The 125,128-nt window shown below is 47.5% G+C and overlaps 20 protein-coding genes and 1 pseudogene across 30 annotated transcripts; 19 read left to right on the forward strand and 2 right to left on the reverse strand.

Annotated features, from left to right (window-relative positions):
* Positions 1 to 3,207: 3,207 nt before the first annotated feature.
* On the forward strand, positions 3,208 to 6,548 carry LOC117857018 (GTP-binding nuclear protein Ran-2). The gene is made up of 8 exons (XM_034739487.2): positions 3,208 to 3,375; positions 3,506 to 3,575; positions 4,545 to 4,601; positions 4,689 to 4,806; positions 5,521 to 5,610; positions 5,726 to 5,905; positions 6,019 to 6,096; positions 6,280 to 6,548. Exons 1-8 carry the CDS (start codon positions 3,373 to 3,375, stop codon positions 6,347 to 6,349), a joined length of 666 nt encoding a protein of 221 aa, XP_034595378.1. The 5' UTR covers positions 3,208 to 3,372; the 3' UTR covers positions 6,350 to 6,548.
* Positions 6,549 to 8,295: 1,747 nt separating this feature from the next.
* On the forward strand, positions 8,296 to 11,153 carry LOC117857019 (transcription initiation factor TFIID subunit 7). Of its 2 annotated transcripts, XM_034739489.2 has the most exons (6): positions 8,296 to 8,590; positions 9,677 to 9,810; positions 9,883 to 10,002; positions 10,105 to 10,165; positions 10,613 to 10,810; positions 10,934 to 11,153. In XM_034739489.2, exons 1-5 carry the CDS (start codon positions 8,467 to 8,469, stop codon positions 10,765 to 10,767), a joined length of 594 nt encoding a protein of 197 aa, XP_034595380.1. In that variant the 5' UTR covers positions 8,296 to 8,466; the 3' UTR covers positions 10,768 to 10,810; positions 10,934 to 11,153. The 2 variants fall into 2 exon arrangements, with proteins under 2 accessions (XP_034595380.1, XP_034595379.1); XM_034739488.2 differs by lacking the exon at positions 10,934 to 11,153 and having other exon boundaries at positions 8,297 to 8,590; positions 10,613 to 10,912.
* A 1,667-nt stretch (positions 11,154 to 12,820) lies between these two features.
* On the forward strand, positions 12,821 to 13,924 carry LOC117856413 (probable receptor-like protein kinase At5g20050). The gene is made up of 2 exons (XM_034738787.1): positions 12,821 to 13,252; positions 13,403 to 13,924. The coding sequence occupies exons 1-2, from the start codon at positions 12,821 to 12,823 to the stop codon at positions 13,922 to 13,924; spliced, it is 954 nt and encodes a 317-aa protein (XP_034594678.1).
* A 20-nt stretch (positions 13,925 to 13,944) lies between these two features.
* LOC117854647 (uncharacterized) lies at positions 13,945 to 15,516 on the forward strand. The gene has a single exon (XM_034736877.1). The coding sequence runs from the start codon at positions 14,103 to 14,105 to the stop codon at positions 15,258 to 15,260; it is 1,158 nt and encodes a 385-aa protein (XP_034592768.1). The 5' UTR covers positions 13,945 to 14,102; the 3' UTR covers positions 15,261 to 15,516.
* Positions 15,517 to 16,443: 927 nt separating this feature from the next.
* LOC117856414 (probable receptor-like protein kinase At5g20050) lies at positions 16,444 to 17,772 on the forward strand. The gene has a single exon (XM_034738788.1). It carries the CDS (start codon positions 16,444 to 16,446, stop codon positions 17,770 to 17,772), a length of 1,329 nt encoding a protein of 442 aa, XP_034594679.1.
* Positions 17,773 to 23,283: 5,511 nt separating this feature from the next.
* LOC117854705 (transcription factor GTE4) lies at positions 23,284 to 27,555 on the reverse strand. The gene is made up of 2 exons (XM_034736931.2): positions 26,428 to 27,555; positions 23,284 to 23,644 (listed from the first exon to the last, which is right to left on the reverse strand). Exons 1-2 carry the CDS (start codon positions 27,441 to 27,443, stop codon positions 23,599 to 23,601), a joined length of 1,062 nt encoding a protein of 353 aa, XP_034592822.1. The 5' UTR covers positions 27,444 to 27,555; the 3' UTR covers positions 23,284 to 23,598.
* Positions 27,556 to 32,408: 4,853 nt separating this feature from the next.
* On the forward strand, positions 32,409 to 36,057 carry LOC117858488 (U3 small nucleolar RNA-associated protein 5). 3 transcript variants are annotated; one of them, XM_034741561.2, is made up of 7 exons: positions 32,409 to 32,753; positions 32,994 to 33,153; positions 33,379 to 33,611; positions 34,377 to 34,459; positions 35,059 to 35,170; positions 35,622 to 35,696; positions 35,765 to 36,057. In XM_034741561.2, the coding sequence occupies exons 2-7, from the start codon at positions 33,036 to 33,038 to the stop codon at positions 35,945 to 35,947; spliced, it is 804 nt and encodes a 267-aa protein (XP_034597452.1). In that variant the 5' UTR covers positions 32,409 to 32,753; positions 32,994 to 33,035; the 3' UTR covers positions 35,948 to 36,057. The 3 variants fall into 3 exon arrangements, with proteins under 3 accessions (XP_034597452.1, XP_034597450.1, XP_034597451.1); XM_034741559.2 differs by having other exon boundaries at positions 33,007 to 33,153; XM_034741560.2 differs by having other exon boundaries at positions 33,010 to 33,153.
* A 1,209-nt stretch (positions 36,058 to 37,266) lies between these two features.
* Positions 37,267 to 40,618, forward strand: LOC117858487 (malate dehydrogenase, mitochondrial). Its single transcript, XM_034741558.2, has 7 exons — positions 37,267 to 37,638; positions 37,738 to 37,911; positions 38,226 to 38,394; positions 38,491 to 38,552; positions 38,981 to 39,105; positions 39,223 to 39,340; positions 40,230 to 40,618. The coding sequence occupies exons 1-7, from the start codon at positions 37,405 to 37,407 to the stop codon at positions 40,368 to 40,370; spliced, it is 1,023 nt and encodes a 340-aa protein (XP_034597449.1). The 5' UTR covers positions 37,267 to 37,404; the 3' UTR covers positions 40,371 to 40,618.
* Positions 40,619 to 43,075: 2,457 nt separating this feature from the next.
* Positions 43,076 to 46,195, forward strand: LOC117858485 (GDSL esterase/lipase At1g28600). Of its 2 annotated transcripts, XM_072293628.1 has the most exons (5): positions 43,079 to 44,117; positions 44,202 to 44,420; positions 44,741 to 44,892; positions 44,977 to 45,253; positions 45,759 to 46,195. In XM_072293628.1, exons 1-5 carry the CDS (start codon positions 43,664 to 43,666, stop codon positions 46,028 to 46,030), a joined length of 1,374 nt encoding a protein of 457 aa, XP_072149729.1. In that variant the 5' UTR covers positions 43,079 to 43,663; the 3' UTR covers positions 46,031 to 46,195. The 2 variants fall into 2 exon arrangements, with proteins under 2 accessions (XP_034597446.1, XP_072149729.1); XM_034741555.2 differs by having other exon boundaries at positions 43,076 to 44,420.
* A 1,126-nt stretch (positions 46,196 to 47,321) lies between these two features.
* On the forward strand, positions 47,322 to 50,673 carry LOC117858486 (sinapine esterase). 2 transcript variants are annotated; one of them, XM_034741557.2, is made up of 5 exons: positions 47,322 to 47,659; positions 47,771 to 47,992; positions 48,948 to 49,096; positions 49,177 to 49,453; positions 50,029 to 50,169. In XM_034741557.2, exons 1-5 carry the CDS (start codon positions 47,389 to 47,391, stop codon positions 50,061 to 50,063), a joined length of 954 nt encoding a protein of 317 aa, XP_034597448.1. In that variant the 5' UTR covers positions 47,322 to 47,388; the 3' UTR covers positions 50,064 to 50,169. The 2 variants fall into 2 exon arrangements, with proteins under 2 accessions (XP_034597448.1, XP_034597447.1); XM_034741556.2 differs by having other exon boundaries at positions 47,326 to 47,659; positions 50,149 to 50,673.
* A 2,934-nt stretch (positions 50,674 to 53,607) lies between these two features.
* Positions 53,608 to 57,254, forward strand: LOC117858877 (GDSL esterase/lipase At1g28600). Of its 2 annotated transcripts, XM_034742021.2 has the most exons (7): positions 53,608 to 54,023; positions 54,135 to 54,356; positions 54,538 to 54,633; positions 55,323 to 55,471; positions 55,559 to 55,835; positions 56,543 to 56,805; positions 56,941 to 57,254. In XM_034742021.2, the coding sequence occupies exons 1-7, from the start codon at positions 53,744 to 53,746 to the stop codon at positions 57,016 to 57,018; spliced, it is 1,365 nt and encodes a 454-aa protein (XP_034597912.1). In that variant the 5' UTR covers positions 53,608 to 53,743; the 3' UTR covers positions 57,019 to 57,254. The 2 variants fall into 2 exon arrangements, with proteins under 2 accessions (XP_034597912.1, XP_034597914.1); XM_034742023.2 differs by lacking the exon at positions 54,538 to 54,633 and having other exon boundaries at positions 53,612 to 54,023.
* An 8,196-nt stretch (positions 57,255 to 65,450) lies between these two features.
* Positions 65,451 to 66,609, forward strand: LOC117856418 (GDSL esterase/lipase At1g28600). The gene is made up of 3 exons (XM_072294007.1): positions 65,451 to 65,706; positions 65,822 to 66,034; positions 66,114 to 66,609. The coding sequence occupies exons 1-3, from the start codon at positions 65,451 to 65,453 to the stop codon at positions 66,485 to 66,487; spliced, it is 843 nt and encodes a 280-aa protein (XP_072150108.1). The 3' UTR covers positions 66,488 to 66,609.
* Positions 66,610 to 70,457: 3,848 nt separating this feature from the next.
* LOC140222723 (GDSL esterase/lipase At1g28600-like) lies at positions 70,458 to 72,542 on the forward strand (annotated as a pseudogene).
* Positions 72,543 to 72,712: 170 nt separating this feature from the next.
* On the forward strand, positions 72,713 to 77,606 carry LOC140222722 (putative pentatricopeptide repeat-containing protein At5g52630). 4 transcript variants are annotated; one of them, XM_072293626.1, is made up of 4 exons: positions 72,713 to 74,999; positions 75,274 to 75,326; positions 76,038 to 77,243; positions 77,404 to 77,606. In XM_072293626.1, exon 1 carries the CDS (start codon positions 72,847 to 72,849, stop codon positions 74,653 to 74,655), a length of 1,809 nt encoding a protein of 602 aa, XP_072149727.1. In that variant the 5' UTR covers positions 72,713 to 72,846; the 3' UTR covers positions 74,656 to 74,999; positions 75,274 to 75,326; positions 76,038 to 77,243; positions 77,404 to 77,606. The 4 variants fall into 4 exon arrangements, with proteins under 4 accessions (XP_072149727.1, XP_072149726.1, XP_072149725.1 ...); XM_072293627.1 differs by having other exon boundaries at positions 72,794 to 74,999; positions 76,038 to 77,606; XM_072293625.1 differs by lacking the exon at positions 75,274 to 75,326 and having other exon boundaries at positions 76,038 to 77,606.
* Positions 77,606 to 79,843, forward strand: LOC117858617 (phospholipase A1-II 1). Its single transcript, XM_072294008.1, has 3 exons — positions 77,606 to 77,987; positions 78,093 to 78,205; positions 79,259 to 79,843. Exons 1-3 carry the CDS (start codon positions 77,606 to 77,608, stop codon positions 79,841 to 79,843), a joined length of 1,080 nt encoding a protein of 359 aa, XP_072150109.1.
* Positions 79,844 to 80,818: 975 nt separating this feature from the next.
* On the forward strand, positions 80,819 to 85,070 carry LOC117855564 (phospholipase A1-II 2). The gene is made up of 3 exons (XM_034737950.2): positions 80,819 to 81,052; positions 81,768 to 82,399; positions 84,185 to 85,070. Exons 2-3 carry the CDS (start codon positions 81,806 to 81,808, stop codon positions 84,812 to 84,814), a joined length of 1,224 nt encoding a protein of 407 aa, XP_034593841.1. The 5' UTR covers positions 80,819 to 81,052; positions 81,768 to 81,805; the 3' UTR covers positions 84,815 to 85,070.
* A 6,206-nt stretch (positions 85,071 to 91,276) lies between these two features.
* Positions 91,277 to 95,664, forward strand: LOC117855136 (GDSL esterase/lipase At1g28600). Of its 2 annotated transcripts, none has more exons than XM_072293629.1 (3): positions 91,277 to 92,449; positions 93,836 to 94,504; positions 95,161 to 95,664. In XM_072293629.1, exons 1-3 carry the CDS (start codon positions 92,176 to 92,178, stop codon positions 95,361 to 95,363), a joined length of 1,146 nt encoding a protein of 381 aa, XP_072149730.1. In that variant the 5' UTR covers positions 91,277 to 92,175; the 3' UTR covers positions 95,364 to 95,664. The 2 variants fall into 2 exon arrangements, with proteins under 2 accessions (XP_072149730.1, XP_072149731.1); XM_072293630.1 differs by having other exon boundaries at positions 91,281 to 92,449; positions 95,164 to 95,664.
* Positions 95,665 to 95,789: 125 nt separating this feature from the next.
* Positions 95,790 to 97,264, forward strand: LOC117855137 (probable long-chain-alcohol O-fatty-acyltransferase 5). Its single transcript, XM_034737422.2, has one exon. It carries the CDS (start codon positions 96,000 to 96,002, stop codon positions 97,062 to 97,064), a length of 1,065 nt encoding a protein of 354 aa, XP_034593313.1. The 5' UTR covers positions 95,790 to 95,999; the 3' UTR covers positions 97,065 to 97,264.
* Positions 97,265 to 98,078: 814 nt separating this feature from the next.
* On the forward strand, positions 98,079 to 101,706 carry LOC117855135 (phospholipase A1-II 3). The gene is made up of 2 exons (XM_034737417.2): positions 98,079 to 99,703; positions 100,944 to 101,706. Exons 1-2 carry the CDS (start codon positions 99,050 to 99,052, stop codon positions 101,562 to 101,564), a joined length of 1,275 nt encoding a protein of 424 aa, XP_034593308.1. The 5' UTR covers positions 98,079 to 99,049; the 3' UTR covers positions 101,565 to 101,706.
* Positions 101,707 to 106,777: 5,071 nt separating this feature from the next.
* Positions 106,778 to 113,036, forward strand: LOC117857031 (protein INCREASED PETAL GROWTH ANISOTROPY 1). Its single transcript, XM_034739501.2, has 6 exons — positions 106,778 to 108,410; positions 109,253 to 109,384; positions 109,484 to 109,665; positions 109,762 to 109,876; positions 112,326 to 112,460; positions 112,597 to 113,036. The coding sequence occupies exons 1-6, from the start codon at positions 107,220 to 107,222 to the stop codon at positions 112,726 to 112,728; spliced, it is 1,887 nt and encodes a 628-aa protein (XP_034595392.1). The 5' UTR covers positions 106,778 to 107,219; the 3' UTR covers positions 112,729 to 113,036.
* A 669-nt stretch (positions 113,037 to 113,705) lies between these two features.
* LOC117857032 (protein trichome birefringence-like 38) lies at positions 113,706 to 117,909 on the reverse strand. The gene is made up of 5 exons (XM_034739502.2): positions 117,461 to 117,909; positions 117,200 to 117,371; positions 114,562 to 114,734; positions 114,315 to 114,473; positions 113,706 to 114,177 (listed from the first exon to the last, which is right to left on the reverse strand). The coding sequence occupies exons 1-5, from the start codon at positions 117,841 to 117,843 to the stop codon at positions 113,886 to 113,888; spliced, it is 1,179 nt and encodes a 392-aa protein (XP_034595393.1). The 5' UTR covers positions 117,844 to 117,909; the 3' UTR covers positions 113,706 to 113,885.
* Between the last annotated feature and the right edge of the window lie 7,219 nt (positions 117,910 to 125,128).

The raw sequence follows: 125,128 nt of genomic DNA on the forward strand, positions 1-125,128 counted from the left end.
TTTGATAATGTGGTGCTACAGTAACCATTCACTAATGATGGATTAATTAGGCTTAATAGATTCGTCTCGTGATTTAGCCTAGAGGTTTTGTAATTAGTTTTGTAATTAGCTTATGTTTAGTCCTCCTAATTAGTATCCGAACATTCGATGTGACAGGACTAAAGTTTAGCCCCCTCCTCCCAAACACCCCTAACAGGTGCTAAACTTTAATCGTGTCACATCGGATGTTAATTAGGAGGACTAAACATGAGCTAATTATAAAACTAATTGCAGAACCCCTAGGCTAATTCGCCAGACGAATCGCTAATAACCCATCATTAGCAAATGGTTACTGTAGCAACACATTATCAAATCATTGACTAATTAGGCTTAATAGATTCGTCTCGTGAATTAGACTATATTTTGTAATTAGTTTATGTTTAATACTCCTAATTAGACTATGTTTTGTAATCCATCATCCGTGCAATTAGTTCTATAACTAGTCTATATTTAATACTCCTAATTAGTATCTAAACATTCGATGTGACAGGTGCTAAATTTTAGCACGTGAGATTCAAACACGCCCTAAGCTACCCGTCGGCGTCGACTAGGTCGTCGTAGTAGCAGCAGCCAGTAGCACGTTGCGATGCCGAGGGCTACGACGCCGCAGCACGTTTGGGGAAGCCTGATTTTTCCGGGTCGGGTGGCGGACAGATTGTTTGGTCGCTCCCATCGTCGCTCTCGCCCATACTCCACGTCCTCCGACCAGTGAGTGGGCCACGAGGCATTCCGGAAAGAAGTACTGACAGGTATCGTGATGATGATCTTGTTGGAATAGAAGCTAACAATAAAATGTTCCTGTGTGTCAATTCGGCTTGAGTGTATATTTAGGGTAACCCACTTGCCAAGTTGCCAACGATAGTCCGCTACCAACGGAAAATATACGGAGAGCAAGTTGCGCATTATTGGCGGTACGAAAAGAAGACGCGCCGGTTTGAAATTTTATACGGTGCTCCCCATTCATGTCAAACGTAACGTAACGTAACGATGGATTATTCAGCTGTTGCCCTCTGCCGACTGCCCACTCTAGCGCCATCGACGTAGCTGGAATATTAAGCTACGGTGATGGAGGGTACCAGATGCTGCGTGCCTGCGTACAGCTACAGTTACCAAGTTGTGTGATGCTGTGGCCGGATGCTACGAGGGAAGAAGAACAGCCAAAAATAGCTAATCGTGCAGAGTCACAGGAGACGGGCAGCAGCACAGAGGACTTGGCAGAGTTATCCTCGAGAAATCTACAACAGGCGGGGTTGGCCCAGCCATAAAGAACATGGGTGGGCTCCAAATAGCCCATACACGTGGCAAGACTCCAAAAGAAAACGCATGTTTTGGGCCACTCAAGCCCGTTTTGCCCGGGTGTGCCAGGCCAAGAACTTCGCACACAAACGGCCAGTTTCGCGCTCGCGTGCTGGCTGGACCAGAGTTCGTTCAGGTGGGCTAGGGAGGTTGGACCTCTAGTTTCGACCGAATCACGCTTGCCACACATCTAAAAAAACATACGGCCCAAAGAAAAAATCGCTTGGTTAGCGGCGATACGCGCGTCCTTCCCCTACTTTTTTTTTTAGCTTTTTTTTTATCGTTTCAAAATATAGACCCTGTACTCATCGCGCCGAGGAAACACGTCTCATCGCCGAGGTCTTGGCGAGGCGTCGGATGTGGCCCCGACATGGACAAGGCCTCGACGCCATTGATCTTGGCGTCGAGTTGTTACCGTAGCTCTTGGCGTTTGAAATGAAACAAGTATAATTGTTTTGAGGAACATGCGACAACTACACTACGGTTCAGCTAGTTAGGACGCGCGCATTTAAGTCAAAGGCCTGAATTCGAACACGAGCGCCAAATTTTTTTTCTACATTTTTTAAGCCCATTGAGATACATTTTTTGCGCAGTCCGCAGCGAGCGATTCGTTTTCCGCCCGTGTTTGCTCTTGCTGTCCGGGACCGGCCCCTCGCTTGCGATTCAGTTGGGCAGGGTCAATGCACACGTCGCTGATTTCTTTCTTGGCAGCTTGCTCGTCCACCCTGGCTCATCGTGACAGCCTCTAATCAAAGTAATCACGCTGAATCTTTTTTTGCGTAGCAAAAATGTAGCAAAAAATTGTATCTCAATGAGCTTACAAAAATGTAGCAAAAAAGATTCAGTGTTGGGTTCAAACTAAGCCTTTGGCTTTAGACACGCACATTCTAACCAGTTGAACCGCAGTGTAGTTGTTGCATGCTCCTCGGAACAATTATACTTATTTCATTTCAAACGCCCGGTAACAGCTCGGCACCAAGATCTATGGCGATGAGGCCTTGTCCACGTCGACGCCACATCCAACGCCTCGCCAAGACCTCGGGAATGGCGTTGAAACGTGTTTCCTCTGTGCCAACAGTCATGGGTTTATATTTTAAAAGGATACCTCGAGGGACGTATTTGTGAGTATCTAAGAAAAGCTAAAAAATAAAAAATTCGGGCGTCCTTCCCGCATCCCTCCCTCACCATGCGACCAAGTGACCAACGCCGCGACCGCAGCCCAGCAGCCATGATTGCCCGTGGCCGTAGCAATGTTCCAAGTAGCGGCTATAGCGGTATGGCTGTTTTTACCACTATAGGCGCTATTGCTACTATAGCGCTAAATAGCGTTGCGATAGCGAAATAGCGTATACGCGACTCGTCCACGGATTCCGGCGCTCGTGCGAGGCCGCCGCCACGAGCCCACGACGGCCTGTGCCAGTTTGCCCCACGAGAGAGACCCAAGCCCAAAGCCCGTGTGAGAATCCGCAGAAGAACATCGCCTGCTCCAGGCCACGAGCCGTTCTAGAAAGATCCCCAGCTCTCGCACCACGGCGGCCACTCGGCGCGGAACGGTCAACACGCGACAAGGCATCTCCGCCTGCGCCTTGCAGAGTTGCAGGTGTCCGTTGGCGTAGCGACAGACACGGAGGCGACCGTTCGCGCGCAGGCCGAAACCCTGGCGGGGCCCAGCCCAACCAGTCCGGCCGGATACCTCGCGTGGGCGGAAAGCTAGCGACGCGCGCCCCCGGATCCACGCCCTCCTCCACCCGCCGACGGGATCCAACGGCACCCGATCCCTGCGTCCATCCAAAGCTAACCCATATACATACACGGGCCGCACCCGCACCGCGCTCCCCGAAAAAAGCAAAAGAGAAACGCGTTTCCCCCGTTATAAAAGCCTCCGCCGCGGCCCCTCTCCATCCAGGTCCATCGAAGACGCTCCTCGACTTCACAAGTCCGTTTCGAACTCTCTAGACGCCTCTCTCGTCTTCGTCGCCGCCCCGTTCGGCCGTTCCCCATCCCCAAACCCGCGTTCCCCTCTCGCGCGTCGCGGAAATGGTGAGCACGTTCGCCCACGGTCTAACGAGTATCCGCTCGGTGTTCTCCGACGGAGATCCTGAGGTATTCTGGTTAGGAGCCAGGTCGTCTGATTGATCTGTGTGTGTTTTTGTTTTGTGGTCTTTTCCAGGCGTTGCCGAATCAGCAGGTTGTGGATTACCCCAGCTTCAAGCTCGTCATCGTTGGCGACGGTGGAACTGGTGATTTTCTCCGTCCTTTCCTCCGCCTTACATGATTTTTGATTATTCGTTCCGGGACATTGGGAGGTGTGGCCTCTGATCCGTGCGGCTCGGTTTCCGCGAGATCCGGCGAACCGGGTAACGATTTTTCTCCGGCTGGAGGCGCATGTGAATGGGTGGGTCGTAAGGTGATTTGGGGTTCAAGCGTCTTTAGGTTTTAGATGGTGGGGAATCGTTAGATTTCAGCACATGCGGAGATCTATTTTATTGTCGTCAGGCATTGATGCTAAGAAGTTCTCCCTTGGCAGTTAGTATTTCACTAATACTAATCTTATGCCAACTATTATCTTCTATGTTAATCAAGGACCTGCTTAACACCGCTGAACTCTCTGTACAAAGAACTGTTAGGTTGCTCTGTTTCTAACATTTTTTTAGTGTCCTAAATAAAAACTTGCCAATTGGTATTTGAGTACTTACTATGTAGTATAAAAAAGGCATGAGGTTCCGGAATAAAAATGGAAAGTTCTGGTTGATGGTGGGCAAAGTGTTTGTGTTTTGATCCAGAGTGTATGAAAACGGAAAGTTGTGGTGGATTGTGCATCTTATCAAAAACTAGTAATAAACTAGATTTTTTTCAATCTGAAAGAAGTTTTCCTTTGTGAACTTACACTAGTGTTGTGGTGGATGACATTTTCCTGCTGGTATAAGGTATGGACGTATGCCTATGTGATCAGAAATCTATGGTCAATCTTGAGTGCTCAGGTGCACTGGATGCTGACTGCTGACACGCTACTAAGGTTTTCGATCCTAGTGTGATGGCCCTCCTCTCAATGGTTGCAATTTTCAAATGTTTCTTACATTCCTTGACTTGTTGTATTCCACTTCTGTATTTATCTATAAAATGTTGCCAAACATGTGCCTTTGTTTTAATTTATTTAAGTGCCTTTCCGCCATTGTTGTTAATGTCTCATTGCTTTATGTTTCCTGCAGGGAAAACCACATTTGTGAAAAGGCATCTTACTGGGGAGTTTGAGAAGAAATATGAGCGTAAGTGTCATACCATGGTTCTGTTCTAGTTATTTGCTTGCAGAAGATCAGACTTGCTCATACCAATTTGGTTGTTATTCATTGCAGCCACCATTGGTGTTGAAGTTCACCCACTGGATTTTAGCACCAACTGTGGTAAAATCCGCTTCTATTGCTGGGACACTGCTGGGCAAGAAAAGTTTGGTGGTCTCAGAGATGGCTACTAGTAAGTGATTAATACATATTTCATCAAGTTTATCTGGGTTAGAAGTTGATTGAAAGTGAGATAGTGTTCGTGCATATCATGTGAAGCTTTGTGTGACATCATTCCTTGTTTTATGAAATTATATGTTTGTAACAATGAATTTTGTAGTAGTTTCAGCATGCCAATACTCATTGTTGATTGAAAATGAGATAGTGTTCATACATATAAAGCATGTGAATCTTTGTGTGACTCCATTCCTTGTTTTATGAGATTATCTTTACATAATATATTTGTAGCTGTTCCAGCCTGCAAATACTCATTATGAAGACTAGAGCATTCAACCACATGTAGTCAGACATTCTTCTGTTTTGGTCGCAGTTTTGGCATATAATGCATTTTTCTCATATTCTTCTGCAAATATGGCAAGATTGGAATGCTGATTTATGGATGGTTTTCTAGTTTGTATATTTGTGTGTACAGTTGCACATTAGTGTCCCACACATTGAGATCCACAGCTCGTGGGTTAGGATTCAGGTAGCCAATAGCATGTGCTGATTTCTTTGTCGAATACAAAATTTCCGAAATGTCTTAATGGTATATTATGTTTTGATTTTTTTCCTGTTGGTAATTTTCGAATCTTAACCAATCTTCTGTTATTGGTGTGATGTTTATTGAGTTTTGGTTCATGTTTCGTTGGGCTTGTCTAACATTAATTAAATTTCAACGGTCCTGCAGTATCCATGGCCAGTGTGCCATCATCATGTTTGATGTCACTTCAAGGCTGACATACAAGAATGTACCAACATGGCACAGGGACTTGTGCAGGTTAGTTTATCAGTATAATTTATTTGAATGAGTTTATTTTTCAGTATAAAATTCAGTAAGGTTATGCATTGATTATGTTGGGAGCTTTGCTAAATATTTGATTTTTTGATTGCAGGGTGTGTGAGAACATTCCCATTGTCCTCTGTGGTAACAAGGTTGACGTGAAGAACAGGCAAGTCAAAGCCAAGCAAGTTACATTCCACAGGAAGAAGAACTTGCAGTACTATGAGATTTCTGCCAAGAGCAATTACAACTTTGAGAAGCCCTTCCTTTACCTCGCTAGGAAGCTGGCAGGGTAATTAGATACTTGATCACCTCTCCACTTGCTTTTATTTTGTTGTCTTCCTCATATATGTAATAACCAGCTCTTTGGCCTTGCTAACTTGTTACTGGTGAATATATATTTAGGGACCAGAACCTTCACTTTGTCGAGGCTGTTGCTCTGAAGCCACCAGAAGTGCAGATTGATATGGCCATGCAACAACAGTGAGTGCTTTGATCTCTTTATTTGATATCCAGCAACAGCAGAAAATTCACTAGATTTTCAAATGTTGTCCTGAAACTAGTATACAAATCCTAATGGTAGGATTTGGAGGAGAGTTTTATGTGGAAAAACACAAGAGCAATTTTGGCCTGCATTTCTAATGTCATTTCCCCGCATGATCGCAGGCATGAAGCTGAGCTTGCTGCGGCCGCCGCGCAACCCCTGCCAGATGACGATGATGACCTGATCGAGTAGATAATATCATGGCCCTTGTCGATGATGTGCGAGTGAACTTTTTATAAGAACCCATAGTGGTTCATCCTTAGATTTTAGGAAGCTGGATGTTCTCTTGATGTATCTGATGAGAATGAGTTATGAAATTTCTATCCGATGTTGCCGAGGTTTGTTGGTGACTGGACCAGCTCCTTTCGAGTAATACAGTTCTGTCGTCACATATTTGTGCGTGCGATTTTGTGCCTTCCTGTTGCTCTTCTGAATTGCGATCTTAAAAACCGTGGCAGAAAACGCAAAAGGGATGAGCAGAGTGAAAAGCCATGTGTGCTGTTTGGCGGAGTGTGATATCCTTGGTAGTACGTAAATAGTGTGATACTGCTGATTGAGTTTCCTCTATGCGCTAAAAGCTAAATCTCGCAGTAAAATGTGCATCGCCATACCGATCGCTGGTCCTCGGTCTTGTACAGTTCCAGAAAGATTACCCTTTGTGCCATGCAAGGGAAAACTTTGGAGAAAATTCCATATTCGATGCCGAAGAAATGAGGGGTTCCTTCCCTGATCTTCGAAAATTTGAACTTCCCTATTTGACACTAGTCCCAAATTTGGTTCCTAAAATGACACTACCGTGGGAGATGGGACGCGTCTGGGAGGATGAGATCGCAAGATGCAGGCACGAGAGGACGGCGAGCGCCAGCAAGGCGGGCGAGGTGGTACGGTGCCAAAGGCCATGGCTGGATCAAGCGGTGCCTGTTGACTGGCGAGGAGGATTAGCAAGCGAGGTTGTCAGTTGTCACGCGCACCAGCACCCTTCGCTCTCTCGCCGTCCATAACCGTTGTCGCCGCGACGCCGCCGCTGTGCAGCTTCGACGGCAGGAGCCGCACCCTCCATCGACTGCGCATCCCCTGAGCGCATTTTGGGGCCATGCCTACCTGGCCTGCTTGTGCTGCTATTGCATGCCTGGGCTGGATCGAATTCGCGAGAGGGAGAGCGCGAGGAGGCAGACACCGGGGGTACCAGGGTAGGAACGTTTTTGTTCGTTCATTCAACACACATAACCAGGGGCATTTTGGTCAACACGTGTCAAAACAAGGGTTAACGGAAATTACTAACAGAATTGACAGGAGTGTCATTTTAGGAATACAATTCACACATGGTGTCAAATAAGGAAGTTCAAACTTTTAAGGATCAAGGAAAGAATCACTCATTTTTTCAGTGTCAAAAGGGAATTTTCTCAAAGCTTTGGTACCCCTACCCTAGATGACTCATGATGGTATAAACGGAAGAAATGTGCCTTTACAGGAGCCAACCCATGTTTGGTAAAATTTTTCAGCAAAATCCCGTTTCCTCATAACATAAAATTATCATCAAACGGTGGCATGGTGCTTCTTTCTTCTACTTTCGGCCTTCTCCCTCTCGCCATGGTGGCATGGTGCCCAAAGGCCAAAGCAAGTCCCCAATCCCCACAGGAGCCACGGGAGCAAGTCTATCATTACTCTAACCCTTCCCGTTAGACATCTTTCATCATCCTCAACGGTGATGTCCCTGCCACGTACTGGACACGTATGTTTGCTACGAACTGGCGGTCCAACTAATTGGAGTAGTAAACAATTGCACCCCTCTAAAGCCTCAAGATCCTTCTTTCAAAAAAAAAAGAAGCCTCAAGATCCCCAATCCTAAATCACCATCCTTAACTCCTCAAAATCTCCAAATTCATTGCAGTCTCATCAGCATTAAAAAGGTGGGTGAACATTGGTTGGAAGAAAAATATTTCGTAGTAGAGCAGAGTAGCCGGACACGGTATATAGCAAATAAAAAAATATTTTTTCCGTTCCAATTTATAAAAGTTATTCCAGTTTTCTTGAAGAGTTTAAATGTCAGGCGCCGAAAAGCAGTGAGGTCGCCAGTCAGAGGGTCCCACCAGTCAGTTTCCAAGATCAGGCCCAAAGGGTCGGCAAGACGGCAAGCGGACGTGGGGGAACGGAACTCTCCAGTTTCGCCCCGAACGATAAAACGCCGCAAGGGGGGGTGTTGGGGGATTTGGCCCTGTCCTCCGCGCGATTCAGCCCAGCGAACGCTGGCCTGAAGTCGGAGACAGTCTCTTCGATTCCCCCCCGTCCCCGGTGGAATTGGAGCTGCGATGGAGGAGCAGTTCATCCTCCGCGTGCCGCCGTCCGTGGCGGAGCGGATCGAGCGCCTCATGAACGAATCCGCCGCCTCCTCCTCCAACCCTGACGACGCCTCCCTCGACCTCTCCTTCTCAGGTCAGCGGCGCCCCCCGTCTCTCTTCCTCGAATCTCGAATCCCTCGAATTCAACTGTATCCGTGGGAAAACAACCTACCGTGTCGTGCACTAGGCTGGCAGCTTCGTTGAGAACTACGATCCATGGATTCGCTTCTGGGATTACATGCCCGTAGGCTGTTAGACGGAACGCGCAAGTCTGGTCAGGTGCGCTGGGGGCTTCCATGGAGCCGTGCGGGAAGGCGTGAGGGTGTAAATCGGCGGTAGGCTTCTAGGCTGGTAGCTTTGGGTCCAGATTGCCACCGCGTGCGGGGTGTCGGTCTTGGGTGTGCTGGGTTCCTGCCCTGAGAATGCTTAGCACCACTAACTGTTCCGTTCTTCGCACTAGATGGAACCGGCCCTGTGGTGCATAATTAGCATATGGAGATCACACAGTACCATGTGCCCCTGCTGCTAGGTGGCTTAGGTTACGAGGAATTTTATTTTTCTTGCTCCAGATTATGCGTTGATATGTTGAAGTGTGATGTTAGCGTATTGTTCAATTGGTGTTGGATTTATTAACTTCCCATGGATCAGCTTGCACATGCATTTAAGAGATTGTTCATTTGGAATTTTCCCAAAGAGCCTAGGGACGTTCTTCAGTCCATCAGAGTAGTAGGGTCAGTATGAGTATAATTAACGACCAAAGCGAAGCAAAACATTCCAAGTTTTCCATTCTGATCTGAGCCAACTGTTCTGCCATCCAATTGCTTTACTTGGCACATATGCTTCATGTAGCACAATCTCTGATCTAGATGAAATCATGAAATAACTTGATTGCTAGAAATAACTAAGGTCAATAAATGTACAACTCCAAAGGGGTGAACCCATCTCACAGTGGCCATGCTAAGCGCTTATTAAAAAAGTTTTACCTTGGACACAAGTAATATGATTCATTTGATACGACATTCACTTTGTGCATTGGTGCTCATTCAGTGATGGAACAACACTACAGTCCCTCTTATTTCTGAGCATGCAACTTGAACTAGATTATACTAGATGTTTCTTCAAAAACTGAACTTTGGAACTTTTGTCACCTTGTGGATTGATGATATATTTCTTCCTACAGAGGATGGAAGAAATGGTACATTTATGATTGACAATGAAAGGTTTCCTGCATCTCTCTTGGATTTACCTGCGGTGGTGGAGTCATACAAGACTTATGATGACTCTGTACTAATTAAAACTGCTGATATTGGTCAGGTAAAAGTGCACGTTTACTGTATGTCGCCTGCCATATCTTAAAATCATCTGATGAAACACAGATTGAAACAGATGATTATGGTAAGAGAAGAAAATGACCCTGCTCCAGAGGGAGTTGAATACAAGCATGGGCTTACTCCTCCAATGAGGGATGCACGCAGACGCCGTTTCCGCAGAGAACCAGACTTGAATGTATTAAAATCAATTGCCCTCTAGCACTGTTCATTGTCCAGGTTTTATGTTCATGGACCTTTTTTAGGCAGAACCATGATTCTTTCTTACACAATTTTGCAGGCAGAGCTGGTTAACCAAGTTGAGAAGCATCTCATCAATATTATGCATGGAGTATCTGTCAGTATCCTTTTGGTTGGTTTGATTTGCTAAATGGTAGCATGTATTGTGGTCTAGCAGCTGAATAAAATGGTGCATAATTTCTTTTGTTCGTAGGCTTTCTCACTATTTTTTTTGTACTAACGATAGTTGACAAATGGTTCTTCTACATTGAGTTCCCTCCCTCTTTGACAAGGATAATTATGTCATTCTTTGAATCTTGCCATTATTGTAGTTTCATACAGATGTTTGAAGGCTATGCTGCACCACCAGTTTTACCTCTGAATTGGATTTTTAAATTGACATCCATCAAGATTATTTACATTCATAATAAAAATGTCGTAGTTGTATTGACCACTAGTTTTTATGACTGCGTGTGGTTAGGTTGAAGGACTCTGTCATATATACATCAAAGGATGTTACTCTGTTATATCTATCAGTCAATATGCATTGTTCCTTAACTCGTCAATAGACCAGAATGCCAGTGTAATAGGAGGTGAGGAAGGTGGTGAGCGTAAGAAACCTCCAGTAGCCCGTGCACCCAAGCAGCCTGATGTTCAAGAGCCAGCTGCAAATGGCGAGGAAGCTGAACCTGAGAGAAGCGACTCGGAAGAGTCTGATAACTGAAGTGGACCTGAATAGTGCAGCAGCAGTGGCCCAAATGACCCAGGTTTAACTTTGCATTTTAAATCAGAGTGTATATCTGTAACAATGATGGCTGTTGTCTAATGTATGTTGTGGACTATTATCATAAAATTTTTCTTAGACTTCAGCATGTTGTTTACTATTGTAGTGCCAGATGCAGCTGTGTGCTTGAGTGGACTCATTCGCACGCAGGACGTACTGTTCCTACTAGGCCAGGTAGTAGCAGTTTCCGTCTGATATTTATCATAAGATTACTTGTTGATAGGAACCCCCTCCACCTCTTTATACAGAAGGTTATATATTGGGATTTATAAATACCGTAAGACAGTTGAAAGAAAACATTAGGACTGCATCTGTCCTTTGTTCAATTCTGTGGAGTATCACATCTGTGGTTAAGCAATGACCACCTTCAGTTTATATTTTCTGTGATTGAGTTACCTTCACCTGGACTTGGTCTAGGCTGAGAAGTCAGATTAATGTTCAACTACTTAAAAAAAAAACCTTCCAGTTGGTTAGTATCTTGTGACACAGTTCTCCTTTATGTACGTATATGTAAGGAGCATATTACTCTTATGCGTTGACCTGAACATATAGTAAAAGTAGAATAATATCTGTGCAGCTGAATGGGTCTACAATAGAAACAAATGTGTGAATATTTCTAAAAGTTATGAAGTATATGGATAAGATTCATCGTAGCACTCGAATAACCCCCAAGGATTGTAAATGTTACACGAAATTGATATTTTAGACTACAGGCACGCCTTGGTTAGCGTCGTGTTGCCAGCCTCAGTTTTAGTAGACTAGGCTAAGATTTGACTCCATTGAGAGTATCAGAGTACACAAACGTAAGATGTAAACTTACTCTGTCATTACCTGTCATTTTGGTATACTTGTTTTGTCTATAGGAGATTCTTTATAGCTTCACAATATGCCACTCGTGTTAGCTTATATAAGTAGGAAGTAGCTTTCCCATGACGGCTATATATACCTCATGCATTGAGAAATTTAGGCACATTTCTCTCCCAAGTTGGTTGCAAAATGTGTATACTTATTGAGACTACCTAGTCAGATTAAGCCTCTCTATTACTGCAGGAAGCAACAGCATTTTCAAGAAGGTTGGTAGTCAGATTAAACTTAAACCTTCGCACTTCTATTCATGCCATAGACGACATTAGACGATTGTTTTCACACACCCCGTTGCGAGGGATCAGAAAAGCTTGTTTCTTGTGATTGTCCTCCTCAAAACTGAGGCCGTAAGTTGAAGAGTTGAGCCGCCATTCATGTAACTGCTTCTTTTTCGAGTGCACAGGGCATGCGTATACATGACTCTGGGGGTGTTTGAATACGAGGGGTTAAACTTTAGCAGGGTCACATCGGATGTTCGGATGCTAATTAGAAGGACTAAACATGAGCTAATTATAAAACTAATTGCACAGATGGAGTCTAATTCGCGAGATGAATCTATTAAGGCTAATTAATCCATCATTAGCAAATAGTTAGTGTAGCATCACATTGTCAAATCATGGTCTAATTAGGCTTCATAGGTTCGTCTCGCGAATTAAACTCCATCTGTGCAACTAGTTTTGTAATTAGACTATATTTAATACTCCTAATTAGTATCCAAACATCCGATATGACAGGTGCTAAAGTTTAGCATGGTGTTCCAAACACCTCCAGAGTTGTTGTTGCTCCTCCTCGAGATCGAGGATGCTGCAGAGTTGTTGCTCCTCGAGATCGAGGATGCTGCTGTGCCTTTGCCTCTGCCTTGTGCAAGATATTGAAGTGGCTTTCACATCCCTTGTTGGTTGTCGTCTTTATCATTTTCATTTTGATTCTTCTTGGTTCTGGTATTTTTAGCTTAAGTTCCAAGATTGCTCTTGAATCTGTGTGCTACGCTGCCATTGCTTGCCTATACACTTTCACCCAATCGAATCGGAAGGAAAGGGCTCTTTCCGGAATATTTCTTTCGCTGCTTGCAGCAGTCATCGTCTTATCAGCTGCCAGTGCCAAGCGCAGCAATGCTACCGTAGCTATCATGACCTTCTGCAATCTCCTGGCTCTAACGGTATACTGCATATGGAAGCTTCGTTCTCATGGCGCAGCTGCAGAGGTTGATGCCGACGCGCCACTTGAACTGCCGGTGCTGAGAGAAGAAACAGGGTGTAGTAATCCGGTGCAGCAGACCACGTTCCACATCGAGGAGCTGCCGCGGAAGTTCTCGTACGACGAGATCCGAGCCGTGACCGGAGACTTCGGGACCATGTTGGGGCGCGGCGGCTCCGGCGAAGTCTTCCGAGGCCTCCTCGACGACGGCACGCTGGTCGCCGTCAAGCGGATCACCAGCGACAAGCCCGTCGGCGAGGCTGTCTTCCTGAGAGAGGTCTCCATCGTCGCAAGCGTGCACCACCGCAGCCTGGTGCGCCTCCTCGGGTACTGCCTCCTGCGCGGGGGCGGCAGCCAGTACCTGGTCTACCCGTTCTTGGAGCACGGGTCGCTGGACTGGTGGCTGTTCAACGGCGAGGAGCGGCGGCGCCTCCTGCCGTGGCCGGCGCGGCGGCGCATCGCCGTCGACGTCGCCAGGGCGCTCGCGTACCTCCACCACGAGTGCCACCGGCAGATCCTCCACCTCGACGTCAAGCCAGCCAACATCCTCCTTGCCGGCGGCCTCCGGGCGCACGTGTCGGACTTCGGCATCTCCATGTCCATCGCGCAGGACATGACCAGCGTCGACAACCGCGGGAGGGGCACGCCCGGGTACATGACGCCGTTGATATCTCTCTGCAGGATGTCCGTCAAGTTCGACGTGTACAGCTACGGCATGACGGTCCTTGAGCTCGTCAGCGGGCGCAGGAGCTTCGCGAGCGGCGAGGACTTGTCCTCGGAGACGCCAAACTACTTCGCGCGCGTCGTGCGGGAGAAGATGGCACGGGGCGCGCTCATGGAGGTGGTGGACGCGGCCATGGCGCGCGCGGACGAGGGGGAGGTGGAGGCAGTGGTGAAGGTGGCGCTCTGCTGCGTCCAGCACAGGCAGGAGCTGAGGCCGAGCATGCATTCTCGAAGGTCGTGTCGTGGTCGGTCCGCCGCTGGAGTCCGCCACGGCGTAGCCGAGTCCGATCCAACTCATCCCAAAATCGTGTAGAAAAGTAAATTCAAATCCCTGCATCGTTGGTTCTCCCAAATCCCTCCGAGAAAAAGTTCCTACGACATGGCCGCCGCCACCGCCGCCTCGCGATCTCGCCATCCTCCAGCTGCCTTCTCGGCGGCGCCGGCGATCGGCGCAGACTGGGAGATGTTCGATTCCACCATCCTCATGGGAGATGTCGCCGATCCCGCCACTGTCTGCGCTGCGAGCAATGGCGGGGACGTCGCGTCTCCCTCCGTCTTGCCGAGCCACCGGCCTCCTCCTACGTCGAGATGCTCATCGATGCCGAGCTCTACGACGACCCCACGGTGCTGGCCGCGGACGGGGACCTCCTCCTCATCCACACGGTCGTCGCCATCCGCGACCCGCCGCCCTTCTACCAGGACAACTTCTTCGTGCACAGGGCGCACCCGGTGACGCCGTCGCTGCGGCTTCTCCCCCAGTTCGGCGACTGGGCTGCCCACGCCCGGCACACGGGCATTTCCTGCCTCGGCGGGGAGTTCGTCGTGGCGGCCTTCCATTCGAGCATCGTCCGCGGCGAGGAAGGCGCGAGCTGGGACGAGGTGGGCGTGCTCTCGCGGTTCTCGTCTTCCACGGAGCAATGGGAGGTCAAGGAGCTCCCGATCCCCTTCGATTCGGACAGAGGCTGTATCCCCTTACATGGACCACCGACAAGGTGTTCTCCTTCCGTGGATTCATGTGCTGGGTCGATTACCACCACGGCATCCTGTACTGCGACGTCTTCTCCGATCTTCCCGAGCTCCGGTTCGTGCAGCTCCCCGGGATCGAGATCTGGGATGACTCGCATGACTACTCCTATGGCCGCCAGATGCCCGTGGCGTACAAGACTGTTGAGGTCAGCAATGGCGTTATCAAGTTTGTGGATGTGGACAATGGCCAGTTTGGTGTGAAGAAAAGCTCTGGTTTTTGCATCACCTCTTGGACTCTGAGGACTCCGGAGTTGGAGTGGGAGAAGGACGGCGACGTGCTCCAAGTCGATGATCTCTGGTCCCTCGAGGAATTCCGTGATTCGCCTCTGCCGCGCTGGGTGCCAGAGTTCCCTGTTGTGAGCAAGCACGACTCTGATGTTGTCCATTTCGTGCTGCGGGGGCCTCGCTCTGGTGCAAAGGCTTGGGTGATTTCGGTGGGTACGAGGCAGAAGCTGCTGAAGTCCTATATGCCTTACAAGAATGATTACACTAATTTATGGAAAGAGGAGGAGGATTTAGATCTTACAAGCTTGTTTTTCGATACGCCCTTTATCTGCTCTGATCTCTACAAAGATCATGGAATGTCGGTTGGGCAGATGGCAGGACTTGCTGCAACAACCTGAACGACAATGTAATGCTCTATATGAAACTGGCCAGTTGTTGTAATATGTACTGTGATTGTTGCTTATATGTATGATGCTGGAGCAGATGGCAAGATGGAAAGATGGTTGCTTATATGTATGTTGGTTGTCCTAGTTGTGAAGTGTGATACGCAAGTATGCAAACTTTGGCTCCCTGTGGCAATGCCTCTGCATGTAAAGTAGGGCTCCTTGTGGCAATGCCCAGTTATGTACTGCAAACTATTGTTTTGTTTTTTTTTCTCACGATTGCAATACAATGTAACCTTTTTCCTCAGCTCCTGCAAAAAGTGTCACTCATGTTTTGATTGGATATTTTTCTAAAAACTTTAAGATATAATTAATAATATGCATGTAATCCTTTCATCGAATTATAATGTATTGATAAGATTCAATTCAATACTCTAGACATGATAGTCCTTAAAAAGTTTATTGGAACTCTTTTATATTTCTTCAAGCAGCAGTGTATATAGACATAGGCTAAAGATTTTACTCTACTTAGATATGAGCAAATATAAGATAAAAGGTTGGTTGTGATTATACAATACATGTCTGTATACGCCAGCTTCATCTTTCGTCCATCGTCAGCACCTCAAAGTTTCACTTCCTGTTGAGCTCCCCTTCCAAAATGTAGATTGTTTTGACTTTATTAGATACATAAATTTTGCTTGCATCTGCAATATATAGTAAAATCTATGTATCTAGAAAAGCTAAAACGACCTACATTTTTGAACGGAGGGAGTACTACTGAACAGAGTAACGTTGACATCTTCTGCTGAGCTAGTAACAAATATTACTTCTTCTCGTCGAGGGTGTATATGGACAATGGACTGATGCTACCTGGTCAGATTATAGCCTAGTGCCCAAGTGACAGTTTTTTACTGAAAGAATCAACAGCACACGTCGAGGGTGACGCGCAATTTATTGACCTTCCCCGTCTAGCTAGCATTGACATTAGCCGATTGTTCAGCCTGTAGCCTTTGCCTCTTCTTACTTTCTATGTCCTCTTCCCTTATTCGTTTGCGAGTGTACACACATGTCAAGTCCACATGATTCTAGTGCTGCTCCTCCTCGAGGTCGACGATGCTGCTGTTCCGGTGCCGCTGCGTTGTGCTGCAAGATAGTCAAGGTCCTTCTACATGTAGCAATCATAGGTATCCTATTCGGCATGGTTGCTCCTGGTTTCGTTGAATCCATCAACAGCTCCGGTGGAATCATTGCTCTCGAATCAGTAACCTACGCTTTCATCGCTTGCCTGTACATCTACAACTCGTCGGACCGGAGGGAGAGGATCATTTCGGGAATATTTCTCGGTGTGGTTGCTCTAGTGATCGTCGCGGCAGCTCCCAGTCCCAAGGGCAAGAGTGCTCCCGCGACGGTCATCGCCGGCTGCAATCTCGTGGCTCTGTTGGTATACTGCATCTGGAAGATTTGTGGGCTCGTGCAGGCTTGTCGCCGGCGACGCACTCGTGCTGCTGATGCGGAGGCGCCACTCGCGCCGGTACAGAAAGAAGAAGACGCAGCAGCAGCAGCAGGGTGTGGTGCGAGTACTCCCGTGCTGCAGCCGACCACGTTCCACATCGAGGACCTGCCAAGGAAGTTCTCTTACGACGATATCCGTGCCATGACCGGAGACTTCGGTACCGTGGTGGGGCGCGGCGGCTCCGGTGAAGTGTTCCGAGGCCTCCTCGACGACGGCATGGCGGTCGCCGTCAAGCGGATCACCAGCGACAAGCCCGTCGGCGAGCAAGATTTCCTGCGAGAGATATCCATCGTGGCGAACGTGCACCAACGCAGCCTGGTGCGCCTCCTGGGATACTGCCTCCCGCGCGGGGTCGCCGGCCACGGCCAGTACCTGGTCTACCCGTTCTTCGAGCACGGCTCGCTGGACTGGTGGCTGTTCGGCGGCGAGGAGCGGCGGTGCCTCCTGCCGTGGCCGACGCGGCGCCGCATCGCGGTCGACGTCGCCAGGGCACTCGCGTACCTCCACCACGAGTGCCACCGACAGATATTGCACCTCGACATCAAGCCGGCCAACATCCTCCTCGATGGCGGCCTCCGGGGGCACGTGTCGGACTTCGGCATCTCCATGTCCATCGCCCAGGACATGACCAGCGTCGACACCCGCGGCAGGGGCACGCTCGGGTACATGGCGCCGGAGATATGGGTCAGCTCGCTGTCCGCCAAGTCCGACGTGTACAGCTACGGCGTGACTCTCCTCGAGCTCGTCAGCGGGCGCAAAGGTTTCGAGGCCGGCAGAGACTCGTCGGAGACGCCGGACCTCTTCGCGCGCGTCGTGAGGGAGAAGGCGGCGCGTGGGGAGCTCATGGAGGTGGTGGACGCGGCCATGGCGGACGTGGACGAGGGGGAGGTGGAGGCGGTGGTGAAGGTGGCGCTCTGCTGCGTCCAGCACAGGCGTGATGTGAGGCCCAGCATGCTAACGGTTGTGGACATGCTCGAAGGCCGTGTCGCCGTCGATCTCCCGCTGGAGAGCTGACTATCTGTGGTGGATTTCATGGAGCCACTTTCCTCGCCAGCCGCGATCGAACGGTGACGTGACAATCAGGCCTCTTAATTTCAAAATTTATATTTTAGAAGTTTCAATTCAAGTATGTATTTATGTTTTTTAATACATGTAGCTTGACTTATGATTTTTCGATTCACAGAGTAGTAGAGTACCTTATCTAAGTATTGGACTTAAAGAAAGAGGCTGTCAACTGGGCTGAACTTTACTTAACCAAAAAAAGGGAGCGTCTATACAATACTTTTAAGCGTTTCAGGTCCAAATTTTTTATTTTTAAGCCATCTGACTTAAGTTTGACAACTTTGATAAGTCGATACTAATTAAGTCGTTGTTGATGTCCTCTGAAACAATTTTCAAACTATAACATACACACCACTTTGGAAAAAATGTGTTTGCAAAGTTTGACACTGAGAGATGACTGATTACTCGATGCCACCTAATCGTTGCCATGGCCCATGGTTTTACATGGTGTTCCCTCCCTCTTTTGACAAAAGCTAATGTTGCTAATCTTTCAAGTTTGTCATTATGTATAGGGGTTTCATACAGATGTTTAAATACCTAGAACTGCAACACTTGTTATGCCTTTTTCTAAAAGCCACTTGTTATGCATTTGAATTGGAGGTTTAGCATCCCAGTCCATCAAAGGTTGTTACTTATATTTTTATAATGATCTAGGTTTAACATCATGGTCCATGGATGGACCATGATCATCTGCATTACAGAGGGGAACAGTATGCTGTCTTAGGCAGTAGTAGCCTATAAAATGGCGCAGCAAGATAGTAATTGTTTTTTCTAGTAGAAATACTGTGCGAGCTTTGCTGTTCGTGGTGATAGGTCCCCCTAGGCCTAGCAATATATTTGGTCTCATTTTTCATTCTTTATCTGCTAAGATACTAAGAACCCCTCAACCTCTTCATACAGAGAGTAGCTGAGAGTAGGTGTGACCTCATTTCACATGTTGACAGAATCCATAACACAGTTGAAAGAAAACCTTAGGAGTACATTTCTGTCGTTTGTTTAATTTAATTCTCTGTGGTTTGAGTACCACATTCGTGGGAATACAACCATCATATTCAGTTTTATGTTCGGTGGTTGAGTACCACATCTGGACTAGGTCTGGGCAGAAGACTTACATTAGTAACTGAACATTATTACAAAAAACACATGTATGAGAAGTAATTCGAAATATACATTTCCATTGGTTAGTATCTTGTAGCATAGTTCTCATTTACATACATACACGCACGTATAAAATGATGGAATGCACCTTTTTCTTATTAGTTTTCTCTCCACTCGTGTTTGGCAACTCCTTGCCTATGGAACGGTAATACTACAGAATGACGTCCGGAATCTTAAAAAAAAATCTTAAAAAAATTGGACGGCTCGACATATGTTGCAATAGTTAATCATCGATGTTGCAACTATTATTTCTGCATGTTTCGCAGTGAATGTTGCATGAAACATAGTGTTCATGTTGCGACGGGAATTTTCTATCCCAGAGTCGAACGATGTAGTCATTTTTTCGCATATTTTTCAATGGTGCAATTATAGATTTTCGATGTTGCATATGTTTTGTTTTGATGTTGCAACAGAGCGTGCAATGAAAAAATTTGTATCGGATGTCCGTACAAGTAAAAAAAAGTATGATTATTTTGAAAAGAAACGCAAAAAAGTATGATTTTTTAAAATACTTAGACCTAGTGAAAATGAATTTGCACTAATTTGATGTTCGTATCATACTAGTACCTCATAATATCGTACCCTCTTGCTCTTAACATTCAATGAGAATGAGAGCGTGTTATGGTTGTCGGCAACATGACCACGTGTAACATCAACAATTACAAAAGCATTTATGCTCAATATTTTTCGAGGGTATTTATGACTCAATATAGGACCAGGTCTTGGCGGAAGAGTCAGATTGGAGTAGCACAAAGGAAATCTCCAATTGGGTACAAGTACAATTGGCTCATCAACTGCTCTAAACACCAGGTCCTACAAGCAATCGAAATGGAATTATCAATTGGATCGGATGGTAGCACATCGTTTTCGATTCATAAAGGAAAAAAATCGCTCGGCTGCTTGTTTTTTCCCGGAAGTCCTTATATGTGTATGGACAATGGGCATACTATATAGTATCAGATTTGCTCAACCTATTTTTATTGACTTCGTACCCTACAATAATACCAGTGAGGTATATAAATAGATGACTAAGGTCTAATTATACTGAAGGGACTACTGATCCCAGAGACCCCTATCTTTCGTTAGCATCCACTACAGATTACAGAGGCTTTCAGAAAGTATTGATTTTCCAAAAGTTGCTGTAAGGTTTCAATAGTTAGTGCACAATATCAGAAGCCATTGATGTTTTGCGATTTTTATGTTAGGTTCAGACTTGTTAGCGGTTTTCTGAAATTTTTGAAATAGGTTCCAAAAATCGTTCCCATCATTCATAAATAATGGTGAGGGGGTAGTAAACACACTTATATCATATATATAAAGCATCTATTTAATTTTACTAAAATACATGAACACGATTTTCTTTCGGTGTTCTAAAGGAGATAACTCTAAATGTTCTTGTTCATAATAAGAAAATATAAAGAGGAAGAGAGGAAACCCTCTAGATTCTAGAATTTTTATTGCGTTTTTTTTGCACTATGTTCACAAAAGAAAAGGATGTTTTTCATATTATCTCGGTTGTCTACTAAACAATTAGAGATCGCTTTCTTTTGACCTCAGCTTATACTAAAGCAGATTGTTCCTTTGACCCCTTCAGCTCACGCTGCTGCTTTCTTACCACCCCACTCGTTTGCAACATGTGTCTACCGATTGAGGCTACCTGGTCAGACTGTAGCCAGTACACGTCAAGTTTAAAGACGAGAACCACTGATCCCGTCTATGTACAGCACTAGTTGACGTTCTTCTCTAACCAGAGGCCAGCAGCTTAAGAGCTCTGCATTTCCCGTCGTTGCAGCGTGCATCTTCAATTTCTTCCATTTGTTTTCCCTTTTGCGAGTGCCCAGCCATGTCAGGCCCGGATGACTCCGCCGCAGCTCCTCCTCAACCTCAAGGCTGCTGCTGCGCCTGTGCCTCTGCGTTGTGGAAGATAGTGAAGTTCATTTTACATGTAGCCATTGTGCTCACCTTACTCGTTCTGATCACTCCTGGAATTTTTCATAGCTTCGGTACAACGATCGCTCTTCAATCAGTGTCCTACGCTATCCTTGCTTGCCTATACATCTGCACCGCGTCCGATCGGGCGGAGAGGATTGTCTCCGGCGTATTTCTTGGTATCCTTGCTGTCGTGATCCTCGCGGCAGCTCCCAGTGTGAAGGGAAGGAGGACTGCTCCCGTGGAATCCAAGTCCCCTCCCGTGCATGTCATGTACTACTGCGACCTCGTGGCTCTGTTGGTATACTGCATCTGGAAGATTTGCAGACTCGTGCAGGCCTGTCTCCGGCGCCTCCGTGTTAGTGGCAAAGCTCCAGTTCCTGATCCGGAGGCGCCACTTGCGACGACGCTGATGAAATCGGAAGCAGCCTGCACTGCTCCCGTGCAGCTCCTCATCGAGGACCTGCCGCGGAAGTTCTCGTACGACGAGATCCGGGCCGTGACCGGGGACTTCGGGGACGTGGTTGGGCGCGGCGGCTCCGCCGAGGTGTTCCGAGGCGTCCTCGACGACGGCACGGCGGTCGCCGTCAAGCGGATGACCAGCTACAAGCCGGTCGGCGAGGAGGACTTCCTGAGGGAGATCTCCATCGTGGCGAACGTGCACCAGCGCAGCCTGGTGCGGCTCCTGGGGTACTGCCTGCTGCAAGGTGGGCCGGGCGAGGCCCACGGGCAGTACCTGGTCTACCCGTTCTTCGAGAACGGGTCGCTGGACTGGTGGCTCTTCGGCGGCGAGGAGCGGCGGCGCCTCTTGCCGTGGCCGGCGCGGCGGCGCATCGCCGTCGACGTCGCCAGGGCGCTCGCGTACCTCCACCACGAGTGCCACCGCCAGATCCTGCACCTGGACATCAAGCCGGCTAACATCCTCCTCGACGGCGGCCTCCGGGCACACGTGTCGGACTTCGGCATCTCCATGTCCATCGCCCAGGACATGACCAGCGTCGACACCTGCGGGAGGGGCACGCCCGGGTACATGGCGCCCGAGATCTGGTTCAGCTCGCTGTCCGCCAAGTCCGACGTGTACAGCTACGGCATGACTCTCCTCGAGCTCGTCGGCGGGCGCAGGGGATACCAGGCCGGCAGGGACTCGTCCGAGACGCCGGACCTGTTGGCGCGCGTCGTGCGGGAGAAGATGGCGCGGGGCAAGCTCATGGAGGTGGTGGACGCGGCCATGGCGAACGTGGACGAGGGAGAGGTGGAGGCGGTGGTGAGGGTGGCGCTCTGCTGCGTCCAGCACCAGCGGGAGCTCAGGCCCAGCATGGTAACGGTTGTGGAAATGCTCGAAGGGCGTGTCGCCGCCGATCTGCCGCCGGAGAGCAGTCCGTTGCCCGCCGTGGAGTTCACGGAGCCTCTTTCCTCGCCAGGCGCGCAAAACGGTGGCACTAGCAATAACGTCCCTTCATTTCAATAGTTTGTATTTCGAAATTTCACTTCAAATGGAGTAATTCTTTTAACACAAATTGAGCTTGACTCTACGGGTTCCATCTTTCTTTTTTAGGAGTTCCTAACCGTTTAAGTGAAAACATGTTTGTGTATGTATTATTGTCTGTCACAGCAAGCAACGTGTTCGTTCGTATGGCAGCCAGTATCTATATATAGTCTAAGAAAACGGAATTCGGCCCTTGGGCCTCAAATGGGCCGAAGTTCTTTTTACAAGCCATATAGATTCTGGCAGGAAAATGTGGGTGCCAATTTCTGACGTTGGTCAATAATGGTTTGAACTAACACTATTCACGTCCACTCTCCATCAATCGGACGACAGGTACAACCTAAACAAGTGAAAAAAACTTTCAAGAACCCGTGGCATGAACCCAGCAAACTTAAAACAAGCAACAGACTAAACATGCGAGTCTCGCAATGGCACAGAACAAATCGGCTTACTACAGGTTATACTATGCTTACCATGACTCCATGAGGATGCAAAATTAGCAGTTTTATTTTTGAGAGGGAGCTAGACGAGTCAATGCCACAAAAATCTACAACGTTACCGAGTTCTCCAAGGCTCTTATTTCTTTTTAGCGGGACAAGTTAACAGCAATAAGTTGTAAACATGCAAACACTTAACAAGTGCTAGTTCACGGAAGCTCAATACAAGTATACACAACCCACTCACTGAAATGGAGGTCTTCACGTTTCTCCTAGGTAAGCACCAGTTTCTTTTATAGCACTACTGAGGTAATCAGTGGCGCATCATGTTTGGTCTCAGATGCATACTAGCATATAATATATGCAAGAATTACTTTCCGCTCTATTCACCACCTGTAGACCACAGTGTGCAAAAATTATGCATGAAAACAAGATTACTTCGACATCACAGAATTAAGCCAACCTTCGTTTTTTGTTACCATTCCTCCTGAGTTCCTGATCCCCCAAAGTATTTTAGGATCAAAACACTCAATTCCGAACATACAACAGCTAGCAAGACACCACCACCAATACAAAAGGCAACTTTACCACAAAGGGTTATCCAATGAAAACCCCCAATATATATAGAAGATCTGTAGTAACTATGACAAGGTGCCTTGAAGTCCAGTCCAAGCCACCAGCATTTGGGACTAAGGCATGACCAATGCTAGGAACAGAAAGCAGCTTGATCAACACAATAGGCTATTGATGTAAAACCAGGCATCGCCTTTAGCTTTTGGGGCTTGGTCCTTCAGTTTGACCACGCTCATGGTTCCTGCAATCGAAGAGGGTAAACATTATGTTCCAAGATAAAGATTAAAAAAAAGCTTTTGATGCCAGCATATGCCTTGTATACTTCAATGAAGACATTAGAACATCGTCCTCACCATCTAAAATATAAGACCATAAACATGTGCTTCGTATTCACTAGCCCCTTCTAATCAATTAAAACAAATCCAATTTGAATATCAAAAGCCAAGTTAACTAGATTAATTAGCTCAGATCTCTCAAGTCAGTAAGCAGATAGCATGACCGGACAAGTTTGAGCAACTAAAAGACAAGATAAAAATTTGGATGCTCTTTAAAAAGGTTATGCCTCATATACTCCAATGCATTATACGCCTACGCCCTAACTTTGGCTGTACATGTGACGTCCATATTAGTATCTGCTCCATCTACTTAAATCAGGAAGCATATAACACAATGTCATAAATTCTGAGCAGAAAATGAGAGACTAAATTCAAGCCTAGTATTTTGATGAGAAATCACTAATACATTAAGCACTCCCTATGAATAATTCCCTATGCGCATGTTTAAAAGCTCAGGAAAAGAGAGTATACTCTGCTATTGATACAACAAATTTAAAGTTAATTTAATTCACACAACTAAAATGAAAGCATGCCACTTAGACATTCTTATTACTTGCTATCACAACTACTTTGTACACATAGGCACTGAGAAAGACCAAACAGCATTTCTCGAGAATGTCAACAAAAACTGAGTCTGAGACATGAGATCGAATTGGTGCCTCAGACATGTAATAAGTACGCAACAGATAGTACAAACAATGCCCTTGGCTACAAAATGTAACTAATTAGGAGTCTAGGAGAATTGGAAAAACAATGAAGCATCAGATAATATGTGAGATGAAGCTTCAGATAATACGCGAGATGAAGCATCAGATGATATGCAAGATGGATACTGCTACACCAATACAACTTTGGAGAAAAGGGCTCAGAAAACATGTGGTAGCATTAGCATAAACTGTGATAGAACATTTGGCAAAGGAAACTATATCCCCTGCATGTATCTTCAATTGCTTAAAAAGAAGTTGATGACATGCTATGCATCCTTGGAAAAAGAAAACAATACATATGTTTCTCAAATTGGCCGGCCCTGATCACAGTTTCTTTAAATAGTAACCAATCAAATACTCTTTAGAGATCAGAGTATACAAAAGAAACACATAAAACAGTGTGCTTCCATAGACCAGCCAACTTGGAAAGGAACCAGAATCTCTTTTCCTACATACAGTAAGTCGTGAAAAGAGAGAAAATTAAAACTTCAATAAGGGTTGTCATAAGACATAAGATACAACACCCCCAATTTGGTATGTTGGCAGACCTAATGGTATTATACACAACCATTAAATGTTATATATGATATAAATTTTCTGAAAAACAAAAGATAATAAGGTCCTAAACAACCAACAACAGCTCTAAATAACATGCAGTTCTCAAGATGTGTTTGTAGTTCAATTTGAACAGCACAAGAACAGGGGAATACAGTCAATCAGTACCCTCTATATTCATTCCAGGATTGATAAAGTGATAACCACCCAAATCTAGGCTATAGCTTCTTTTACCCTAAAAATGATTAAAATCCATTCTGCTCAATTATATAGAACAATTACGATGGTGAACTAATCAAGACAGCAAACCACTTTACTAGAATAACACCAATGCTTGGATGAAAGGTAAACGGACATGTTTGACAACCAATAAAAGGATACAATCACAGATAAGCATAGAAGTCAATATTGTTCTACAGTTTATTAATTGGTGCAGTTTTGTTTTGGCACCTAATTGTGCAGGAATTTTACTGTACTTGTACCATTACATGGATTCAGGCTAGTTTATGCAACAACCAAAATGGCCAGATAGTTTCGAGATGGCATTGCTCACAATAGCATCAAATCAGCCAGCCAATGCCTCTTGAGCATGATACTATCTAGCCTGAGCAAACTCATTTATCAGACCCTTTCAGCCTGTGTATCTTCAGCGAAGCATGACATAGGATAGTGAACAAAAAGAATGCATCATAAAGCACAAGTGCTTTGGGTGACATTAAGAAAACTCAGATCATCATATTCTACAATGTACCTCTAATAGGTGTGACTCCTGTCCAGTCACCCTTATCATCTATGGCTTGTTTGGAGCAAGTTGTATGCAACATAACACATTAAAGAAAACCACATACAACAAAGAATTTTCTGTTCCATAGCTCAGAAGACACATAAGCATGGTTGGAGGGCCATAATAAAACAGCCGATCCATTTTTCCTAAGCAGTACAATGGACAATATGCTACAATCCCAACCCAACTGAAGCAAGGGTTGTCTGGATCCACACAACCAAAAATTTCCAAGCTCGAGTTCATGTAATTTAGATGGACTGCAGCTAATCATTGACTATCAAGGCACCAACCAGAATTCAATAGATAAAATCCTAGATAGCATTGTACGTAGATGAACGTAGTACAGTTCTAAAATTCCAGAAACACTCAACTAACTATTGTAAATCCAGAGTTTTTCACAATGAAGGACAATCTTTCGTGCAGCTACATCATCGAAATCTGATCAATCATTCATGCAACATTGTATCCTGGAAGTATGTCACAGACAGCCATCATGGCTGACTGGCATTGGGAAAAGATTGCATTTTGGGGAAATTTGCTAAGATTGCTGAATTATAAATGCAATTCATGGTCTCCATGTGCGCAAAATGATGCTAAAGCACGCAATTAAAGAATACCAGACCGGCATAGCCACAAACATTACCTGCATTCGGGGCTCGGGGCAACCACGTCCGAATCAGCGGCGCGATGCTTGGCAACCACTCGGTCAAGCTCATCCAGCGTCGCGGCATCCGCCTTGCCCAGATCAACCTCGAGTTTCCCCCTCTTCTCCAGCTGGCACGCACCCCGCTCCTTCAGGAACCCGGCCACGGTCCGCTGCGCGGCCACCGGCAGCCCCTTCAGGTCGTCTCTGAACTTCAGCTTGCGCTCGGCGTCCGTCGGCGGTGGGGGCGGGAGCTCTGCTTGGATGGAGGCCCAGCCGTCCTCGAAGATCCCGGAGAGCTCGTCGGCGCTCTCGTACACGGGGTCGCCCGGGTTGTTGTAGGACTTGGCGTTGCTGAACGTCAGGCGGACGTCGGCGGCGAACGCGGGCGGGTCGGCGTAGCGGCGGCGCTCGAGGCGGCGGAGCACGGTGCCGAGGTCCATGGGGTCGGCGATGACGGTGTAGTAGTCGCGGAGGCGGAGGGCGCGCGCGTCCACGGGGGCCGCGAATATCCAGCCGTCCTCGTCCCGCAGCAGGCGGTCCAGGAGCGCGCGGCAGCGCCCGAACGCGCGGCTGAGATCGCGGCAGCGGCCCGCGCCGCCTCCGGAAGACGGGGCGTCCGTGTCCGCCGCCGCCCGCTGCCGCGGGTGCCTGGACTCGTCGAAAGAGTCAGGCGGCGGGCGCTTCATGTTTGGGCGAGGGAGATTTCCTCGGCCGCCTCCCGGCTCTAACTCTACCGGAGCTCCCCCCGCGCCGCTTCCAGAAGACGGAGCGTCCGTCCGCCGCCGCAGGTGCCTGGACTCGTCGAAAAATCCAGGCGGCGGGCGCTTGGGGCGCGACACCGGCGGGTTTTGCGGTTTCATGCTTGGGCGAGGGAGAATTCCTCGGCCGGCTCCCGACTCTAACCCTACCGGAGCTCCCCCCGCGCCGCCTCCGGAAGACGGAGCGTCCGTCCGCCGCCGCGGGTGGCTGGACTCGTCGAAAAAGCCAGGCGGCGGGCGCGTTGAGCGCGGCATCGGTGGGTTTTGGGCGTTTCAAGTTTGGGGGAAGGAGAATTTCACGGCCGACTCCCGAGTCTAACCCTACCGGACGCGGAACATCTGGCCGAAGGGGCAACCGGGCAAGTTCTACCGCCTTACCGAGAGCTTATCTGGCACGCAGCACGCTGATTGGTAACTTACTACATCGCCAGGTTTGACTTATTTCTACATTTGTGATCAATTTTTTACTGTTCACACAAGGATGCAATTCCTCCGAATTGGATATCATTATACACTAAAGGCTTCCAACTTTAGATGACTAAAATTTTGAAATGGTCCAGTCAACGGTGTGGAAATGATGCCGGAGATGAGGAGAAGTTTGAAACAAAGGTACCACCTGCTAATTGCATGGGGTGTTTGGATACGAATACTAAACTTTAGCAGGATCACATCGGATGTTCGGATGCTAATTAGGAGGATTAAATATAAGCTAATTATAAAATTAATTGCACAAATGGAGTCTAATTCGCGAGATGGATCTATTAAGCCTAATTAATCCATCATTAGCAAATGGTTAATGTAGCACCACATTGTCAAATCATGGACTAATTAGGCTTAATAGATTCGTCTCGCGAATTAGACTTCATCTGTGCAATTAGTTTTGTAATTAGACTATGTTTAGTATATCCAAACATCCGATGTGACAGGCGCTAGCACCTGCATCCAAACAGGCCCGTAACCTATATTAAGTGGCCAGTGGCCACTCAACTTTAACTACCTACCTGTAACTATATATTGTACCATTCACAAATAAATAGTGCCAAATGCAGAGCCAGCCACCACCTTCACCTTTTGTACTTACTCCTCGTCTTCTTTTATATCTTGCTCCGAAGGAGTTTCCAGCTTGGATTGGGATGGCGTGCTGGAGTAAGCGACGTTTCGAAGTTGTGTGAAGATATTTATTTCAAATTTCGACTACATAATGCATTTTATATGTTGAATTTGAATATTTGAAAGTGATTTGAGTGTATTTATCTTGAAAATTTGTTTTATAACAGAATAGATTTGCTATATATATTATGATAAAATGTAGTAATCAGAGTTTAAAAATAACAATAAATTCAGAAAACTTTAAAACATCATTTATATTTCTGAAAGGAGGGGTACTTACTACTTCTCCCTCCTATTCCTATCCGGTCGTCAATTTGATCTACACGAAAAGATGCACAAGATTCATCATGAAATATACTCTTGTAATATAAAACCTTTTTTATTCACGATATTATTTTTTTTATAGAAATTGTAAGTGAAAGTGTTACACAGGAGACCCGTCAATGTTTTAAACGACCTACCTCTAGAATAAGATAGAGTACTATTTTGACTAACGCAAATGTTAACATGTCAATCTGTCGATGATAGATGTTCGTATTCCCTCTTCGCATATTCTTTGACTTCACCACTGGCGCTTGGGACTTCACCACGATGCTTGGGCCTGCGGTGGGATAGTGACTTCAGCATGCGGATCGCAGCCGACAGCTCTTCAATTTGAAACTTTCTGCTACTCAGATCACACAAGCTCAATGATGCAAGGTCACCAATCGAAGATGGAATATCTCCGGTCGGACCATAATTACTCCCGCTAATGCCCAACGGAGTAATGTGCAGAGTCTTCGGATGTTTCAGGTTGCCGATATTTTTTGGATTGCTATACTACATTCGAGTAAAAATCAGCTCCTCCACACCTAAATTTTTCCTCTTCCACCACTTCCCCTTCTTCACCTCTGGCAAGATCCGGCGAGCTTCTTAGGGTCGAGGTTTGGGAGTTTGGGTTACCTGTATCCAGTGGACCTAGAAGGAGATCCGGGGTGGCAGGAAGCGGGCGGTGGTGGCGGTCGAGACGGCGGCGAGGCGGGGCGCCCGCTGGGGCAGCGGTGGATCCCCAGTTGGGCGATGGACGGGCGGAGGGGCGAGCACTGGCATCGACTTGCGCGAACGGGTGGTTGAGATGGCGGCGATGGTGGTAAGGGTGAACGGCAGCTCTCAGAGAGAACGGCGAGGAGAGGGAGGGAGGAGGGAGGGGCGATGGAGGAAGGCGGGCCACACCGGTGCTAGGGGATGGCGACGGAGATCACGTGAGTGAATAAGGAAGGGGGTGGGAGGGGAGGTAAAAGGATGGATGGATTGGTTTGAGCCGTTCATTTTAGATTCAATGGCCACAAATTCAAGTGTGACAGAAGAAAAAAATGCTCGTGTGCACTGTAGACAGCTCCTATTTTTTTCAGACTCGGAACCTTCAAGGAGCTACCGGCAAGCTGCCGAGTGCCGACGAGGTTGGAGTTGAACGACAAGTCTAGGAGGAGAGGCACGCCGACACGGACATGAATCCACTGCTTGTCCAGGCAGCCTGACTTGACACTATTTTGCCCGAAGTACGAGAAGCTAGACACACAGGAAGGGAGCAGGGGTTCACCGTGGACGGCGAAATTGGCCGGCAGATCTCTTTGTGCTAGCAGTGAGTTGAAGCGTGCTGGCTGGAGGATGAAGATGCCAATACGCGACTCCCACGAGGCCACAACGAGATAAAAGGAGATGAAGGCCAGAATCGATGAATGGCGACCGGGAGACCTCGCTCATCGCTGCATGATTATTGCCTCCACGAGCGGCAAGTCTCTGCTGCTGTTGCTGTGCGCCTGTGCCTGGATGAGTTCTGAAGCGCCAACGAGCAATAAAGACGGACAATTCAATGTGTGCGAGAGCGAGAGAAAGAGATGAGAGCACTAGGAGACATGGGACGAGCTTGTTCACACCACCAGCACACGTCGAGGAGCTCAGCGCCTGTCAACATACAACAAAGCAGAGCAGAGGAGTTGCTGGAGGCAAGAATTAAACATTGCGGCAGAGTGCACGAAAATTCAACTCATTTGCCCTAGGTTACATGGCGGAACAGGGGTCTAACGGGGGCTCCTAAGTAGCTTCCGTGTGTTGGATAAGTAACATAGCTTTAAAGCTCATTAGGTCCAACTTATAGATAAATAAATTCAATATTTTAGAATATAGATCCAACATTTTTTAAAGAGAGGATGAACATTTACGGAGAGTGGATTCAACATATTTTTAAAAACGCGTCAACATTTTGAAAAATACTAACTTCAACATTTGGTATGAGCTGGAGAGAATTATTTCAACATGTCATAGAACCTACCTCAACATTTTGAAAAAAAAAAAGTTAGCCTTCCTCTCCGACGGCGGCAGCAAGGGTGGCCCGCTACGGACGGCGCGGTGGGGTCGGCGGCGAATGCGGGCCGTGGCGGCTGGCACGGCGGTGGTGGAGCACTCGGGCCGCAGGGCTACCTAGAGTGGCGGCGCATGAGACTGTAGCACACGGCTAGCGTCGAAGCTCAGCTGCGAGGGCCGACGGCGGGGCCTGGCAACGTGGGGAGGCAAGGATGCGTCGCGGAGGAGGTCCCGCGGCGGGGATATTTAACTATTTCCCATTCTTACGGATGGCACCTCTCCATTTGCCATCCTTACGGATGCGCTTACATATTTGCCATCCCTCTACAAACAAATCAACATATTTGTCATTTTCGCTGACGTAGCGCGCCAACTCACTCGTGCCAGCGTGGATCAGGATGGGAAAAGACCAAAACGCCCCTACCTTATCCCTATTAGCTATCCCTTTCCTCTCTCTCTCTCTCCACCACTAATGTGTGGGACTCACGTCTTGGGGTCATCTTCAACCTTCGGGCACTCGCCCCGTGGCCGGCGCTCATCGAGGGCTGGCCGTCGCCGCTCGTCCCTGTGGCCAGCGTGGCGGCGGCGAAGGCGGCATCGGGGGCGGAGTCCGCCTGGTGGTGCTTGTCATCGAGGAGGCAGTGGCTCATGGAGTAGCAGAGCTTGAGCGCTGGGAGTGTGCCACGGAGCTCAGGGATCTCATCGTAGCTGAACTCGAACCCCAAGTCGGCGCAACCCTTGAGCTCCTCGAGGTCGTCATCCATCAGGCTGCGGGACCGGGCCACCCCGTCGTCCTGCCCCACGCCGCCGCCGTCCGAGGCAAGCAGGACGGGCCTCGCGTTGCGCCGCCCTAGCCACACCGCCTCCCACTGCACCCCACGCTACATGTCCTCCACGCAGCGGAGTGGACGATCTGCATGTTGGCGCGGCGGCACCGGCGGTTGCGCAGCCGGCGGAGGAGGGAAGCGGTGGGAGGCAGGGATGGCGGAGGGGATGATGCGGAGGTGGTGGATGAGGAGGAAGACGAGGATGCGGCGGCGGCGGCGAGCTCGGCGTCAGAACTCCACATCTCTGGGCGGCGTGTGTGGTCTGCTGCGTTGCGCGGGGATGGGAGGGGGAGGGAGGCGAGAGAGGTGGGGAGGTGTGAAATGGTGGCACGAGAGAAAGGGCAGGGGCGTTTTGGTCTTTTCCCATCCCAATCCACGCTGGTACGGGTGAGTTGGCGCGCCACGTCAGCGAAAATGGCAAACATGTTGCTTCGTTTGTAGAGGAATGACAAATATGTAAGCGCATCCGTAAGGATGGCAAATGAAGATGTGCCGTCCGTAAGGATGGCAAATAGTTAAATATCCCCCGGCGGCGCGGGGAGGCGACAGGGCCTGGCAGAGCAAGGAAGCGAGGAGTCGCGGCGGAGGAGGTCTGGCAGTGGGGCCCGGTAGCACGGGGGGGTAAGGAGGTCGCGCGTGCGGGGCTCGGCGACGTGGGGAGGCAAGGAGGTCCGGCGGTGGGGATGGTGAGGAGGCCCAGTGGCGTGGGTGGGAGATGGAGACGACGGCGCCATGGCAGGCTCACTAGGGTCGAGGGAGATGGGCATGAGATCCGATGGCTTAGGATACTCGTACGAATCTCAAACAAGCCACGTAACGCTTCCGTAAACCAGAGAGGATTGGCGGGTCTAACGGGCGGCCGGGGTACGGCCCAGAGCGGCGGCCCGGGCCTCCCATGTACTAAAAGAGTGTTGCCCCAACGGCCCAACCCTAGCCCCATTATTTTGCCCCACCCCGCTCACCCCCAGCCGCCGCGCCGCGCTGCTCCCTCCGGCCGCCCCCATCTATTGCCGCCGCCGCCGCTCCCCTCGGCCGAGCTCGATCGTGGTAGTCGACGGCCCCTCCTCTCCCCTCCCGCCTCCGGCCTCCCTTTCACCACTGGACGCCGGGATCACTGCCGCAGCCACCCGCACGGCGCAGCGCGTGCCTTTATTTGTCTCCCCCGTTCCCTTCTCCCTCAGTCTCTCTCCTCACTTGGTCTTCCTTTCCTGGCGGCGACGACTGGGCGAACGGCGGCGCTATTCGTTCTCCGCAGGGCCCTAAGCCGGCGCAGAGCACCCACCAGGTACTAAAACATATCCACATATCGTGTAGTTTTGGAAAATGCACTATTCACTTATCCGTATCCGTGTTGCGTGTGGCTTTTCGGATGTGAGTATTCCTTTATCGTCTTGGTTTCAAACCTATATACTACAATAATGTGAAAAGATGTATCCATGTTTTCTTATATGCTTATGCTGTAGTGCTACAACCTACGGTAGTCGAAGGTCATTTACAACATTATGCATGCCATTGATGTAAACAGTTATGCTTTGCAGCAGTAGCGAATAGCAAGGAGTTAGGAGAAATGGATATGCAAGAGAAAACAATTCCTGCTCAACAAGGAAAGGAAAAGAAAAAAGAAAGTGCAAAGAAAAGAGGGAGAGCAAGGGCGAGGTCATCATCTGTTTTGGATTCTACTAATGGTGAGACATGCCCTATTAAATTCAGCGCCTGTTTAAAATTGTAATTCTTACGACTTTCATTTACATCTTCAATTAACTAGCTTTTTGTAGTATCATTATGGGGTTGAAAAATTGATATTTTTTCATGAACCAACTATTTTAAATATGAATGAACAGAGTTAAGGGTACCCTTTGTTTTATAGTTCTTTAATTAACTTGCTTTTGCATTTTGTTCGGAAATTTCAGACACAGTCATCAATGAGGAAATGCCAGAGTACAATCTTGATGGACCTACTATTGGGGAAAAACTAGCAACTCTGGATTTGATCAATAGAGATAATGAAAGGAAGGGCACTGAAGAGCAAACACTGGCTATGGCACTACCAAGTGCAGATTCAGTCCATATTTTGCTCAAGCAAGCTCTGCGTGCTGATGATAACATGTCATTGCTAACTTGCTTGTACAATAGAGATGAAAAGGTATTCTTTTCTGTGCCAATATTCAAAACATCTATGCTGTATTGGTTGTACTACTATCAAATCTGAGATCAATTTCATACCTGTTGTCACTGGTGATAGTATTTCCTCCCTCCAGTCTCGGATAATTGTTATTTTGACATTACATGCAACCAAACATTTGAAGATAGACTTATCAATATCTTTTGAAGATTGTAGATTGGAAAGGTACAAACCATATGCATTCATTTATCTCAATAAAATATATTCTAATAGTAGTATAGTTTTATTGGGTTTGAAAATATATTACAGTTGGCATTAGTGCTAAAAATTCTTTTGGAGACAGTGTTGTCAGTGTCCAAAACGACACCTTTTTGTGTCTATAGGTATGAAAACACTTTTGTTTGGCTTATACAAGTTTAGGTGATGCTAGCCATACATGTGTTCCTTTTAAAAGGTTACTAGAATTCTGTCATGATTGCACTTGGCTGAATGATGAATTGGATGCTTTAACTTTATTAGTAATATTATATGTCAAATGTGTTCTTGTCTTCGAGACCATATAGGGCATGGTTTCTCGTGTATTTTTTTTATTGCTCAGCAAAAATCCATATCAGTAACCGAGAATGAAAAGGAAAATTGGTTACTCCATGTATTTACTGAAGTTCATTAATTTTCAGATTCTTACTGACAAACATCAGATATTACACTATGTTAATTAATCTTGATTCAACTTGGTGGAGTATTACTTTGTCATGTCTCATAATTTTACGGCTGGGTTACACACAGGTTATCGCAAAATCTATATCACTCCTAACACCAGCAGATGTTGTAAAGCTTCTCAAGTTCTTCGTACTGCAAATACAATCTAGGTAATGTTCTATGGAGGCATTTTGTCAGTTTAGTACGTAAATATTTTGGACATGTTATGTGGTGCATGTAATATAGACACTCAATTCATTGAGTATGGGATGGCCTAATGGGTCACATGCACCATCAACTATATTACATGTTTATGCTGAACCAGGCCTTCTGATTCTTTCAATACTTGCTTGGTTTCCTGTGAAATTTTAATCATTTTTCTTATTCTTGTCATCGCTTGGTTTGTTCGTGTACATGTTCAATTATTGCAATTATTGCCATAATCTTGGGGTTTGGGAATTAGTTTTATAATTGCACAAGGATGGCTTTCTAGAGACTAGATGATTATGTGTATATAATTTATATTTGTGAGTTCATTGGTATTATGAGCATCTGTCGAGCTCCTGATCTCAATGACTGTTTTTCTGCTTGTTGAGTTCCTTACTGTGCTGTAAGCCTGTAATGATGTGTGATCATATTGTCGTGACTTGTTTACCTTTCGGGATGGAGTATCCTGGATTCTCAGATGATGCTAATGCTGCACTTTTCTATGTTTTAGTGGAACTCTTAAATTTGTTGATCTGACACAGCTGTCTTTTTACCTCCTCAGGGGCGCAGTATTGGTTTGTTTACTTCCATGGCTGCAAACTTTACTTAGTCAACACATGAGCAGCATAGTGTCCCAGGAGTCTTCTCTGTCCTTGCTCAACTCGCTCTACCAGGTTAACAATTTTTTCCACTTGCTGTAAAACGAAGTAACTTCATAGCTGTTGAAGATTGTCAGGGACTCAGGGTAATGACTCTGTTCGGCTGTGATTCTTGCTGCTGCGCTGCAGCTCAGCTGAACAGCTTGAATATCATTATCACTAAGAAGTTATAAAAAATCTTAATATAACCCAGCATGCCAATACTTGTATATATGCTCATTCATTGATGATTAATGCTTGCATAGGCCGCCTCACTGAAAAGCGAACTTGCATTGTAGTAAAGATATTCTACTCATCACAAGATACTATATTGTTTCTGTGATGATGCTGAGTTTGATCTGCAACAAAACAATGTAGCATCAAAACCTTATATACCGGTTCTTTTGGTCCTTGTGCAGCTACACATAACAATCATAACATGTTTACTGTTGGACACTGATGTTACTGGCTATAACTTTTTCCCCAGCTTATTGATGCAAGAACATCAACATTCAAGTCAGCACTTCAACTCTCTACAACCCTAGATTACCTTTTCAGCGAGGTAAGTTTCCTTCCCATAAAGGAGTGATCAGTTTCGGAATTGCAATTGATACTAGTATTGTGGTCCAGATTGCTGATGATGAAGCTGATGATGAAGAGGTAGCACCACCAATAATTTATGAGGACAAGGACACTGATGATGAAGAGTCTGAAGCCGATGCAATGGAAACTGATGGGGAAGAGGCTGAAGAGCTAGGGGATGTTACTGATGCCTCTGAGCATTCCGATGGAAGTGAGATCATGAGTGACTGATTGACATGTACCCTAGGACTGAGCTCTCAAATGCGTCCTGTTGAGGTGGAATTCATGAAACTCATGACGACTGCAAGTTCTATGATGATGGTTTACATTACTGTGCCCTAGCCAATTGTTACATCTGCGGATTCACTTGTTGGGTCGGCCCATGGTTCAATCTGGATATAGTATTCTAGGCTTCGAGTTTTGATGATAGTTTTGCTTGTACTTTGCGAAGCTTCATTGCATCTATTGCTAAACTGCATCATACATCATCTTGGTAAATTTTGCCAGGAAAGTGAGTGACGTGTGTGTGGAACCATCGCCTCTATGGTATCAGGTCACGATATTTTGTTGGCCATTTGCCTACAGGATAGCCTAGTGCCTAATCTCGCGAAGCCTAAGTTAAATACTGAAATCGGTATAGAAAGGCGAAAGGAGAAAAACGGATTTAACGGATCTCGTTTTTCGTAGTACGGTCCTTTTTTTCTTTCTATTAGTGACCGTCTGATGTCCAATTCTTTTCCAGTTTGCTTTTATTTCTTTATAATATAATAAATTCCCATCAAATTCGTCATCTCAGATCAGATGACTTTCATTAGCATAAATCCGTCAAACTCTTTATATTGTGTTTGTCATCTTACGATGGAGTCTAGGAGACCGTTCCATTCGCAAAAATGGTTCTAGGATCTTATAGAAAACTACTCCCTCCGTTCACAACAAAAAAACAAAAACGGTTAGTTTAGAAAATTTTAGACAAGGTAGTAGTAATGCTAAAAGTTCAAAGTATCCTTATAACTCTTCTTAATTGGATGGATTACTAACTATAATTAATTATACATACATGCTTGCTTGCAGGAATTGTCGTATTTAGCGAGTCTAGTTTGGGCATCGATGGTGGAAGTAAATGATCGATTTGTTAATTGGGCTAGAAGGTATTATGAGGGGTTTTGTTGGATTGTCTGAAAGTGATATGGACATTCTTTGTGGGGCAAGTTTTGAAGGCTAAATGAATAGTTTTTTTTAGGATGGAGGAAGTAGTGTATTGTGAGTTGAAGGCAAAACAGGTGTCAGAGAAAATTAAACTACAAGTTAGTACTATTTCCTGTTTTGTTTTCTCTTGATCAATGGGATGACTAAAACTCATTAAATTCAATTAACACGTCTCCTATAGCAGGCCTTGCTTATTTCATTTCGTGGAATTTCCTTTGTTCCTTTGGAGCCGGTGTGCAATGTCCAGCGGTGCAGAACAGTGAACTGATAGATAACAGAGGCGTAAAACTGCAAGTTGCCATGCACAATCCTCAAAAGCTCCTTGAAAACCCAGAACCCTTTTCCCAAGCGACTTTATCTTCAAGTAGATCCCATCCCGCAGCCCGCACCGAGCCGTCCCCATTTCATTCGCCACTTCGGCCTTCGCCTCCGTCCTCCGACCCCAGATCTCACGCGCCGCCGCAGCCCAACCAAAATCCACAATGAGGCCGTCGATGATGAGATCCGCCGCCCAGCTCGCCCGCCGCCGCAGCTACTCCGCCGCCTCCGGGCAGCCTGAGCGGAAGGTGGCCATCCTCGGCGCGGCCGGCGGCATCGGGCAGCCGCTGGCGCTCCTCATGAAGCTCAACCCGCTCGTCTCCTCCCTCTCGCTCTACGATCTCGCCGGCACCCCCGGTGTCGCCGCCGACGTCTCCCACATCAACACCCCCGCACTGGTGCGACCACCAACACCGCCACGCTCCGTGCCGCGCTCGATCCGGTGGGATCTGTCTTGTGTAGTACTGACGGCGATTTGTGTTTTGGGGTTTGCGCAGGTGAAGGGGTTCACGGGGGAGGACCAGCTCGGGGAGGCGCTGGAGGGCTCCGACGTGGTCATCATCCCGGCCGGCGTGCCGAGGAAGCCCGGTATGACCAGGGACGACCTCTTCAACATCAACGCTGGCATCGTTAAGAACCTCAGCGCCGCCATCGCCAAGTACTGCCCCAATGTAAGAAAAGTTTCTTACTGTACATCTGTATCTCCTCCGGTAATTAGGTGCTCTGGATTCTGTGGGTGGGGTCTCAGTACAGTTCCCTCTACTGAAGCTTTTAGATGTGGCCGATGTAAGTTTCTTACTGTAGATCTGTATCTCCGGTAATTAATTGCTCTGGATTCTGTGGGTGCGGTCTCACTACAGTTACCTCTAGTGAAATTTTCAGTTGTTGGCAATTCATTGGAAAAACTGACCAGAACTTGGTTAACAAGTTACTTACGGTTATGCCTGAATTTTGAAAGACACTTTGTTTTCTCTATGTATGATAGGCCCTTGTGAACATGATCAGCAACCCTGTGAATTCAACTGTACCAATTGCTGCTGAGGTTTTCAAGAAGGCTGGGACTTATGATGAGAAGAGGTTGTTTGGCGTGACCACCCTAGATGTTGTTCGTGCTAAGACTTTCTATGCTGGGAAGGCCAATGTACCAGTTACCGGTAATAATTGAAGGTTTTTTTTATAATTGTGGAACAAAAGAGTACGGTTTCAATATTTTGTCTTTCTAATCCTTAGCTTGGCCTTTTTTTTGCCAGATGTGAACGTTCCTGTTGTTGGTGGTCATGCGGGTATTACCATTCTGCCACTGTTCTCACAGGTAAGGCTTCGATAAGCTTTGTCTTAGAATCAGTGTTTGCATGACATGCATATTATCAATAGCTTCGTAAATTACAAATCGGATGTGAAATGATTAATATGTTCTTTTTCCACAACATTATATTTTGCCTTGCTGAGATAGAAAATAGATGTTCATGTGCCTCTGACAGTGACAGTAAACTGCTAGGTTTGTTATGGCATAAAATGCAAATGTATTCTATGTTGTTCAAAGTTGTATCATATTTTTTTGTTGATAGGAGCCTTTGTACCTAGATCTTTTGGTATGAATATAGGAATATGAATATGCCTTACCTGTAGTTAACATTCGTTTTCTAAAAGGTGATGTGATGCCATGGCTAAACAGTATGCCTTTATTTTTCCACTTGTAACTTCGACAACCTGAGTAGAAGAGCTTTTTGTTTGAAATAGGCAACCCCTGCAACCAATGCATTGTCTCATGAAGACATCAAGGCTCTCACCAAGAGGACACAGGATGGCGGGACTGAAGTTGTTGAGGCAAAGGCTGGAAAGGGCTCTGCAACCTTGTCAATGGCGTAAGTCAAAAAGAAGAATAGACATTGCAGGCTGAGGATTTCTTACCGCTCTCTGTCTAATATTATTTTGTTGCTTTATCTGTTTTGCTAATATTTTATATAATTATATCTTTGCAGGTATGCTGGTGCGGTTTTTGCTGATGCATGCTTAAAGGGTCTCAATGGAGTTCCTGATGTTGTGGAGTGCTCCTTTGTGCAGTCAACAGTAACAGAGCTTCCATTCTTTGCCTCTAAGGTACATGCACATTTCAGTTATCTTTATGGTTACAGTTGTGATTTCATCGAATATCATCAAATACGTAGTGCACATGCCACTATTTTTCTTGTTTATATGGTTATTCTAGCATTCTTGTAGAAAGATTGTGCACCACTCTCTGTCACGTCTCTATCCTAGTTCATCTTTTTTTTTTCTTTTCGTGCGTTGGTGGTTCTGCTTGGGTTGCACGTGGCTTCAAACCTGAAGCTTGAGAATAAACCTGAATACTTGATCTAGCTGTGCATCTATCCAATTGTGGAAGTATACATGTTTTGGCATGAATCCTATGGAAGTGTCTATTTCATCTTTTCCTGAAATGGAGTTTGTTTTTCGTTCTTTTTTCTTTTTGGTGACTGAACTTGTGGTTAGGACTTTTGACCCTTGGGTACATGGAGCGATATTTTGTGGTGATAGTGAATATTGGATATTTTCACAGGATGAACCATGTATGAAGGCACATTTGTTATTGTTGTAAAGTTTGTTGGAAATTAGTTTGGTAGGACATGACACCATCACAAGTACCACTTCTAGTTTGTAATTCTTAACCATACTCAAGTATGGCATTGCTTTTCCTGCTGCATGATACCTACAATGAGATGGTTTGGAGAAATGCTGTGCAAGAACATGTGGTGGCAAACTGTGCATTTATTAACATTTTCTAGAAGACTGTCTTATTACATGTTACTCTGCTAAAAGATTCTTTTGTTTAACATAATTTCCTTGGTATTGGTGATGTACAATGTGATTTTTACCCTGTACCATTGTGATACATTGTGGTGGTGCTGCAGGAATCTTAAATCTGAGCTATAGATTTGAATTCATAGTCTGGCTGCTGGAGCATTCACATTTTTTCCTTTTGATATTACAGGTGAGGCTTGGGAAGAATGGAGTCGAGGAAGTGCTTGGATTGGGTGAGCTGTCGGACTTTGAGAAGGAAGGGCTCGAGAACCTCAAGGGTGAGCTCAAATCTTCAATTGAGAAGGGTATCAAGTTTGCACATGCGAACTAGATTGGCCATTTTGCAGATTATAGCAGCAATTGAGACCTGTAGTTAAAGGATGGATCTTCTGTTTTGATTCTTACGCTTTTCTGCCCCTTTGCTTGGGTGTGGGAGGATTTGAGCTTTACTTACAATAAGAACCCCAGAGGCTCTATTGCCAGACAGAACAAAACTTTTGCAAGAGATCTATTCTAGCGGCATATATCTTGTGTCAAGTCTTGAACTTAATCGATCGATCATGCACTTTGTGCCTTTCAGACAGTGGTTTATATCCTGGTTTTTCGCCTTGCTCCCTGTCATATCAGTATAAATTATTGGTGAAAGCTTCTTGATTGTCCTAAACAATAATGTGTATTTTGAATAAGAGGGAGTACGTGATCATTAGACAGCAGTCACAAATAAGTAACAGTTTTTCACTTTTAGGACATCGTCACGGTCTCTAATCACAACTCTACCTAGTTGTTTCTGTTACAAAATATTATAAATGGCAAAAAAAATATAACTTTATGGAACTTAAATTTTCAAGACAAATGTATAGGTGTATTTATACGAAATTCAATATACAAAATGCACTTTTGAACCAACGTCAAACGATTGGCTTAAGATAACACTTCTTGTGAATGACCAGCCAACACATATATGAAAAGGTCCTCGCCAAATCAAAATGAGGTTAAGCGTCAGTGCGTCACACACCTACCCTGGTTAGATGGAGAAGGGAAAAAACAAGAGACTTCGCTTGTATGAGAGTGAGACTCCGAAGGTGATCACCACTGTTGTGTGTTGACTCTCCCGATACCGTCTCCTTCCTCCTCTCCCCCGATGCTGCCTCCTCCCTCTCCTCCGAGCTCCCCCGCCTTGACCTGCCTCCCTTCCGACTTCGGCGGGCTCCGCCGCCCACAAGCTGCTTCCACCTCCAGGCTCCGGCAGCCTTCTTCTTCCCTCTCCTAAGTTCCCAGCGGTCTTCTTCTTCCTCCCTCTCCCAAGCTCCCTTGCTGGGCTTCGGCGGCCTTCACTACCTTTGCCGCTGACACTAATCTCTTGGAGCTCAACCGCCCCGCCGCCTCCACCACCCACCGGGGGTCCCTCGCCACCATCTCTTCCGGCTCCGCTACCGGTCGACGAGCTACCCCGGAGTTTCCACTCCAGCCGGACATGGAGGTAACCATTCAACCCGGAAACCCCAAAACCCTAACCTACAATCCGCACCCTCAATTCAAGTTCTAGTACAAAGTTTGGGTGATTGAGGAATAGTTAAAAATCTAACGTTCGAGGGGTAGTAAATTTGTTAGAATTTAGAGTTGAAAAGTATTTGTCCAAAGGATTGCGATCATTTGTTACATCGATGGAGCCGATAGCGTCTCCAGAGCACGTAGCAGCTGACCGATGTGATGCTGCATCTCTAGTATTACTAGAGGATGCTATGAGATGGTCAATCATTAGATACTGTCTCCTCTTTGTCTTACCTCTTCCACGATCTTGTTTTATCCTCGACACCATCACACCGCACGCTCCCCGCCACCCTGTCGCTAACCAAGCCCAAGTGTACATCTATCTCTAGCTTGAGCGCCCCCGCCTCCGTCCGGCTCCAACGGCATGCCACCTCTGCTATCTCCCTCCACCACCGCCCAACACGAACTCGCTGGACTCGACGCCCGTGCCACCATCCCCGTTCAACCGGCCTCTCCTACCGCCTGGTGGATGGGGGATGGCGTCCCCATCTCACCGTCATCTCGTCTGCCACCGTTGCTGGTCCGACGATTCCTCTAAGACCAGCGGCCATGAACCTCCTGAATCCTCAAAACCTAACCTTGCCGGCAGCTTGTTGGGACTGTTTGAGCTTCCTGCCAGCTTCTCAATACGAAAAGTTAACAAACAATGAACTTCTCATATAGCTTTCGAAAAACTGGAAGTTCAGAAAAGCTGAGTTTATATGGAAAGCTAAAAAGCTCGGTTTTATGTGTTTTTTTTGTAGGTTTTCGAGTTCAGAAAGTTTAACACATCCTGTAGAAGTTAGTGTTGGTTTTTCAGAAGAAAAAAAGTCCAGCTACAGCTTTTTTAGAAAAGCTCAAAAGCTGCAGCTCAATCAAATTGAAGGTGTGTTTGGTTGAGCTATGACTTTTGAAAAAGTAGCTGTGAGCTGTGAAAAACCTGCGGTAGGTTATGGGCTGTGAGAAGGTTGAAATTTGATTGGTGAAATAGCGATGACTTTTTGAAAACACCGGTAGGTTATGAACTGTGAGAAGGTTGAAATTCGATTGGTGAAATAATGCTGACTTTTTGAAAACACTGGCGAGCTGTGGTCCACCCCACCCCCACTCTCTCCCTCTCTCTCTCACTGACCAGCGGACTCCACTCGTCAGCATCTTCTGCCTCCCGGCGGTACACAGATCTTCCTGCCGGCCGATCTCGCATGCGCGGTGGCAGTGGTGGATCTCTCGCCCGCGTCGGATCTCTCGCGCGCGTCGGCAGGAAGACAGGGAGGACCTCCATAGCAATCCAGCCCAACCCGAACAAACTTCCATAGCAGACCAGATCAAGACCAGCTCCCTCGTGAAGAATCCGCACGCCCTCGTCTCCTCTTCCCCACCGCACCTCTCTCACCTGGGCTCTCGCTTCGAGATCCCCGTCTGACCGCCTCCGCCTCGACTCGATCCCGATCTCCTCCTCCACCTGCCGCCGCGAGGTCAGTCCCTACCACCTCCACTCCCGCTCCTCCTTCCCTCTCATCTCGCCCGCTCGGTCCGGTCTCGGTTCCGCCCGCGTCTCCACTCCGCCACCACCGTCGCCGCACAGGGAGCCGTCGGGCGGAGAGGAGTGAGACCGTCGGAGAAGACTGAGGGAGAGAGGGGGGCCGCCCGGAGGAGAAGAGGGGCCCAAGGGCCAGCCGGCCAGGAGCGGCCGGGGAGGTGGAGCGCCGCAGGTGGGAGGAGGTCGCGGGTGGGAGAGGGGGTCGCATGTGGGAGACGAAGGGAAAAATGAAACGAACCGGTAACGATGGCCCCTTCACAGCTGGCCACGTCATCTCATGAAAAATAAACTATACGAAAGCAGTTTTTTTTTAAAGCACCTGAGAGGTTTTTTTTTAAGCCAAAGCAGCTTCAAAGCTCAACCCCCAGAGTCGAAGTCCGCTCGCTGTTTTTCCTTTTTTTTTTTCCTTGGCAAAATCTTCTTTCCTCCTATGTTTGTGGGGATCAACCAGGTATCATTGTATCACTGTATCAGTGACAGCGTGCAGTACTGCAGTGCCTTCGCCGTCCAAATGTGACCTGGCAAATGGACCCGGCTGCGGGGCCCAGATAAAGATGGGATGGACCCATAAACAGGAGGTGGAGGTAGCGCTGTATCTGTTCCCGCTTCGTGGCCTTTGGGGTAGTTGGTGTTTAATAAGCACCAGCATCACACGTTTGTTCAGTTTCTATTTCTTCCCCCGCCTGTCTCCAGCAGCGCCGACAGAGACCGACGAGTCCTCAGAAGAGTGCAAGGCCATGGCTTCCTCTCCTTCCGGCGGAGGAGGAGGAGCACGGCTGTTGTTTCCGGTGGTGGTGGTGGCGGCGGCCGCGCTAGCTGGGGCGGCGCCGGCGTCCGCGTGCTACACGCGCCTGTTCAGCTTCGGGGACTCGCTGGCGGACACGGGCAACTACCGCTTCGTCTGCGGCGACGACTCCGACCCCGTGCTCCGGCTCCCCTACGGCGAGACTTTCTTCCACCGCGCCACCGGCCGCTTCTCCAACGGTCGCATCGTCCTCGACTTCATCGGTACGCACGCAGCAATGGCCCCCCCGCTATCCACGGACAAGTTCAGGAGCAGCTCCCATTTGCGATTCAAAAAAAAATCTGCAGCTGAAGCGCTGGGGATCCCGTTCGTGCGGCCGTACCTGAGCGGGCGGCGTGCCGAGGACTTCGCGAGCGGGGCCAACTTCGCGGTGGGCGGCGCCACGGCGCTCAGCCCGGAGTTCTTCCGGGACAGGGGTTTCGACATCGGAGACGTGGTGCACCTCGACATGGAGATGAGGTGGTTCCGCGACATGCTCGGCCTCCTATGCCCCGGCGATCTCGCCGGTGCGTATGCTACTTCACCTCGATCTCCTCTCTGATTTGGCCCTCTGTTCATGAGATCCTACCAAAGATGCGCGAAATCGCCTGGAGTATTTACTAGTACTATGTAAACTCGGCTTTAATGGGATGAGAACTCAACGGTGTGATTACTTGTCTTGCCGTGATCATGAACGCTAAACTGCTATAGAATACGGAGTGTATTCGTAGAAGTACTGAATTGCTGATGTTGACTTACGATTAAGAAAATCTCAGTAACCTCACAAACAGACAAGTGCCATCATTAAGTGCTACTAATTCAGAAGCCGGAGCCATTTTCATTGCAGGTTGCTCGGACATGATGAACCGATCCCTCTTCATGGTTGGAGAAATCGGAGGCAATGACTACAACACACCTCTTCTCAAGGCAAGATTACCCTTTGATAACGTTACCACTTTCGCCCCGATCGTCATTGCCAAAATCTCTTCGACTATCACCGTGAGTGTCAGTTTTGCTGTACACACCCGTCGTGTTGTCACTGCCATCGAATACTATAGCAACGCGAATGCGTCGAGTTTGCAGGAGCTGATTGGGCTAGGAGCCAAGACTCTGGTGGTTCCAGGGAATCTACCAATTGGGTGCATCCCGAACTACCTGTTGGCATTCCAGAGCGATAACAAAGAGGATTATGAGCAAGAGACGGGTTGCATTGGGTGGCTGAATGAGTTCTCACGGTGCCACAACAAGCTTCTCATCGAGGAGCTGGAGAAGTTGCACAAGCTCAATCCTGGCGTGACCATCATCTATGCTGACTACTATGGAGCTGCTATGGAGGTTTTTGTCTCCCCTGAAAGATATGGTGAGTTCAAGAATATACATACCATTTTTAATTTCTGCTACAAGTTTGGCAGAAAATGATTCTAAAGTACAGTAGTTATTTATCTATTCATGTTCCAATCTTTCGTAGTAGGAAGTGAAGTGACTCGAACAGAAGTTAGGTAGCAATAGCTCTGGCGAGCAAAGAATGCGGACCTAATTAAGCAACAGGGAAATTGCATAGCCTCTCCAGGGAAAAAGGAGGGTATTTATTTAAGGTCCTAATGAAACACTAGCAAATAGTATCACCAAATTACATACCATAAGTTTCAGAATTACTTTTGTCTAGCATTTTTCTATTTTTATTATCATATATGCATATAGCAATTATACATATGTTATATTGTTATGTATAGCATTAACATCTTGCAACTTGGATTAAGCTCTAGATTCAAAAAATTAGTTGTTTTCAACAGATAGACTATCTAGAACCTTAGAAACTGAAAATGAACTTCTTATCTATTGTAATTGCCATGACCGCGCTTCAGGAATCAAGTATCCCTTGGTGGCTTGCTGTGGTGGAGGGGATCCCTACGGTGTGACCCCAAATGTAAGCTGTGGACGTGGAGAATACAAATTGTGCCACAACCCAAGAAAGCATGGATCATGGGATGGCATGCATCCTTCAGAAGCTGTATACAAGGCCATTGCAATGGGCTTGCTACGAGGCTCATACACGCAGCCTCCTTTTGCTACAACTGCCTATTCATGTACACATCTTAGTGAGCTCGGCTTTTCCATTGAATACAAATCCATCTGAGACTTGTAATCCTGTAACCATGTTTAGTTGTTCAAGATGCAACGATGGCATCCTCACAAAAAAAAAATGATGTATTGATGCCAACTTTTGACAGGGGAAATCAAATTTGAATCTGTCTAGATACCTTATGACAGATTTATATTAAAAATCTGTTAATTTTTTGAATCGTAGTTGGCTCTCGAGTCTCACCGGAGAAGATGGAGAACACTCCGGAGAAGAAGGCTACACGAATACCCATTTGGTCATAGGGTAAGAAATTTGACAGATTTCTTCCTTTCAATCAGATGAATAGCGAGTTTTAGCAATCACTGGGCGTCCATCTGCAACCGGGCCTGGACACCGGCAGATTTCAAGACGTTCATCCTCCTGTGCTGCTGGCAACTCTGGAAAAGAAGGAATGGGCTGATCTTGAGGCAAGACGCATGTCGCTGAGGCAAACTCTGCAGGCGTGCACGTCAGAAGCCAAACTGTGGGCGTGCAGATTGCGCATCCCTCACCATCATGCCATATCGTCCAACTTCACTCCCTACTATTATCCGGCTTGCCGCTAATCGCACATTAACATCGCGTCCCTGCTCCTGAGTGCACTGATCATCATTAGGGATGCAAATAAGTTTATCCATAAACCCATAAAAATATATTATTTTTATGAATTTCACCGCGGGTTCACAAATAGACCTGCTTCCATCCCTAATCGGCGATCAGTACTAGTGGGATGACCTCGCTAATGCCACATGAACCTCCTACCATGGTCTATGTCAGAGAGCGAGAGGGTGGCACTTCGAAACCCAATCCATTTAAATCTAAAATCTAGCAAGGTCGCTATCCTCGTACCAGCAACGTCGCCAACAGTGTCGTGGGTTTAGTCCACTAGCTAGTTTATACTCAATCTATTTCAAAAATATAGATCGTTTTAGTTAATTTCTGGTAAAAAAACACACTAACAAGATATATTTTAAGATGGATTTAATGAAATTAGTTTAGTATTGCATATATCGGTGTAATTTTCTACAAACTTGTTAAAACTGAAGAAATTTGATTTAGAATAAATTAAAACCGTTGTTTTGGAGTAGAGGGCAGCTCGAACTGCCAATCGCGACCTTACCAATTCAGGAGCTCTCTCTCTCTCTTTTATTTCCGTTTTCCCGTAACCACTAACCAGAGCATGATGAATACGCACGCGAGACGCGAGTACGGGACATGAGAGCGACTCTTACAACGGGCCCACAAGTCAGTAGCTGAAGCTGGCTGTCACACGTCCATTTGGTTGGTGGCTCATGCCATGTCAAACTGTCAAAGTAGCGTGGCCTCAGCGCCAAGGCCTGGTTTCCAACTTCCAAGCACAGCTGCACAGCGCCATGGCTTTCTCTGCCTCTGGGAGGGGAGGACGAGGGCTCCTCTTTCCGGCGGCAGCGGCGGCCGTGGTGCTAGTACTAGTTGGAGCGGCGCCGGCGGCGGGTTGCTACCCGCGCGTGTTCAGCTTCGGGGACTCGCTGGCGGACACAGGCAACTACGCCTTCGTCTACGGCAACAACTCCAACCCCGCGCTCCGTCTCCCGTACGGCGAGACTTTCTTCCACCGCCCCACCGGGCGCTTCTCCGATGGCCGCATCGTCGTCGACTTCATCGGTAAGCTGCCGTTACCAATCAATCGGATGACCGATTGATCTATTAGCCTGCGTCTTCGGGGTTGGGGGCTCGATTGACTTGATTTGAGATATTGGATTCGCGTGGTTGCAGCGGACACGCTGGGGCTCCCGTTCGTGCCGCCGTACCTGAGCGGGCGGAGCGCGGAGGACTTCGCCTGCGGGGCCAACTTCGCCGTGGGCGGCGCCACGGCGCTCAGCCCGGCCTTCTTCCGGGACAGGGGCTTCGACGGCATGGGCAACCGAGTGCACCTCGACATGGAGATGAAGTGGTTCCGCGAGCTGCTGGACCTCCTCTGCCCCGGCAACCTCGCCGGTATGTAGGTTCCCATTCTACCTCCTCCGATTCCATCCTTCCCCTTTGACCAAACCTCCTTCGTACTGTAATCTGGTTGGTGGGGAAAGTATTAGCGGGTATAGTAGTAGAATGCAATTTCGAGAAGGTTCGGTGCACGGGAATTTTGGAGATGGAAAGGGAAAGATGCGATGCGAGTGGTGAACGCAAAAAGCAGAGAAACAGAGTTGCTGCCTTGCTGGATAGGGGTATGGCGCCAATGGAATGAAATCAGGTGGGGGACTCTCTCCCCTTCCGTAGCCATTCAAAAAAAAAACAGAGTTGCTGGATAGGGGTTCAGTTTAAACGTTTGAAGTAAGGAACGGATATTAAATCTTACTATGTAATTCCATCTGCAGCTATTTGGTTTATGAAAATTAGTAAAAAACTGAAAATCATGCTTCAAAACTCCAAAGAGAAAATGAACAATTGAATGGCGATATAGATGAAATGATGCCATGCAACTAGCCGGCTGGTCCACATCAGTCGTTGTCGACTTGCTGTAGCAATTTCAGCAAAAGACTTGAGAGAATTTTGCTTCTTCATTTTCCATCTGTCGACTTTCCAGAAAGAATCAACTTTATGGTCCGAATTCAGAAATAGAATAAATCTCTACAAGCAGTTTCATGTATCAAAACTAAAAATTAATTTTTTTATAACTAGTCGACATCATAATTCGTGACTTGTTTGGAGTAGAGTCACAATCAGAATTTACGATGTCAATGAGAAAGAAGGAAACTCCATTCAGCCAAGTGCTTTTACTTCAGCTCCACAAGCCTGATGTGCCTAAGAAATCAATTGCTGTGCTAGGAAACAGATTATTAGGATAAATCTGACTTTTAGTAACACCAAAACATGGAATGCAGTAACTTCATCACTTTCTTTTTCTTATGATGATGTGATATCTACAATTCAGTGGATCCTATTTGTTGCACAGGTTGCTCAAATATGATGAACCAATCTCTCTTCTTGATTGGAGAAATTGGGGGCAATGACTACAACATTCCTCTTATTTCTAGAGTGTCCTTCGAGAAGATCCGCACCTTCACTCCAAGTGTTGTTGCCAAAATTTCTTCCACAATCACTGTGAGCATCAGTTTTGCTGTCGCTATTGTAGCTGCTCACATTATATATAGATAGTAATGTAGAATGACCTGAGTTTGCAGGAATTGATTCAGCTAGGAGCCAAGACTCTTGTGGTTCCTGGGAACCTCCCAATTGGGTGTGTCCCAAAATATCTGATGATGTTCAAGAGCGACAAGGAAGAAGATTATGAACCACAGACAGGTTGCCTTAGGTGGATGAACAAGTTCTCACGATACCACAACAAGCTTCTCATGAAGGAGCTTAAGAAGCTTCGCAAGCTCCATCCTGGAGTAACCATCATCTATGCTGATTACTATGGAGCTGCTATGGAGATTTTCCTTTCCCCTGAACAATACGGTGAGCTTGGATATTTTTCTTTTCTTTCTACTATGAAATTTAGTCTCTACTTTTCTTTTTACGAAAGATAAATTTAGTCTGTACTCATCTAAATATTGTTTGACAGACTAGAAACTGTGCCATCAAACTTTCAAAAATTGTTTGCATTCGTGTATATTAAAGTTATATTGTTAGTTTGGTGGTTCAGATTTCAGAATGTGCTTCAAATAAACTGGATTTTAGATTTTACGAGTACACGACTTTATCTGCATAATTGATCTAATGTTAGTGCCTTTATCCATATGCGCACCATATGAATTCCTTCGTGGTTATAATTCTACCATAACTTCAATGTTTTAGGATAGCACTTGTATAATTCTATAGTAGCTTGATGAAGTCAGCCGCCACACATTTTGTATTCAAACTGGAGTTTGTTTGGTAACAAAGGTGATATCAGTTTACATCACTTAGCATTGTTTTTTCCCTACTTTTAACTGGATATTCTATTACTTGAGTAGTAAATGTATTATTTGTAGTATTAGTATCACATAATCAAATTGACCTTCAGATTTATCGTGCTATTTGGTTTCGTTCAGTAAACTGCCTAGAAGCTTTAATCAGAACCTCCTGAAGACCAGTACATAACATAGGGAAAAAAAATCCTCTTTCATGGCGGGCACTACCCTAGTTAAAACATTGCCATGACTCTGGTTCAGGGATCGAATATCCACTGGTGGCTTGCTGTGGTGGCGGAGGACCCCACGGTGTGTCCCCAACTGGAGGATGTGGATACGGAGAATATACGGTGTGTAATAACCCAGAAAAGTATGGATCATGGGATGGCTTCCATCCATCAGAAGCTGCATACAGGGCCATTGCAATGGGCCTTCTACGAGGTTCATACACACAGCCGCCCATGGCTTCCACCACCGGTTCATGTCCACAGCTTGCGGAGCTCGATTCTTCTGCTGAATACAAGCCCCTCTACGACATGTAATAATTGCGTAATTACATTTTATTCGTACTACTTGAAGGTCAAACTTCATTAGTTTTGAGTAATGGTTAGTCAAATTATATACACGTGTAGTGTGACAATTATATCAATAGTTTATATTTTGAAGTGTTTTTAATACGATATTGATTTGGTGTAAATTCACAATATATTGTAAGATAAATGGTCAGTACATACTTTTTGAACACTATGCGTTCAGAAATTACTAAAGTAAATCAGTTTTTCTCTAGCGAATTGTATTTCCATTATCAATCAAGCATTGTCATGTCTTAACTATTGCTTACTATGCTACCACGTGCTTTCTAGTTTCAAAATGGGTCATTTCAGTTTTATTCTATGTCAAGCTTCTCTACCCTTACCAAATTCATAAAAAATATATTAATATTTATAATACCATTTAAATTTACTAGCAAAATATATTTCATGCTAGATTTGTCAAAGCTGATTTGATGTTCTAGATATTAGTGCAATTTTCCTATAAACTTGAGAAAAAAAACTAAAAAGACATACTGGAGGGAGTATATGCATTTCAGAGGGCCGCTCAACCTAGTACGGCTTTAATTTAGAATGCTAAGGCAACAGACTATTCTTTTCACGGCAATAATTTTTTAACAGTCTTTAAATGCCTCCTTTAGAGCATCTCCAAGAGTGTCTAAAAAATAAAGTCCCAAAATAATTGGTTTTGGATCTTGCCAAAAATTATTCGGAAGAAAAAGAAACTCATCACCCAACGGTTCCAAAAACTAGATAAAAAAAGGTAATGCTACAATCCGAACGTCCGCTCCAAAAATATCTGCGCTTCCTATCTATCCATTTTCACCATTCTTTTTCTTCCCCATCCCACTCCCGTGACCTTTCTTCTTCAACTTTCCACCCCGGCATCCTCCTCGTCCACCCCGGCGGCGGCGCGCTCCCCCACCCCGGCGACCTCGTTCCCACCCCGGCATCCTCCTCGCGCACCCCGGCGGCGCCCCTCCCCCACTCCGGCGTGCTCACCCATCGGGGGCGTCCAACGCCCCCGGATCCGGTGGCCCTCTCCCCGATCCCGGTGAGATCCGAGCGGGGAAGGATCGGACGGCGGCCATGTTGCAATAGGTATCTCACGATGTTGCAGTAGGGATTCTTGGATGTTGCAAGCGCTACCGTTTTTTTCTTCCCCATCCCTTTCCTTCTTCAACCTTCCATCCCGACGTATTCCTCATCCATCCCGGCGGCGGCACGCTCCCCAACCCCGGCAGGCTCGTCCCGCACCCCGGTGGCCTCGTCCCCCACCTCAACGGCGGCGCGCTCCCCCACCACGGTGTCCTCCTCGTCCACCCCGGCGGCGGCGCACTCCTCTACTCCGGAACCTCGTCCCCCACCCTGGCGGCGCCCCTCCCCCCACTCCGACGTCCTCAACCAACCGGGAGCACCCAACGCCCCGGATCCGGTGGCCCTCTCCCCGACCCCGGCGAGATCCGAGCGGGGAAGGATCGGGCAGCGGCCATGGTGGACGACCTTCGGCAGCAGGTTGGTTGTCGTGGATCTGAGTGTTGCAGTAGGTACCTCATGGTGTTGCAAATATATTTTTGGATGTTGCAACAGTGGCTTTTGATGTTTCATCTGTTTTGCACCGGATCCGGTGGCCCTCTCCCCGACCCTGGCGAGATCCGAGCGGGGAAGGATCGGGCGGCAGCCATGATGGACGACCTTCGGTGGCAGGCTGGTTGTCGTGGATCTGAGTGTTGCAATAGGTATCTCATGGCGTTGCAATAGTTATTTTTCGATGTTGCAAGGGTGGCTTTTGACGTTTCATCTGTTTTGCAACAGTTTGACTTGCCAGCAATCGGGTGTTGCACCAACTTGTTCATGATGTTGCATATAGTTATTTTCTTTGTTTCGTCTCTTCTTCTTTTGTTGTTGCAATGTTGTAAGAGATATTTTTTTTTGTTGCAATGTGTCTGTTTTGAATGTTGCACGAAGCAATTCGGGATGTTTCATGCACGTAAAGGTGTTGCAATCTTTAGTGTTGCAAGTGTTGATTTTTGATATTTCGATAGTTATTTTTCAATGTTGCGACGGAACGTCCGATAAAACAAAATTATCGGACGTCCGGGCGCTAGCACTTCCGATAAAAAAATCAACAATATGTGGACAAAAAAAACTGACGGCACTTTTCCTATGGGCGTTGTCCATCTACTCCGTGAAACAAGGAACGCAATTTTTTTCTCCGTGAAAAAATGAACGGCATTTTTTCCTTCGTCAGATGTCCTTTTTTTTTCTTTCTCATTCCATGGATTGGGAGTGAGCGGAAGGGGTGCAAAAATAGCTCAGGTTGATGCTAGGATTGGACGTGCCAAAAAAATTGGGCAGTGGTTTAGACAACTGTTGGAGTAATGTTTTTTCTATTAGTTCCCAAAATTAAGTTTTAGCAATATATTTTGAGTACTTTTGGAGATGCTCTTGTAAGTAGAACCTTTTTTAAAAAAAGAAATGAGTCCCCGTGATGGTTCATGACTTCATTCTAAAGCATAAAACGTCATTTATAGAAGTTTGCAGATTTATTTTAGATATAGATCGAGTAGATAACTTCACTAAACATGGGTAGACATTATTAGTATTCTTTGTTCTTAATGCTCAAAAGAAAAGACATCCATGGCAAAGCAGTCGTCCTAGTCCTAGAGTGTGAGTCATCTCGATCGAGTCCTGCTGTTTCACGAAGAAGCTGCCTTTCTCTGTCACTGCCGACGCAAAGTTGCCACCTCTTACTCCCTCGCTATCTACATAAATGTACCCGCCTTAGCGTCGGTGCTTCTGATGCGGAAGTGTGTTTGCTTTCTCGTTTGTTCTAGCCAGCCCCGTACCTGAGATCTTGAGTGCAAAAAAGGATTTTTCGTGCACTCCGACACGTAGCGACGACCAGATCAGGTGCCATTAATGATTAGCCCCAAACACTAATTTAATTGATCAGTTTTTAAAAATTAAACTGATCATTATTTTGCTACACATTGCATCATGGAGTAGAATTGTGCTGTGCTGGCCAGTTCAAATGAGCACGCACGGGCGCACGGCACATGAGAGTCGGCCCCACCCCCACACTGGTCAGCTCGGGCCCACAAGGCGGTTACTGCCTTATTGGAGGTGGCCTCCACGTGTCCATCCGTTTGCTTCCACTCACGAGTCACGAATCACGACGTTTATAGAAGCAGAGGGGGGTCAGCCTTCTTTCCTCTCCCAGATCAGACTTCTCCAAAATTCAATTCAGTTTCTTCTACGGCCGCCTCGAGCAGCGCGGCCGCGGATCCCCGGGGAAAGAGGCCATGGCTTCCTCTGCCCCGGGGAGAGGAGGAAGACGGCCGATCTCACCTGCGGCGGCGGCGGCGGCTGTGGTGGTAATGGTACTGGTTGGGGCGGAGCCGGCGGCGGCGTGCTACCAGCGCTTGTTCAGCTTCGGGGACTCGCTGGCCGACACGGGCAACTTCCGCTTCTACTACGGCAACAGCTCCGGCGAGCCCGCGCTCCGGCCACCCTACGGCGAGACGTTCTTCCGTCGCCCCACCGGGCGCTTCTCCAACGGCCGTCTCGTCCTCGACTTCATCGGTACGTTACATATGCCAATCCATTAATCGTTCAATCAAATTAGCTTGCGTACGTATTAGTAATAGTACTGATTTGAAATTTGGGGTTCGGGGATTCCGCGTGTAATCGCAGCGGACACGATGGGGCTCCCGTTCGTTCGGCCGTACCTGAGCGGGCGGCGTGCGGAGGACTTCGCGTGCGGGGCCAACTTCGCCGTGGGCGGCGCGACGGCGCTAGGCCCGGACTTCTTCCGCGACAGGGGTTTCAACATCGGCGACGGACGGGTGCACCTCGACACGGAGATGAAGTGGTTCCGCGACCTGCTCGATCTTCTCTGCCCCGGCGGCCGCTCCGGTATGGCTATTCCCTTTTTACCCCCTCCAATTCCATCCTCCTCGCACCTTGCTTTTGACCTGACCTTTTAAATTTCACTTCTACTGGGGAGATAAGAAATTCTAGTGGTAGACGGTGAAAGTAGCATCTAGCAAGTTTAGCGAAATACTTGTAAGTTTCAAATCTAGAAGGTGCGGTGCAGAGGTGTTCGGCGATGGAAGGAACTTGAAAGGTGCGCGTGCGATGCAAAGATATTGGATAGGAAACATTTGGATTGTTGGAACAAGGAAAGGGATAGGTAAACACCACGGAAGGTCATTTTGCAGCTTCTTGATTTATGAAAAACGAAAACCATGCTTTCAAATCCAAAAGGAAGAAATAGACCAATGAACGGTATATAGGCAAAATAATTCATCATTGATGCTAGAAACAAACAGAAGTTTAGTTTGATGGTACCAATTCAATGCTAACTGGCCAGTCCATATCAGTCATTGTCGAAAACCTGAACTGAAATTGCAGCCTCAAACTAGTACTATCAGCATAGACGTGAGCAAACATCCTGTTGCTTCATTTTGTTTTGGCACCTCAAATAATCATGTTACTGTTCCCGAAGTTGACAACTGTGGTTAGAAATGGGATATTTTGTGAAATAAACTTGTTTAGCCCCTGGAAGCAACGTGCTGCAACAGAACCTGAAATAAACTGCTTATTAGTTGTCAATAAAGTCAAGTTATCAACTCCATCCAGCCAAATACGTCTACTTCCGCTCGACATAGCCTGCTAGCACAAACAATTGATTCTCTGCTAAGGGGAGCAGCTACTTGGATAAATCTGACTTGTAATGCTATAAAAACTCAATAGAAGACTAAATTGCTGCAAGCATGTCAATGCTCAACTACTCTGGATGCTGTAATTCTGTCTCTTCGTTGAAACCTTCTTTGTAATGTGATTTTTACATGCTAATTCAGAACCCTGTTTATTGCACAGATTGCTCGGACATGATGGGTCAATCCCTTTTCTTGGTTGGAGAAATTGGGGGCAATGATTACAACTTACCTCTTCTATCCAGATTACCGATTGAGAAGATCCGCTCCTTCACACCAAGTGTTGTTGCCAAAATTTCTTCTACAATCACCGTGAGCATCTGTGTTACTGTAGCTTCTGTTGTTTCTGGCATCGTATATACTAATGTAGATAGTTATGTAAATGAGTGGAGTTTGCAGGAATTAATTGGGCTAGGAGCCAAGACTCTGGTGGTTCCGGGGAACCTCCCAATTGGCTGTGTCCCAAGATATCTATCGATTTTTAGGAGCGATAACAAAGAAGATTATGAGCCAGAGAGCGGTTGCCTCAGGTGGATGAACGAGTTCTCCAAGTACCACAACAAGCTTCTCGTGGAGGAGCTGGAGAAACTGCGCAAGCTTCATCCTGGTGTATCTATCATCTATGCTGACTATTATGGAGCTGCAATGGAAATTTTCCTTTTCCCTGAACGATTTGGTGAGTTAAGATACTTGCCCTGTACTACTCCCTACTATTAAGTTTAATTTTTTTATACTTGGAAACGATTTTTAGGCAATGAACTTAAGCACACTTCCTTGATACATTTCATATGTTCATAAAAAAAAACAAAACCATCATTTTCTGATTTGAACTCTTTGGAAGTTGATGGTAGGCTATTTGTCGGTTCTTGCTCTTGCTTTTCAAAGAAGAATCCAAATTGGAGCTGGATGTTAATATCTTCTGACTAAACAAAAGTACAAAATCTAGCCATGTGGAAATTGCAATTTAAATGCCAAGAAGAAGCCTGTATAATCAGGTTTCGAGTGAAATACCAGAATTACACATTATAAGCTTCCAGAACTTTGCATTATGTATTATCCTGTACAGGAGTTAGTCAGATAACACAGGGTGGTATGTATCAGTTAACATCACTTATCATTCTCTTCTACTTGTATAAAATATCTCATTGCTATCATGGAGCAAATACAGTACGTGCAATACAAATAACCATGGCATAACTTAAATTGGGTTTCAGATTTCACAAGCTAGTTTCTCTCACTAAATAAACTGTCTAAGGTAGATGCCTTAGAAACTCCAAGATATAAAGGATGTAGTATCAATTAAAAAAGCATGTAGTATCCTTTTGAAAAATAATATTAGCTCTTGGTGATGCCCTGGTTAACATTGCCATGACTGTGGTTCAGGTATCGAGGAACCTTTAGTGGCTTGCTGCGGTGGAGAAGGAACCCATGGTGTGTCTCCAGCTGCAGCCTGTGGATATGGGGAATACAAGGTGTGTGATAACCCAGACAAGTATGGCTCATGGGATGGCTTCCATCCATCGGAAGCTGCGTACAAGGCCATTGCAATGGGCCTCCTGCGAGGGACATACACACAACCGTCAATTGCTTCTACCACCAGTTCGTGTCCAAAGCTTACTGAGCTGGTCTCCTCTGTTGAATACAAGGTTCTCTACGATTTATAATTTTGTAGCTACATTCAATTTTTATTGTTAAAGAAATACATGTGGTTAAATACTTTTTTTGGACACAGACAGTATGGTTAAAGATGTAATGATTTTGATATTTTTGCCTGATTACAGAGACGCGGTACTGTACTGCACTTCACGGCTGTTGCCCAAGTAATTGGTTGGGTTTTGTTTTACCTTTTCTTTTTTTAGTCACCGGTTACCTTTGTCGTTCTACTGCTGCTCCCTCAAGTCGTGTCTTCTTGATCGTTTTAGTTGTATATATATAATAGTGCTAAGCATCCTCTCTTCTGTATAGTGCTAGAGCTAGCCGTTATAAGGGGAATATTTACAATGTGGCATCCTGATTGGATGAGTGGTGAACAATTGGCCACTGTCAGTTATTCGCATAACCTCGTTATAGTAAAAGGATACATATTCTTTGACCATCTTGGCTGTCCTTAGTCCCTATGTACGAGGACTTACGAGTTCGTCCAAAGTTAAACTATACTAAGTTTGACCAAATTTATATAAAAAACTAATAATATTGACCATACTAAATGAGCATCTATAGATATTATAGAATATATTTTCAGTTTACTTATTTGATGTGGTAAATGTTAATACTTCCCTCTATATACTTGGTCAAAATTAGAGTAGTTTGACTTACAACAAACTCAGAGATACTTATATGTAGGGAGAAATACTTATATTTAGGGACAGAGTGAGCACTTCATCTCCACTTCTTATTTTCTTGTAATGGTGACGAGAAGTCTATGCACACTAATCATTATTTACGAGGCAGCTAGGAGAAAGTTCCGCACGTGACCACCCCGGGGCGTCCTCCTTCCTATCCTAATTGGTTATTAATTATGTTCTTAATTAGGCCCATCACTAATAAAGCGTGGTTGTTTTGCACTCCGGCCAATCTCCATCCAAAATTCCCTCCCAAACAACCTGGCTTTCCTCGTATCTTATCTCTTTCACGTGATCTGATCCCCAAAACAGGATTTTGTCTCCATCTATCTCAGTCACTAATTTTTTTGACAATGATTTAAGCACATGAAGGTATGTATGAACCTCATGATATTTGCGACGTCTATATTATACACTGCTACTTTCTGATCCAATTTATCGCTTTTTCCTATACATTGCACTCATCAGACAGTGATACTGTGATTCTATTGGCTATAGGAAATCAGTCAAATACCGTTTCTATAACTACTTCCACTGTAAGTCGAGGACATTACTATTGCAGCCAATTGTTGTCTATTTTCTAATTAGGTTACAGGTATTGTTCTAAATCTCTTGTTGCTTGTAGGCAATGGCCAGTAATTTAACATCCAATGAAGTACAAGAAGAAAATATTGAGGATGACAATGAATTTATTACTGAGGAGGTTGAAGATGATTCTGAGGCCCAAGTTGCAGAGGCAGACTTGGAACCGTTGAGCCGAAGAAGGGAATTATTTTTGACACTATAGGTGATGATTTTACCTTCTATAGAGATATGCTGAAAGAAAGGGTTTCGTTGTTACAATAATATATCTCACAGTCACTAGAGCAGCACAGGCTTGTGGAGAATCGAAGGGTGGACCAGGCCTAGAAAAAAAACCGAACGAGTTCACCGATTGAACCGGAAAAACCGTGAACCGGTGACCAGACCAGTTCGGCTCAATCAAAAGATCGGCCATGCAATTGGACCGGTGCGAACCTGTCGGTTTTGTATCGAACCAGTGAACCAGTTTTTTAGTGAATCAGTGAACAATTCAACGTTTGGACATTGGTTTTGAAACTTTGGACAATAGACTTTTATGTTATTTCTATGTATCCCATCTTTTATATCATATGTGATATGTTTTGGTAATAAAACTTACATATTACTCACATAAATCATGAGAAATAAGTATTATATTGATAAATGATGAACCACTGGTTGGACCGGTGAACCAGTAGCCGGACCGGTTTGATCTCCGGTCCAGCTTTTCGTTCTATGGGACCAGGAATCGAATGAGATAGTGAGCTAGTTGTCATCTACTTCCTCCGTCCCAAATTGTAGGTTGTTTTGACTTTTCTTGGTGCATAGTTTTTGCTATGCATCTAAATATAGTGTATGTCTAGATGCTTACAAATACTTATGAATTTAGAAATGTCAAAATGACCTACAATTTGAAACGGAGGGAGTATTAGCATTTATTAGATACATAATAATTCGCTACATCCATATGTGGTATTTTGCAAAAAAAAAAAACTCACGCATACCGCTTTGGACGCCACGTCATCTAGATACGTATGCATGATTAATGAGCCAATGACCGTATTGCCGTACTCGTGTGAGTTTAATAGCTGCAATTTACACTTTTAAAGTACGGTGGCCAAACTGAAACTCATCAAAATAATTTTGTGGCACACAAGGAACTCATCCAAATTTTCATGTCATTGAGGGAATTTGCTCTAAGTATAATGGCCAGTCATACATTTTACTTTTTTGTATACGAGTAAAGAAAACCCAAAGTTTCTTAGATGCATAGAAACTTGATTTACCTGCAAAGGGTAGACTAGAATTGAATGATTTAGTGTGGACATGAATTTCAATTCGATCTGTTGTTGGGCAAGCTGGCATAGCGCCATGTGACAAATGACAACCATTTCTTCCTGTTATAGTGCTGCTTGATGGAGCTTCTGCACTGTCATGAGACATGAGGTAAACAACTTTATTTGTATCCTTTCAAAGTCTCGCCGTGACTGTGTTTCTCTTGGTCACTCCTTTTCTTCTCCGGTGCATGTTTTAGCATTTGCTACTCATGGCTTTTACAGTCTTCAAACATTTTAGTCTTCGATTTGTTTGCACGGGAACCTTATCCTCAGCGGTTGAATAGAGCGCACAAAGTATCTTCTGAACATGTATAAAATCAAATAGGATATATTAGGATGTGTTTGGTTGGTTGTATGATTTGATTCATGTATGGAATGATTCAAAATAATAATGATCCTTTTGTTTGGTTGGGTGAATTGGACCAACTCATCCAGGATGAGGCCATTCCACTTTATACATTATTCTACTAATTAGAGTGAACCATATGGTACAAGTAAATTGGTTGAACCATCCCGTTCAGGATCATCCGTGCATGCATCATGTGGTGCATGCAACCAAACATGATATTTGGTTATTCTATGCAGGCAATCAAGTTCCTTTGGTACTTCATAAGCAATATTAATTTTGGCTATCGTCCAAGATACTCCTAGAATATCATGATATTTGTCTTGGCTACGTAAGGTAATAATTCAAACAACCATCCATACTATCGACGGCCAGTATATATGTATCAATGTCTTTCCTTATAAATATTTACTATACTAGCAGGCAAATTCCTTTTGGTAATATTGTAAGGAATACTGATCTTGGCGCCTATCACTCAAGATACGCTCAAAATACCATGATATTAGTCATATTTATGGCTAGAAGTAAGGCAACAATTAGCTGGGTGATTTATTAGTCTTCTAAGAGGGCTTTTCATCCCTTGGTACTGTCGATAATTCTCGATAGACTCGATCGCAAACTTGCACTATATATAAATTGTTCTAAGGAGCTCACATCTCCAGAACACAGCACAAGACAACCACAGCCTAGAAACTCATCTTCTATCGCCATCATCGTCTCCCTGCCTGGATTGCACGAGTGAGTTTCTGTAGAGGAGTACCGTGGTGTTCAGATGGGGAGTTCCATCCTCCTCATCTCCATCGTCCTCCTGCTCAACTCTCCGGTGGGTTTCTGCGGCTGCTTCAAGCGCATCTTCAGCTTCGGCGACTCCATCATCAACACCAGCAACTTTGTGCGCATGGTCGGTTCGACCGGATAAAGGAGCTCCCGTATGGCATGACTTACTTCAACCGTCCTACCAGCCGCGTCTCCGACGGCCGTGTCATCATCGATTTCTACGGTGAGGTCATGCACCGTCACTGATCATGAACCTAGAGTTTCTTTATAGGTTTGAGCATGTTTTCCCCCGTATGCAGACACACTCTCCGGTAAATAGTGATTCACCAAAACTTGTAGAAATAGTTAGAGTTAAACCCCTATCTCTAGTTTGGTTCTTGTTGTTTCACTGTTCTTTATTAGAGTTGACAGTTGGATATGACATTTAAGGACCGTCAACAATCGACAGCCTGGAAGAACATTCGCATAAGTTAATCAACTAGTTTACTTGTCTCATGACACATATTGATACATATCATAGTTTTTCTCATTACAGGCCAGCTCTTTGCCTACATCCTCCGCAGCCTGTTGATATTGGTTGGCCAACTCTGGAAGGTTATCAGAATTGAAGTCCTTGGCAACCCTTGCTCCGACGTGCTCCATGGCCAGCTAGGGGAAATGCGGCTTCAGAAGCGCAACGACATTCTTAGCGCACTCCATGGCGATCTCCTTCATCAGGGCCTTCAGTTGACCAGGAGCACTCCTCAGACTGTCCAGCAGCGACGTTAGCTCGGTACCCTGCAATAATCACCTGATCATGCTAAAGACTATGCATTGCTGCAATCAAGCACCGGTCCATGTCCTTGCGCAAGTCGGCCTCAAAGGTAAGTTTTTGTGACATGGCATCCTATGGGTGCACGACAATGTCATGGTCTTGCTGCAGTCGGGCATTGGCAGCTTCGTACTCCTTGAGGTCTCTCTTCCTTCTTCTGGGCATTTGCAAAATTACCAAGATTCAAGAATAGGAACCAGCCTCATTTACCCAAACTAGAATCCTCACAAGGGTCGAAGCCGTACCATTCAACATGGCGCTGAGATCGCCCTGGACCTCCTTGGTTATACGCTTCTGGTCAGCGAGCTCCCGATCCTTTTGCTGGAGCTGCTCCGCGGCATCCTCCTTGGCCCTTTTGAGCTTGGCCTCCAGGTGCTTGGATTTGAGGCGATACTCCTCGGCATGGTGGACGGCGTCCGCCCTCTTGTGCGCACGCTCAGCCAAGTTCTATACAAAAGTTACTCTAGCAATTCAAAGAAAGGAGACAGGAATGAAGGTCAACACCAAACTAGGTCGGCCAACTTACATATAAAACCTCCGCGATCTTAGTAGAAGATTGCTTCAGGTCGGCAAGATCCTTCTTGTTGTCGGCAACGTCGTGCGCCACGGCCATCTCGGAGAAGTCCAGAGTGGTGGGGTCGACCTCCTCATGGGCATCGACGTCAGCGTCGTAGCCTGCTGCCTCAGCATCAACTGGCGCCTCTGAGGGGGTCTCCTTATTCTGCACTTCGGTGCTGGCATCCGTGGCCCCGGGCACAGAAGTGGCGGCGTCCCCGGCAGCATCTTCGTGCGACAGAGTCCTTTGCTTGAGCCTCTCAGGCTCCACCACCAGGCTGCTCTTGCATCCAGCCTGAGTAGAAGTCGCAGATGCAGCCCCAGGGCCGCATCAGGCATCTGACCTTCTACCTGGGTCTCAACAGCAGCATCCTGCAGACTTGGCTCATCATCAGTCACCACCTTCCTGCTCAGTCGGTGCAGCATAGAGATAGAGTGAAGCAGTATACAAACAAACTTTCAACAATAAACGACGTAACAACCATTCTAACAGTGTGCTTTTCTTCGCTCCAAACTTCGAGCGAAGAGGCGCCGGTGATGGCAGGATCGGCTCCTTCTGCTGTCCCTCGCGGATCTCCGGCTTCAACCGCTCCTTGAGCTTCTCCATGTCAGCAACAGTTGTCTCAAGGAGCTCATCTTTCTTTTTCTTCACGGCCGGGCTGGGCGACTCGGAGTCGTCACTTACTGCCCCAAATGAGGCTTCAGCAGGAGAGGCGGTTGCCACATACGGTGCCTGGGGTTTAGTGGCCCCTCTCTTCTTCCGCTTTCCTTTCTCCGCCTCTAGCGCCTTGGACTCTACCACCTTGCGCACGGCCTGGCGTGTCGACCGCCCAACAGGAGCAGCGCTCCTAGCCTCTGTCCTACTGCCCTGGACCGGCACGTCCTCGTCAGAGACGTCGATGGACGAGTCCGACTCCTAGTCGAGGGTAGCAAGCGGGTCGTCGGCATTGATGGTGGGGCGGACCTTGGCCGTCGTGGCTCAGCACCTCCAAGAAGTGGTGCTAGATAGAAGAACTCAAGTTCACGGCTCTAGCCAGTATACAGGATGATATAGAGAAGACGCAAGGCAAAGCACAACAGGACAATTCGACAATGAAATCAAGATCTTACCGGGTCGGCCGACCTTTTGAGGGAATAAGCTTTGGGGCAGCGTTTGTTCTTGATGACGCCGCAAAAGAACTTGGACACTTGGCTGGCGACCTCTCCCCAGGTAACCTTCCGCTGTACCTCCCGGGTCAGATCCAGGCGGTGTTAACCTCCGGCAAAAATTGATGCTCACAGCCCTCGCTGTGAGCCCACGCACCTTCAGGTCAGTGATCTTCTTCAGCAGCTGCTTTACCTGGGCCATCTCCTTAGAGATCAGCTGGTTCGACCACTCCGGCCTTGTTACGTGTGCGAACCTGAGGTGGGTTGGCAGCTCGGGTTTCTGGTTGGCGATGATGAACCATTCCTTGTGCCACCTCTTGTTCGTATCCTTCAATTGCAGATCAAAATACTCGGCGACCCTCTTTGGCTGCAGCAAAAATCCACAACCGTCGATCACTCGTCTTCCCCTTCATCGTCACAACTTTCAGTTGGTACAGATACCTCTAGAGATTGAAGTGGGGGGATTCTGAGAAATAGCTCGCAGAGATGGATAAAAACGACGATGTCCAGGATTGAGTTAGGGTTGAGATGCACTAACTCAATCTTGTAGTAGTCGAGGAGTCCACGGAAGAAATCTCCGACGGGGATCCTGAATCCTCGCTCGAAGAACGCCGCGAAGATGATGGTCTCGGTCCGATCTTCGAAGGGGAAATGTTGGCCCGTGGTCGCTTTTGACTCCAGCAACGACTTGGGACCAAGGAGGCCACGATCGACGAGTGCTTGGATCTTCTCCTCCATCATCACGAACTTTACCCAGTACGTCGATGAATCCGGTGCTTGCTCGGTCACCATTTCTTCGGTCTCCAGACTTTGAGGAGCGGATCTGATGAAGGCGGGTCTCTTGGTTCGCATACGACGCGAGATGGCGGCAGCTATGGCTCGCTGGAAAGAAGGCGGGCAACTTGATTCAAGGGCGTTGCGGCGCAACCTAGGGTTCGCGAGTACGACGGTGATGGTGTATGTGGCGGCGGTGTTTGGGGGCGAGAGGAGTGGAAATGAAAATGGAACGGTGCACCTTCGGCTTTTTGAAGGAGTTGATGGTGTAAACCTAGCAACGGAATCAACGGGTCCACTATTACGGCACACGCGGTGGATGTAATCCACGGATTTTTCGTTAAGTCTCATGACATGCCTCCTTAGCTCCACCAGTCCTCGTGCTCAGGGGCTAGGCGCCTATGTCAGGTCGGCGTGCCTCCTTGGCTCCGTTAGTCCTCGTGCTCGGGGGCTGGGCGCCTATCTTAGGTTGGCATGCCTCCTTCGCTCCGCCAGTCCTCGCGCTCGGGGGCTGGGCGCCTATATCAGATTGGCGCGCCTCCTTGGCTCCGCCAGTCCTCACGCTCGAGGGCTGGGCACCTATTTTAGGTTAGCGTACCTCCATGACTCCACCAGTCCTTGTGCTTGGGTGCTAGGCGCCTTATTTTGAAACCTTGCAATACAACTACTGCATGAATTTTCAACCATTGGACTGATTACTTTAATCGCTTCAATGCTTATGGGCTACTTCATATGGAGTGCGTCTTGCGATGCCCTCTATGTGCTTCCCTTCGATCTACGGGATGCCACCTGGAGCTTGATAGTTGCATAGCCACGCGCATTTGGTCATACACCTGTGGAAGCTTCAATTTTTCTTTCTTTTTTGAGCATTGCGCAGCCTCTCCGTCCCTATAACGAAACCAAAACTTCAGCCAAGAACATTACAAGCTTTGTTTTGCATCCATCAAGCTCCTGTTCGACTCCACATTGCTCAAGGACTTGAGGGATAAGGGTACCCACGGGTCCCCACTGACCAGAATACTGGCCGGCCTGACAAGTGGGCCCTACCCGACGATGGCGTGCGGGGCAAGGCGCGAACTTCCGTGAGGCGCAATCACGGAGGCCGGACAAACCGATTCAGTCCGGATATCATGGGATACTTGTTGTAAATCGCCTTAGATGATTTCCTTGTAACAACCGACTAGAATTAGATCTTATCCGATTGCAACCCTAGGTCGTCAGCCTATGTAAGGCGGCTAGGGGTGCCACCCGAGGGCACGTTAATTCTTCGCACCTGCAATCAGCAATACAATCTACCAGAATACAGGATGCAGGGTATTATTTTTTGAAAGTCCGAACCTGTTTAAACCTTGCGTCCTAGTATTACCATTAGAATTCTTGGTCTTACGATCTCCCCCGCCTATAAATCTACCACTTGGGTAACCCCTGGTGGACTACCTGCCACTAAATCCGACAATCACACACCATTCTTCAACGGGTCAGCCATATAATGTGCTGCTAGAAATATCTGCATGTCACAGCACATTATATTGATGTTTCTTGTTGCACAAAACGCTATAAGTAATTAAACGCCGTGAAAGCAGGTGTCACCAGGATATTACGTACTCTCAGTGAAGTACTAGCAAGTATTAGCTGTTGAGAGATGGGGATTTTCAAGTGCCTGTCCTCGCTGCTCCTGCTCGTCCTCCCCGCTGTCCTGCTGCTCAACCTCCCCCCAGGTATGTGCGGCTGCTACAAGCGCATCTTCAGCTTCGGCGACTCCATCATCGACACTGGCAACTTCGTCCACTTGTCCCGCAACGGCTCGTCCCCATACAAGGAGCTCCCCTACGGCATGACGTTCTTCAAGAACGCGACCGGCCCCATCTGCGACGGGCGTGTCCTCGTTGATTTCTACGGTGAGCACTGCGGCTGCATGGATCTTTTCTGCTCCTAAACCGTGCCGAATTAAGCTCTCTCTTTCCATCTTGGTTCACGGTTGTGTACGCGTGCATTTCAGCGCAAGCGTTCCAGGCTTCCAGCTGCCGATGATACCACCGAACCTGCCGGAGCAGGACACGGGGAGCTTCCCAAATGGCGCCAACTTTGCCGTGGCTGGCGCCACGGCGATACCGCCGGACTACTACCGCAGGTGGAACCACAGCGTGCCGGTGCCCCATAGCCTGGGCGTGCAGATCGGCTGGTTCAAGGAAATGCTGCAACGCCTAGCTCCCGGGGACGACGACGGTAATACCACACGCATATAAGAAGTACATTATTACTTTTGCTCGGTCGATCATGTTCATCACATGATGCATTGTGTCAGGTGCCAAGAGGCAGCTTCTGAACGAGTCTCTCATCGTGCTGGGCGAGATCGGCGGCAACGACTACAACTTCTGGTTCACCGACGGCAAGCAGCCCCACGAGCAAGCAGACCAGTTCATCCCGGACATCGTCGCGTACATCGGCTCTTTCGTCCAGGAGCTCATCGGCCTGGGCGCGAACTCCATCTTGATCCCGAACAACTTCCCCATCGGGTGCGTGCCGTTGTACCTGAGCGCGTTCTCCAGCAGCAAACCCGCGGACTACGACGGCCAACGAAATCAATCACCAACTCACCAACCCGCGGCCGATGATGCGCCTGTTCTTTATCCCCCAGCAACGAAATCAATCACCAACTCACGGCGTAACGCGTGCTAGCATCATCGGCCTGTCCTTAATTGAAATGTGTGTCTAATTCTCTACTCTAGATTAGGAATTTGGGAGATGTCCGCGAAGAGTCTAATCAAGCTCTGAATAAACAAGGAAGCAGCAAGGGTGTTTTTTCATCACGGTGCAGGTGTTTTGGGCTCCGTTGTCATCAAAGACGCATTACATTCTTGAAGTGATGAAGACCGATAATCATCATTCAATCTCAGCTGCATGCACAACGAATCCATTGCAGGCTTCCGCACCATGATTTCAGAAGAAATTAAATCTTCTATCGAGTAGTGCATATCGGGAAGGACAAAAGGATCTGTGTTTGATCAAAATTGATTTGTCGCCAAGCATAGAGGAAAAACCCCAAGATATGTAACATCTTCAACAACGAAGACAAGATCCATGGCGAGGGATTTAGCCCTGAGTAGAAAGAGAAATCGGGTCGCTGATCCAGAAAAAAAAGACCAAGTTGCCCTTTAAATATTATGTAATTATTTTAATATCTATCTGCTTTAAAATCCGTGCGCTTTTTTAAAAGAGGATCACCGGAGCAGTTCTCCATAGATAATTGACACTCTCTACTCTAAAAGAGTGTTACAAAATCAAATGCCCCACGTGAAGGGTATCGATGATGATCCTTTAGTTGCCATCAGAAATGTACACCCAAAAAATCCCTGTAGTTACTGATGGAATTTTATTAGAATGAATTAATTTTTAGATCATTAAGACTGTATATTGTATCAACATCAGTTTTTAGTGGGATGATGGACTTGATTTTGTAATGTTTGGCATCAAGAAGTTTCAACTAGGTCCAATATATGAAATCACATTGAGTGTAACCTTAGTTGGTTAGGTTCCTTGTGGTTGGAATCTAACTACCCGAGTTCAAATCCTAGGCTCATGCTCACATTTTTTTTTCTAGAAATTAACGGCGCTAGCTATTCTTTTAATGGTAGGTGACGTGCTCGTCAACAACGAGGCACTTATGATGATTTATAGATAAATGTAATATATAGTAAACAATCTTAACTAGAGCATTGATAAAAATATCTGTCCCAGGAAATCATCCCAATATGATTTTGCAAGAAATCTCTCCAGTTTATACAATTTTGACTCGACTGAAATAGTAAATGTGGCTGGATGTATATCTTTGGATCGCATGCCATGCTGATACACCAGGGGTGCGTGTGCATTTGAATGAGTTAAGTTTGTGTTCTAGGATTACTATCTCAAACCTTCTTCTTAATACAATGATACATAGCTCTCATGCGTATTCGATAAAAAAATATTGATGTTCTTTTTCAAGGATTAATTTGAGGATGCAAGTGTATCCCAACAAAATTATATTACCACAATCATGTGTATCTACTTGTTAAGCACTACTCTGTTCGTCCATTATTGTAAAGCAGGGGTTTTAGAAGAGGATATCTGAATGTTATGTTTTTAGAACTTGCCTGTGAAAGCCTTCGAAGCCATATTTTGATCTTTTAATTTCTCTTGCAATATATTATCAATTGATATGAAACTAGTATCATGTTGAAGTTCCTTGGAATACGAATATATTGATGTAACTTCTATATACTAAAACATGTACATAATTTGGTCAAATTTTGCAAATTTGATTTTCTTTTCAAATTTAAATGTTCCTTGCATTGATGGAAGTAGAGAGAAAATGCTGATATTTCGTTTGTTATGTACTCCCTCCGTTTCAAATTATATATATATATATATATATATATATATATCGTTTTGGTTTTTCTAAATTCATAGGTGTTTGTATGCATCTAGACATACACTATATTTAGATGCGTACAAACACATATGAATCTAGAAAAATCAAAACAACTTATAATTTGGGACAGAGAGAGTAGTAGGTATCTTATGTAGCCAACTTGTGTTTCTTACTCTAAGTCTTGCTTCTTCTTTATCTCATGGATGTCACATATACCCAAGGAAAAAGTGTATGTTTCATCCATTAAGTATTTTAAAAGTGTGTTATTCATCCCTTATGTTTTAATTGGTGCAAATAAACCCCTCAACAATTTATATCAGTGCACTAATCATCCTGCTTTGCTTTAATAATGGTTTAGTATCATCTAATGGTGGTTTTTGCTACATAATCATCTTACTAATCACTACTTAGTGATATAATATGCTGAGTTGAAAATATAAAGTCCAAAAAAAATCAGTACATCCTCCCTGAACCGATTCACACCAAACTACTATAGCGATTGACTCAATATAAGATGTGGGTACGGTAAGAGTAATAAGCAAGATGGTTATATGGTCTAAACCATTGTTATATGACATTAAATCATTGTTAAACTAAGGTGGGATGATAAATGCACCAATTCAGTTAGTTAAGGGATTGATTTGCATCAAATGAAATATGAGGGATGAATGTCACATATTTGCAATACTTGAGGGATGAAAAATACACTTTTTCCTATATACAATACCACTAAAACCTATACGAAGTCTCTTTGCCATTATTCATGTTTCTTAAGGGTTTGAGCACTATTTTGTCTTTAGAAACAACAAATAGTATACAAAAGCACAACTAGGTTGATGAACATAGTAATAGTATTCCGGTAATTATGTATCACTAGCTAGCTACTATATCACCTCTCCAAACAGCACTATTTTTAGACAGTTCAGATTTGTACTGGTGTCTATCGTAGAGATAATGACGCCATGGCATGTGGAGTGCGCACGCACTTTTGCGAATTAGGGGATTACACGTGCCAATGCTATTAGCCCATGTGATCCACCACATCAGTACAAAGTTCTCTCATCCCTTTCCTCTCCTTCTCAACTCTCTAACAATGTACACTAGCATATCATGCCTAGACCTAAATGATGGTCGGAAGGAAGGCAATGCTTCTTTTGAAGAGAACAACGGGGGCAGAGGATGCCCACCTAAACTTTTCACCGTGATAAGCTCTGCGATGAACCATATCCCTTACGTGTGGGGGCATTAGCTTGGCAAGCTAGAGAGTACAGGCAATTCTTCTTCAGTTCTTCATGAGTGTATGTAGCAAATGGCGTCCCAAGAAGTCATCACAGCCACTAGGGTTCCAGACAAGTTCCACACGTTGCTTTTGAGGACAACACTGCACTCGGAGAAAGGTAAAATATCTTTGTGAGTTGTTTTGTCCAATAATATGTTGAGAATTCATGATCCTAGCTACTATTTCTTAGTTAGAAACCTAACTTTGTACTATGAAGTTTCCATTGAGTTCAAAGATCAATTTTGTTTGCGGCAAGAATCATACTTGGACAATTTTCCTATAGAGAGTTTTATGCATAAGTTTCCTTATTTCCACATTGAAAGGAAAATTCATCAAGTAGACAGTCACATTGATTGTATTGAAACTAGTTTTCTTTTATTTTAATTAGACTTCTTTGTGTTGAATTACATGGCTTGTAAAGTGAACTTTATTCTGTGCACAAGTGCTCAGGTTTTCAATATATCTTTTTGGCGAATGTAGTTAAGTATTATTTTTGAAGCAATTTGATCTTTCGGACATGTCACCACTAATAGATAGATTCCTTCTTAAACTAATTTTTGGCCCATTCTTGCATGTTTGGATTCCATGGCAAATCATGTTAGATTTGTTCAAAATGATTCTTCATATTATGGTCAGCGGCGAGACAGAAATGTTTCGTAAATGATAGTGCTGAGTATCAAATCCCTACTTCAATTTTAGTGATGGAATCACTTTGAATTGATGACCCTTGGCATTTTGCTGATCTTTTTCTTTAAAAAAAAAGGAATGTGTGGCCATTTATTGTTTTGGATCCGCTGATATTTTCTATTTCAACACTGATAGAGTATATATATCTCTTCTGGAATTGATTTCTATCATGTGCTTGCATGTTCTGACTCCATAGGATATCTCCTTTAGAAAAAGACTCCGTAGCATATCTTATTATATTTCTTTTGAAATATTTTTTTTTCATATTTTTCCATATTATGGGCATCGATAATGTTCCATAAATGTTAGTGATCATTCAAATCCTTCTCCTTCAACTTTAAAAATGCATCCACATTTGGATCCAGCCATATATTTTGTAGAGAGGTTCAATGGGATAGATAGGGTTACTATATAGCATCTATAAAAGGTGGTCGAAGGAAGCCATCCTGAGAAGTGCAGCATGAGCGAAGTAGCTTACTATTTAGAGATAGATGACGAGTTTTAGCTGCCAACACCATTCAGCCTCCTTGCGCATCTTCCTCGTCTTCGTCATCCTCCTGCTCAACGCTCCTGCTGGTCTATGCAGCTGCTGCAAGCGCATCTTCAGCTTCGGCGACTCCATCATCGACACCGGCAACTACGCGAATGGCCCGTCAATGGAGTTCCCATTTGGCATGACCTACTTCAAACGCCCCACCGGCCGCATCTCCGACGGTCGTGTCCTCATCGATTTCTACGGTGAAAACTGTAACAATCAGTCTGTGTAGAGTACATGCTTATCACGGTGTGATCGAGTCTGTTCACCTCCATGCATTCTTTCAGCTCAAGCGCTCCAGTTGCCACTGATACCACCAAATCTGCCGGAGAAGGACACGGAGCAACTCCAAAAGACTGCTAATCTTATCCTCAATATCTTTTTTGGGGGAAAAAGATAAAAAACGAACTCCAACAGTCCACCCAATCATTCCCCAATTTTTTAGCGACGCTAAAAAATAGCCTACCACCGCGTATATTTTAGCGTTGACGTTCCTCCCCCAATCCTGATTCCCGCACGTCCGCGCGTCCCTTCTGATGGGCCCAATACGATGACGTGACCTGTTTTGAAATATTGGGGGCAATTTATTAGCGATCTGCTGTGGATTGATATGTCTTTGGAGGAAATTTTTTTAGGAGAACCTCCAATACATAATTTTGGGGAAAAATTTTTTAGGATACTCTTGGAGTTGCTCGCAGTGTTGGGCTCCACGGCAATGCCCAACGACTATTTCCGCAAGTGGAACCACAGCGTGCCGATGTGGTGTCACCTGGGCATGCAAATGGGTTGGTTCAAAGATTTGCTGCACCGGATTGCTCCCAGGGATGGTACGTGACTTACTATTATTCCATACACCACGTTCATGTGTTTATTATGCACTGCACAAATTGTTCTATCAGATGCGAAGAGGCAGGTCCTAAGCGAGTCTCATCATCGTGCTGGGCGAGATCGGTGGCAACGATTACAACTTCTGGTTCCATGGCAATAGGGCTCGCGAGGAGGCCGGCCAGTTTATCCCGGACATCATGGCAACCATAGGCTCTTCCATCCAGGTGCCTTCTCCTTGCATAGTCATCATCATCCACCGTCAGAATAATTTTAATCAGATCACGTGCATGCATTTTGCAGGACCTCATTCGTATGGGTGCGAAGGTGATCATGATCCCGAACAACTTACCCATCGGGTGCGTGCCAAAATACCTGAGAGATTACAAGAGCGCCAATCGCGCGGACTACGACGAGCACGGGTGCCTCCGGTGGTTCAACGATTTCTCGCAGAGGCACAACCAGGCACTGCGCGGTGTGGTCGACCGGCTCAGCGCTCAGAACCCGGGCGTGAAGCTCATCTACGCCGACTACTTCGGTGCCGCCATGGAGTTCGTCAAGAACCCGCACAGATTCGGCATTGGTGATCCCCTCACCGCGTGCTGCGGAGGCGACGAGCAGCCATACCACACCAACAAAGGGTGCGACAAAACAGCCAAGATCTGGGGCAACCCGAGCGGCTTCGCCAACTGGGATGGTGTGCACACGACGGAGAAGGCGTACGAGGTCATCTCTCAGGGAGTGCTTAACGGACCGTTCGCCAACCCGCCGTTGCTGAGAACCTGCTAGAATTCCGACTGCAGAAAAGAACCGATAAGATGCTCGGGCAAATTGCGCGGGGGATTTTAGTTTTTGTTGCAGCTGAGACTTGTAAAGCTTTTGGCATTTTCAAAGACTATATGCACCGATAAACTTACAGAAATAAAAGTTGCCGATTTTTTGGATGGTATAGTAGACTACTCAGTGCAATTTCGCCCCATCTACGTTCTCTATAAAAATAAAATAGGTTTTGTTAATCTCTCCTTTTCTTCTCTCTTTTTATTATGAAGCTCACTCTGAATTTCCATTTAGCGAATAGACCATGTTTTTTCTCTCTCTAAAAAGATAGGTTTATTGGGCTGCAAACTCTATCTCAGCCCGTGAAGCACCGGCAGACCAACCAGTAACATCATGCTGGGCCAGGCCACCTGCAACCTCCAAACAAAGCAGAACGAATTGAACACTATTTACGTTGGCCCAGCGCAAACGCCAAAATATTTCAATCCCCCGCGACTCGTGCTCTGCACAGGCTGCAGCCCGCGATGATGCCTGTGCCGCTGCCGCTGCCGCCGCCCGGCGCGCCGCTGCCTGCCTTCGCGCGCACGCTGGCCGAGCTCCTCGTCGCTCTCTCCACCACCCGCGCGCTCCCCAAGGGGCAGCAGCTCCACGGCTACCTTCTCAAAGCCGGCCACCTCCCCGCCACCGCTTCCTCCCACACGCTGCTCGCGCACCACCTCCTCACCTTCTACTCGCGCTGCGCGCTCCCGGACCTCTCCCACCGCGCCTTCCTCGACCTCCCCTCGCCGCCCTCCCCCGCGGCGTGGTCATCGCTCATCTCCTCTTTCTCGCAGAACGGCCTTCCCGTCGCTGCCTTCGACGCGTTCCGCCGCATGCTCGCCACGGGCGTCCCCGCCACCGACCGCTCCATCCCCTCAGCCGCGAAGGCCATCGCCGCCGCCGAGACCTCGTCGCGCCCGCCGCTCGCGCCTCAAGCGCTCCACGGTCTCGCCGCCAAGACGCCATTCGCGGGCGACGTGTTTGTTGGGTCCGCGGTTCTCGACATGTATGCCAAGTGCGGGCACCTTGCGGACGCCCGCCGGCTATTCGATGAAATGCCGGAGCGGAATGTTGTCTCTTGGTCCGCACTCATCTGTGGGTACGCTGACGCTGGGATGCATCCTGCAGCAATGGGAATCTTCCGCTTGGCACTTGAGGAGGATGTGCCAGTGAATGACTTTACAGTTTCGTGCATCATCCGTGTATGTGCTGCAGCGACACTCTTTGAGCTTGGAGCCCAGGTGCATGCCAGGGCTATAAAGACAGCGCTTGATGTGTCACCCTTTGTGGGTAGCTCACTTGTTTCGCTTTACTCAAAGTGTGGGCTTGTGGAGTGTGCTTACCGGGTGTTTAGTGAAGCGCCTGAGAAGAATCTTGGCATTTGGAATGCAGTGCTAATTGCATCTGCTCAGCATGGGCATACATCGGCAGCATTTGAGAGATTTATGGAGATGCAGAAAGATGGGTTCCGGCCCAACCACATTACCTTCCTGTGCTTGCTCACTGCTTGTAGCCATGCTGGTCTTGTTGATGAAGGGAAACGATATTTCGCCCTTATGAAAGAGTATGGCACTGAACCACAGTCTGAACATTATGCTTCAATGGTTGACCTACTTGGTCGTGTAGGGCGTATAAAGGAAGCACTTGATCTCATTGAGTCTATGCCCATGGAACCACCTGAGTCTGTTTGGGGTGCACTCCTCATGGCATGCCGTATGTTTAAGGATGCTGACACTGCAGCAATTGCTGCAAAGAGGCTGTTTGAAACTGGCTCTCGCAGCTCTGGTGCACATATGCTCTTGTCAAGCACATATGCAGCTGCAGGAAGGCATGTTGATGCAGCACTTGCTAGGAAAGCAATGCGTGATGCAGGTGTACGGAAAGAAACTGGACTTAGCTGGCTGGAGGCTGCAGGGGAGGTGCATACCTTTGTGTCAAACTGTAGGAGACACCAAAGAAGTGAGGAAATTTACAGGGTGCTAGAGAAAGTTGGTGAGAAGATGGAGGCAGCTGGTTACATGGCAGACACTAGTGTAGTGGTTAAGGATGTGGATGGAGATGAGAAGCGAGCAACAGTGAGGTACCACAGCGAAAGGCTAGCAATAGGGTTAGGCCTTTTGATTGTTCCAGAAGGTGTGCCAATCCGAGTTATGAAGAACTTGCGTGTGTGTGATGACTGCCACAATGCAATTAAGTATCTAACTAAGTGTACAGGAAGGGTTGTGGTACTCAGGGATAATCGTCGGTTCCACCGATTCGAAGATGGGATGTGCTCTTGTGGGGATTTCTGGTAATTGACCAATATGTTCTCTTCCATGTGTTCTGAAAAAGTTTGCTCTATATGGATTCATCTAGAAGGTAAACCTATGTTATCTCAGTAAATGGATCTGAGTTCAGTGGCTGATACAAAAATAAAGTGGGTGTTGATATGCGAGTTTCAGATAGTTGAAATTTGAATGTCCAATTTTCTATTTCGTTGGAAACTGAAACAGTACAGAGTATTTTGGAAAAGTATGAACATTGGGCATGGGATGCAATCTTGTACCTGAGGGTCTACATGGCACTGAGGCTTCTGCTCAATATCCTAGAACATGCATTTGGAAGTAGCAGGTGCAGAAATGCCAAACAAGATTCCTAGGTATGTAGCTGCCTGAATAGTTATAACTTCTGGTAGCGTCTTATGGCACCAATTAATGGTGCATGTTTCTCATGTCACATTCTCATAGCTTCACACATTTCACAATTCACTTGTTAGTGTGTAATTATCCCATTCTGTTTAGTGACAAGGTCAAATTATGTTTATTAAAAACATCCTTAAGCTGAACCAAAAATTGAACTAACCACTTCAAATGTTAAGCGAAACTACAAAAATATTGATCCATTTGAATTGACAGTCCTCACCTTTAATGCAGAACTGGAGTGATCAGACATGGACATGGTCATGTAGTAATGGTGCTCAGACAGGGTATTATGTGCTTATCATCTAGCTCAGTTTAATGATCTGAGTGGTGAAGAATGAGCTCCCACGATAGTTTTTTCCCTCAGATACGTAGGAGAGTTGTGTATCATTTCATTAAAGTATAAGAAAGAAAATTGTACAATGCCGAAGCCTTACAAACCTTTACAAAGTTATGTCGATTTCTTGGGCATGGAATGTTGGCTTATTTTTTCTTTAAGTAAGAGTACAACTTATTTATGTTCCCCAATTCTTTTCTATCACAAATAGTTGGGACTTACTTTATTACAAAAAAGATAAGGGAAAATAGTTGTGAACTGCATGATGGTTCCTTGATTCTTTTTAGCTGTATAGAATTGAATTAATTGCTTTTGAGGCACTAAATGACTTCCTCCAAACACAAATATAAGTTCATCTTGGTTTGTCCTAATTCAAACTTTTTAGCTTTGATTGTCGGTGTCTAAATTTTTATTTACATTAATAACAAAAGGTTGGCATTACTAGATTCATTATGAAAAAATACTTTGATAATATATAACTCTTTAAATTTATGACAATATATTTATGTGGATATTTTCTGGTGAAAGTGTCATTAAAGACTGTTGATGTAAGATGGACTTACATTTGTGATCGGAGGAAGTATGTTTGTTAGGTCAAAATTCAATAGTTGATACATATTTCACTGAAATATACTTTCGAATTTGGTTCTCAATTTTCCAGCATCTACATCTATCAACTCTAGCACCCACCGCTTCAGACACCAGATTCTTGAGTTGGTGGGGGAAGGCTTTTCGTGCTGTACCTAAAGAACAACGGAAAGGTCTGAATTCTCTGGTTATCTTGGTCGCCTGGGAAATCTGGAAGCATAGGAACTCATGTGTGTTTGAGCATACAAGACCAAGCATTACAGAGTTGATCAGGAAAGTGGCTGATGAATGCATTTGTGGGGCATGGCTGGAGCTTCTAAGCTTCAGGATTTCCTAGCCAGGTTGCTAGGTCGTTTTTGGTAACAGTTTCTGTGGTGCTCCTGTAAGCTAGAGGCTTGTTTGCGTGGTGTGCGTCTTTGTTCTGGGCCCGACCTTGGCTGGGCCCCTTGTTCTTTTTTCTACCTTAATGAAATGACACGCATCTCTCCTGCGTTGTTTGAGAAAAAAATATATTTTCGAAGTGATAGGTAGAGTAATGTGCTGTATCTATGTCACTACCATATTATTTAAATTTTCTATGATTTCAAAATAAGGTTCTCCAGAAAGGGAACTGCTAAAACTAAAAACTTTGAAACCAGCTACACCTGTCTTAACCCAAAATGGACAAAATCTTGGCTGTTGGGTGGGATGGAGTGAATCTTAAGGTAATCATGCTTCTCCTGTGTCTGTACTGTATGTATGTTCAATAAAAGTGGCTAGTGAGTTGGTGGCTGTATCCTGCCTTTCTGAATAGAATTTCTCAGACATTGTTTGCGTCTTCTCTGGTGAAAACATAGTTACAAGTGTACATATACCTCCAGTCACAGATAAGTGATGCTTTTGAGTTGTCTAAAGTCAACCATCAAGTTTGAGTACAAATTACCTTTCACGTGTTAAGTTTGGAATTTGAAAATGATATGATTAGATTTTGCATCTAAAGATAAGTTCGTCATAGTATACTTTTGCTATGTGTTATAAATAATTTGTAATAAAACTAGTAGTCAAATTTGTTTGGAGACCGCACTGATTTCTAAAATATTTTTACCGTCACTTATTTGTGACTAGAGGGAGTATTTAACAAGCATGGTTAATAAAGGTTTTTACTGTCAAGTGCCTTTGTTGTCTGCAGGATTTGATGGATGTATAGTTTGGACAATGCCTAAAGATCACCCTGCCCCTTTGGCAGAATCTAATCTCTGCAGATTAGACGTGGTCCGCAGATGTCTGCTGGTCCTAGAAGGTGGATGCCTATCTTAAGAAGCACACAAAGATATGCTGGCTGCACATTGTTTGCCTTCCCTACTTTCTCTAGCTAGTGCCAGTTGGCATGAACAGAATGGTGGATTTCTCTTTAAGTCGTTATTTGATCCGTGCAAGCTTCTCTATGCTTTGAAATCCAGGATGGATATTGCCAAGTTGGCCAGCAGATTGATAGAGTGAGAATGACGGGGGATCTCCTATTCTTCATGCATATTGAACTGCGAATCTGATGGACAAGCTAGTGGCCTACCATTATACCTATATATATGCAGGTGGAACATGAAATTCTGAGCTCTTGTAGCTAGTAGAAAACCAAGAGAAATAGAAACACACACGACAAAGATGAGTCTGTTGAGAGGACTTGGAAACGTGGCCAGAAGATGGAGAGAACTCAATGGTGTGAATTATTGGAAGGGGCTTCTTGATCCCCTTGACATCGACCTCCGGAGGAACATCATCAACTATGGTGAGCTCTCCCAGGCAGCCTATACTGGGCTAAACAGAGAGAGGAGATCAAGGTATGCTGGGTCCTGCCTCTTCAACCGCAGGGATTTTCTCAGCAGGGTGGATGTATCGAACCCAGATTTGTATGAGATTACAAAGTTCATATATGCAATGTGTACAGTCAGCCTGCCTGATGGATTCATGGTTAAGTCTCTGTCAAAGGCTGCATGGAGCAGGCAGTCAAATTGGATGGGGTTTGTTGCAGTAGCTACTGACGAGGGTAAGGAAGTGCTTGGGAGGCGGGATGTGGTGGTGGCATGGCGTGGGACAATACGAATGGTAGAGTGGATGGATGATCTTGATATTTCCTTAGTGCCTGCTTCAGAAATAGTTCTTCCAGGCAGTGCAATTAACCCCTGTGTGCATGGAGGGTGGCTTTCTGTCTACACAACTGCTGATCCAGGATCGCAATACAACCAAGAGAGTGCAAGACATCAGGTAACTCATTCAAGCTCTTGAATGCTCAGAAACCAATAGAAATTGTCTCATGTTTCTAAGGAAAGCTGTACCAACCTGTGGGCAAGTTAGCAGAAAGTTGTTGAAGTACTAGAGTGGAATATTATTTGTAATAGTGTATATGCTTGAAGTGTAGGTGTTCTTCCATTAGAGTTCAAGTTAAGGAAAGAACGAAGCGATGTCTGCAAAGAGTAATACTCAATTGAAATAGCTTGATTTGTGTGCACTCAAGCACCGCTTTGCCTTTTGAAGTAGTTAGCTGTTCTCTAGTTGAGCAGTGGTGTTTCAGAAGCGCTCTTCGGGTTTCTCAGAAACGAGCACATAGGCTATTTCTGTTTTTTGAGTTAGGTAACCCACCCACTTTGACACCTTGGGGATTGGACCCGGGTGGTGTAGTTGCCTCTCTACCCCTTCACCACTGGGAACTCATCATGGTGGCAACAAATAAATCCCATTGCAGCAATGCACCTTCTTGTTTAGAGGTAGTTTGGTTCAATGTATGATACTAAATCAGTAAAAGTTTCTTGGCAGGAAGGTTAAAGGTTAGTTGGTCCATGTAAGAAAAACAAACTTCCAATTTCCACTAGGGGAACAGTCCAATGGCCTAGTCGTGGGGAGGTTTTTTAAGCTCCCAACCGGCATTGACTTGGGTTTCTTTTCCTTTAGTGAATGCCAAAACTCCTAGCTGGTTTCTGAAAAGAAACAAGAAAAAGATTCCACCGGGTTTTTTTCTGGTGGTGTTACATTGCACCTTAGCACTAGATAACCATCATTATGATTTCTGGTGGGAGATGATCCCACTCATGAACCATCTGGAGCTTAGCCTGCAAAAAAGATAATCATGGCACAATTACTGCACTGAGAACATAAAAGGTTTGGACATATTTTTTACAAACTAGATCTTGAACAGTGCTATCCCTGTATGCATCATTTTCTCGTTGATCGTGCATATCTGGTGAAGCCCCTTCATTTTGCTCATCATTTGTTAGAAAATAGAATGAATCTGTGTTGATCAAACTAACAAAAAATTAGCAGGTGTTGAATGAGGTCAAAAGGATACAGGATTTGTACAAGAACGAGGAGACAAGCATCACCATAACAGGTCACAGCCTTGGGGCAGCACTTGCCACCATCAATGCCATTGACATCGTCTCTAATGGCTACAACAAGAGCTGCCCTGTGTCCGCATTTGTCTTTGGAAGCCCTAGAGTTGGCAACCCCGACTTTCAGAAAGCATTTGACAGCGCAGCTGATCTGAGATTGCTCCGAGTTCGAAACTCTCCTGATGTGGTCCCAAAATGGCCAAAGCTAGGATACAATGATGTCGGTACAGAGCTAATGATCGACACAGGGGAATCACCCTACCTGAAGGCCCCTGGAAACCCCTTAACATGGCATGACATGGAGTGCTACATGCATGGTGTTGCAGGGACGCAGGGGAGCAGTGGAGGGTTCAAGTTGTTGGTTGATCGAGACATTGCCTTGGTGAACAAACATGAAGATGCACTGAAGAATGAGTATTCAATTCCAACATCATGGTGGGTGGTACAGAACAAAGGTATGGTGAAAGGCAAGGATGGCCGGTGGCATCTAGCCGACCATGAGGATGATGACTACTGACTGATGTAGCCTGGCAGCTCATCATTTACCAGTTTGTTACGGGACAGCTGCGCTTGTCTGGTTTGACTGATGTAATTATCTCATTAGGACAAAAGTTACAATTCACCAGCTCAAAAGGCAAAATAAAGAAAACTAGTTTGTGTGTCCATTGCTGTTTAACACTAAAGGAATGCGTCTTATTATGTTTGAAATTGTATTTGACAAATTTCTGTATTCAAAATCATGAGTCTTATTAACTTTATCTGTTGTAATGAAGTCTAAATTTGTTGAGCAGTGAATTCTTGAAATTGTATTTGTTGAATTGTTTATCTGTGCTTCGATTTTCATCGCGAAGCTTGTTCTAGCAAAAAAAAAGAATCTTCTCATGGATAAGTGGAACTGCTTGGATAAGTGGTGCTAGACCCCTCCTAATCTCATGGATGAGGCAAAAGTAAGGCTTACTGTCTGAAAAGCTATTAGGGTGGGAGTTTCATAGAGATTTCATGCACATTAAATACGATGACACATCAGCATATGTGATGACATGGCAACACAACTATGAAGAGAGAGAGGGAAGGAGTTTTTCATCAGGATGAAACTGTGTATGCAATGTTTCCAAGACTATGAAACTTGATGAAACTGGCATTGGAGGCTAGAGAGTTTCATTTTATCTGACCATATCTAATCACATACCTTGCAATTAAATGGTATGCGCAGACTATGAAATCGTGAAATGAAATTGCATTGGGGGGATTGATTTCATTCATCAACTCAAACTTCTTTTGGTGACATGTCACTCTTGGAAACCACGAGTTGAAACTCCCCACTAGGAATAGCCAAACCTATTCATCCTTTTAGTACTATAATTAGTGTAATGGCGTAATGTATTTCTATATATATTTATAATGTATTGAATTTGTGGAAAAAGCTAGATGGCAACTCCATAAAGGGGGGAAAGAATGGGCATGCCAACTCTACTCAAATTCATTAGCGGCCAATAAAACCTTCTCGTTGTCCCGATGGCTCCGGCCCCCGGATCTGCCCATCTCTCTCTCTCTCCCCTTTTCTCGATCAGTCGGTCTCATGTTGGCATCTGCCATGAATTACTGATGGATCAGCATCACCGTCCAACAACACCTTCCTCTGGCCAGGCGCTGGCTCCGGCGAGGTGGCTTTGACAGGCTGCCACTTCGTCCCCCACAACAGGCAACAGCTTCTTCCAAACCGGAGGTGATCACCTTTCTAGTGTTGGATTGGATATTTCTATTAGGGCATTAGGCTTAACCACCCTCTGCTGCCGTGCAATTTTTTTTTTGTTTATTGTTTCCACATGCATCGTTTCGCGATCAAAATATCCCCCAATAACCCGCTGATCTCATTTCCTTTCGTCTTCCCGTTGCTGCAGTTGTTGGTATAATAGATCCAGTACTGCTTTTGAAACCTCTCTTTTTGAAAAGCTGATCTTGAATACGCCGCGTCGTTTTCCTCGCCTTGTGACCGTAGATTGTCCGGAAACTGGAGTCTAAAGGCTATGCGAGTATCAATTCAACGATCCTATCTGAAGATCAATGCATGGCGCATTATAGTACACCATCCGTTTCAAATTACAGGTCGTTTTGGCTTTTCTATATGCATAGATATTATTACGTATCTAGAAATAGAGTATATCTAATTGCATAACAAAGTCTATGAATCTAATAAAATCAAAACGACTGTAATTTGGGGTGGATGAAGTATTAGATAATTTCGACTAGCTCTCGGCAATATATTACAAGACAGTTTATCCAGCGACAGATTCAGACGGTCCCAGTTCGCTCTAGATCCTTGAATTCTTTCCAAGCCCACTGGCCACTGTCATGTGCCATGTCAGCAAAAGGATGCTCCATTTTTACACCTAACTAACTCCGAGAGCAACCTAAGTACCTAACCATGCAGTACCACACAGGTTGGCCCAAGAGAGGCGACAGTCACACTGCAGTGACAATGTCCCCCGGCGACATGGCCGGGCGGTGGAGGGAGCTGCACGGCAGCGACCACTGGGAGGGCCTGCTGGACCCACTGGACGCCGGCCTCCGGCGCTGCCTCATCGCCTACGGCGAGATGATCACGGCCACCTACGAGGCGTTCATCGGCGAGAGGCGGTCCCCGAACGCCGGGATGTGCCGGTACCGCCGCGCCGACCTGCTCCGACGCGTGGACGTGTCCCACCCGGGGTGGTACGCCGCCACGCGGTACATCTACGCCACGGCCAGCGCCGAGGTGCGCGGCGAGGCGCTGCTCAGCCCGCTCTGCCGCCATGGCCGCGCCAGGGAGTGCAACTGGATGGGGTACGTGGCCGTGGCCACCGACGAGGGCGCCGCCGCGCTCGGCCGCAGGGACATCGTCGTGGCGTGGCGCGGCACGCAGCGCGCGCTCGAGTGGGTGGCCGACCTCAAGCTCGCGCTCGCCTCCGCCGCGGGGATCCTCGGGCCCGAGGGCGCCGACGGCTCCGACCCGTCGGTGCACCGCGGGTACCTGTCGCTGTACACGTCGGCCGACGAGGGATCCAAGCTGAGCAAGAAAAGCGCCAGGATGCAGGTGTGTGCTCTGCTTCTTCCTTTCTCTCTTGCAGTGTCCAGTCGGATCATCGCTCGTGTCGTGTGTAGTACGACTACAACTAGGATTGTTACATCTTGTTTGATTGTGGTTCATATCTGTTGATTTCAACAGGCTTTTTTCTTTTTCAAATAAAATTCCAACAGGCTATTAAGAAGGACTTATAGTTTACTACACTTGATTTTTTTTCAGTTCATTTCCACTTCAAAAAAAAATTCCCAGTGAAGATTAGCTTCCATTTGTAAGCAAAGCGGTGAAACATCTAGGTGATGAAGTTGGTCATAAGTATTACCTCGGCCTGAAAACATAATACCTTGTTGTCGCAACAACTCCCTTATATGCATTGGAAGTTATCTCAGAATGACAGGGTTTTGCTTGCCTTAAGAAGCCTGCATCCAGAAAAGGTGCGATCTAGCTTTCTAGTATCCTATAAGTTGTGCTTGCTGGATTGGTGTTGGTATTGGTTGCGTAATATGTTTTCTAGTTGAGTATGAAGTGTGATGCTTTGCCTTTAAGTAAAAAAGTTCATTGAGCAAGCGAACTGATGATAACATCAATCAAATACTACCTGAATGATAATGCATCAGGTGTCTAGGCAAAGCAATTTGATGACTGCGATTAATTCAAGAAATTATTGAAAAGAATTTGAGTAATTATTGGTAAATCATTGTTTTTATATATTGCAACTTGCTTTCTTCCATAAAATTCAACGTCAATTTGTGATTCTACGAAATGTATGACGTTCCTCTTAGATTACAGCCTACTAAAAATATCGATCTCGGGCATAGATTGCGGTGGTATTCTTGCTGGGATACGGGCTCTCAAAAAAGCCCTAAAATTTCAAATGCAATATGCCAACACTCGAAGATTCATATTTTCATAAGACCTGCAATCTTCACACGATGCGGTAATTTTGGTAGCGTCAGAGGTGAGCAGGGACGGTGATTTTGGTAGCGTCAGGGCCTCAGGTGTGTACTTGCCCAGTGCTCCACAGTACACATGATGCCGTGATTTTGGTAACGCCAGGGGTGAGCCTTGGCCGTCCAGTGATGATCCTTTTTCCAACCATGTACTGTAGCAATGCTCAACTACTCCTAGTCCTGGTCTCCAATGCAGTGGATCCTTGTCCTCCGCGAACACGTACTGTACAGAACCCGAAAAGTTTCAGACCGGCAATATGCCCTCGATTAGTAGTACTTTGAGGCAGTGTCAACTGTCAAGGCAGGCATTGAAGCATGGCGTGTTAAGACGGATAGTGTGGTTGATAACACAATGACCAGAGGAGAAGGACATTTGGTGGTTTTAGCTTGATGGAGATATAGCAGAAGAGAATGGTGACACTTGTGGTGAAGGATCGAAATTGAAGATGCGATGCTATCGACTCCTTTTATTTTCAGAGAGTAGATGCTATAGACTGTTGAGGTCTTGAGGAATAGACAGATCTTACAGGAGACTGTAGCGGGTGCCCAAAGGAAGGGGCTAGATTAGCACTTGTACTATGGTTAAAAATGTTTAAAGCGATGGATGATTGTGAAAGGTTGCAGCGGAGGTCAGTTAAGAGATGGAATCTGGAATGGATGTACACTATGTGATAGTTATCTGAATAATTTTGTGTGTTTAGTACTCCGTGAACATCGTGAATCAGATTTACTCTATAAGTAATTATCGGGTTCATCAGAGTATCAGACTAGATTAGAATCGGATGTTACTCATCTCCTAGCTTCCATTTTTTTTCTGAATATACTCAGCAAGTTATTGTTCGAGCAGGTATTGACAGAGATCGCAAGGCTGATGGACAAATACAAGGACGAGGAGACGAGCATCACCGTCGTCGGCCACAGCCTGGGCGCGACCCTGGCCACGCTCAACGCCGCCGACATCGTCGCCAACGCCTACAACAAGTCCCCGGGCTTCGACGACAGCCGCCGCGCCCCGGTCACCGCCGTGGTGTTCGGCAGCCCACGCACGGGGGACCGCGCCTTCCGGGACGTCTTCCACCGCCTCCGGGGCCTCCGGATGCTCCGCGTCCGGAACAAGCCCGACCGCATCCCGCACTACCCGCCCGTGGGCTACGCCGATGTGGGCGTCGAGCTGCTCATCGACACGCGCCGGTCGCCGTTCCTCAAGCCCCACGGCAACGAGTCGCAGTCGCACGACCTCGAGGTCCACCTGCACGGCGTCGCCGGGTGGCAGGGCGACGGCGGCGGGTTCGAGCTGGTGGTGGAGCGGGACGTCGCGCTGGTGAACAAGTTCGACGACTGCCTCGCCGACGAGTACCCCGTGCCCGTGGGCTGGAAGGTGCACCACAACAAGAACATGGTGAAGGGGCCCGACGGGAGGTGGGTCTTGGAGGACCATGAACCTGACTACGGCGACGAGGAGGACATTAACTTGTAGGGCAACAGAAACAGCAATGATCTGGACGTCGTCGTCCAGTCCCGCCACGCCATGCCATTGCCAGCCGATCGTGTTTGGTGTTGCGTGCTACACATCTTATCATGAAGTTTTCTACATAAGGGCCTTGAAAGAAGTTTTTTCATACAGTTCTGATAAATAAACATGGCGCGTTCACATGACTGAGACTCGATTAATACACATTGTGAAGCCATGTAAACACAAGCAGGGGGTCAAAGTAAGACATGATTTATATCAAGGGCCATAAACTTCCTCGCAAAAAAAAATATGGAACATAAGCTAAGACTCTGATTCTAGTTGGCGACAAGAAAACCTTTGGAGGGATCTCCCCTTTTTCTAAGGGAAATGGTAGGGTTATTGTTGGTGGAGGACGGACCCGAAGTGGACTCCGTCACAACAGTCGGAAAGTATTGCTCCGGAGGGGTATCAAAAAAGCCAACTATGTAAATGTCTATCCTAACTTCCTTCTCGTGGGCCGAAGTTGAAACAAACTAAGAACAATAAATGTAGAACAGTAAAGAACAATAATTGCAAACAGCTTTCACTAACTTCGGACCAGCCGTCCCATCAGTTACAGTGGATCCACTACTTATGGAGAGATGAACCGCCACAAAGTACAATTACAATTTACCGTTACCCAACGGCTAGATTCCAAGAATATTCTAGGTACAACAGGAAATACAGCCTTCGTATGGACTCCTCCAACTAGCCCCTCGTACAGCCCCTCTGTTCCACATGGCGTACCGTGTGGCCTTCAGCGCATGCTTGACTTCGGAGGTCGAGGGACCCTTTGTCGAGCATCCCCGATTTTCCTTCTAAAGATAAGCCATCTTGACGATGAGACGAAATGCCAACCCTTCATGGGGTCCCGAAGGCCGACCCTCCACTTGTTTTGTTCTGAAGACTCTTTCGTACGACTAAGGTTAATGCCGCCGCCTTCCTCTCCCCTACACTCAGAGTTCGCCACAAAGCAAACAAGCAGTTAAGTTTCACATCAAAAAGGGCTTCTCCTTCCGAAGGGGGCTTCTCGTGAGCGAGGGCCATCTTCTCCCTTGATGGACCCAACTTACTATCCTAAAAATAATGGTACAACCATCCTTTGGAACTCCTCGAGGTTGGCCCATGCATGATTTTACTTCTGTGCCCTTTGTTCATTATACTTTCCTTATTTGAAATCATTCATTAATATTTTGCTCCATGGTTTTTATAACTTTTTACCCTTGTTACTGTTTCTCTTCCGCCCAGCCTATAAATACCCCCCTGCGGGCCATGGGCCATTTACTTTTATCGCTATCGCTTTCATTGCTGGAGATCCGAAGCCCCTTCGCTGACTTTGGTATTTTTCTTACGACTTCGCCTTTGGATTCTTTACTTGAGTTCTTTGTTGCATGCAATGGCTCCAAAACGCAAGCACCCTTCAGGTGATGATGGTGATGAGGTGATGCCAAAAACTATTGTTTTTGGCTGAAGCTGTCTCCATCCTCACGACATCAATCTACTTAAGCAAAACAAGATGGTCATTGCTGGCCAGGCACCTGACTCCAAGGTCATTCTGAAGCCCAACAACAATGAGGTTGTCATCTTTCGCAATCTCCTTTATGCCGGCCTTCATTTCCAATTGGATCCCGTTGTCGTAGATATACTTCGACTGTATGATATCTACCTTCATCAGTTAACACCCTACGCTCTTGTTCATCTATCGACGTACATGTGTATTTGCAAGACCACAAAAATCACACCTTCGACCACCGGCTTTGATAATGTTTATAAGGTGCATCATCAGCCGAAGTATCTTTTGGAGAAAAGTGCTAACAGAGTGGTCGAGAAGCAAGCTCAATTTGGATGCCTTAACTTCCTCAGAGTCTTGAACCCCATGGCTGCATATCGCAAGAAGTGGCCTAACGACTGGCATCAGCATTGGCTCTATCACGAAGTGGATGCCGAAGAGAATGGTGAGCCCAATCGCCTCATCACTCAAAAAAATCGAGGCTCTACACGAAGATTACAAGATTGCCCTTCCCGCATGTGCTGAGGATGATGCCTTCCTTTCCATGCTTCGTCTCTTTGCCTGCAAGTACAGCACTCGCGATATTGTCGAGGAGTACTGTATGCTTGGAGTGTGGCCCGACCGTGGTGGCTGGTCTATTCCTGACTCTGACGAGACTGATACTGAAGGGCCCATCCCTTGCCCGCATTGGACGAAATACTTTGAGTTTACCAAAGAAAGTAAGATTCTACGCTTGCCCTCATTAATATTAATTTTGCTTCATATTTCCTCTTCGTTTACCTAATTTTTCTTGTGCTTCGTTTTGCAGAGATCAATCCCATCAAGGTTGAGGATCGTGGGGATTTTATTCTTGGTGCTGAGTCTCCTTTGGTGTATGAAGAAGTACAAAGAAGACTTAGTGGTTCCCGAGGGAATCGTGTCTTTTCATTCTTTGGTGTCGAGGCTCCTGTTCACGAGGCATCCAAGAAAAATATTTTGCATTTGGAGCAAAAGGCTTTGAAGAAGGTGGTGAAGGCTGCCGCTGTGAAAGGAACTGGCGAGACCAAGACTGTCTCGTCCTTGGCTCAGGAGAAACTTGGGGCGACGCAACGACTCAAACGTACGAAGCGGGGCCATTGTCCTGGTTCTAAAGCTGCTCGCGCCCCCAAGAAGGCCCGCACTGAGGAACCTATTCGCGAAGTTGAGGGAGCGGGTTGTTCATGCTCCCCCTTTCTCAGCGACACTGCCATTCCAGCTCAACCCCTTCATCAAGCTCTTCCCGATAGCCCTCCTCATGACAAGGCTTCATCTCCTCAAGGATCGCTTATGGTTTCTGTTAGCCCCTTCGAACCTGAGAGCGATGAATGGGGAAATCAATGTTGATTCATCTGCTGCTGAACAAATTCCTTCTAAGACTGTGGATCTTAGCCCCCATCGTGATAAGGAAGATTCTAATTCTTCTTCGGATTCATCCTCATCATCCTCTTCGTCTGACACCTAGCATTCAACCACCCCCTCGGCCGCGACGTCTTTGGATGATGGCTCCAGCGATGAAGATGCTGACAGCAGCGGCTACCAGGTTACCTGGAGGATCCCAAATTTGCTGTTGATCATATTAGAGCCCCTAAGGATGGTGCTCTTATTAGTGGTAAAATTGTTGATTTTCTTTCTCTTCAAAGTGGGGGCCATGAACGTCATTTTCTCTCTGAAGCTGGTGACAAGTTATGCTTTCCACACAAGGAGGAGAGGTTTGGCAACCTTGATCTCGACACCATGGTGGAAGATTGTGGTGATCTTGCTCTTAAGAGCTTCGTTGCCGCCCGATGTGTTTCACACAAGCTTCATCAAAAAGAAATTGAAGCCCCTTCATCTTCCGAACTTGCTGCTCTTCAGGCCCAGGTTACTGAATTGGAACACCAATTGGCCTCGGAAAAAGAACGCAACGAGCAGCTAGATGCCGATAAGGCAAAGGATGACGAGCATGTCGCTAAAGCTCAAGACAGCGCCAAGGCCCTCGGAATTGAGCTTGACCGCACCGCTTCCTCATGTAACTCCATGAAGAAGGACATAGAAACGCTAATGAGGGACGTGTCTGAAAAAAACACAACTCTATGCGAGACTCAGAAGGAGCTCTCCCGCTATTGCGCCTGCCACATCAAGGGTGCCAAGGGCCTTCGTGATGATGTTGTTAGTGCCCTCGAGTTGTACAACTTGTCTCCTCCTTCGTTTAGCATCGGTTCTTGCTCTGTCGTGCAATTCTATGACTGGGTTAGCGTCTGCTTTGATCTGTTGTGCAAAAGCAGCAAAATGTCCGGCGAACTTAGTGCTATTGTTGGAGTTCGGGGCCTCGCATATTCTATGTATTCTTTGTTCCCTTCAGATCGCCCTTCTTCAGAGAAAACGTTGAGTAAAAATGATGTTTGGATTCTTGGTAAGGCTTCGCATGTGTGGCCCTTGGACCCTGAACTTGCTCCTGAGCAATTGCCTACTCTTCCAAAAAAAACATTTTGAAGAACTTCATGCTTAATTTCTTGAAGATGAGGAGTGGTCAGCTGACTCATGATGAATCTAAACGTCTCTATGATCAGGTTTTTTCCCAAGACTATCTTCACGCTCTTTCTTTGTATCATTTTTCCATGCTATTTATAATTTTTTGTTACTCCAGATTTTGTGTTTTGGGCAGTTGAGGAGCCGCCTTCAGGCTGACATCTTTGCTCGCCTTGCCGCGAAGCGTGCTGAATGCGCTGGTGCTTCTTCATATAAAGGACCTGGCGACAACTGGATTCAGCCGTCCTGGGAGCTTTGTTACAAGGCTGTTCTTCCCGAAGGCCCCTCAATTGATGTGGCTACCGTCGTCCAGCCTTCTTTATTTGCTGCTCAGGATGCACCTTCATCTGATGCTCCAAAGGATTCAACCGCTGCAGACACTTATACAACCTCAACCACTCCTCCTGCTGCGCCAGCTGCCCCTGTAGAGGAATCCCCGAAGCTCCCCGAGGTTGATTCGCCGTATGCCCCTCCTAATGTCAACCCAAGCAATGACGCCGAAGTTGTTGATGCAAAGCCCCGTCCGGAGGTGTGAAAAATATAAGATATATTTATCCCAAGTCAAAAAAAATAACTTTGATCAAGTTTATAGAAAAATATATTAACACATACCATACCAAATAAATGCGTCATTATAATATTTTATTGTAGAATTCTAATAAAACTAATTTATTATTGATATATTTTTCTATAAATTTAGTTAATTTAAAAAAATTAAATTAGAATAAAATTAAAATATGGAAATACCCTATCACCTCTCCTTGGCTACGTGGCGTAGCCTCATTTCTGGCACTACTAAGGCTAGTGTATGGTTTCGTGGCACGGTTTTCAAAAGTACCATGTCATCTATGTATATTTGAGTTCATAAGATCTTCTAATGAAAATTTTCATTTCACAATTTCATAGCAAGACACGGGATTGGACGCGGTAGGATGAAATGAAACTCTATATCCACAATGCAAGTTTCAACGGATTTCATAGTCTTGAAAACAGTGCGTGCACAATTTCATCCTGATGAAATTCCTTTCCTCTCTCTCTTCATAACTAACTTGCCATGTCATCACATATGCTGATGTGTCGTCGTATTTAATGGGCATGAAACCTCTATGAAACTTAGACCGGGATTAGCCTAACCTAGTGTGCCGCCAGCCTACTTTCTCTATCCACTTTGAACCCACCCACCATTGCTAATCTTCAAAACTGAAGCTGATGGCAAGCCCTTGCCACCTTGCGAACCCATTGACTGATTAATTGAGCATTTATTAGCCTAGTTAAGCTTAACTAGCATTGTTCCTTTAGAAGAATCTAATGACGGCGGCATTGTTGCATCATACTGGTATGAACTTAATTTTGTGAAAATCAATAGCAAATGACTGCAAAAAAATAGGTCTGCTCAATTGATGAGGGACAGATTTGCATTGAAAGTATAATCATTTTCTTTTCTCTTTTTTCAGAATACAACAGCTCACTCAGGAGGTCTAGATGTTCACTTGGCCGTGTGTTTGGGGCACTTTCCAAACCTTATATCACAAATGATCGTTGAGAATTATCGTAACCCCTATTCTTATTTTCTAGAGCAACTCCAACAGATTGATTTTTCCCTTTCTCCCCCTATAGGGGAATCCCCTTTCACAATTTTTGCATTTTGAAGATGATACTACAGCAGATCCCCTCTCCCCTTTCCCCTTTCTATCCACCAAACATGTAGGGGCCACCTGTCATTGGCCAAAACAAATTTTCTTCCTTCTCCCTTCTCCATCTCACCTCTCCTCCCGTGGCAGCGCTCGGACGCGGGCAAGGTCGGCGCGCACGGAGCCGTGGGGCGGCGCCAGCTCGCGAGCAGGCGGCTGGGGCAGGGCGCAGCGCGGCGGGCGCCGGCGCCGACCTCGCGAGCGGCGGCCGGAGCAGGGCGCGCTTCGTGGACAGCGATCGGGGCAGGGCGCAGCGGCGACCCTACAGGCGGCGATCGGGGCAGGACGCAGTGGTGGCCTCGTGAGCAGGCGGTCGGGCAGGGCACGACGAGCGCCAGCATCCTTGGTAGGGCGCATGGCGAGCGGTCGGGGAGGGATGGAGCGACGGCGTGGTGAGTAGAGGAACGGGTGGATCGTGCAGCTCGGAGTGTTTGTGGGCTGGAGATCGTGTGGGTGAAAAGGAAAGGAAGGAAAGGTTTGTGGGCTGGAGATCATGTGGGTGAAAAGGAAAGGAAGGAAAGGGAGAGGAGTGATTCCCTTTTAGAAAGGGGAGAGGGAGGAAGATAAAGGGTATTGAGAAAAAAGAAAGGGGAAAGTGGAAAGTGGAATGGAAATGGCATCTGTTGAAGCACGATTTTTTCTCTCTTAATTTTCTTTATGGCTGAAAATTGGAAAGGGGGAAGAGAATCTGTTGGAGTTGACATCTCTCCCCATTTCCCACGAAAGGCTGAAGTCCCTCCTGCGCAGAGAATCTAGCACATTTCACTGAAAGCGACTCCGCTCATGCCGTTTTGCTCAGGGGACTAACAAACTGACAACTGAAAAGGCTGTCAATTTCATCAGCACCCACACACACACTTTCAGAGGGCATGTGCTTCATAGCCGTGCCACATCTGTGTTAACCTCCTCCCGCGGATAGAAACAAGATAGAAAGACCGGTCGAAGGGCTAGAGTCCACGAGCTACCAATCTCAAGGACATCAAATCTGTTTCACGCATTCATGCCCTTCTGGCCGGTTTCTCACGTTGTTCTTGCAGGGCCCAGCGGTTTCATGTACGCACAACGCATGGGGTCTTTTCATGCGAGCGACATGCCTGGAAGTTCTTAGCGCTGAACATCGTACTGGTTAAACAAAAAGGAGGTGAAAACGAGGTGACCGGTACTGCTGTTCAATGCACAGGAAGACAGGAGTGTTCAGAACAAGGAAGATGTGGTGTGGCATTGCCACAGCAGGTACGTTCAGGGTTTCACAGGAATGCTCGCTGTGTTTTTGTATGAACGGCACACACGCACGGTGTTGTTTCTGTTACCCTGTGGACTAGTGTCCTTGCAGAATCATTGGACGAGGACGACGGCTATCCATGCCTCAATTTATGAGGTGTGGAGCTCCACAAACGCTCAACAAGAAATACCCTGCTGCACACTAGATGGCTGCTCACTCCACAGAGTAACTCGTCACACACCACAAACTTAGTGAAAGGCGGCCGGGCGTCTCACTCTCACACACCGGCTCCATTCGTTCGTTTAAGAAACCTCTACGTGAACTCCTCTCTTCTATCCATCAGCTCCCCTCTCCCTGCTTCTGCTCCTGCAGAGTTCAGACATTTGGCGCTCAGACCATGAGGCTGATGGGGGACCGTTCGCTGGCGGTGGCAGCGCTGGCGGCGCGCTGGTCTCTCTGGGTCCTGGCCGTCCTCTGGAGCGGCGGCTCACCGGCGCTGGGCTGCTACACGCGCATCTTCAGCTTCGGCGACTCGCTGACGGACACGGGCAACTACGTCCACCTGACGGCGAAGAGCCACAGCCCCTACGGCGCGCCGCCGTACGGTAGGACGTTCTTCGGCCGCCCCACCGGCCGCGCCAGCGACGGGCGCCTCGTCATCGACTTCATCGGTGAGCACTGCACACTGCCCGCGTTTTGTTGGTCTGAGCATTTTCCTAGCTGCCGGCGTGAGGCGTCTCCTCTCTGTTCGGCATGTATGCATTCCTCGTGTGTTTCCATTCGCGCCTATACTCTGAACTAGTGTGCAGTGTGCAACCATTCGTTTCTCTGCATCGAACACCCATTCTCCGTTCAAAAGATGCGTCAGTGTCGACCCCGAATTGGCATCCTGTTGTTCTTCAGTAGAGCAACATGATGGGCGACCTTTACGAATTGCCGAAATGCCCACAGGTTCCTACTTTCTAATAGAAGAAAGAAAACGGATGTCTGAACTCATTGCTGCCGCGCTCAAATGGACATAGTCAATGTCTTCTTTTTGGGGCAAATGAGCACAACTGTTAGAACGCCATACAGGTAACGCATGCGCTGCCGCGCTGGGTGCATGACTTGATGCAGAGGCGGGGAAAAGGCGTGTCTGTCAAAGGAGCGTTCTTCCGTGACAGAGTTTTTACGGTTTACAGTCCAAGTTATGTATGTCCTGTGTGGATGTCTCGGTAATGCCTAAAGCCTAATGAAAAAGTAGATAGAAAATTTAGAGGTAAGCATGACCTTGATTTCATTCTCCATCTAATCTAATATTTACCAACCAGAACCCCAGAACAGCACGGTTTTGTCCGAGTGCCAATTCAGTTGGCTTTTCTTTTTCTTTTCAAATATGTTCAGTTTGCTTTTCTGGGGCGCGAGTGTGGCGCTTATTGCACCTTGCGCGAGTGAGACAGTCCTGGAGTACTCTCCAGGTACAAGAGTTGGAGGAGTACGTGTGCTCTTGCCGTCTTGCGTGGCTAGTACAGCTGCGCGCTTTGAATTGGGATTACCGGCATCCATGGGCCCTCAAACTAAAACTACTGCTTGCGTTTATGAGAGTCGATTTATGCACAATGAGTCCAGGGGGTTAGTCTCCTCGTCGCCTAAAGAGGCAACAGCAAGTAGCCAGGCACCAGTTCTTCCTACACAGGAGTAGGAAAGGAGAGAGAAAAAAAATGCTCGGTGTCGAGATCAGCTAGCCCCTGTACGTACGTGCTCTGCCATGAAAACCATCGCAAACTTGCGAGCCATTGCATTGACCCCTGCTTTTCTCTACACTACACATTCCCAAAATGGCAGCAGCACGGCTCCAGGTGAACGGAAGGCTAGTACAGTAGTTTCCCTGGCTTTATTGCTCCTTTCTAATAGTTCGCGCCGCGCGCGTTTCGAAGCGCATAGTAATCACCGAAAGCGAAGACGATTTTAGTACCGTGCAAACCAAGCCATGATTCTCTATGTTCTCTATTCTACTACCAACGCACACTGTAGCTAACTAACTGGATGCTATGTTGCCTGGTGCCGCCGCGGTGCAGCGGAGGAGTTCGGGCTGTCGAACGTGACGGCGATCCAGACGGGAACGGCGCCGGCGGACTTCCGGCACGGCGCCAACTTCGCCATCATCTCGGCCACCGCCAACAACGGCACCTTCTTCGCGGGCAACGGCATGAACATCAACCCCTTCTCGCTGGACACGCAGATGTTCTGGTTCCGGACCCACCTCCGCCAGCTCGTGCAGGCGGCGGCGCAGAACAACGGCAGCGGCGGCGCCGTCAGCACGAGCGCGCTGCTGGGCGGCGCGCTGGTGGCGCTGGGCGAGATCGGCGGTAACGACTACAACCTGGCCTTCTCGGGGGGCGTGCCGCGGGACAACGTGCGTAAGTTCGTCCCTGCCGTGGTGGACAAGCTGGCGGCGGCCGTCGAGGAGCTCATCGCCATGGGCGCGCGCGCGTTCGTGGTGCCCGGGAACCTGCCCTTCGGCTGTGCGCCGCTCTACCTGCAGCGGTTCGGCGCCAGCGCCAGGCAATGGGACTTGGACGCCAAGACGGGGTGCCTGGCATGGTTCAACCGCTTCGCCGAGTACCACAACCAGGTGCTCACGGCGCGGCTGGACAAGCTCCGGCGCCGCCACCCGGACGTCACCATCGTCTACGCGGACTGGTACGGCGCCATGATGAGCATCTTCCAGGACCCCGGGAAGCTAGGTACGTGCCAGGCCCCCTGCATCATAATGGTAGATGTAGATGACTAGCGGCACGGACGTGTGCGCCGCCGTGCAGGCCCGTGCCGACGACGCCCACGGCGCGGTCTGCGCTTTTGGCCCTGTTCTCTGCGACGGCGACGGCGCACCAATCCGAGAGACAGTCAGACAGACACCTCTTGTCGGATTTGCTTGGGTTGGCCCCTGTTCCGTTGGAAGCACTGTCAGGCAAGGCAAGCACAAAGTTAGGCAGTTGTGGCTAAAAGTTTATGCGCCTATACGTCCCGGCGGCCCCAGTTGTGGCCACCAGGAGCAGCAGCGTCCAGCTAGCTGCGCGAGCCAACAAATTAGAGGACTCAGGAGCGTCTAGGTGCCGCCATGGCCGGGGTTCACGTGCAACTAGTAGGCCATCGCGGCGACCAGCTGGCAACTCCGTAACGGCTGACTAATTCATAGTTTTGGGCCTGGCACAGATCTTAACTGGGCTGTAATCCATGTAATAGCAGCCCAGAGGAGGGAGGACAACCAACTAAAGCTCTCGCCTTTAAGGCCCACCAAAACGGTTACGAGCCCAACAAAATGTAGTAGAAACCAGAAAGCAGAGCGCGTTGCTGACAGGCCATCTTGACTGATGTTGTGACTGCTGATGTTGAATGCCAGCAGGGTTCACAAACGCCCTGGGGAGTTGCTGCGGGAACCAGACGGTGGCGTGCGGCAAGCCCGGATGCCGCGTCTGCGACGACCCGTCCACGTACGGGTCCTGGGACGGCACGCACCCGACGGAGGCGGTGTACAAGGTGATCGCCGACGGGGTGCTGCACGGGCCGTACGCATCCCCGGTCGCTCTCGTCGATACCTGCTGAAAATCAAATCTGCCTCTGCTTGGATGGTCTGCTGATCCTTACAAGATTCATTCGTATGACAAGCTGTAGAATGGTAACACATCAGGATTACGTGTGTAGTCGTTGCAATGACGTTATAAACAACGTTGTCTCAGCCTCTCAGGGTATAGTGAAGGTTGACAGATTTCACTAGACATGGAAAGAAGTAGTACAGTGAGAATTGGATTTGCAGTACAAGTGATCTGTGACCATTTGAGTCTGTAATCTGTACTGTGTTTTGGAGGCATCATGCCAATACAAACGTTAACCCAGAAGGCAGCAAGTGAAGGCAGTGCTTGATGCCTGTTGGAGTGTTGGGAGTTCGACGCCACGACCATGCTGCGAGTTTCTTGGTTGCGATCACGGCATTTTCGTGAGCAGTTGCGCGCTCCCGAATTCAGGTGTGCATCCCCACGATTCCCTTCCCACCTGTTCCGTTCCCTACTTGTCATTCAAACCAAAAGGCCGCAAGCGCGCCTGCATCGCCCTGCTGCTGCGATCCACATGACCCCGCACACCACGCCGCACAACTTCCTCTACCCCTTGCGCGCGCGTATATAACTGCGTCCATCGCATTCATGAGGAACCTGATCGGCCGGTCGATCGCGTGCGCCAGCCATGCAAGGCCTCGCCCTTCCCACGATGGACTCGGAGCTGCGGGCGCTGGCGTGGGCGGCGCTGCTCACCCCGGCGTGCGCGGCGTACGCGCGGTTCGCCGCCCGCCGCCTCCGGCCGGGCCTGCCGCGCCTGGCCGCGCTCTCCCCGACGTTCCCGGTGTTCGTGTACCTGCCGTGCATGTTCAGCTCCCTCCACCTCCGCCTCTTCTCCACATTCTTCCACACCTGGCTCGCCACCAACAAGCTCGTGCTCCTCGCGCTGGACCTCGGCCCGCTCCACCCCGGCCTCCCGCTCCTGCCGTTCGTCCTCTGCGCCAGCCTCCCCATCAAGGTCCGTCTAGGGCAGAGCCGGCGGCCGGCTAACAAGCAGCCGTCGTCGCCACCGCCCGTTGCAGAGTTCCTCAGGCCCTGCGCCCGCAGCGCCGTGCTCCTCGGCTGCCTCGCCGCGGCGTACCCCTACGCGGGGTGGCTCCCGCTCTACGCGCTCCACTACCTCTACTGCGTCCAGATCTTCCTCACGCTCGACCTCGTCCTCTCCTCCGCCGCTCTCGCCGCCGCGGCGCTGCTCGGGGGCGCGACCATGGAGCGCCAGTTCAGCGCACCGCTCGCCGTCGCGTCGCTCAACGACTTCTGGGGCCGGCAGTGGAACCTGATGGCCGTGGACCTCCTCCGCGCGTCGGCGTACGAGCCCGTGCGCGCGCGGTGGGGCCGGGACGCCGGCGTGCTCGCCGCGTTCCTCATGTCCGGCTTGCTCCACGAGCTCCTGTACTGGTACATGACGCTGCAGCGGCCCACGGGCGAGATGCTGCTCTTCTTCATGTCCCACGCCGCGTTCCAGATCGCCGAGAGGTGGGCCAGGGCGGCCGGGCTGTGGCGACCGCCCAAGTCGGCGGCGTACCTCCTCGTCACCGTGTTCATGGTGGTCACCATTTCGGGGATGTTCTTCGGGCCGTTCGTCAGAGCCGGCACGGACGTGCGCCTGACGGAAGAAACCAAAGCGATGGTGTCGATGGTTTGGAGAGCCGCGAAGCATCTGATCCGTCCGTCTGGGGTGGTTTCAGGCTAGGAGGCCGGTAGGCAGGCCAGATTTCGTTTCGACCGTCAGATCGATTTGAGGATGGTACAATACAGAGCATCAGCGAGTGAACAAGTACACGTGTACGCTTCGGTACAAATTGGTAGGCAAGTTAGTTGTCAAAATACTGTATTGTTGTGTTACACAGTATAATAAGGAAGATTAGGAGATCCGTGGGTTCCGTTTTAATATGAGACCGTTGGCAATGTCCGTTCATGACCCTCCAGTCCTGCATTTGCAATGTCCTCGCACAGAAACAGAGTTTGTGAGGCGCAGAGCTGCTCGGCAACAAAAAACCAAGCGGAATTGCTTATTAGCTCAGCGAGAATATCGGTAGCCAAATTCCACCGTGGTTTGGTTATATCACACTGATGTATTTTAGAGTGTGCCAATTCATATTTATCTTTCCCCTCTGGTTTGGAAATTTTACCAGCGGTGAGCAATCCACGGGGCTAGGGATAGCAATAGGTAGGGTCGGGTGTGTGTGGAGTAAAAATCCACCCATGATGAGACATGCCACATCTATCTGCATCCACACCTATAATATCTAACATGTGAATTTTTGCACCTACACCTGCACTCGCTGGACACCCATCAAGTATCGGACACCCATTGGATCTGCTCAAAGAAATAAAAATGTACAAAATATACCATCATAATCATGCGAGCAATATAGTATGAACTTGACACATAAAATATATATAATTTGAGCAACGTACCGAAGTAGGAAACTGGACCTTTATGTTTGATCTCAACAAAAGAATAGTCCATTAATGGCAATAAGCAAATTTTCATCTACCATTACATGATACGTCAACGATTTAATTTCTTTATAGTCCAGCAAAGCAGCAATCCAAACTTTCGTCCCTTAGCCCATGATACATTAACAATTAAACGTAAAAAATTTGTACTACTTCAATACTTTGACAAAGGTTAGGAGTCAAGATGGGCACGGTGGGTGAAATTTTACACCCGCGCCCGAACCGTCTCAATACGGGTTAGGTTGGGTCTGAACCAAGTTCACTAACACCGATATTTTCTCTATGTAAATATATATGTGCATTAATTAAGTGGATTATTTTAATTTGAATCAAGTTGACCAGTGTTATTGTGCACGCGATGGAATCACATAATAAAAATAATAATATCCGTTATGAATATATTGCATATCAATGAGGTATAAATGAATGGGATACATGGAGAGTGAGATTTGGCTGGTTTGATAGTGTGCAGAAATATGGATATGGGATCTTTATGGAGTGACTAGCCAAATAGAGATACAGAGATAAGATTTGACTCGTCCCTCAAAGTGTGTTGAAATATAGAGATCTGATCTTATCATGGAGTAACTAGTCAGCCAAATAGAGATATGGTGACGAGTGTTCGCTTGTCTGCTGGAGATGTTCTCAGTGAGCATTGATTTTTTTTTAATGTAACAAATTCTACCATCATTCCATCTGATGATGTTAGCATGCCGCAGATAAAATTACGAAATAAATGAAACATGCATGGGAGTATTATGTCATTCAAACATTGGCATTGAATATATTTATGACAAGATTTTGTGCGGGGTTCAATTTTGCCCCCTTCTTACAAGCCGTGTGGCACCAGTGGCTCGCACTTTGAGATTAACTATTACAGTAGCCCTCTTTATGCTCAACATTTATTGAAGTAATCCAGTGCTTGGTACTCCACAGCATCACTTGGGTTCTTGAGAGTTAATTTCTTGATTTACTATTGGAAAAATCTATCTGGATAACTTTGTCTCATGTTACATATTCCTTCCTTGATTCCCACCTCTGCCCTCCAGAAGTTAATGCTTTCCTTCCTCCATCTGTTGCTTTCCATCCACCTGCTGGCCTGCAGCCCGCTGCATGCAGTCCACCCTGCAGGCTGTAGCATTCACATGTCCACACTCCACAGCTCCATAAATCGGTGACACCCAGTTCGATCAGTTGCAAGCAGAAGTCTCCAAGATGCACCGCTTCCTCCTCCTCGTCGGCGCACTCGTAGCAACCGCGCTTTCCGCCGACACCGCCATTGCTAAGGGCCAGAGGCCATGGGCTGAGCTCAGCGGCCGGGACAACTGGGACGGCCTCCTGGACCCGCTCGACGCCGACCTCCGTCGCGTCGTCATCCGGTACGGCGAGCTGGCGCAGGCGACGTCGGACGCGTTCATCTCCGACCCGGCGTCGCCCCACGCGGGCGCGTCGCGGTACGCGCCGGGGGCGTTCCTCCGCAGGGCGCAGGCGGGGGCCGACGTCCCGGACTTGTACCGCGTCACGAGGTTCCTGTACGCGACCTCGGGCGCGCGCGTCCCCGACGGCATCATCATGCGGCCGGCGCCGCCGGGGGCGTGGAGCCTGGAGTCCAACTGGATGGGGTACGTCGCCGTGGCCACGGACGCCGGCGCGGCGAGGCTGGGGAGGCGGGACGTCGTGGTGGCGTGGCGCGGGACGAAGCGCGCCGTGGAGTGGGCCAACGACCTGGACATCACGTTGGTGCCGGCGGCGGGCGTCGTCGGGCCGGGCCCCGGGTGGTCGCAGCCGGCGGTGCACCGGGGCTTCCTGTCCGTGTACGCCTCCAGTAATTCCACGTCGCGGTTCAACAAACAAAGCGCCAGGGAGCAGGTAATCTAGCTTTGACTCCCTCACGTCCTTTTGTGACACAGTATCATGTATTTGTCCTTCCATGGCAATAGCGTAGGCAATGACATGGTCTTCAAGACTTCAAGACATCTGAATTTTCTGACCATTAATTTTGCAATGCTTTCCTGAGGTACAAACTACACTAGACTAGCAGGCAATGTGATCGCCAATTCTTGAAGATATCTGATCCGTAATTTTGCAACGTTTTCTGTGTCTCTGCAGTACTGTTTTTCAGACGTACAATAGGACACTGATTAGATCACAATCGTTGCTTGTGGGCTTTGCCATACTCGTATGCTACCGTGTGTGCCACTGTGGCGCAATTCGTTCACACATTTGCATGAGGATCCGTCAAACGTTGGACCTTTAGCGTCTTCACCATAAATGGCAGACTTGTGACGGTACAGACAGTTAGCTGGTACTCGTATGTTTCTGAGGATACCGACATGCACATTTAAAAACGGGCCCGGAAACTGCAGTGTACACTGTACGCACTACACAGCGACACGCTTCCGTGTTTCACACACTATAGGGATTGGCCCATGATTTGGCGGGTTACTCTGCATTGTCGGTAGCTATGCTGATAGGGAATTTTGTATTTTTGTCTACGAGTAGGTTATGGAGTAGTAGTCTATAGAGTCCGTTGGATTTGGAACATCTCATGTCCAGAGGACTTTTCGAAAGAAGCACACGGTAGACTAAGCCTCGTAACGAGATCTGTTCTACATAAATTGATTGATCCGATTTAAAATTCAATCTAACAAAAAATAACCGTTTAGTTCGGATTGAAACAGAACCGGCCTTGATTCTCTTCCAGCTCATTTAAGCTCTAATGACCTGAAATCAATCCTCCATATCTTAATGTCCAGATTGAAATCCTCCAAAATCGGATGACAGAACCGGATCCACTCATTTGCTAACGCGTTCCATGGTTCAATCGTGAACAACGGAAGGCCTACGACAAAACGGCCTGATCGGTGGTACATCTCGTGCTCTGCTGCTTTCCATCCTCGAATGGGCCGAACAGCCCAATCACCTATTCTCTGTTCAACTTCTGACAGCCCAACTTTTCAAAGCTTTTTTGTTTGTTCGTGCTATCTTTTTTCATCTAGTAGTTTACTCAAGTGCAAAGCAAATTTACTGAACGGATGCTCAAAGAAAATTACTGAACGGCAGTCTCATGCGGATTATAAATAAACAAATTATAAATCGATCTGCGCAGGTGTTGGCTGAGATTAAGAGGCTGCTGGACGCGTACAAGGGCGAGAACTGCAGCATCACGATAACCGGCCACAGCCTGGGCGCCGCGCTCTCCACGCTCACCGCCATCGACATCGTCTCCAACGGCGTCAACGTCCGGGGCTCCACCAACGACACGGTGCCCGTCGCGGCCATCGTCTTCGGCAGCCCCCGCGTGGGCGACGAGCAGCTCAAGAAGGCGTTCGACTCGACGCCCGGTGCCAGGCTGCTCCGCGTCCGGAACGCGCCCGACATCGTGCCCACCATCCTGCCGGCGGCCTTCTACAAGGACGTGGGCGTGGAGCTGCTGGTGGACACGCGCAAGTCGCCGCACCTCAAGCAGCCCGGGCCGGGCCCCGCCGCGTGGCACAACCTCGAGTGTTACCTGCACGGCATCGCGGGTACGCAGGGCGCCGGCGACGGCGCCGGGTTCGGCCTGGTGGTGGACCGCGACCTGGCGCTGGTGAACAAGGAGGTGGACGCGCTCGACGACGAGTACCCCGTGCCGGCGGGGTGGTGGGTGGAGGGGAACAAGGGCATGGTGAAGGACGGGAGCGGGCGGTGGGTCTTGCAGGATCACGAGGAGGGTAACCTGGCCATGTGATGGTTTTTGGTGAATTATGGGTTAGATAATGTGCATGGTGACATTAGCTGGCTATAAGATGAGATTTTCCCCCGAGATTAAAAGGGCAAGAAGGTAATTGTCTGAGGTTGATTCAAAATTGAAATAATAATTTCTGTCGGAACCATCTCGTTCAAGTTCAATCAAACCCCTGATTTTTTGTGTCAAAAGGCTGATGAGCTTTCCAAGCGCTCCGAAATGAGAGAGTTATGCTACTGAGCCCATGACGAGATGAGTAGATGACTCCCTAAGATATTGGGCTGAAAATGAGCTGGACCAACAATGGCTTGTTGAAAACACATCCGAGATACCGAGACCAAGCAGCTACACTAGTGACCTACCAGCCCTACCACCGCTGAGCCGGATTTTTGGTCCAATGGTTCAACAATTTTCTGCGGGATTGTATATCGGCAACATCTGCAGCTATACGATGCAGCTTGCCACATGATGCCTGCACATCTGCAAACACTAAGCTGAATTTGCCTTCCTGGAAAGCGGCGGACACGCGTCAGAATCAGTTGCACCAACTCGTCCTCAACCGGTCCCCAGCCAACACTCCCCTCTGGCACTCTCGAACCAGACGAACCAGCAAAAGCTCAGCTCCCCTTAGCTTTCCGCTGCCGGTCTCGGCGTCAAGCCAGTTCCGCGCTGCGGATTCTCCAGCAAGCATGGATGCCGCTAGCTCGGCAGCACGAGACGTAACGAAAGAGATCGCGAGATCCTTCGCTTCGAGGATACGCCCTCGCCGATTTTGGCAGCTAAAGCGGGTGACGCACCAAAAGTTTGTTACTGGCATGTACAAGCTCAGCGTGCCCCGAGAGCTGAAAAGGAGAGGAAAGTTGGTTCCAGCTTAGCCTAGAGCGCTAGACTTTGGCATCACACTGAGAAAAAGGGCGTGGAGTGTCAATTTCGCTGGTGCGATTCGGGGTCGGGGCCGTATGGATTGTTGGTTCCCCTGGTGTCTCCCTCCGCCTTTCTGGGGGTCTGTTGGCAGCGTCCTTGAGAGAGAGCATCTTGCCCGGGCCCAAGGACGGCCGTGCCCCATGCCCACTGGCTGAGCTGAACAGCGTACGATACTGCCATGTTGGGGCCATCAGGCCATGCCAATGCACGAGCGGCGCACGGCGTTTACTATCTTGGGGGGGCATTTCATGGCGATGGCACGACCTGCAGCACCACACGTCCACGCAGCTAGCTCTCATCTCTACAACCACAGTCCAGAAGGCAGGGCACCCACCCAGCCAAGGTCCTGTTCACCGCACTCCCCGAGCTAGCTCTTTTCTTTCCTGCTCCTCCGACGCGCGGACGGGCTTGAGGCGCCGACCGGCCGGTCTCCTGGCCGCAAAGAGCGCGGCTTCGCCCGGTCGAGCTCGTGAGCTGTGTGAGTGACAAACTGCCAATCCGAGGAAGCAAGCACGCGGGCGCGCCGGGAGGGCGCCGCGCGACGTTGGTGATGATGAGCCGGACCCCGGGCGGCTGGCCGGGTGTGCTGCACGTCCCAACCGCGCGGTATGTCCTTCACGTGTCCGCTTCCGCGAGGAATGAGGGGGTTGGTTACGAGTGATTACACAGACCTCACCTCATCGCATGCTGAATCGAGCGTGGTGCCGCCCGTACGTACGTCCCTCGCTGCTCTCGTCTCCTGGCTCCCAGACTTGTCAGAGCCACGCAACGCACGCAAGCTGGTCCCCTTCGACAACCAAAAGCCTTCTGTTACGCACGCTGCCATGGCCATGCGGGTACCAACAAGTTCATTCCGGGACGCGTGGGCGGAAGCGAGAGCGATGGCAGCTGGTTTGGGCGTCGAGTATAATCATACAGGGCCCACACGTCAGCGTCTGTTCGCATACGTGCTCGACTGCATGCCACTGGTCGCCAGACCGGATTCGGACTGTTCGGTGTCGTTTCTAGGTCCCTGCAAAGATCAGCCTATGAAAAGAAGGGTCCGCTCGCCAACAAGGTTGGATTTGGATCGGTCTCGGTCCAAAAGATTCACATTCACCCCCGGATAGTTACAACGATCGGGGCTGCGCATGCGTCGGCGTGCGTCGTCAGTACATTCAGTACCGTGGGGCTGGCGCGCACGCGAGCCATGCATGCGTGTACGCGGATGGGCGCCACCACGTTGACGGATCTGAGATGCATCCCACCCGCATTGATTGGGCGCTGCGGTCGTCGTCTCCCGCTCCGCTCCAGCCTCCACCGCTCCCTCGCCCCGTCGATTGATCCGAGCAATGAATTCCACTCATCCACTGCGCGTCCTCTCGCGTACCGGGCTCGTGAACCGACGTACCCCCCGCGGCCGGACCCTGGTGGCTGAAGGCTGAAGCTACCACATCTCCCTGTTCCTGGCGCACCAGCCGGTGTCGAGTGCCGACACAGGACAGGAGGCCCGATATTACCTTGACCTGAGCTGCCGATTGCGTCCGCCTCCGGGCTTACGCTGCCGCACACGACGAATTCACGGCGGCACGGCCAGATCTCGCTCGCAGTGGCGCTGAGTACTGTGGGCTGGTGGGTGGGTGCGTGTGTGTAACTTCGGCCGGGGCTATCTAGCTCGCTTCCAAATCCAGCCTCGCGAGGACGTACGGGCTGTGTCTCCGCCGGCGCCAAGGCACGTAGTAGCGCTAGCGCTCTGGTACGTGGTCGCGTCGCGAGCAGTCCTTCCAAAAAGTCAAGCGTACCCACCACTATCGACTCGCTGTCGGGCCGGCCGGGGCGCCAGCACCACGCTGCAATGGCGATGAGCGATTGAGCATTATTTGCCAATGACAGTACGGTGTGCATTAAACTCCGGGGCTCTCGTGTGCATGGACCATCCGTTGCCGGCGTCCCGTTCCGTGCGCGTCGCCAGAACAGATTTCGATTTCGAGGAGATAATCGTATATCTGCATATGGTCTCGATGATTTTGATGGACAGTCGACTGCACTCCAAACGGTTTCATTGTCCTTCAAGACGAAATAACGACTTGGAGTGTTACGACTGTTGGATTAGGTAATGGTGCTAGTGCTACTTATAAAAGAGGCTGGGAGTATCATGCTTCGTTAGTTTTGGACCGCCGTGCTGTTTCAATTCAACTACGTAGGTTGTTTCTTTTCGAACTGCACACTGCAAAAAATCGTTTGGAATGGGAGCGCTTTCTGTCACGTTTATCACCAGCGGCCATTTACTAGCGCGGTGCGAGCGTTGCAGGCAGGCGAACAGCAGTCACTCACTCCTGGTCCATGGCACACCTGGTGCAGATCCCATGGTCCCACGTGCAGAGAACTTAACTGCTTCAGGCTTCAGGGTCCAATGGGCTATAACAGGTTTGACGCTGATAAGCGGGCCCAAAGATCTACAGGGCCGTCGTGTCAGTGGAAGTGCACGCTTATAACAATGGTGTGGTCTACGGTGTGGTCCGATTACACGGCAGACCTGTAAATCGGGTCAAGGACAGGTGGTTACACTAGTTGCAACAGCAGCTTACAAAATCATTGTTGCTGAGAGTGAGAGAGGCTATTGTAATTTTGTCATGTTGCTCCTGTATGTGAGAACGAGTTGGATAGCACTAGAGAAACACATGCACCATGAAAGCATGAAGGAGTATTTGTAAGGAAGGTCAGCCTCAGTACACAGTTTCATTGCACAGTTATTAAGATTGGGAACTATATAATTGTGCCAGTTGAGTGTCATAGGGATAAAACTCCTCTCTCATCTGATAAAACTCCCCTTCTTAATTACCTTGCCAAGTCAGCAATTTTGCTGATATGTCATTGAATTTAATGCCATAAAACTTCCGTAGAACTCTCCATTAAGACTAGTCTAAATATGCAAGGAATGTTTGAAATTGGATTGGAGTGTTGGAGACATCTTTCTATCATTCATGCATGGACTCAAACTCAGTTGCTCGAAAAACCTAGGCACTAATAGAAAATGTCAACTCGCAAACTTGAAGGAAGAGCATCCCAAGGACCTGCTCAAACCTCAGAGGCTTTTAAACACCCAAAGAGCATAAGTAGTTTAGAGGCTCCAGAAGAACAATCCTGAGAATAAAATGGATCCCACATGCCACTCAGCACAAGCATAAGCGAACCCAACATAGTGAACCTGACAATTCGAAATAAGCACTCTATCTATTGTACTCAGCTATTTTACCCCTGATCAACTATAGGTCAACGATCTTGTAGAGGGCAAGATCATCTTTTGTACAAGGCTATGTTCGCAGTTTACATGCATCTGTTACCTCGTGTAAACCTCTACGAGAGATTGAATTCAGCTATGCATAATACAATGCATATTCATAAAAAGGATGGCATTTCTGGGGACACTCCCCTCGTGACTAGATTATATGTTTCCCATACATGAGACTAGTAAATGATGGAATATCCTCGCTTAATAATGAGGGTTTATTTTAATCTCACTCGTGTGAATACACCTGCCCTTTTTTTTAATAAACACATGAGAGAGGAAATAGGCCTGCCACTGGGGAGGGTATGGGCAAACCCACTCTTGTTCAACCAAATCCATATAATTATTATCCACTTCTTACCTTCCCCAATCCCACTCATATTCATAGATAATTAACTTTCTACTACATATATATATACATATTGAATTGATTAATTGTACCCTCCCTCGCAAAAAAAATTGTATCCTTCTCATACCCTACTCTTCCATTTCTAATGAGTATATAATTTTCTATCCATACCCTTTCCATTTGAAATAGGTGTGGATTTGAGGAGAGAGTATGGATACCAGTGGCAGGAAATGCATCGTGGATTGCACAAACTCAACCAAGGTCTAATTTTCCTACACACAGCCCGCATTGTCTAGTTTGCTGAGTGCGCTTGAGATGCTTTAGTTTGTTAGAGGACCAGGAGCATGTGCCTATACGAACAACGAGTACACGATTCTAGATGAACTACGAGTAGCTATAGGAATTGGCCATTGCTATCTCTACATGTGGTAGCCCAAGTAGAGCTGTCGAGCCTCAACGTGGATACGAGCACAATAACTTACCAATGTCCGGTAGCTCTCAAATGCGCTAGCACTTGACGCACAACCACAATCTTTTTTTCTTTTCGTGATTATAATATATAAAACATGGTGTGTACTGTGTAGGGTGCATATATAGTGCAGTCCTCCTTTTCCTTTGGACCCTGGTTGTGGTCGACCAGCCTTTATTAGGAGACAGGCAGCAGTGTTATCAACTTGTTCATACTGAAATTTTCTCCGCTTTCAGATCCTTTGAGCGGCACAGCGGAGGTGCAGCGAGATCACGCATGCGTAGACGTTTGACGTGTAGCGGAACGCAGCCTGCGTTGTCACTCCTCGCGTCCCTACTCACTTTGTTCACGCTGGTCCCTCCCCGTTCCCCGGCAGATTAGATAACAAATACACCATCGGCCGCTGCGTATTTGCCTCTCGCACCCGCGCTCCCCCGCCACCCCCGTTCCAACCCAAAGGCCCGTCCGTTCCTCGGACGCCGCGCCCCGCGCGTCCCGCTTAAACCCCGCAGCGAGCGATAACCAGCAGTGCAGCACCGCCACCGCCGCCGCTCAGCAACGCGGCGCACTAAACCGGTGTAACAGCACGTACGTGTCGTGTTGCACGGTTGAGCAGTTGCCGCTCCCGTTCTCGTTCGCGCGGCCGCCATGGTGGCCGGGCGCGTCAAGGCGGCCATGGGCTTCCAGCGCAGCCCCAAGTCGCCGGCGCCGGAGGCGGCGTCCCCCTCGCGGACGCCCACCCGGGCGCCCTCGTCGGGCTCGGCTTCACCCTGCGGCTCGGCGCCATCCAAGGCGTCGTCGCTCGCGCGGTCCTTCGGCGCCTACTTCCCGCGCTCGTCCGCGCAGGTGCGCCCCGCGGCCGCCCGCGCGCCGCCGCAGGTCGCCGAGCTGCTGCGCGCCATCGAGCTGCTCCAGGAGCGGGAGGCGCGCCTCCGCGTCGAGTTGCTGGAGCAGAAGATACTCAAGGAGACCGTCGCCATCGTGCCGTTCCTGGAGGCCGAGCTCGCGGCCAAGAAGACCGAGCTCGAGAGGTGCAGGGAGACCGCGGACCGGCTGGAGGCCGAGAACGCGCGGCTGTGCGCCGAGCTCGACGCCGCCGCGCTCGAGGTCACGAGCAGGAAGCAGAGAATAGTCGAGATGGAGAAGGAGATGGCGGAGCTGAGGAGGCAACATGAAGCGGCGGCGGCGGCCGATGACTGCTCCTCGTCCGCTTCGGCGTCCAACGAGCACCTCGAGAGCTCCAGTGCCGTGCCACATCACGCGAGTTCAGCTCAACCTGGAGCTGAGCGGCCGTACATCCCGCCGCCTCCTCCGGCGCCACCAACGCCTTTCAAGTCCAAGTCCTACTTCTCGGCGTCGTCGACCCCTTCACCCGCAAGTTCGTCGCCACCCTCGCCGTCTTCCTCCACGTCAACCTCACCATCGTACTCCCGCTCGTCCTCGGACACGGCGACCGCACCAAGACCCCGCGTGCCCGACCTCTCGAAGCTGCCGCCGATACCTCCGCCTCCACCGCCATGCCCTCCTCCTCCACCGCCACCGCCGCGCAGCACGAGCAAGCGCTCCTCGCCCTCCGGTCCACCCGCCGCTCCGCCGCCGCCGCCGCCGCCGCCTCCCCCTCCATCGAGGAGGCCGTTCGGCGCCGCGTTCCCGCCGGCGTGCGCGTCGGGGCAATGCGTGAGGCGCGTGCCGGAGGTGGTGGAGTTCTACCACTCGCTGATGCGGCGGGAGTCCAAGAGGGACGGCTGCGCCGCGAGCGAGGCCGCGAACGGCGGCGGCGTGGCGGCGGCGCGCGACATGATCGGCGAGATCGAGAACCGGTCGGCTCACCTCCTCGCGGTGCGTACAGCTGAAGCATCATCTCATATTTTCCTTTTCTAAGCCGCGACAACTACCGGTACGCAGCTGCATTAAGGCTACGCATTAGGTAGTCGTCCTCCCCCAGCGGCTAACCACTGTTCGAGCGACTCGAAGAATGCATCGGAGTATAGGGAAGGTTGGTAACACAGTCATGCAACAGTGGAGGCGTCGTTCTCCGTCGTTATTGCAAGATTACAAGCGGTTTGGTTGGGCAGATACGGTTAGTTATTGCTGAGACGGTGAACGCCGGTGTACGCATGCTCTGCCAAATCTTGATCCATGCAGGGTATATAGTACAGTACAGCAAGTAAAACGGAGACCACCCATTTTCTTCTCATTCTCGCTCGAGCTATCCTCGATGTCCATGTCAGAATTCCAAAAGCGAGGGTCCTAGATTTTTGTTCTTATGCCTTTGCCCTCCATTGGCGTAGCCTGCTGGCCGATGGTGATCTGAAGCAGCGACGGCGAGCTCTGTGAATGAATGGTAAGTGTGGTGGTAGTAGAGGCAGTTAAACTTGGAGCAGAAACAGCCAGCGTTACGGAATCGGAGGTGGCGGTGTCATACTGCGAAGCGCAGTGAAGGCTCTGGTCTGCTTCAGTAGATGAGCTATGCGTTAGTTACGGCCTCAAGTTAATCCGAGCATTAGTGTGAACTTCGTTAGCCGGCGGAGTGAATCGTACTCAAATGGTACCATTAGTGCCTCGCTCTGTTTGACTTCGATCTCAAGGAAGATAGAAGTACTTGTGATTGGAAGCTGATCGAAGAAAATGATCCGGTACTAATAGTGGCAAAACTCACCGTGATTGAATTTGCTCGGCAGATCAAGTCGGACGTGGAGAGGCAGGGCGACTTCATCCGGTTCCTGATCAAGGAGGTGGAAGGCGCGGCGTTCGTGGACATCGAGGACGTCGTCAGCTTCGTCAAGTGGCTCGACGACGAGCTCTCGCGCCTGGTGCGTTTTGTTCGGCTCAAACTGATCCATCCACTCCGATGTCCGATCCATCGGTCCGTCAATTGCTAATCCACTCGCGTGCCCGTGTTCTGCGTGCAGGTGGACGAGCGCGCGGTGCTGAAGCACTTCGAGTGGCCGGAGCACAAGGCGGACGCGCTCCGGGAGGCGGCGTTCGGCTACTGCGACCTCAAGAAGCTGGAGGGGGAGGCCGCCTCGTTCCGCGACGACGCCCGGCAGCCCTGCGCCGCGGCGCTCAAGAAGATGCAGGCGCTCTTCGAGAAGTAAGCGATCGCGTCACTACTAAAATCACTGCAATCGCAGCGCCACGACGTTGCTTCTGTTCTAAAACTTTGTACGCGCCCCCCTTCGAGTGTCAGGTTGGAGCACGGCGTGTACAACCTCGCCCGCGTCCGGGACGCCGCCACGAGCCGGTACACCCGGTTCCAGATCCCGTGGGAGTGGATGAAACAGGACGCCGGCATCGTCAGCCAGGTAACTTCCATTTCCATTTCCATTTACTCGCCGTGGGTCCACGCACTATAGACTGTAGAGCGTACTGGAGAGTGATTTCTACGTTTCAACGAGGACAAAACAAACTACGCGGCAGAGAACTTTTCTGATGCCGTCCGCACATGTGTGTCGGGGCGTCACGTACGTACGCGCGACTGTGCAAGCAGCAAAGACCCCGCGCGTGATCCATGATCCATCCGGCACGCCCCTGCTACCGGTTCACGTGCAGATCAAGCGGTGGCGCGGTACGCAACAAGAGGGAATTCGAGGTGGGGATTTGGGATGCGTCGGCGTTCATTCCCCTCCCGTACGACCCGGGCCAGGCCCCCAGCGGGGCCGGTCGCAAAAAGGAAAGCGTGGTCTCTTTCAGGCTTTCAGCCTCTGTTGGGACGACGCGGCGTGGGCGTGCACCGGTGCACGTGAGCCGCCGCGGCGGCATCTCGTGAGCCCCTCTGCCCGCCGTGGTGGGACGCCTTGTCGCTGCCGCAACAGCTAGCGAACAAGCCCCGCCACGCCGCGGGATCCGTCGGCCGTGTCCGTTCCGGGCGGCATCGGGTGGTTGGTTGCTTGAGCTGGGACGGGGACACGGGCGAGGGAATCGGGTCCTCGTCAACGTGGCCCCGCCGGCCGATCTGTTCGCGGGCGGCCAAGACATGCGAGCCAGCGGCGCCAGCGCCTACCGCCTAGAGAGTCGGCGGTGCGAGGCCGAGGCGTGATCCCTGGCTGTTTCCAGTCCGCTGCTGTTGCCGTGTCCGGCAGGGCGCTATGGACTGTGGTGGGTGGCGGCGTGGCGCGCCCTGCTGCGTGCTGCGTGCTGCGTCAACGGTTGTTGTTGGTGTGGTTAGGGATGGAATTCGGATCGGGTCGAATTCAGATAGTACTTTTTACCATATTTTTTTAAGTCGTATACGAATACGAATACAAAACAAAACGAATGTCTTGGATTCGGAAATCCATCGAATATTTACTTGATTTGAAAATAACATTTACCTATTTTGTTTATTGATGGTTTTTAAATAACGAATTCTTTATACAAGTAGAGACGATCGGTACCTAACAAGCTCGCTCATGAAAATATTACATTAATTAATAATTATTTAAAATAGTGCACGGTACGGAAAAATAACATATGGACATTAATTAATAATTATTTTCAATACATATAAGCATTTATCAATGAGTAATAAAAAATGTACAAAAAATGTTTTTATTAATAAATAGATGAACTAGAGTATTTAAAATTAAATTTAATATTCGTATATATATATTATTAAATTTAATGACATTGGTCACTAAATTAGAGATAAATTTTAAATAGTTTTATGGATACAATATTAGTAATAATAAAATTAATATCATTAGCTATTAGTTATAAAGATAACTTTCAAATAGTTTCAATGATATACTATCATTATTAGTATTCAAATTAACATCATATCATTAGTTATAGAGATAACTAATAGTTTCATATGTTCGGATACGAATAGTGACGATATTATCGAATACGAATGTGGAATCGGATAGAGAAACGAATTCGAATGTATCCATTTTAGTACCACATTTAAATTCAGGTATACATATTGTCATTTTAGTGGATATGGTCGTTTTAGTGGATATAGATGTCCGATAATTCGGATATCCATTTTCACATTTCCATCCTGAGTGTGGCAGGGCCACGGGGTTGCGTGTGCTCTGGTCTATTTCCTTGGTTGGACTGCGGTGCTCTGAATCGCTTCGTTCGTCATCCTTCGATTCATCAACGAAAATGCTATAAAAATAGTCCCCCATGCATGGATCTGCATCCGGAGTGATGCTTGCAGGTCCACCACTGTACTGTATTGGTTGGTTGCGCCGTACTTAAGCTGGGTGGTTGTGCTTCGATTTCCACTCTGGACCATTTCCCAAACCCAAATGAATTGGAATTGCGGGTGAACGTACTTTTCTATCTCGCGTCTCACTGCAAGTTCAGTATGCTGTTGCTGCATTTGACTGAAAACAGGTGAAACAGATACCCCTTCGTCCCAAATTATACGTCATTTTAATTTTTTAACGTCATTTTAATTTTTTAATTAATACATTTTATTATTATGTCTAGATGCATAGTAAAAAGGTAAGAATCTAGAAAATCCAAAACGATTTATAATTTAGGACGGGAAGTAAATAGTTAGTGACGTGTAGACTTGTGCAGATGGAAGAGCAGCAGAGGCTGAAAGTTATACTTCTTTCATTTTATTTAAAAAAAGACTTGGGTGCGAATACTACATTACTCGAATTGCACTGCATATAGGCTTTAGGCTTCAGTAGGGGCAGCGAATTATTACAATTCCTGCATGTTATTGCTGGTGCTTCACCTCATGGCCATACTCGGGAGTCGGGGCTTATTGCGACCGTTTGTTCCAAATTGAATGCTGATGGGGGCTGTGATGTACAGATCAAACTCCAGTCGGTGAAGTTGGCAATGAAGTACCTGAAACGGGTCTCCTCTGAGCTCGAGGCAATCAAGGGAGGCCCTGAAGAGGAGGAACTGATGCTTCAAGGAGTACGGTTCGCCTTCAGAGTACACCAGGTATTTTCTTGGTTGTTACTTGTTAGTAGCAAGCACAGCACTGCATTATTCCGGGAAAGAATTTATACTTCTATTGTAGTGCATCATTACGGCCGCACTAAAACTCTCCACGCTGCTTGGTCCTTACTTCGTGCAGTTTGCGGGCGGATTCGACGTGGACACCATGCGAGCCTTCCAGGAGCTCAAGGAGCAGGCGTCCATGTGCCGGATACAACGGCAGAAGCAGAGCCGTCATCTGCGGCAGCACACGCTCGTTGCTAGGACCTGAACATCTGAGCATCGCGTACTCATATAGTCATATGGTCGATGTGTCATACACCCATCGTCTCCTCATCAGTCATCATCAAGTGGCATAGTATGATTTGTTGATTTGTTTTTTTCCTTCTTTTTGCGAGGATTAGTCGGTTACCAACTCTGCTGTAAAATGCTACGGTACTGTAACTAATGAACTGCCTTTTTTCTTTTTAGGAGAAATCTTTGTTCACTATAGCTTAATCTTTTCGTTCCTCCGATGGCTGTTTCTGTCAAAAGTGTAGTGAATGGCTCTATAAAGTGTGAAGCTATTTGTGTGCCGCAGCTCTCTATGTCCATGGTGCTAGCTAGATCATATGCACATTCAGGAAATGAGCTTTTCAGTGATTTCTGAATATTGCCTTTTATTTTAACATAGCTTGTCACATTCAGCGGATTATTTGCTGCCATCTCAGGCATTTAGTTCATCCCATCAGACATCTCATGTTGAGCTGCATCCTCATACGGTCCATGTGTCTTACACCCATCATCTCGTCGTCACAACAGTGTCAGTAGTATGATTTGTTGATTACCTTTTTTTTCCTCTCCTTTTTGCGAGGATTAGTCGGCTGCCGATTCTGCTGTAAAATGCTCCGGTACTGTAACTAATGAACAGCCTTGTTCTTTTTTAGGGGAAATCTTTGTTCACTATAGCTCAATCTTTTCGTTTCTCTGGTGACTGTTTTTGTCAAAAGTAAGATTAGCTCTATAAAGTCTGAAGCTATTTGTGTGCCACGGCCCACTATGGTCCATGGATGGTACTAGCTAGAGCATATGCACATTCAGGAAATGAGCTTTCAGTGCGTTTCTGAATATTGCCTTCGAATTGCAACGAGCTTCACGCATAACCAAAGTTCAAATTTAACATAGGACGTCACATTCAGTGGATTGCCTGCTCGTAAGTCGTATCAACTTGCTGCCATCTCAGGCAGTTTTGGCCATCAGACATCTCAATTCATGTTGCCAATTTGTTGGCTGTTCATGATATTATCGAAGAACAAAGAAAATCCATCATCTATAGTACATTACTTTGAACCGAACAAAAACTGAATCACCAATTTAAATATTCCCCATACAAGATTATGAATCACCGGTATATATGGTATGTGTTTCTGTTCCCCCCCGGGTCCTATCCTATGCAAGGAGCGACGCGTAGAGTATCTGGTTCCATGTGTCGGGCACGCCGGCGAGGCACCAGTGGCTGCAGTCGTTGCCCGGGTGTCCGCCGCTGTAGGCGGACGGGTGGCCGTCCCGCCTGAGCTGCGACAGCAGCGTCACGTCGAGCAGGTACACCGGCTTGGACATGCCGCTGAGCGCGGCCCTCACTGCGGCCTGCGCCGGGACGGGACCCGCCGGGTACGCGGACCCCGCGATCGGCTGCGTCTGCTGCGCGCAGTTCCTTGAGCCCTCGCCCCACTCGGCTCCGCTGCAAACAACGAACACGTCGGTGTCAGCAGCGTCGGAGCAGGACAGCGAATCATATGCGTGTGGTGGTGCTGCAAGATTTTCAGTTGGGCTTTGTTTCTTGAAGGATGTTGAGTTGGGCTTCGGTGGGTGCCTTACTTGTAGTGGGTCGGGGAGATGCCCTGGAAATAGACCTTTGTTTTGGAGGTGTCGACGTTGGAGTCGACCCACCTGGCCCATGTGGTCATCCCCTTTGAGAAGGCCGTGAGCCGGTCCATGTCCTTCATCACCTGCCCTCCGTCTTGCACGTAGTCCCACCTGGATCATCACCATCAAAACGATGAACAAAATCCGGACTGCATGAAAATGAGAGTAGAAGACGAGGATGTTCTCGATCTACACATACGGTTGGTCCTTGCCGGTGTGCGTCCACCAGTGCCACGTGTTGAAGACGAGGACGTCGGCGCCGAGCCACGCGCCGCCGGTGATGGAGTCGAGCTTGAGCACCCGGCCGACGGACTCCTCGACGATGTCCACGAGGTAGGTGCTCCGGCAGTAGGCAACCGACAGCCCGTAGTCCTGCAAGGCCGAGCAGACGGCACCCGCACGTTAGTTGGCGTGCGGTGCGGCCCCGGCATCGCCGATCGGCGACCAGAACTTTTGGCGGATCCGCCGCGCCGTGCCCGTGCGCGCCTCATCCGGGCGGCGGGCGCCACCAGAACGGAGCAACGCATTAAAACGCAGATCTCCGACCGTGCACGCACGTTACGCGCGTACATGGCTTAATGGCCCCGATGGCCGAACCACCGTATCGATCAACATGCACAAGGCTCCAAAGGTGTCGCGCCTATGCAGCGGACGCGGCCATAAACTGGCAGAGCCTAGCAGTCTAGTAGTCGTCGGCGACAAATATCTCTGCTTGTCTGCGTCCGCAGCTACCTGTGCTGTGCGTCGCATTGGCGCCAATGTGATGTCACGGATGCCGTGGCACAGCAATGCCCGAATGGGGCCAAACGGCAGGCACAGAACTGTGAGCCCCCGTATGGCCGTACTTACCTTTGCTTCAACATTTTTTTTCTTTCTACGGCACGTGAGCTGTACCATTGTGTACAGTATACCTTTGCATCCTGGGCCCGTGAAACGGCAAGCATCTGCTCATATAGCAGCATATAATTCATGGCGGTGATCCCCGGCGAAGTGGACTGTCTATGTGAGTACGTTCTCCCGTTCTGGGCCATGTTTAGTTACTCCCAAATTCCCAACTTTGACACTATGCAAAAAGAAGATTCCCCATCACATCAAACTTGCGGTACATGCATGGAATACTAAATGTAGACAAAATAAAAAACTAATTGCACAGTTTTGTTGTACTTTGCGAGACGAATCTTTTAAGCCTAATTAGTCAATGTTTGGACAATATTTCACAAATACAAACGAAATGCTACAGTTGCGCATTTATGGCAAAATGCCAATTTTGCCACTCCAAATTGGGAACTAAACAAGACCCTGGTCTAGTTGCGAACAGCCATGCATGATAGGAAAAGGATTGAGGTGAGATTATTGGCGAGGACGACTGGCATCCCACTCGACAGGAAGGAGTGGTTGGGCTGTCCAGACCATCTGAAAATGCTACATTGACGTCCGATGCAAGGAACAGACCCGAAATAGACGCCGTTGGCTACATTATTTTCTAGTGCAGTGTTAGTTCAGTGCAACATCTGCTATAGATCTAGCTTCATGGCCCTGGACAGAGGAATGAGCTAGCACTAAATTGGGTAAATCAGACACACTGAAAAGCAGGTTTGTCAGTGAGCCCGCAAATCGGTCATTTTTTACATTTGCATCTCGATGCCCTTGGTTTTAACATTGGTGGCATGCTATATGCTCAGTTGCCATCTAGCCTAGCACATCAAAGTCAAACCCCTCGTGCAAGCACGGCACGAGTTAATTTCGGTACCACGTCCTAAAGACGGGTTGGCTGCCTGCTTCTGTACAGAAGCTAGAAGCTGCAGGCTCCCCCCGAAAGTCAACGTTGCGCGTCCCATTCTTGGACGTACGACGATTCAGGCAAGTCCATCCATAAATCCTGCTGCGTCCGTAACTCCGTATTTCACTTGCCACAGCGTGTGCACTTTGGTAGTACACTCCACCAGGCTCCACAAAAGAGGACCCCGGCTTCTTAACCAACAACCATCTCACCAATCACTTGCGCTAATATGCTCTGCTTTGATTCATAGATGGTCCGACTAATCTGGTACCAATCTGGTCGGCCTAGTAAGAACTCCCATGTGCCGATTCTCTGCAGCTAGCCTACTCGATCTACAGATATAAAAATGGAGGAGGACAGTGGACGGAGGACGAGAGGATCCAACAATTTTGACCCTTGTCAGCGGATCACGGGGTAAGACTTCCAATCAGGCAATCAGCAAAACGTCAAGCGAAAAGCGGGACGAGCAATGATGCGCTTTGTGCTGTCCCCCGCGCCCATGGCGTCTTGTGCCGTCACGGACCCCCCACGAGCGCCCATGATCGCCCAATCCCCTCTGCCGTCTGCCGCCGCCAGCCCGCCCGCCCATGAGCGAACAGGCGCGCGGCGTCCAGATGTGCGAGCAGCTCTTCCGCCGCTGGTGGCGGTGCCACTGGCGGGCGCTATCCATCCGCGCCAGACAAGAGCGCCGTTCCACCGGTAGTGCCCGAAAGCCTGCGGCCGGAGCTCCCAAAAAGGCCAGCACAGGCACAGCCACAGCCACAAAAAGCTTGTGCCTTTGCCTGTTTTGCACTGCCATTAAAGAACTTGCTAAACACCAGCGCTAGTAACAAAACCTTCGAGCCCATACCATATATCCCCTTTCGCCGAAAAGTTACTGGAACGATGAGCTACCCAGCCGTGTGCTGGGCTCACACTCTCACTACTAAAACGGAATGGGGCCGTACTGGGTCCAGCCGTTGTAGGTTGTTCATTCCATTTTGCGCTGATGCAACGGAGTATACGGGTGCATAGGGCACGAGACGGCAGGGGAGGTGCGGTAAGTACGCGTACGCACCTGGAACGTGATGGTTGATACGGGGTTGCCCCGGCTGTAGGCGACCTTGGAGGCCGGCGCGGCCGCGTGCAGCATGCACGCCAGCGACTCCCACTGGTTCAGGCTGAGAGAGTCCCCCACGAACAGTATCTTCTTCCCCTTCCATCGGCTCAGGAAGTCCTGCCCGTTGAACCTGCATGCCACCGGCAACAATGGCGCGCCATTGGTTTCAGCACAGCATGCGTTGCTCCGGATAGAGCTCGGATAGGCAGAGACGCGTACCTCGGGAGCTCGCAGGACGCCGGGCGCCACCGGTACTTGAGGTACATCTTGTCGGGGCGGCCGTACTTCTGGCAGTCGAACTCTGGCTCCACGAAGGGGCACCCCGCCGTGTCGTACATCGGCAGCGAGTCGTCGTACACCCAGCTTCCCTGGAATAAGTTGCACGCCGCCATGCCGGTGCCGGGACTGCCTGCGCCACCGCCGCCGCCTCCCCGGGGGCGCCCACCCCCGTGCCGCGTGCTGTTGTGCTTCTTCGCGGGCTTGTGGTGACGGAGGCCGAGCGTGCCGGTGCTCGCCGCGGCGGCGCCGCACGCGCGCAGCAGGGAGCACGCGACGGCCGCGGCGAGGAGGGGAAGCAGGCGCAGGCGCCGCTTGGGCGCCATTGCGCGGCGCTGTGGAGTGAGGAGTGACGAGCTGGCTGGACCGTGTGGGGGACGGACGGACACGGGCGGATGAGCTTTATAATAAGGAGTGCGATGGGTTTTACGCCCCTTTATCCTGGGCTGTCAGCTTTTCTGTGGGCTGGCCGTGGCCGGCCGGGTATATCTCCGGTTGGATTCGCGGACGGCCGCTGGCCGCTGGGGCCTTCGCCGTGGAGGGGGATAGGGAAACCTTCTGCTGCTCAGGCTGAGGTGGGACAGACGCCGTCATCTGTCAATGCGTGATGATGAGATGGTGACTCTGTTTCCGCAGCAGAAGGGTCAGGCTTCAGGGACAGCGGTCGCCGGCCGGGGCAAGTCCACGGCCCACGGCGACGGCGTCACACTGTCAAGCCGCCAGGCGCGTACGTCGTCGGCACGGTCCGTGAACAAATTCCCCCGACGCGCGTACTGCGCCCATGTATGACGTATCTGCCCAAAGATTTCGTGCATGCAATGTATATCTCTGGCTGATCAATGCGGATGGTAATTTTGAGCTAGTGCGTCAGATACATGCGTGCGTTTGCTGTTCGTGCATACCTTCTTCGCTCCATGTGCAAATGCCAAGGGATACATTGCATTGTAGTTGCAGCATCTGCACATAGGTGTGTGCTTGCATTTAAAGACCCCGAGATCTGGGTCGAAGAACCAGGTTGGTTTTCGTTGCCTACGTTGACTGTCTTTGCTGTTTGTTCTGCAACACGCGTCATAGCCGGAATCTCCTGTAACCTGAACACCAGGGAAGCACCCGCTTAGCTGACCTGTATAGGTCAGGTTAATCCAGTTGAACAACTTTTCAGTTTTCTCTGCGTCAGCAAGACATGCATAGCTTCCCTGTGAAGGATGGCGAGTCGAAGAATAGGCAAATACAGCACACTGGATACTCCGATACTGGGAGGTTGAAGCTATGCATGGACGCATGGAGGAGCAGGATCCTGAATCAGGAAAAGACGTACACTAGGAGCGGGATCCTGAACCAGAAAAAGACGGACACTAAGGATTCAGGAAACCGGTTCCTGCGCAGCCGGTTATTGCGATCCTGCTGTCCAGCACGTTCAGCATGACTCCGAGAAACGTAACCTTGAGGTCGCAATTACAATGCAACCCTGAACTTTGTGTTTCCTGTGTCGTTAGGAACTGGATCAGCAATCAACTCACCCTGAATTTGAGTCATCAGGTCTTTAACCCGCTGGTCCAACAGAAACGTACTGGATAATATGAATTGAGCTTTAGTTCTTCATTTACACCAACAGGGACAATGATCAGAATATATGAAGCGATAACGGTGTGAGTACATGTCACACGCTCACACTGCACGGATCAGACACTAATGGGGCGGAGCAGCATTCACCGGTCATTGTCAATGGATGCTGTGCTTGCACATGGCCACTTTAATCCGTTGAAACAGAGAGACTAACTAACGCCCTGATTGGCAGAACCGGCCCTGATCTGTTGTACATGCATCCATCCAACCGGACCTGCCAGCTATATGTACGAAGCCCATATCTCCTCAGTTTGGGCCTCTTACAATAGAAGCAGACCACGTTCCCTCATCTCAGGCCCATACATATGGGCCCAGTTGCGGACCCGGGGCCGGCGGCGGATGCAAAGGCCTCGGGCTCGATCTGCTGCGCCGGCCCATGCTCAGGCTCTGCACCGGCGGCCGCTCCGGGCTCAGGCCCATGCTTAGGCCTCTTCTGATTAGTTTTCCTTTTAACTTTGCGGTGAGAGATGAACGTGAGGAGAGATGAACGGATGCTATTTCGTTCAGTTTTTTCAGTAAAATTTTGATCTCGTTGATTTAATTTGTCCACTCCCTTTCGAAAGCTTGTGTGTTTAGAATCTTTTTTTCTGCTCTCTGCTACTTCTCTTTCAACGGTAAGAGGTTTCATTATTGATAGAGTAGAATAAGGTTTCCGTAAAGACTTTTGTGGGCACTTTCAGTGCTTCCCTGGGAGAAGCAAGAGTTTTCCACGAGAGTCAGGTGCTATGGATTCTGTGCTAAACTGATAAGGTCTGTGACAGTTCCTAAAGTCAGAGGTACATTGATAATTTCACTTGTTCATTATGGTCCAAAACACTTTACCTAAACAGACTTGGCTGGCTTAAACCTTCCGTACCTGAAGAGATCTTTTCCATTCTAATGGTCCATTGTTCTCTCTGCATTTTCCTTTGCTTCCCGTTGCTGTTCTCATCTGAGTACCAAATTGAGCCAATGTGCATGTAGAGTTGATCTGCGCTAATAAATACTAATACTCCATCACTTCAAAAAGGATGCAACATAAACTGTTGTGCAATTCAGTGAAAATTTTCTTTAGGTAAATCTGTTGATTCCTATCCGCTTTTCTTTTGAAGTTATCATGTCGCTTTCTCTCAAGTGATAGAGGAAGTGTATGATGATTTTTTTAATTAAAGTCATCTCACTACTTCCATATGGCTTGGATTTTCATGATAAGTGAAGGAGTGAAAAAAACTTACCCAATTTATTTGTTCAAGTCTGAAAAAAAGAAAAGGAAGAAAAGGATTTATAGGGATTGTACTGCCCCTTATATCTCTTAGTGTATATTGTAGGAATAATCAAATTATTATTTCTTATAACATCTGGCACATTTACATCCTCACAACATAATTTGGAATCACAGCTCGGTTTTTATCTCATTCATTTATACCAAATTATACTGCTATAAGAAGATTGATCATCTTTTACCTCTAGCGGCAACGATTGTGTTAGCCACCTGTGGAACATGGAAGTTGTCCACTTGTTGTTGGAGTGTGTAGCTGCCGCCAAACAGATGTGGGGGCTGGGGACATCTAACTCAGATTCTGGGTATGTACCTCGTTGAATTAATTTTTCGTTCTTGTTGAATTAATTTGTGCGATTTAATTTCTCTTTATAAAGCAGATAAAGCAGCTATGTGTGTTTAGAATCTTTTTCTGCTCTCTGCTACTTGTTCTCTTGCAAAGATAAGAGGTTTGATTATTGATTGGGTACAAGGTTTTCTGGAGAATTTTTTCCAGAAACTTGATGGGCATTTCCATATGCTTCTCCCACGAGAGTTAAGTGAAATGTTTTGAGAGGAATCCCTGTAAAATTTGTAGAAGGTTGTTGTATACTGACAGTTGCCACCTTCTATTTGAACAGCACTGCCAAAGGTTACAGGCATGCTGTATATCTAGTTGTCCTGATTCTTAGCTAATGGGGTATATTGCTGGAGGTTAACATGTGCAAATTTGCGTAGCTAGTTGATTCCACTTCCAACATTTTAAGGAACTGGCTGCAGCTGCAAAGGAGAAAGCAACCCAGATTGAACAGATTGCTGAAGCAAATCTCAATGTAAGAAATTTATTATGCAATCTCTGGTACGTGAAGCAGAGGCCTGGCTAACTTAAATGCTTTAGTGGGTGCACTGTGCGCATGTGGTTATAGTAAGCCTAAATTAGAACTTTATGGACTGTTTTGGATTGTGTTGTATGTATGTGGTAATTTCTGCCCTCGGTGCTTCCTTATTACTCAATGTTCCTTTTGAACTTCTCATATTCCCAATTCTTTAGACAATGATTCGTATTAGGATGTTTAAGGAGCACATGACTCGATGTGCACAAACACTCTTTTGTTTTATTCCTCCGTACACCACATTAAATATTAAGCATTTGGGACTATTTTTCTTGATGTCATACTATATGTTCTCAGATTTTATTAGAAACCTACCACTCAATTAACCTTCTAATGTTATATCCAGCACATGATTATTCCACGCGGTAAATTTAGTTATCTATGCTCGATATGCCAGTATATATCTTTAAATTCTAGAAAAACAAGTTATCCATGTGTGTGTAGAGAGAGACGCAATTAGTCTTCATTCTCCATATTATTATCACCTAATTCTTGCTGGAATCAGAATTACAACTGCTTTGTTTAAGAAACTTCCTCTCAAAGAGCTTTGACAACCTCTGTATTCGATCTGGAATAAATTCTCTTTTCAGTTTGTATGTTTTTTTAGCTAATATTCCTTACCGGTTCTCATTTTTCTTTCATCCCCTCTCCTCATGCAGGTAAGCAGTTATAGCTTATAACTGGAAGTTGGCATGGGACACAATTTTTCAGAAGCACATACCAGATTTTTACAGGGCCCTGAACCTTTACTTGAATAGATGTGTAAATTTCCAAGTGCAGAACTGTGAACTATGTTATGTGCAAACATGATTGGTGTATCTGTTGCACACTTGCACTTATCCTAAAATATTTTTGTGTCAGGTTAAAGAGGCATGCTGGCTTCATTCACACTACGATGGAAGAACACCGATTTGCATCCGCTGGTTAGGTTCTGCAATCTGTCATCGTGCTAATCCTCCTTCCTTTTCTGTTATAATCTAGCACATTGAAAGATGATATTAGCATGTTGATTTCTGGTCATATTGGTAAGTATTGGGTTACTGACTAGAATCTCCGGCGCGGCGTTGCCGCGCTGCTTGATTTTACCAGCATTTGGATTGTGAAGTTTTTTAATTGATCGATTTTTATGGATAGAAGGAAACATTATGTTGAGAAAGATCTCATGATTATATTTTGTGAGAAACGTTGGATACGAGAGAATTCAATCAATGAGTACCGTTTTAGACAAATACCATTTTTATTCTAGTTTAACTATCGTCCACTTCTAAGTTCTAACAGCTTGATTGATAATTGAGTCATAGTAAATTAATATATCGGTTATATGGTCTGCTATGCATAGTGCACCATGTAAAGGGATTTTTTTCTCGAACACACCATGCATAGGGTCAGGGATGGGTGATCAAATTGCTCAGAGCAATGTCTAGATGTTCTTCAATGCTCAACTCTTGAAATATGATACTGTCATACTGATAACAAATCTCTTTTCTATTGTTCTCCTGGGCCCTCGCTTATGTTGGGGAAAACCACCAGATATACAATGAAAAAAAGAGATTCAGTGCTCCCCAAGTTGCCACCATGCGTCAAGAAGCCTTGAGCATCGAGGAGTAATAACAGCTCTGCAGGCGATTTGTAATGGTAGTTACTAAGCAGCGCTGAAAATGGGCAAAATGCCTGCAGGTGATCACTTTGAAGATGTATATTATTCTTCCAAAATAAATAGAGTTCATACATGTTAACACCAAAACAGAGTTTTGCACCTCACATTTCCCCCTCCTCTGACTCACTCAGCTCTGTACATGATTATAAAGGGCAAACAGAAGGAACGAGGCAGGTATCGAGACAACCCATGGACCATGGTGTCAGGTCGATCGCTCCACGATTCCTGTAGATTAAATGAATGATAGTTAGGGCAACCAGGGGAAAAAGTTTGCATATAAATGCCAACAGAACAAGTGCTTGCTTACTTATTATTTTATTTAATCTGAACTTCGAGCTGCTTCAGTAAGCGCGAGTGTTCATCAAAGCCATCTGAAATCTTGTCAATCTTTGTTGATAGTCATTGATAAATGTCTTCCTCTCATTGACACGACTTTTCTGTTCCATGGAGTCTCTCGACCGAGTATTTATAATGAGGGGAAACACTTGTGTCTCTGCAGAAAGTATAAAAAAAGGATCTGTGTCAAAATTTTCAGAGTACAGCAAATGCCCGCATTTTGATGCGCATACTAAGTTCCCCCCAAGTTTCAGAATACAAATTATTCTGATTAAGTTTCATCACCAGTCACGCTCTGAACTTTTACAACATCCATTTTTTTACATCAGATATATTCAAAGCAAAAGCATGTTTAGTAATTACTCCCTCCGTTCCAAATCGTATGTCGTTTTAACTTTTCTAGGTACATAATTTTTACTATGCATAGTAATTGATGTATGCTGAGCTGAAAAGAAGCAGTACATGCGCATGGAAATGATTGTTTTTGGTTTTTTTTGCCTCCACAGCAGCAGCAGTTGTGGTCGTGTGCTTTGTTTTTGAAATGCATTAACGTTTCAGACTTTCGGTAGTAGTATCCCATGCACGCACCTGGAATAAATTAAAGCAACGCCTTGCACACGTGCATATAGAGAAACAATATAACACTAAGGGGTGTTTGGATATCAGATGCTAAACTTTAGCACATGTCACATCGGATGTTCGGATGCTAATTATGAGGACTAAACATGAGCTAATTATAAAACTAATTGCAGAACTCCTAGGCTAATTTGTAAGACGAATTAGACTCCATCTGTGTAATTAGTTTTGTAATTAGACTATGTTTAATAGTTCTAATTAGTATCAAACATCCGATATGACATATACTAAAAAGATTGAGCCGGCCGGTTACATCATTCTTAATTAATTTCGCGCCCTCAAATGATCGAAATACGAAAAACTCTTGCACCAATCAATTGATCAAAAGAAGGGGCGAGGCGGCCAGCTGCAAGTTAAGGAAACTAACTAAACCACCAACTAGCAACCAGCAATCTCTCATATAAAATGGCATTTATTACTTTTTTTGAATATAAGAAGTTACTTGTACCATAATATGGATTTTTTATATATACATTGACCACATGAGCTATTTAAGTCATTTATTTTTGAATTAACGGTGAGATGGATCATGAGTATATAAGAAGTATATATGGTAGGTAGTAGATCGACGGTTAGATGGAGAGAAATCAACGATTGAGATAAGTCATGTGATCACATGTAAGTTGTTTTGCATTTTCCACTTGTACCATGCACCATGCAGGTAGCCTTTTGCGTTTTGGCTGCGGCTTTCCATGGACCAGGTCTAGCGGGGCTCCTAAATGCAATTTGGAAGGCAAATAAGCAACATATCCTTAAATCTCATATTAAGCCTATATACAATATTTTTTCTTTAATACTTTTAGATATCCATCAAAATTGGTTGACATTCATCGATATTTTTTAAAAAAAGGTCTGTCTTAATTGTTACCAACATTTTTTGACGGTGATCAACATTTTTTATATGTACCTACATTTTTTAAACTTTGTTTTACATTTACTAAAATTTTATTTAAACGCACCAAATTTTTTTTGGCATTCACCAACAATTTTTTTGCTAAATACTTTTTGACACACACCAACTTTTTTATGTTAAAAAATGTTGAGATGGTTCATTTAAAGTGTTGATTTTTAAATACAGCAAAACATAGTCATATTGAATCTTATTGGGTTACATTAATTCTCAGGAACACTGTAGTTAAACAGAATCCAAAATACATTTACAGTTAGAGAGAAAAGGAGATCAAAATCTTAAATCCAAACGGATTCTCTCCCTCTCACCCAGCAAA

Source organism: Setaria viridis, chromosome 5, assembly GCF_005286985.2.
Source record: "Setaria viridis chromosome 5, Setaria_viridis_v4.0, whole genome shotgun sequence".
Classification (NCBI taxonomy): domain Eukaryota; kingdom Viridiplantae; phylum Streptophyta; class Magnoliopsida; order Poales; family Poaceae; genus Setaria; species Setaria viridis.

Coding starts and splice junctions, on each gene's coding strand:
- LOC117858487 (XM_034741558.2), top strand. CDS start 37,405: ATGAGGCCGTCGATGATGAGATCCGCCGCCCAGCTCGCCCGCCGCCGC. Junction 37,912..38,225: donor TCGCCAAGTACTGCCCCAAT/GTAAGAAAAGTT, acceptor TATGTATGATAG/GCCCTTGTGAACATGATCAG. Junction 39,341..40,229: donor TTCCATTCTTTGCCTCTAAG/GTACATGCACAT, acceptor TTGATATTACAG/GTGAGGCTTGGGAAGAATGG.
- LOC117856414 (XM_034738788.1), top strand. CDS start 16,444: ATGGTTGCTCCTGGTTTCGTTGAATCCATCAACAGCTCCGGTGGAATC.
- LOC117857031 (XM_034739501.2), top strand. CDS start 107,220: ATGGTGGCCGGGCGCGTCAAGGCGGCCATGGGCTTCCAGCGCAGCCCC. Junction 109,385..109,483: donor ACGACGAGCTCTCGCGCCTG/GTGCGTTTTGTT, acceptor TTCTGCGTGCAG/GTGGACGAGCGCGCGGTGCT. Junction 112,461..112,596: donor TCGCCTTCAGAGTACACCAG/GTATTTTCTTGG, acceptor TACTTCGTGCAG/TTTGCGGGCGGATTCGACGT.
- LOC117857019 (XM_034739489.2), top strand. CDS start 8,467: ATGGAGGAGCAGTTCATCCTCCGCGTGCCGCCGTCCGTGGCGGAGCGG. Junction 8,591..9,676: donor CCTCGACCTCTCCTTCTCAG/GTCAGCGGCGCC, acceptor TTCTTCCTACAG/AGGATGGAAGAAATGGTACA. Junction 10,166..10,612: donor TATGCATGGAGTATCTGTCA/GTATCCTTTTGG, acceptor ACTCGTCAATAG/ACCAGAATGCCAGTGTAATA.
- LOC117858877 (XM_034742021.2), top strand. CDS start 53,744: ATGGCTTCCTCTGCCCCGGGGAGAGGAGGAAGACGGCCGATCTCACCT. Junction 55,836..56,542: donor CCTTTTCCCTGAACGATTTG/GTGAGTTAAGAT, acceptor ACTGTGGTTCAG/GTATCGAGGAACCTTTAGTG. Junction 56,806..56,940: donor TCTCCTCTGTTGAATACAAG/GTTCTCTACGAT, acceptor GCCTGATTACAG/AGACGCGGTACTGTACTGCA.
- LOC117855564 (XM_034737950.2), top strand. CDS start 81,806: ATGTCCCCCGGCGACATGGCCGGGCGGTGGAGGGAGCTGCACGGCAGC. Junction 82,400..84,184: donor AGAAAAGCGCCAGGATGCAG/GTGTGTGCTCTG, acceptor TTGTTCGAGCAG/GTATTGACAGAGATCGCAAG.
- LOC117858485 (XM_034741555.2), top strand. CDS start 43,664: ATGGGATGGACCCATAAACAGGAGGTGGAGGTAGCGCTGTATCTGTTC. Junction 44,421..44,740: donor ATGCCCCGGCGATCTCGCCG/GTGCGTATGCTA, acceptor TTTTCATTGCAG/GTTGCTCGGACATGATGAAC. Junction 45,254..45,758: donor TGTCTCCCCTGAAAGATATG/GTGAGTTCAAGA, acceptor ACCGCGCTTCAG/GAATCAAGTATCCCTTGGTG.
- LOC117858488 (XM_034741561.2), top strand. CDS start 33,036: ATGGATATGCAAGAGAAAACAATTCCTGCTCAACAAGGAAAGGAAAAG. Junction 35,171..35,621: donor TGCTCAACTCGCTCTACCAG/GTTAACAATTTT, acceptor CTTTTTCCCCAG/CTTATTGATGCAAGAACATC. Junction 35,697..35,764: donor TAGATTACCTTTTCAGCGAG/GTAAGTTTCCTT, acceptor ATTGTGGTCCAG/ATTGCTGATGATGAAGCTGA.
- LOC117856413 (XM_034738787.1), top strand. CDS start 12,821: ATGACCTTCTGCAATCTCCTGGCTCTAACGGTATACTGCATATGGAAG. Junction 13,253..13,402: donor GGGGCGGCAGCCAGTACCTG/GTCTACCCGTTC, acceptor TGCCACCGGCAG/ATCCTCCACCTCGACGTCAA.
- LOC140222722 (XM_072293626.1), top strand. CDS start 72,847: ATGATGCCTGTGCCGCTGCCGCTGCCGCCGCCCGGCGCGCCGCTGCCT.
- LOC117854705 (XM_034736931.2), bottom strand. CDS start 27,443: ATGCCGCGCTCAACGCGCCCGCCGCCTGGCTTTTTCGACGAGTCCAGC. Junction 23,645..26,427: donor GCCCCGAGCCCCGAATGCAG/GTAATGTTTGTG, acceptor CTTCGATTGCAG/GAACCATGAGCGTGGTCAAA.
- LOC117858617 (XM_072294008.1), top strand. CDS start 77,606: ATGAGTCTGTTGAGAGGACTTGGAAACGTGGCCAGAAGATGGAGAGAA. Junction 77,988..78,092: donor TGCAGTAGCTACTGACGAGG/GTAAGGAAGTGC, acceptor TGCCTGCTTCAG/AAATAGTTCTTCCAGGCAGT. Junction 78,206..79,258: donor AAGAGAGTGCAAGACATCAG/GTAACTCATTCA, acceptor AAAAATTAGCAG/GTGTTGAATGAGGTCAAAAG.
- LOC117856418 (XM_072294007.1), top strand. CDS start 65,451: ATGGGGATTTTCAAGTGCCTGTCCTCGCTGCTCCTGCTCGTCCTCCCC. Junction 65,707..65,821: donor TGTCCTCGTTGATTTCTACG/GTGAGCACTGCG, acceptor CAAGCGTTCCAG/GCTTCCAGCTGCCGATGATA. Junction 66,035..66,113: donor AGCTCCCGGGGACGACGACG/GTAATACCACAC, acceptor GCATTGTGTCAG/GTGCCAAGAGGCAGCTTCTG.
- LOC117855135 (XM_034737417.2), top strand. CDS start 99,050: ATGCACCGCTTCCTCCTCCTCGTCGGCGCACTCGTAGCAACCGCGCTT. Junction 99,704..100,943: donor AACAAAGCGCCAGGGAGCAG/GTAATCTAGCTT, acceptor CGATCTGCGCAG/GTGTTGGCTGAGATTAAGAG.
- LOC117855136 (XM_072293629.1), top strand. CDS start 92,176: ATGAGGCTGATGGGGGACCGTTCGCTGGCGGTGGCAGCGCTGGCGGCG. Junction 92,450..93,835: donor CCTCGTCATCGACTTCATCG/GTGAGCACTGCA, acceptor GCCGCGGTGCAG/CGGAGGAGTTCGGGCTGTCG. Junction 94,505..95,160: donor CCAGGACCCCGGGAAGCTAG/GTACGTGCCAGG, acceptor GTTGAATGCCAG/CAGGGTTCACAAACGCCCTG.
- LOC117855137 (XM_034737422.2), top strand. CDS start 96,000: ATGCAAGGCCTCGCCCTTCCCACGATGGACTCGGAGCTGCGGGCGCTG.
- LOC117857032 (XM_034739502.2), bottom strand. CDS start 117,843: ATGGCGCCCAAGCGGCGCCTGCGCCTGCTTCCCCTCCTCGCCGCGGCC. Junction 117,372..117,460: donor GCGTCCTGCGAGCTCCCGAG/GTACGCGTCTCT, acceptor GGTGGCATGCAG/GTTCAACGGGCAGGACTTCC. Junction 114,178..114,314: donor ATCTCCCCGACCCACTACAA/GTAAGGCACCCA, acceptor CGTTGTTTGCAG/CGGAGCCGAGTGGGGCGAGG.
- LOC117857018 (XM_034739487.2), top strand. Junction 4,807..5,520: donor GGTCTCAGAGATGGCTACTA/GTAAGTGATTAA, acceptor ACGGTCCTGCAG/TATCCATGGCCAGTGTGCCA. Junction 6,097..6,279: donor GATATGGCCATGCAACAACA/GTGAGTGCTTTG, acceptor GCATGATCGCAG/GCATGAAGCTGAGCTTGCTG.
- LOC117854647 (XM_034736877.1), top strand. CDS start 14,103: ATGTCGCCGATCCCGCCACTGTCTGCGCTGCGAGCAATGGCGGGGACG.
- LOC117858486 (XM_034741556.2), top strand. CDS start 47,389: ATGGCTTTCTCTGCCTCTGGGAGGGGAGGACGAGGGCTCCTCTTTCCG. Junction 49,097..49,176: donor AAATTTCTTCCACAATCACT/GTGAGCATCAGT, acceptor CTGAGTTTGCAG/GAATTGATTCAGCTAGGAGC. Junction 49,454..50,148: donor CCTTTCCCCTGAACAATACG/GTGAGCTTGGAT, acceptor ACTCTGGTTCAG/GGATCGAATATCCACTGGTG.